The 144179-nt window shown below is 41.1% G+C and overlaps 1 protein-coding gene and 1 pseudogene across 3 annotated transcripts; one reads left to right on the forward strand and one right to left on the reverse strand.

Annotated features, from left to right (window-relative positions):
- Positions 1-9070: 9070 nt before the first annotated feature.
- On the reverse strand, positions 9071-94292 carry Ctdp1 (CTD phosphatase subunit 1). 3 transcript variants are annotated; one of them, XM_003463330.5, is made up of 13 exons: positions 93832-94292; positions 83376-83459; positions 82512-82605; positions 80809-80937; positions 78229-78379; positions 67810-67900; positions 65557-65723; positions 63623-64663; positions 61667-61808; positions 60350-60556; positions 48499-48661; positions 27747-27934; positions 9071-9916 (listed from the first exon to the last, which is right to left on the reverse strand). In XM_003463330.5, exons 1-13 carry the CDS (start codon positions 94143-94145, stop codon positions 9775-9777), a joined length of 2913 nt encoding a protein of 970 aa, XP_003463378.1. In that variant the 5' UTR covers positions 94146-94292; the 3' UTR covers positions 9071-9774. The 3 variants fall into 3 exon arrangements, with proteins under 3 accessions (XP_003463378.1, XP_013000648.1, XP_005000748.1); XM_013145194.3 differs by having other exon boundaries at positions 94083-94232; XM_005000691.4 differs by lacking the exon at positions 48499-48661.
- A 7446-nt stretch (positions 94293-101738) lies between these two features.
- On the forward strand, positions 101739-102274 carry LOC100735612 (A-kinase-interacting protein 1-like; annotated as a pseudogene).
- The last annotated feature ends 41905 nt before the right edge of the window (positions 102275-144179 follow it).

Genomic DNA, 144179 nt, shown 5'->3' on the forward strand with positions numbered 1-144179 from the left:
ATTTAGTGCCATTAGACCTGTTTGTAAAACATTTTAATTAAAATACAGGGTTACCTTGGTTCACGTGCTCAATTCATTCCATGATCCTGGTCATGAATCAAATCAAAATTTCCTATAAGGGTTGATGTAAATAGGCTAATCTGTTCTGACCTCTATGGACATGGGTGTGAACTAATTTTGGTCACAAACGGAATCAATTTTCCCATAAGATTCAATGTAAAAAGGGTAATCTATTCTGGACCCTATATACATTTTTAACCACATAAATATGAAACACAGTACAGTACAGTATGAAAAGAGAAAATACTAACCCTGCTCCAGGCCACTTCTGGTGGAGCACAGGAAAGTGGTCGGGGAAGGGATTACTGTTTGGTGAGAGAGCTGCCCCCCAAGAACAGAGGGGAGCTCGTCAAGGGTTTTCTCTCTCTTTGCCCCTTAGCTCCAGGGTCAATTTTGACAAATTTTGACAAATATATATATGTGTGTGTGTGTGTGTGTGTATGTGTATTTAATGTCACTTGTTTTTTTTTAGCACTCCATAGCCCCTAGAAATGAGATCATATTATCATTCATAAGATTCTGATCATTACACCTACATCGAGGTGGTGCTTCTCAAAAACCCTGGCCTTCATCCTCCTTTCCACGATGGATTTTGCCACGTCACTGCTGACTCCTCCCGTCGCCGTCCTCCTCAGTGGGTGCTCCTCAGCAGGCATCTTCTGCTGCTGTCTGTGGAGCGCAGAGCGGCATTCTGCTGTCAGCAGCTGCTCCTCGGGGTCTTCAGCAAGCTCTTCTGTGTCTCCACCATTAAAGTCCAGACCCACACTCTTGCCCACGGCCTCAACCTCTTCCACTCCCTGGGCACCACACCCTTCGAAGTCACACACATTCTGGCCACCGGACCCTTGGGCTGGGTTCGAGGTCTGTCATGGGACATCTCCCGGGCTTTGTGAATGAGGCTGATGCAGTCTGGAGTGTTCCTTTCAGAACTCCTTCAGAGTCAAGCCATCTCTGCAGGGACACTGAGGTACCTGGTGAGGAGCACCTCTGTGCACAGCTTCCTGAAATTGCGGGTCACGTGCTGGTCCTTGGGCTGCAGAGGCAGTGACTTGCTGGGTAAGGGGAGAGCTTGACCTTGATGAAGTCACACTCCGTGTCCTTATCTGGTATGCAGGGGCAGTGTCCACCGTGGGAAGGTACCTTTCAGGCAGCTAAAATAAATCTTTTTATTAAATTTTTATTTTTTTTAAATTTTAAAGAGAAAAATACAACAAATTTTCAAAATAGGAGAGTAACAATGGTTAGGACATTGCATATTGTTATCTTTTGTTACTCAGAGTAAAAGATTTCAGCATTTAATTATCCAAACAGTATTAAAACAAATCTTTCTTTTCAGTTAATGAAGAGAAGTTAGTAGTTATCACCATCTTAACGATTACACACACACACACACACACACACACACACACACGCACACTGCTTTCCTCCATCCCAGTTTCTCTCTCCTTTTGAACAGTTTCTTCCCATTTCACAGTGTCAGTTGTACATTTTGGATCTTATTTACTCCTTCAGCTTCTCACACTAAGGAGAGAGTACAATGTTTACATGAGTCTGATTTAGTTCGCTTATGAGTATGGTCTCAAGTTGTATCCATTTACCTATAAAAGTCTCAGATTTATCCTTCTTTATGGCTAACACTCCATTGTATGAAAAGACCACATTGATTTCTTGATGATAGCCATTCACAGAGCTATTGGTGAGCGCAGATGCTTCGTGTGGCCTTTCTGTTCATTTCTGTGACCAGGCTTTCACCTTGGCCCGTCACATGACAGCAGTCTGACCTTGCTTACACTGTTCCCTGAATGCATGAGGGGTCTGGGAATGGTGCTCTGGGAGGGGCTTCATCTTCACACACAGCATCATGTCACTCTGTCCCCCACAGGTTTGTGCCCCTGTGAGGCCTTTTCCTCTTGGTGATACAGGTTCTCTTTGGCATATCCTTCCAGCAAAGCTGTTTCATAGTAGTTTAACACTTACTGATTTATCCTTCTGCCTTCGTGAGTTGCGTGAATTCTTTCTTATAGGCTTCTGCAGTGGTCTTGTCAGAACTGAAGTCTTACTACACTTTGGATGTTACTCGTCTTACAGAATTTCCCTCTACTGGCTTTAAACTCATCCCCGGTTGCACTTGCAGAGGGGTTTCCTTGAAGTAAATCACCATAAAATTTCCTGGCTTTCTCACAGGTCATAGTTTCATGAACACTATCACCTGCCGACTGTTTTTCATTCAACTACAGTAGCACGAGTTTTCCCACCTCTGCCAACACCTGTGTCTCCTGCTTGGTACCATCCTCACTCCTGCCTCATCAGTGCCTTTGATGGCAATTACCAATGTCACCAGCTTGCACTGAGACCAGGTCAGTCACACAGTCACACACTTCCGTGCAGCCATGCGGGATTGTATAGTACTCACAGTACAATACTGTGTACTACAAAGTGCACAAAAAAGCTTATCAGCAAGTGAACCCAGGTCTGTCTGTGACTGCAGTCTCAATTACAGTAAGCCACCACCCGTGTCGGAGTAGGGAAGTTGGTGGCATTTGTGTTTGTGCAAGGAAGATGGCCATAGTCATGTTTGTCACCTGTTGTGGAGTTCAAAAATGGAAGCAACTCTCGTACTTTAGAGAGAAATAAAATGATATAAGAACTCAAGATTTGGGTAGAGAAAGGTTGAATGCTGGAGAAGATATGAGTGAAGTAAAAGAAAAACTTGGTTTTCTTATTAATTGCTCTAGCAGATGTTGGCTCACCAGTGTCAAAATGCACAAGGCAAAACCAACAGAACTGCAAAGAGAAACACAGTCGGAGACCGTCTCACGTTAGAAATCCAGATCCAGCAGCAGAAAGCCAGTACAGACAAAGGCAAACTCAACACCATCACCAATCAGCTGGACAGCTACGGACCACAGCAGGATGCACCTTCTCCTCAAGTTCATATATGTTCCATTCACCACGATGAACACCATTCTGGGCCATAAAGCATGTCCCCACCTAAAAGAACTGCTCTCAGACCATAATGCAATTAGGACAGAAGCCAGTAAGAGAAAGGTAACTTGCAAATTAGGAGGGCAACTCAGCTCTGAGAAACAAGGTGAAAAGTCACCCTCCTCCATCTTTTGGTTCTATTTTGGTCCCCCGCTAGCTGATGCTCTTTTATATCAGAATGCATAACCCCTTCTCCCTCCACTAGCTTATACCCCAATCTCCACTGGAAACACTTTTACAGACATGCTAAATTATCTCAGTCCAAAGCAAAACCACCTGGACTTCCCTTTCGACCAAAAATGTGTGGTGAGAAATTCAGAGCTTTCCCACCAAGGCCAGGAACAAGATCTTGCTCATTTATCCACACTGTACTCCAACTACTAGCTAATGCAGTAAGATAAGAAACTAAAGTACAATGGGAAGAAAGAGTAAAGCGACCTTTGTTTATAAGTTGCATCATGATTGCCCATGTAGAAAACCAAAGAAACCAAAGAACTCCTCCTGGAACTAACGTACAATTACAGATAGCAAAGTTGTACAGGTCTAAATTAACATCATATGTCAGTTATTTTCCTTTATATCAGCAGCAAACAATTGGAATTTGAAATTTAAAATACATAACCATTTATATTAGCACTCAGAAAATAAAATACTTAGGTATTCAATTTTAAAAAATATATATGACAAAGTCTGATGACACAGAGTCATGGACAGGAAGATAATGTCAAGATGTCAGCTCTTCCTGCCCTGACCTGTAAGTTCAATGTAATTCCGAGAAAAAGCCCAAAGTTATTTTGTGGATATTTAACAAACCATTTCTCTTGTTTATACAGATAGGTAAAGAACAGCTAACACAGAACAGAACAGCTAACACAGAACAGAAGACAAGTTTGCAAAGCTGGCTTCCTACGCCAGTGCTTCCTCCAGATGGTGAGGAACTCGGAGAGAGCACAGACTGAGGGAGGCCAGAAATGACCACAGTCAGCCAAGCTTTACAAAGGAGGAAAGGAAACACAGCTAACAGCCATGAAATCTAGATGATCGACCAAAAGCACGTTTTAGTAAGAAGGAATAGATGGGTTGAATTAAAAATTAAAAGCTCCTTTGTTAAAGATATTGTCAAGAGAATGAGAAGACAACTCACAGAGCAGGAGAACATACCTGCTCGGCAAATACTTAGAAGAATTAACTGAGATCTCATCCTATTAAAAAGCTTTTGCACAGCAAAAGAAATCACCAACAGAATGAAAAGAAAACCCACATAGTGGGAAAAATTTTAGCCAACTGTTCCTCAGACAAAGGACTTCTATCTAGAATATATGAAGAACTGAAAAAAAATCAGGACCTCATATTCAAAGACCCAACCCAAAAATGGGCATCTGAGATGAACACACACTTCTCAGATGGAGATAGACAAATGGCAAATTTACATGAAGAAATGTTCACCATCACTGGTCATTCGAGAGGTACAAATTAAAATAATGCTGAGATTGCATCTCACCTCAGAAAGAATGGCTATCATCAAGAAATCAATCAATAACAAATGCTAGAGGGGCTGCGAGGGAAAAGGAACCCTTCTCCACTGTTGGTGGGACTACAGACTGGTACAACCATTGTCAAAATCAGTGTGGACATTCCTCAAAAAGCTAGGATTAGAGGTTCCATTTGATCCATCTATTTCCTCCTCTGGGTATCTTCCCAGAAGAATTAAAAACAATATACCATGTGCACCCATATTTATAGCAGCATTATTGTAAGAATCAGATCTTGGAAACAATCCAAATGCTCTGAAGAATGGATAAAAAAAGATGCACCTTCAGACCATACTCATAAGTGAAATAAATAAGACTCACATATGTAAACATCATATTGTCTCCCTGTGTAAGAAATTTTAGATAACATGTAATGTACTATTGTTATTCTATTATTATGAATTGTTTTGCCATAAAATCAGATACCTTTTTGTCATAATGTTAGCCACATTGCCATGAATTCTCTTCACATTTATCCATCATTCTTACCGCTTTCTGAAGCCTAGAGCTCCTTTTCATATCTTTACAAGGTGTCATACCTAACAGGTGAACACTGCTGTCAGGGGCTCCCTACAGGAATGGCAGGCTCATAGAAATTGCGGTGGGCCCTCACGCGCCCTGTTCACAGGTCTGGCACAGGGTGACTGCTGGCCACGAAAGGCAAAAGTTTTGAACTGATCTAGGACATTGAAGTAGCCACAGAAGACACTCATGGGAAGAGCAGTTCCAGAGCTGCTGTTGAAGGGGGACCTGCGAAACTGTGGGGAGCACTCTGAGGGAGATCAATCAGTGTGTCACACGTCTAGAAAACGTAAACATTCGGCATGTTTGTCAGTCGTACCACGTGTAAAATAGCCCAGGATTCACACACACACACACAATGCACAGAGATACACGGAGATAACCATAAGGAAATGTGCTCCCCATCCTATGTGTGCGTTACCAGGGAAACGCAAATCAAAGCAGCGCAGTACCACTGTTTAGCTGTTGGGACGGCCACAACACCGGCCCCACCAGATGCTGCTGAGGATGTTCCTTCCTGGTGGGAGCACAAAGCAGCAGCCACTTTGGAAGGCAGTCTGGCGGTTTCCTACACATCTAACCTACTCTCACCATACGACCCTGCAGCTGTGCACCCTGACATTTACCACACAACCTACACATGGCTGTACCAGCTTTCTTTCCACAACCAAGATGTCCTTTAGGGGGTGAATGGGTAAGTCAACTGAAGAACACCCCGATGATGAAGCACTAGTGCTCTCATGTCATTTAAGACATGGAAGAGACTTAGGTGTAAGTTAGTAAGTGAAAAAAGCTGGTCTTGAAATACACATTTATGATGCCAACTGCAAGGCTTTCTGGGAAACACAAAACCGTGAGGACAGTGACAAGATGACTGCTTTTCAGGGGCCAGAAGTCAGGAACACACGGGTGGGACACAGTATTTTTAAGGAAGTATGATACTGCACTGGTGGGTACCTTACACACGTCAAAACCCACCAGTGTGCAGCTCCCAGACCCAGGGCAGCAGCCTGTGAAGGTCCCGTGAACCCTCAGGCATCTGTGCAGACAGCAGTGTGCTGGAGGATCAGCATTTATGGTTGTCCTGAAAACGTGGCATGGGAAGTCCTGGGTATGAAATCTTTTCCTGCTGTCACATGGTATGTCAATACTCCACTTCTTAAACAGGAAAGCAGCACACTTTAAACGTCAGTTACAGATTGTCAAGCGTGGAAATAATCTGTAAAGCTTATTACTATTTATGTAGAGTTCTCTTGTAGGATTCTTGAGCATAAGTTTCTTTCCAGCCACTTTAGACCTGAGACCTGACAGAAGTTACTGCTCAGAAGTTCAGATTTCCTGTTATTTTTGCCTAAAGATTTTACTTGGAATAACTGCACAATATTTAACATTTTCTACAACATTCAGTAGCTCTTTGCATAACACAGAGGTTGTTTTGTGGACTTTGGCCAAAGAGCCATTCCAGTCCCATGTGCAGAGCTTCTGTGGCCCTTTGGCCATCAGGAGTGTGCAGAGCTGCAGGGAGGGGAAGGCCAGTGTCCCTGAGGCTGAGTTGCTGCTGTGCAATGAGCACAGGAGCTGCCCTGCACGGTCAGTAGCCACAGCAAGTCCTGTCAGAGGCAGGAAGGCAGATGGCCCAGGGTGTTCCATCTGGCTTGCCGCTGTCCGGCCTTTCCCCTAGACGCTGGGTAAAGTGGGCCCAACAGGCAGGCAGGGAGTCAGTTTTACGGGACTGGTGTGGATGAGTCTCATGCTGGGTCCTGCCTCAAACACTAGGGCGGAGGCTGAAACTCGGATGTTCGCCAGGGGACCTTGTCGGCCCCTCCCATCTCCAGTACATGGGACAATCCCACGCCTCTCAGTGCAGGAGGGATGGTCCTGCCTCCTCCTGCAGCTGCCTCTTCACTCACCAGACTTCTGTTCAGTGGGGACACAGAGGAAGGGCAGAGATGTCACTAACATCAGCAAAGACATCACTGATCAGGTCAGGTGGGTCACTGCGAGGAACACATGCAGTGGCGGTCGCGTCCGTCTCAGGTAGTGGGCCCCCTGGGCTGGTGCGAGCCCCCTTCCTCCTGTCTTTGCCACCCCTGTATTCCATCAGTGTTTCTAAGTTTAGAGAGAGCTCCAGAGTACAACTGGACCTCTTACAAAGTAGGCCAAGATCATGACAAGGGGTGCCCAGCGCCCAGCGGGGATGTAGCCTTCATCTCACTGCGACGACCCAATGTCGTGTCAGAAGCCTGCAGCTGGAGACAAGCAGCGTGTGGGAGCCCAGGTTCTCCGCAGAGCAACAGCACCGAGGAGACTGCAGAGCCACTGTGTCCTCCAAGCTGTATGGAGGACACAAGCGCCATCCCCGATGCCCACTGTCGGCACAACTGCTGTTTTCTCTCATGCACTTTGTGCCTCTGTAAATTAAATTGAAAGAAACCTTGCTCTGGAATATTTTTCTGCCCAATTCACATCTCCCTCTAGTGGCAAAACTTAATTTGGAATCAGGGATGAGTCACAGTGGCCACTTTGGACAGTGACCTTGAGACAGTCTCTGGTCACGCGGAGTGTCTGTCAGAGGGGGAGGCCAGTGGTAGAGCTGCCAGACTGTGGCTCGGCAGATCACTTGTCTGAACACAAATGGTCTCTACAGCCGGCAAGCTGCCGTCATCAGCCTGCCTTTCTTTAAATCGCACCGCCAAAACTCTGCTGTCCCTTAACTGCACACTGGGACCTGCTGAGGGAGCCTGCTGAGCTGAGCTGGCCTGGGCCTGTGGTCCTGGGAGCTGTATCTTGCCAACAGACATGGCTCCTACTGCTCACCCTGTTAAAGCGTGGGCAGGAGGAACAGAGCCAATGTTCTTGAGAGAAGGCCATGACTAAAGGGGGTTGGACCCCTCTACCTGTGACAAGGGCAAGACAAACAACAAACAGGAGATGCACCGAGTGGAAGACAGTGGCAAAGGGTGCTGGACAGCAGTTCTTGAGGTGGACATCTCAGGCGCACACTTTACCCAGACGGTATCATTTAAGATGAACACTTAATTCAGCTCCCAATGATGTCTGAGCATGTGGGACATGCCTACGTCCAGTTTACAGCTGGACCTCTGTCCACATCTCATCACACTGGATCAATATAAGGTAAGTATACTAGAACTGCGATTTTGTTACCTGCAGACAAGAGGACAAGTACTATGGAGCCTTCGCTTAGTGCTTGTTCACTTTTAACTTGGAAACTAACCCACAAATGTGACAGTGACAGGTTTACTGCACTCTGACTGAAAGCTGGGGAAGTACCAGACCTGTAATTTTTTTCTACGCATGGAGGCCCAGTTCATGGCCACGCCTGCAGGATCTACTAGGATTCCAAATTTCTTGCAGTTAGCAGCTTAGCAGGAATCAGGCTCTGGAAAGTGGTGGGTGCCCTCAGGACTGCTCTGCCTAGTTTCTCTAAGCGTGGCATGAAGACACAGCCCACTGTGACTGGTTGTTTCTCAAGGAGGTTCTGTCTGACCTCAGTGGCAGCGCCTGACTGACCTCAGTGGCAGCCACAGGATTGAGGGTCTGGGGTACGCGTGGCAGGATGCACCTAATTCCCGAGTGTGGGCAGTGCCAGGGTCAGAGCTGCCATTTCCTCAGCTGGCCCACAGTTAACTTCTTATTGCTCTAATAATCAGAAGTAACCATGACCCTTGGTATTTTTAATGTTTTGGTGCCACCTTTAAGAAAATTGCCCCTACATACTAGATAGTAACTGCCATGGAGGAGCTTAAGAGACTACCTGTTCTGCTGAGACTTCTAAGGCTCTGAGAACCCTTCAACAGCTCTGGAGTGGGCTACATTTCTGTACTCCGAATTCTGACAAGAAACTGGCTGAGAAGGTTGCCCCATCCCCAGCAACGCATCTGGCAGACAAGCAGAGGGAGGGAAAGCCTGGAGAAGGGGTCCCCCAACTGCCGCATCATACTCCAGGAGGGGAACATACAAAAGGGACTTTTATTAAATGGAAGAAGAATCTGTTTTATGGGTCAAATATGAAATAGATATACAAAAATTTTACAGCAGATCTCTCAAGTATAAGGCCATCCAAAAGGGAAGCCCCTCGTCCCACCGCAGCCGCTGTGGCAGGAGGACGCGGCTGCACGCAGCCCAGGCTTCAGGGAAGACCCGGCTGGAGGCCCAGGTCAGCTGAGGGCCCGAGGGAGCTGGGCTCAGCTGGTGGCTTGCAGGCTGTCTGTAGCTCCTTGCTGTTCTGCACTCATGTACACTGTTGTTTCATTTAAAAGTCCTTCAAAACTCTTCAGCTTCAGCTGTGAAAAAGATGCAGGTTCTTGCTGTGTCATTCTCTACGTCTTCTGGGCTCTCCCAGAGTCTTCTCCCTAAGGTATATACTGTGGTATTTAAAGGGACCCACTCCTTCCCAAGGGAAAAACCTTTACTATGTGACAAGAAACCACAAAAATCCAGTCTCAACTACACGCGAGGCTCTGTTGAGCTCTTTGGCATAGCACACCAATTTCTGTAATGCTCTGTCCTTAAAAAAGTAGACTTTCCTATAGTAAAACCTCTTAAAAACACCTGTTTCTGCAAAATAATGTGTTTCTGTACGTGGAGTTCTGCAAAACACAAGTCTGTGAGCAAAGGGACTGAGGACAGGCACGCCGCATGCAAACGGCCCAGTTCACATGAAGTCGTTCAGCTCCGCCTCCAGGGCTGCTGCCATCTCATCCGCCTCAGAGCTGCTGCCCTCCTCGTCCTCATTGCTGGACTCCTTGCTGGACTCACTGGCCGCATCCTCGTCATTCAGCTTTCTCTTGTGGCCTCTAAAGAGAAAAGAGAAGCAAAACTAAAGTGAAACACTGGCCACGGGGCGGGCAAACATGCAGCACACTGCTGTCGCTTTGGGATCTGCACTTGCAAAGGGGCCTCTGTGGTCTCAGGGCAAGAAACTACTGAGTCAGGGGCACATGCACGGCCACTGGCAGGGCACACGGCCCTTCTGCTCGTCCTGGTTGGGTTCTGGGCATGGGGGTGGCAGGTCCGATAGTGCTGTTGGGAACCTCCTGGACCCTGGGCCATACACCAGGAGAGTGCAGGATCACTGTCCTCGGAGCACGGCACCTTCCTTCTAGAGATTTTTCAGCAGATAATAAAGGCCTATAGAGTGGTAGTCACTAAAATAAGGAACATAAACATGGCCAGAAGAGTGAATTGGTGATATGTTCAGTACACAAACCCCTTGCTGGGAGGCACACACACAGAACTCCTAGGCTGCATGCAGCAGGAGGCATTTCACTGACTGAAGCCAGGCTGCTAGGATGAACAGGGTGGACAACTGTGCCACGGAAGTGGTGTGGTGGGAGTCTAACCCAAGTGGTGGACATGCTGCCTATGCTTGCAGAGTCACCCTCACTGTGAGCAGCTCTGAGTGCCAGCCAGGGACACGGTGGTGTTCTCCATCTGTGGAGCTGATGGCTATGCCACTCAACAATGCTCCAGACACCGGAGGTCAGACTTGGATGAGCACAAAAAAAGTCATATATCCACATACAAGCAACTAACCAAAAGCCACCCTCTTCACTGGATCTCCTAGGGGTCATTGAAATATGCTCCTGTTAAGCCACGAACAGAAAATGGAAGCCAGCTCAGGTAATCTAATGCCCTTCCTGGGTAGTCTCCTGTTCCAAACATCTCACTTTCTCAGGCAGTCACCAGAACAAATTACATGAATAAACAAAAATGAAATCTAGCTCTCTGTATTACTAGCAAATACCATCATTATTATTTTAAAAGATTCAGCCCTGCAGATCAACTCCCATACAGAGGAACTGGTAGACCAGAAACTGAACATGTGTAGACTTCAATTGTAACTCCAGACAGCTAATGGCTGGCACAGCACCTCCCCTGGCCATGGCATCCCAAGTGGTCAAGGAGAAGGGCAGCGACAACCTACACAGCAGCCCAACTAGATGCACCACACCCATGTGATGCTGCCCATGAGGGGCAAAGCGCAATCAAGGTCTGAAGTCCCAATTTTGTAAAGCACACCTCACTTAAGACACAATGCGCTGTGATGACGATACACAAACTTGTTATAAACAATTTTCTGGCTTAGAGACACACAATATAGGTAACACACAATGCATGCAACATGTACGCATGACACAAGCTAAAACACAATTACAGCATAATAATTTAAAAGTACTAATGCTGACATTAGGAAATGCCTTTCCTAACTTTAACAGAAAAATGCAGGGCCGGGGATACAGCTCAGCAGCATAAGCAGCGGGGGAGAGGGAAAGGGAGAGGGAAATGGAGAAGAGGGGGGAGGAGAGGGAGAGGGAGAGAGAGAAGGAGAAGAGAGGAAGAGGGAGGGAGGGAGGGAGAGAGAGAGGGAGAGAGAGAGAGAGAGAGAGAGAGAGAGAGAAATGCAATCTAATAAGATGGGATAGAACCTGCAGCAGCAGCATATTTCTGACTGGTGTCCAAAGGAAAGGATTTGCCCAGAATAACAGGTTAGTGAAGGCAAGTTTGTTCTGGGCATGAGTACTCACACTATGCTCAGTACAGAAGGGACAACCACACCAGCTCTTTGGACACAAACTCAAGGGCAACCAGAAGAGAAGCAGGGTAATTCCTGATCCTCATCCCCCGTCCCATGAGATCGTCTTATAAGAAATTATGTATTCTGTTAGCCTAAATTCTAAATGAATATATCATTTTTTATGTCAAGTGCAGTGAGTAATATTGCTTCTAGGGGAAAAAGTATATGGCTTAGCTTTGTTATATAAAACAAAGGGCTGGGTCATAACTTTTTATGTAGGAAGTAGAGTCCCTTGTATTAGAGTCTGAAAACTAAGATTATAAGGAAAGCATGAAGAAGTGGTGGAAGCAGAATTGAATCCCTCCCCGATTACAGAGGCATAAAGGAGGCCTCAGCACATATCCTTAACAGAAACCACGACAAGCACAGTGCCCGCTTTCACAGAGCTGCCTGCCAGTCACGGTGCAAAATGGCAGGGGTGGGTCAGGGTCCCTGGCGACACTGTGAATGCCTCTGACCTCGCTACGTAGGAAGGGTCCTCAGAAGGCACAGGAGCCTTGGAGCAGTGCTGCACATGCACGATGGCTGCCACCACTCTGGAACCTTCCAGAGTCTGGTCGGGACTTTTATCCTGTGGGGGCTTGTCCTTGAAGGTGCAGAGCCTCTGGTGTGGCTGCCTACGACGCTCCGAGCCCCCTAGTGCAGAGCACCTGCCCTGCACACGACGTCTGTTCTGCATACAGTGTGTCAGTCCCAGACTTGCTTCCTGCTGCTCTGGGGTGGCACCAGCGCTCAGACGCGGCAGCGCAGAGTCAGTCATGTTCACAACCACGGCCCAGCGGCCGCTTCTTCACGCGTGGTGGCACGCAGCCTTTGCCATGCCAGCCAGGGCACGCCACAGCCTCACTGCAGCTGTGACTGCGGCCTGTTTGATGGCTAACAACGAACCTCTGCCTGTGTCTTTACTGAGCTGTGTACTTTCTCAGTATTTACTTCTAACAGCTCTTCATACATAGTAGAAATAAGTTCTTTTCACTGTGCTTATGCATATTTTGTCCTACTTTGTGGGCTCTCTTTTCAAATTCTCTCCAGTGTTTTCTGCAGAGCAAAAGTTATCTTTTGTTTTATGGTCAATGCTTTTAGTGTTGTAACTAAAAACTCTATGTAACACATGGTCAAAAAGATTTTCAGCCAGGTATGGTGGTGTGTGCCTGTTATTCCATACTCAGTGGGCTGAGGCAGGAAAGTTGCCATGAGTTCAAGACCAGCCTGCGTTACACAGTGAGCCCTTGTCTCAAAAAAACAAAAATGAAAAAAAAAAAAAAAAAAAGAAAAAAGATTTTCTCCTGTGTTTTCTTCTGTAAGCTTTAGTTTTTAATTTAGGTCTGTAATCTATTTTGAGTTAATTTGTGACTGTCTGGAGCAAGGTATGGGTTATGATTCTATTTTGTTGTTGCTGCTGTTGCATTTGGACGTTTACCTGTTGTAGCACTATTTGTAGGAAAGAATATTTAAGAGCTGTTCGTAGAAATATACATGAAAAGACCTATAATTCAGGGAAACCTTTTGAATTTTGAAACAGGAAAAGAAACTCCCCCACAAAGTGTACCTGGCTATGTGACTTTTTTTTTTTTTTTAAAAGCAAAAGAGACCACAAACGAAGTTGCAAACTATAGATCTGCAGGCAGATGGCACATGCAGTGTGGTCTATTACGTTTACTGCCTTTAATAAGCCAGTAAGACAAAACAATCTAATTGAGCGAAAAAGTCCCTGAATAAAGCAAAACAAGTAATGCAAACTGGGGTGATAATCTAGAATCACACTCCACTACCAGCCTGCAAGTGACCCTGCAGGGCAGGCGTGGGATGCAAGCCCGAGCTCTGCGAAATAGGATGGTCTTCAGAAAACGAGTATCAACACTGAAAACACAAGCCTGTCTGGAGGTGAGCATGTGCTCAAGGGCGTTTGTCACCAAGTAAGCAAGCAGCGGCAGGTGCAGTCCAGCCCGGTGTGAAAGGGCGGAGAGAGGCACTAAGATTCCAGGTTACCTAAGTGTAGAATCGGCAGAAGCCGAGACGACCTGGGCGTGAGACCTGCACCAAATTCTTCAACAAATTTTTGGTATCTAGCTTACAGAGCTACAAATAAATTGCACCCACCCTCCAAAGTACTCCTTACTTTTCCAGCAGCCTTGTCTAACTGCACTGAGCAGAAGGGACACAGCGGCCGGGGCAACACAGAGACACACAAGACGGGCAGGGAGGGGAACAGATGGTGGGCTGGGGGGAGCACCCGTCTCCTGGTGGAGGGAAGAAGAGTGCTGCTCAAGGACAGGACCTGAGCCTCACCTGCACTCCACACTGGGAAGCCTCAGGCTTTATCCTGAGTGGCATGGCATAAAGGAACCTGAGGTTTGGCAGCGGAGACAAAGACATCAGGACAGATGCACAACTGACACAATTCTTTGCTGGGCCAAACATCGTGCCTTGGGGTGTGCTGAGGCACGCCTCTCCATTTCAAAAGGTTCTTATGTTTACCATTATTGATGATAAATGCAAGTGTGACAGAGCAGACTGGCAAAGCTGCCCCTCCAGCTTGGTGCTGCCTGGTTCCATCTGGAAGGAGTCACACCCGCAGGGCTGTGCTAGGGAAGTGCCCTCTTCATTTTTAAAGACAGGACATGCAGCAGCCCTCAAATGGCGACTTCTACCACAGCATGACCCACTCAAGGCACAGAGGCACAAGACTGCGGTGCCATCTCCACTCCAAGAGGCAGACAGAGGAAGAGCCCAGGCCATTGCTATTGCTCTTTCTGTTCACACCAAAGCCAGAGCAGACACAGCCTGAGGATCATCCCAGGAACACCTGCCGAATCATCTCCAACTAACAGGTATTATTTTTAATGTATTTTTCCTTGAATGTTTTTGTCAGTGTATGTTCATAGTACATAATATTCTTCGTATAGACTTGGTACATTTATATTCCTGTTTTCATTTCCTTTGCCTCCATCCCTCCATCTCTTTATCTCTTTCCCATTTAAGAAAGATCTATTTCCTATTATCTTTTACAAAATTTATGAGAAATTATTAGATGATTTTGTTTGTGGTAACAAGAATAGAATTCTATTTAGAAACTATATAAATGGAACACTTTGTTCCACTGAAAATAAAATAAAAACTGTATTCTACTAAGCACTGTGTAGAAGCCAGCCCTCAGGCCTTCCTGGGAGCATCAGGGAACCACATGCACATGTGCAGTAATACACACACACACATGCACACACACCCACATACACACAGCGTGAGCACTGTTCGGGAAGAGCCACGCCTAACACATACACACGTAAATATAATTGCAAGAAGAAGCAGCCACAGGTGCAGCTGCTCATCCTCCGTCTGTCTCCTCAACAGTTGTCAGCTGACTCCTGTGGTGCACTCTGAGAATACACTCATCAGCAAGCATCACATAGTCGGAACGAGAGCGCAGCTGCTGGTAAATTCTAGCTTTCCTTCTGGGATCTGGAGCCTCCTGTGGACCTGTGAGACTAATGTTCCAATAAGCATACAGGACTCAGGCTCAGTCAAGGCCCCCTGTGATGACATTTAACTTGTGCCACACACTGAAGGAGCTTAAGAATATCCATGCAACTTTCCAGGAAGAGACTGCTTGGACCCTCACTTCGGGGTTCCTCTGGACCAGTGACAGTGAACCTTTCAGAGTCTGGGTGTTCACACTGCAACCCAAAATCCACTTATTTAATCAAGTACCAACACTGCAATTCAACCTGGATACTGAGATTTTAGTTTTGAAAAGTCAACTCTTTTGTTTTAAAAGAACAATATAATAACAGAGCTGTCAATGATGCAAACAGCTTTTTATTGAAAGTTATTGCATTTGGTATGCTTTTGCACAAGTGTCGATGTCCGCTCCCGGCCGGCAGGAAGGACACACGACAAAGTCTGGCAGTGGACAACCTTTTCTTTTATTTTCCTTTTCCGTACAGCCTGCCCTGGGATCGCTCCCAGCCGAAGCCTCCTCTGGTCCGCTCCCCGCGGCTCCTTCTGGGCTTCTATTTCCGGGCTTCTTCTTCCCCCCCAGGGGTGGCACCAGTATATATACGGATACAGTGTCCAATCATGTTAAAGTAAGCAAGGCAAGCTGATTGGCTAACATCATCAGTTGCCAGGCAGACTATATTGTTGAGCGGGTTGCTTACGCGGTAAGCAGGAAACTAACGTGCTCGATGGGAGGGGTAATCTACCTCAGGCTTTGCTCTTTACTACAGGCCTCACGTCCGCCAAGTGAGGCGACCGGGCTCGGGGCTGCAGCTCCCAACACACAAGTATTATGATTTTTGCTGTTGCATGCATGCTGATGATTTGTCAATCCTCAGCTGGGGCAACTTGGCCCAGGAGCTGACAGAGAGGCCTGAGAGGCTGCCAGAGTGGCCACAGGTCGGCCACCTCCTCAAGGGCCTTCTTTGCAGATGTTGAACACTGCCTACAGGCTTTCACTGTAAGAAATAGCAGTCATGAGTCCTTCTAGCATCCACTGGACCTGAGGGTGATCTGGGGTCACTGAGCAGGAAGTCCAGCAGACACTTACGTTGGAGAGCCAGAGGGAAAGCAGACAATGTAGCCTTGTGTACAACGTGGAATTGTGACTATTAAAGATAATGAGATGAAGCAAAGCGTTCATGGCAAATTTCCTCAGATTCTCGGAAAGTACTAATCTCCTAAAAAAGCCAACAGGATTACCTTCTTAAGAAACTGAAAACATACTTGACCTCTCATCTAACAGCGACAAATGTCTCAGTCGTTTAATATACAACAGTTACTAACCATAGGCTGCATGCTTCAATCTTCTCCTAAGAGCAAACACTCATCAGACAGCATCTCAGCACAGACCCTCCTGCTTTCTTCTTTTGTGTGTGTGACAAGGCAAATCAATGCTGCTCTATCCCAGCTGCATGAGGAGCCCAGGCCAGCTCTATGTTACAAGTCCTTGACCTCAGAGCTCTTTCAGGGCTGAGGAGCTACACCCCAAGACTGCGACTAACATAGGCCCTGGGGTGGCAGGGGCTGAGATTCCTCTCACTGTGAAAACGCACACAGGAGGCACAGGTTTGGTGTAGAAGCTTGGGGACCTAGATGAAAATGTGAAACAGACAGACAGACTGTGCCTGGTAGGACTTGGGAGGAGCGGGAGGATGGGAGACGAGACAGGAAGAGGCAAAAGAGACAGTTCTCATCTTTATTCAGGTCACGCTCTCACTGGCCTGCTTCTAACCAGGTCTGACCTCCTGACAGCACTCTCAGCTACTGTACTAACTCATCAATGGGGATCAATCCTCAAGATCCAACTGCTTTCTCAAACCTCCGCCTGTGAACATATAAGGCTTCTGGGGCATTCTAGATCTAAACCATCACAGCATCCGCAAGACCAAGAGGAAGCCTAGGAGAAAGATGGTTTTACTTGTCAGTCAATGACACAGCACAGGACTCTATGTCTAGCCCATGTTTCCTTTCCTAATTCTATTTTATCATCATGGGCTAAATAAGATGCCCACTTCCTAACACACAGTTAGGAGCCTTAAAGTTAAATACTGGAAAGAGCTGCTGACATCCTCCTTCCAGCACTGAAATCATTCATGCATCCTGGCAGAGCAGGTCCACAGCAAGCACACAGAGCTGCCACGACTCCAGTGTGCTGCCTTCTGAAGGACACGCTCCCATGAAGAATGTAAAAATTAAGTTCCATATATACAGTGCACCAACCAGAAACTCAATTATAGGACTTTAATATGTAAAGACTTAGCATTTTATTAGTGAAACTTACATTTCATAAAATTAAAGCCACTGTAATACTTCTGATTTGAAGTTTGAAAATATGGAAGGCACTGAGAGACTGGATTGTTTGGTAAACACTGTTTTTGTCTTCAATTGGATGCTGCTACTGGGGGAGAGGAAGGTGTACCTGGACTGTACATGAAGGTTTCAGTGCTGCCTGCTGGGTGAGCACGAGGAACCAGGGAGGTGGCTCAGTGTAACCTGCCACAGTGATAGGCTGGTGTTACGTGTCAACAATGTCTGGGACAACTTTTACCTCTTAAACACAGCAATGCAAATCCCACGAGCCCTTGAGCGGTGCAAGGCAGTGACTCCCACAGAGCTGCACTAGTGCGGCGAGCTCTGAAGGCCGTTTTCCTGGAGCACCGGTTCCTCTCCCAGGGCCCCTCGCCACCCCAAGCAGCAAATGTAATAAAAGTATAGGAAGAGCTTGAGTAAGAACAACGCAAAGCCCTCACTCTTGGTAAAAATATGTTAATCATATTAAAATGTAATATGATTACTTTTACTAATTAAAAATTATTTCAAAAATTAGAAACAGCTGCAAGCCATGGTAATAAATGTCTGTAATTGACATCAGCTTCATTTCCTCTAGCAAAACATGAAATATTTATATTTTGTTTTTACAACCAGCTGCACAGTTCCATAGAGAAATATTAACAGATTTAATTTTGGAATAAAGCAAGAATATGAATAATATATGTAAATTTCCTCTCCAATATTTGAGTTTTCTGAACATACTGTTGTTACACTGCACATGAATTAAGTGCCTAAAGTGTACCATCCAAAAACATGTAAAACTATTTTAATAAATAAATACAGACTATTGTTTTAAATCAGCCTCTAATCCAATGAGATTCAAAGAATCTATACAACATGCACTTTTCAAATTGCTCATCATAATCAGCTTGGTTGGTTAGGTATAAAGACAACCAGCACTACACAGGGTCTGGGTTCAGCTTCACTCTGAAGGTTGGTTTTGGCGTGTGTGGCTCTGCACAGGTCTGAGCCTGCAAAGGAGTAACAAATACACTGAAGTGCATTAATGCTCATTCAGATTTTCAATGAGAAACTAACTGGGCATAGCTGGCTCCCCTCATCACAGAGGATGAGAATGAAGCAGGGCCTGCATCTGGCACCAACCACAGGAACTGTGGTCCCTTCCAGTGCCAGCTGCCACAGACTGCCCACACCTAAACACAGGGCAAGGTTAGACTAAGGCAGCGACACACATGACAAAGGTGCTGCCGAGAGAGCAAGCCGGCTGGGCACGTCCAGGGCTTCTGCACTTGCACACTAGAATCCAAAGCCAGGGTCCTCACAAGGCTTGGGGTGATCTGGCAGCTGCCCCTTGGCATTCCATCAGAGCAGAAAAAATGGGAGTGGCCATCCTAGCAGAGTGGGAGAAGGCAGATCTTCCTCTGTCCAGAGCGTGGCCTCCCCTGTGGGGGTCTTTACAGTCAAGTTCCTTATGCTATTAACCATTCAATTAGGGTAAAAGTTGCTGCTTCATATATCAGGAAAAAATCCCAATTTCATTAAAAATAGGTAATTATTAAAAAATGCTTATTTAGCTCAGCAGCTCTTTTCTGTAAGTTCAGCATGCCCTTTCAAGGAATATCATTGAGTTTTTTGTTGGGCATATCAAATGCCACCCTAAGTCTTCAGTCCTAACTTGCTCATAAGGACAGTGTCAGCAAAAGGCTCTCTTACTTTTTTAAGACAGTTATGTTCATGTGGCCATAAAAATGCTAACAAGTAAATCTCTGCAAACACAAAATGGGAGCATTATGTATAATGAAGAATAAATACACTCTCCTGAAATTGATCTACCAGCCTAACAGGAACAGGTGCGGTATCCAGAACTGGTACACTGAGGGACATACTCTGCTGTCACAGCATGTGCTTCTCCCCCAAACGATTATTCTGCCTTTGCAAGATAACATCTGCTTTTGAAACGCCTGCAAGTTTACATGCAGGTGGGCATCACTTATAATCCAACAGCACTCTGGTCCTCCTCATGGAAGGAGGTCCTTTCCCTTCCAGTGCCAGCTGCCCACAGACTGCAGCCACAGACTGTGCTCCAAGGTCAGCACTTTTCTTTGCTTCCAGGGTAACCACACCATTGTTTCCACATGCAGTTTGCAGGATACGAGGTCTTTTATCACTTTACTTTCAGACTGCATCTCGAATGGAAGGTCGCTTTCTGCATAGCTGGATCACGTCTCCTTCCCATTCCGCTGTCTGCCTTTGGGCTGGATGACTGCATACCTCACTGCAGAGGAATTTCTGATACTCTGGGACTGCACCTGCTGTTTCATTTCATTGACATATTTCATGTGATTTTTTTTGTTCCTGTTCTCCCTTTACTACTTTCTTGTTAAAGTATTTTCTAATGTAACATTTTAATTTTTTTACCACGTGTTTTTTGAGTAGTTTTTAGTGGCTGTCTTAAGAATCTAGAGCTTAGAATCTAGACATTTTACAAACTTAAAGCCTACTTCAAATTTATGTTCGTTTATTTCCTTGGTTTCAAAACAAACTAAAACACTTTTAATTGTGACTTTAAATATTTTTTCTCTTTTAAAGAAGTGAAGGGAGGCAGGTGTAAAATCACAGTGCCTTCATGACACTACAATAACCTTCATGGGTTGCCACTGCTGGCCCTCTCATCTCCTGTGGGTTCATTACTGTTACCATTTCCACACTCCAAGACAGCTTTGTTCTTACCCACCACCAACTTGCTGTTGCTGGCAAGTATGATATTTCTAGATGCTATGGGCTCAGCAATACGATTATGTGCATACTGTTTTACACTACAAATCAGTCAAGAACCGAAAGCAGTATGCGAGCACTCTCTTACACAACTACACAGCACTGTCTGCTTGTCCGTGGGTTCAGACATCACCCGTGTCCCTGCTCCTGGGAAGGTGGTCTGCCAGCAGAGGCTTCTCAAGTTTTAGACACTGAGCAGTCTTGCTTCAGTGATGAGAGGCAGTTTTACTGGATGCAGAAGGCTTGGTCTCTCCTTGAGCACTTGAATCTGCCATCTGCCTGCCTCCTGGCACGTGCTCCGATGAGAAGGCAGCCTCTGATAGTACTGGCTTTTTCTGGGAAACGGCTTGGGTTTCTCTTGCTGCCTTCCAGATTTTCTTCTCAAAAGAAGAAAGTCTTGAAGTTGGCTTTCTACATTTTTATTGTAATGTGTCTGGGTATGGGTTTCAGTGTGTATCGTACTTGAAGTATGCTGAGTTTCTGGGATATGTAAACTCATGTTTTCCATCAAATTTAGGAAGTTCTTAACCATTATTTCTTAGAATATTTGCTTTCTCTCTCTTAAGAGTATCTTGCTTAGGGTTATTACCCATGGCCCAAATCAACCTCTGAGTATCTTCAGAGCATTATTTAGGGTCGTCTGCCTACACAGTTGAGCTAGGACTGACATAAACCCATCTGAAAGGAGAATACTGGGACAGACCTGGGTGGAGCTGGCGAGCTGGAACTGGATGCCAGGAGGTAGGACTTGGGTCAGAACATTCAGCCTTTGAAAAGGTGTTTGGTTTCTTGCTTATCACTTTAGCACAAGGACAAGAAGCACTACCCAGACAAGCATTCTGCAAAGAACAAGCTCTGGTGCCACTGCTGTCAGCAGAGTGGACAAATGCTCTCTCCTGAGCGCTCTTTTCTTGCCTAAAAGTTACCAAGGAGGGTAATGCTGTGCTCTGATTTGGCAATTAGTTAGTGTCATTTCTCACTTCTCCACTAACTCTAGGAACAATACTGGAAGAGTCTGTGCTATATTTTAAAGCTGCTTTCTGTCAGCCACGATTCAACGGCTATCTCAACTGTAAGAAAAGTTCTTACTGAAGATAAGCTGAATGTGAAAACTTTTGTGGCAATGCTGATTCTTTTCATCGTCCGTGTGGTTCTGACGACGATGTGTCTGTGTGGTATTTTAAACATTCTAAAGGACTCTTAATGTTTTTCAAGTATGCACTTGACTTTTTATCTTAAGGAATGGAAGTGCCCAGAAAACTTGTATGCACAGCAGGTGTTTGGTACTGTCGAGCTGAGAGAAGAATGAATCCCTTCTTGGTAGACAAATAACAAACACAACCTTTTTCCTTCTGTTAGAAATCATTTTCAAGTGCAGTGGCATTAAGATTTTGTAAAACAGCTTGGCTGCATAGAATTGGCAGGATGTGCTGTCAACCAGAACACTACAGGACAAACCAAGCCTGAATCTCAGTGTGGAATGTATACACAGGGAGAGTACTGTACAACCTAAATGCTCTCCGTATAAAAACAAAAGTTTTAAACCTCAACAAAACATATTTTACTTGATTTCAAATGAAAACATCATTTGAAAAATTTCAAAAAATCTACACATGTACTTCTGTTCCCTAATGGAACTGCAAACAGAAACATAAATGGAGATCTAAATGTAAATGGGAATAGAATATAACCAGAAAACCATGTTCCCCAGCTTCTCTGGCAGAAGCAGCAGCAGATTCTTAAGTCCAAGAGGAGGAGAGACTCACTTAAAACTCCAAGCGCAAGCCGCTTTCCCTCTTGTACACCGAGGTCCTGCTGTTGGCCAAGCTGTTTTTGTTGAACACCAAAGCTTTCTGGCAGTTGTGCACACATTAAGATGCAGCAAGTGGGCAGGTGTAAGGCCGACAGACTCAAGGTTCTCCTTGCAGGATCTGCCATAGAGGCTGGGGGTTTCGAGGCATGGAAGGCACTTAAGGAGGGTGACAAGCATACTGACTTCTACATAAAACAAAGCCACATTTGACCAGCCTACAGCATGCTTTGCTCATCTGCTCTGAATTTCTAAAATTATCAATGTCATATCAGTAAAATAGCAATTGTCCTTGCCTGAGGAGCCAGTGAATGGACAAGCATCATCTCTGGAAGGACGGCCTGCGAAATGCACTCCAGCTCTATCTAAGCCTCAGGTAAATTTTTAAGAACACTCACAACAACCAGGTACAACTGGGCAAACGGGCTGGACCTGCTCTCTCACTGCAAATGAAACATAAAGCAGTTGGACAGTTTGCCTGGGACCCAGGCAGCAGGTGGAAAACTGCACCCGGAATCGTGGCGACTTGCTGCTCCCTCCAAACTCCTCACAGCCACCCTCCTTCAGTTTGCAAAGTAGCATCTCAACACACTGAGTCCAAGGTTCCTTTTGAATGTGGTCCTGTTTGCTTTTCTTGCTTGCTTTTCTGTTTTTGCAGCAGCAGGTAATTTACAAAATCAGAGACAAACCAGGGATGTGAATGAACCCTTGTTCTGGACTCCTGAGGGCTCCCTGCAATGCTCAGTCTCCACTGGTCAAACCCATGTCCACTGCCCCTCACTGATCGTAGTGGAAAATATTTTTGAGGTTTTTTTTTATTTTTTAAAACTGAGAAAACAATAGCAGGTTAAGACATTTACAACCAGGACATGCCCAAATTACTGCAGTATACACCGTGTGGCAGCACTGCCCAACAGAAGCACTCAGCTCCCTTCATCTTAAAAGTTTTCAAAGGTACGAAAGCCCAGCTCTGCACAGAAGGAAAGCACAGCTGAGGAAGACCTTATGTCACGTTATATGGGATCACCCTACACAGCAGTTAAGGTCTCCCCGGATACAAATGAGCAGCATAGCAACGGAGGAGAAGTGCTGCTTCCTAACTGGTGAACACAGAGTGGCTGCCAAACAGAAATTTCAATTCCTTGCTAAACCTGAGAGCTGCAAATCAGCTCACCTTGATCATCCTTACAAATGGAACAGTGACCAGCTGGCACCATCTCCCTCTGCTGCTGTAATTTCAGGACAAATTTTGTTCTGAAACCGGGCTGCTTGAACCAGCCATACTCTTTTTGAACTGTTATGTATCATCCACAGAACTGTCTAAAAGCCATGCCAGAGAGTGAACTGATTCAACAAATAAAGAAAAGAGTCAAACAGAAAACCTATGGTGCTATCTGGTACATCATGCTTTGTGGTGAGCACTGTCCTTGCTTCCTTGCAAGTTTTGTGCATTTGCTGACAGTACTCTCTCATCCCTATTCCTCAGGGGTCAACATGGGCCACCAGGAAGGTAAAGAGTCCACATCACGTAGTGCATGAGAGAAGGTGTTCAACATCAACTTCTAAATCAGACACTTGGGATATGCATTTGGATGTGGACCAACCAGACAGCTGAAATGGATGCTTCCTCAGATGAGATGGTGGGTTATAAGGACACACACAACAGACTGAGGTAGTGTGATCAGCCCTACATTTTGATCTGAAGAACACAAACACTTCACAATGTCAAGGATGTGATGAATATTCCAATACCCCTGAGAAAGGATAGGCCTTGAAAACAGCTCTAGATACCAGATGACAAGGGACTGAGTGAAAGGGCTCCCTCCTGTGAGCTCTACACTCTGCCCACAAGTCACACACAAACCAGGACCAAGATATCTTCTGACATGGCCTTCAGCTTCTCAGACAAGCTCCAAGTGTTATGGCTTATATCTGGATGTCCTCCCAAAGCCTCATACACTCACAGGGGGGCCTTTTAGTGGTGGCAGGCTATGAGATGTGTGGTAACTGCTTAGCACAGTTCTGAGTGTGGGTAATGGAAGCCACACACTGGTATGGGTGGAAGCTTAGAGCCTGAATGGAATATAAAGGAAAAGAAGGGAAACCTGCTGCTGGCTGCATGCCATAGGCTGTTTCTCTTCTGCGATATCCCTCTGCCACGCTGCTCAGCCTTGGAGCCAAACAACTACAGACCAAAACCTCTACAAACTGTCAGCCCCAAATAAACATTTCCTGCTTTAACTTGTGGGTGTTCTGTCCTAGCAACAAGAAAGAAACTAAGATTTTGTTACCAAGGTAGGGGGCATTGCTATGATGCTACCTGATTATATGGTTAAAAAGGCTCTGGAACTGGCTTGTGGGAAGAATTTGGGAAGGTATAGAGATGCTAGCTGAAGCAGCAGCCCTGGAATATGGACTGCAAGCTGAACTTGATGGGAGATTTCGGTCAGAGCTCAGAAGAGCAAAATTCTTGACAGCTGGTAAAGCCCAGGTTTAGAAGGCTTCTCTTGGGAAAATGGACTGCATTGGCTGTTGGACTACAGACGTTGTGCTTTGGCAGGAAATCTGTCTACATTTTGCTCATGTTCAGAGACGTTCCCTGAGACTAAGGGCAGCAGATTAATTAATTTTGAGGAAGAAAATTCAAAGCTATCTAACATTTAGGCTGTGGCAAGGGTACTGTTGGGGCTTTTAGCCATATCTATGTTGAGAATCAAGAGCAAAGGGCCCATAGGATGATTTAAAAGTTTTGAGTTTGGCCAGAAAGCAAGCTCCAGTTAAGTTATTGCCTGAAAACATTGAGTAGAAGAGAACTTGTTTGTTGAAAAGGAACAGGACACTAGAAAAGATAACCTGATGACATTACAAGAATCAGCAGGAAGGACTTTAGCCTTTGCTTTGAGAAGAGAGCCCCAGAGCTCCATGTTCCACAGTGGTGACACTCTAGGGAATTTGTTCCTCAGGACTGGGTTCACAGTGCTCAGCAAACGCTACTCAATCCCTATAGTCAAGAGAGAAGGAAGCCTGGCTACTGCTATAGCTGGCAGCAGACCTTGATGTCATCCACATGGTGCTGGTTCTAGATGCATACAGAATGTAAGAGTTGTGGGGCCAGGCCAGGGATTTAGCTCAGCGGCATAAGCAAATGCCTGGCAAGCACTAGGTTGTGAGTTCAATTCCTGGTACTGAAAAAAAGAAAACAAGAAACAAGAAAAAAAAAAAAAAAAAAGAGAGAGCTGGAGATTTGCTCAGTGGTGTAAGTGCCCGCTTGGCAAATGCAAAGTCGTGAGTTTTGCTCCTTGGTACAAAGAGAGAGTGAGAGAGAGAGAGAGAGAGAGAGAGAGAGACAGAGAGAGAGAGAGAGACAGAGAGAGAGAGAGAGAGAGAGAGAGACAGAGAGAGACAGAGAGATCCATGATTTGTTGGGCCAGGGATTTAGCTCAGTGGCATAAGTGCATACCTGGCAAGTGCGAGGTTGTGAGTTCGATCCCCGGTACCAGGGGAAAATAAAAAAACAAATTGTGAGGCCAGGAATGGTTCCACTCAGCTTCAGAAGAGGCCTGAGAGGCCAGGTAATAAGACTTTGAGAGAGCAGTGTGTATGTAAAGCTGTAAGCATGAAGTCAAAGGTGCGGTGGAGACTCCAAAGGTAGGAGTCAGGAATGTGGGTCACATGAGGAAAAGTGCAAGGAGTGAGCAGAGCTGGCCCAGGGCAGAAGCTACGGAGCTACAATCTCTGACAGGGCCGTAGGTGTGGAGCCACCCAGGCTACCTGGAGTTCACGCTATGTCACAGATACTCTGGATGCTGGACATGGAAGTGCAGGACTTAATGTCTGCCTTCCTGGATTTTATCCTGCTTTGCTCCTGTTCCACTCTGCCCCTAACTGGAATGGGAATGTTTATCTTGTGCCACTGAATGTTAACTTTCTTTTCATTTCTACTAAGGCTCTCACCTAAGAGGTTGCCTAAACTCTCAAGAGGAGTCTTTTTGAACTTGGACTTTCTAGCAATGTTAAAACTGTTAGGACTTTTTCAATTCTTCGAGATGGACTAAAAGCCTTTTGCATAAATGGATGTGGACTAAAACTTTTGGGGGCCAAGGGTGGAATATTATGGTTTGTATGTAGATGTCCCCCAAAGAATCATATGCTCAGAGGTTGGGCTTTTCAGAGATAGCTGAAGGTAGGGTGTATGACAGTGGGATTAAAGGTGTGTGGTACTCAATTCCTCCTGTGATTGGTTTTCTTGGTGTGGACAATGGAAAGGCCCACCCTAGGTGTGCCTGGCACCACTCAAAAGGCTGGCAGCCTGGATGGGATAAAAGGGAAAGGGAGCCTTGTTGCCTTCTGCCTGCCCTCCATGGACTGTTCCTCCTCTATGATGGCCCTCTGCCATGCTGCCTGTCTTAGAGCCAGCTGACGATGGACTGAAACTATAAATTGTGAGCTTTTCCTTTACTCTGAGACATTCAGGAACTTTTGAAGATGAACTCCAGTGAAAAGAAGGGAACAGGGAATATACCAGAAAAGCAGGAAAGCCTATTTAGCAAAACAGCAGGAAAGGAGGGCAGAGAGACTGTGAGATTTACCGATGAAGGGACTTCTCCCTCTTAGGGACAAGGAAAGGAAAAATGTTGAATAAATGAAAAGATGAAACAACTACCAAATCTAGGGAGGCCAAGAAGAAATGTAAGTAAGGAAATATAAACACAGTGGCCTACACTGATGATTTCTTATCATTTTGTTTTTAAGTCCAATAATGCTTTTATTCTTGGTTTTGATTAGTTTTTGTCTGTTTTCAATTATCTGATTTCAATATATATAAAGGTATGCACAGCTATTTTCAAGAAAACAAGAGATACTGTGGTAGCTATTACTGATTTCCTAGTGTCTGGCTTTGAAGGCCTGTAAGGCTCTCATTCTTTTGTTTTGATTGCTTTCATACTATTTTGATTTGTATTAACTTATTGTATGTGAAGATATGGACAACTATTTTAAAGAAAACAAGAGACATTATGGTAGCCTGTTGATTTCCTGTTGTCTTGTTTTGAAATCCTGTGTTTTCTGCATGGTTTGCTCTGATCTGCTTTGTTGTTTTGCTTTGTTTTATTTTATTCTCTTTAAAAGAAAAAAAAAAAACCATGGTGCCCTATTAAATTTAGTACAAGAATTTACATTTGTAATGAACACTATATAATTCCACAACCCATACTTGGGTAGGATTACACCGGTAGGAGCATTATCTTTCTCCTCCACACTAAGAGTGAAGCAGCTAGGGTAATGGTTTCCATGTGTATGCCTGGAACTCCGGGATCATGACATTGTTATCCTCAGGGGTCAACTCAGGGGACTGACAGTTTTTGTTCTAAGTCTTTTAATGCTTTTGGGTTTTGTATTAGATTGCATATGAATTATTTCATGGTATCTCCCCTCTCCACCATCTGATATTAGCAGACAGAAATCAACAGAGCAAAAGGGAAAGTCCATGAAACAGACTCAGGTATACAAGGGGCCTTCATGAAGGTTTCTCCTTAGCTCTGCTGCCTGTGGCAAGGACACATCTGACACATCATTATCCATAACGAAATACAGACCAGGGCAATAACACACTGGTCAGTGCCTGGCACCTCTGGGCCAGTGTTCAGGCTGGTCCCTCTGCCCCTCCCTCCCTCACCTGGCACCACGGTTGCCTGCAGCACTCCTCTCGCTGGATGAGGATGATCCAAGAGGTTGTTCTCTGTGAGCCGCTGGTGCCTTGGGCTTTCTGGGCTGAGATGCCCTTTCCTGATCATCGTCCTGTTCTTCTGGCTTCTTTTTCTCACTGTCGCTGTCATCGCTGCCTTCTCCAAGGATGTCGTCAACCTGACAAATGGCCAACAGTCAGTAGATTTCCAGCTTTGTGAAGGATCTATGTGACCCAGCCTGCCCCAAAGGAAGGATGGCAGCATCTTCCCACTGTCCCACACCAGGGGGCTGCCAGTGCTACTCTAGGGGTCAGATGTTTAGTTTTGCTCCTTGTTGGAATGCTGGTGTCTAAAATAAAGCCAAGCCTTACGTGACAGCGGCTGATTGTACCCGTGACAAGACTCAATGCAGCACACCTGCAGCGTCAGAGTCTCTGGGGAATAAGGATGACGGTCTCCTGGTCATAGGTTTAAATCCCCTCAGTGCACTGTACTCATAGTTCTCAGGCAACAGGGTGTTTATTAAAATCTTCTGGATCAGTAAGACCCGTGAGCATGAGAACATGGTTTCCTTAGAAACAGCAAGGGTCCTCCATGCTAGAGTCTGGGGTACAGCTGTGTGGTAGGCATAGCCCTCCCGTCTGTCTGCTCACTTGCTTCTCTTCAATTTACCTCACATTTAGGATGTGCCAACGTGATGGAGAGGAAGGCAGACCCTCTCTACTACTTCTGATACCTAGGCAGAGGGAAGTAAGGGAGAAAACAGGGACTGTGCAACAGATGAGAGAGAATAGGCAGCCAGAGAGCTGGTGAGTTTAGAGAACCATATTTGGGTCTGACACTGCCAGAGGGCCTCCCAGAACCCCAGTATCCAGGAAACAGGTACACATGACTCCAGCATGCAGGTGGGAGACTCCTATGTATAGGAGGTATGGGTAGGACCAGGGCTTAGCCCTAGCACTCGGCCACTCAAGTTTTCACCTCCTTGCGTGTACTGCACAGAAATGGTGTGGTATAGAAGGTGCAGAAAATAAAATGTACATGGCAGAGAGGTATGAGTTCAGCCATCTACCCATGGAGGGAGATTCATTTTATTTGCTGGTCTGATCACATGGCTAGAGGGTTTTGTTCATGAGAGAGCAGGCTCCCAGAGTTGGTACATCCCTCAGGGGCTCACGTCTCACCTTTGCTCCAAGCTCTCCCAGGCTACGGGCGAGACAGCACAGCCACGAAGGGCCCTGAGGCAGGCAAGACAGTTATAGCACTGAGTTACCGGTAAGGGACCTTCTATGCGGCTGGCCACTGGTGGCATGTCTCAGTCCAAAAAATGATCTCAAACATCCTCATCAGCTCTTGTGTATAGCAGACAGCTAACCCAAGTGTGTACTAATTTTGCCTGCTGGCTGCAAACAGTCAGAGAAACACTTTGTACAACCAAACCAAAATTGCTAATACACATCAAATGTGACTGTTTCTCAGTTGTACTTATGACTGCTCTCCTCTACATCAGACTGACATAAAAGAATCTGTTTAGGAATGAGCCTATGTTTCCAAGGCTTTCACAAAAATATTGTATCTTTTGAAAAAATAGTCACCTGCAATGAACTGTTTGCTTTATTTACAAAACACTCAAGAATAATTTCTTTAAATTATCAAGAAAAAACTTAAAAGTACATAAACAAAGTACACAAAATTTAATTTATACTGAATGAAGTCCTAAAATCTCTACCAAACAAAAGGCAAATACTCATCAGTAAAATGCTACTGTATCTTGTCAACACAGGAAACACACGTTTTCATTAATCAAGCTGTAAGGGGCAGGACCAAGGAAAATTAACTTTACTACAGCCTTTGACTTGGCTAAGTGAGGTAAGATGGCTTAGAGAAAGAGTAGGGAAGGAAGAGGTGAAAGACAAGGAGGTGGAAGACACAACTTCAGTGTAAGAAACGGAATGCACAGAACACAGCAGGAGAGCTGCAGGGAGCCCGGAGCCCGCCCCTCATCTAGGCTGCACTGTAGCCTGCCGCTCAGCAGTCTTCTCTGCCCTCCTGACAACATGGTACGGAGGGCCTCCAACACACTCAGGCACACACTCTCATTTTGGCCTTGTAGGCTGGATCAGCAGTGGGTGAGTATGAGAAACACATGAATTAGCTACTCTACATCAGCTGACAGAGGTGACGGTCACAGTATCCTTCTTTGGAAAGCTACCACTCACATGAACTCTAAGGGATGAATGTCTCCTGAAGCATCTGAAACCAATTATAAATGAATTTCTTACCCTGGCAAAACAACAAACATTGTAGTCACTTTGGTAATACAACTGCATTTATGGATGCATTAGAATTAACTTTCGCTAGAAAGTTTACCAGTGACCTAAAAAGAACAGAAACAGAGCTGCACAGAACCACGTGGTCTCCAGTTCACCCATCTTTAAAACTGTGATACTGCAGGTACATGCTAATTCTGAGAACCAGACTGCCCTCTTGCTTTCTGAGCCTGCCTTTTCCTCTCTTATGTAACAGTGTGACTTCTGCTGTGCCAGGCAATTCCTGACTCACAGGGCATGCCACTCACACTTCCCTTTCAGGCTAAGATACAATTACTGCTACCTCTGGTAAAACCGCATAGTGCATTTTCATGATTGCTTGAACTGTGGGTCTTTTCTATTGTATTTGTCCTTTATTAGGTTCATTTTTATCATGGCCAACAGAATCTTGTGTACTTTATACACAGAACACTGCCTGACAGTGGGTGGAATTACTTGTGTGGATACCACCTGTGGCGGGCCAGGAACCCTAACTGCAGGAGCCTGTGCCTTCCAAGGACGGCACGAGGGAAGGCAGGACGCCCATCACTCTTATGCTGGGTCCTATCTTGGTCAATTAGAAGGGACTTTCTCATGGGTTTCAGGGCCACAGGAGGAACAGCACTGACCCTTCGATGCCATGGGGACTGCAGTAAGCTCTCTGAGCATAGGCACTGGTCCCACAGCTGTAGGAAATCAGGGACTGAGTGTAGCCTGTAAACCAGCAGAGGACTGCCAGCCCCAGCCTCCCTGCCCAATTCCTAACCCAAGAAGCAAGCAGACATCAGGATTGTTCTATGCTGCTAAATTTACAATAACTTGTCATGCAGCACAAAGAAATAATACAGTGGCTAACATGTATTTTGAAGTGGAATGATAATAACTGAGAAGATATTTTTGTTAAAAGAAAGCACTTCAGGGCCAAAGAGGAACTTCAGTGACACATGAAGAAAATTCCAAATTTGGAAAACAAACTTGAGGTATTCAGGAATTGCTGAGCAGGATTTAAACCATCATGCAGATGCCAGCTGTAGGCAGTACATACGTTCCAAAAATGACTTATGCAAATGACATGCTCTATAGCTCACCAAGAAGTTCTCTACTTAGAGGGAGGAGGTGACAAATCTTTTATAAAACAAAAGATAACTAATTCTTCTTGCATGTACATTTTCATATATAATAAAAAGTTTAACTTACTAAAATGTTAGTAATCAAAACTTTTAAGAAGTACTCAGACCTCAAAGAAAGGCATAAACATTTCTGCTAAACATTTATCAATTTAATAAAACAAACTCCAACTAAATGTAAATACTTTCTCTAAGAAGGATGAAGGACACTGTCATTTTTAGATTCAAAAAATTTTACATTTAAAACATTCTTAAAACATTTTTGAGACTTGGTTGTGCTATGTCGTTAAGGCTGGAATTGAACTCAGATGTGGCTCCGGCTGCCCGCCAACTCACTGCTACCTATGTCAGTCTCCTGAGTACTGGGATCATAGGTGTGCAACTGTAAAAGTGGGTCACCAACCTCTATTGATTAGATGGTACGATTTATAAAATAATTCATTCTTACAAGGATTTTGGTTAAGCAGGATAATTTGTAAGATCAAATCACAACTGTGATTAAAAACCACAAACTAACACAGAGAAAAAGCATAACTGTTGTTTAATAATAGTTTCTCAAAATTGCTAATACATATGTGTATGTTTTGAACATAATCTTCCGATTTATAAATAGTGTATGATCACAGATAGGGGTTTAGCCCTTTAATTTCCTGGACAAATTCTAATCTATCATTCATTGTTATCCTAAAGTATTTGGGAGAAGGTGTGATGTGTTAGGAAGTGCTTCAAACTTACTGGACAAACGATGAATTCCATAAAGAAAGCACCCTGAACAGTTTTAACTTAAGTGAGCTACACAGGCAGCAGGAAAGAATGTGCCGTAGTAGGAATAGCTGGTTCCTATTCAGTTCTTACTTCCACCTAACCAGCACCCATCATACTTTTGCAGGTTCTTTAACTGAAGGGGAAAAGACTGCAGAAAGAAACAAATGGATAGGTAAGGAGGCAGCTTGCATGGGTGGCCTCAGAGCCAGCACAGGCGAAGAACACAGTGGCTCCTGGCTTCAGGCTGCCGTCTATTCTCAATGACTCCCAGTCCTTCCTCAAGGCAGTTGAGGCGTCTTAGAAACAGGCAAGTGAGAGGGAAATAAAATGATTGATGTTTGTGTCCCTATTTTGTTGTTGCAATATTTAAATGACATTTTCAGGTATCATCAATTTCAGTTTTTTCTAAAGGCAATAAAGTCCATGACAGTAATGGCAGAGCTACCTGCTTCCTAAAACCACAAAGTGAAATCACGTGAGGCACAGACTTCTCTGATACTTGACTTCTCTTCTGAAACATAACTTTGGGGAGCCTACAACCTGCTTATGTCAGTGGGTCTCCTGATATCATCCGTGGGGGGAGCACTTTACCCAAGACCACATGAAGCAGGCAGGGCCACGGGCAGAAGATCTGGGGCCAGTTCTGCTCAATCCCAGGGGACTGGGTCAGAATCCAAGATGCAAACACAAAGTGGTAAAGCTCACCTGGCTAATCAAAAAAAAGACCGAAGACAACACACCAAGAAAAGTTTCAAGATGTCATGAAAACAAGCAGTTAAATTTTGGCAAATACTTAATTGTTTATAAAACCTGCATAAAGTGTACCAAATTAGAAACTAGCATCACCTACCTAACGCAGAAAACTTCATAGCCCTTATCCCTATGCATCCTACATACCAAAGAACAGAGGGCTGTTTAACTCCGCCTCATGACTGCCTCTGTGCTCCTCACTTGGGACAAGAGTTGTCCTTTGCCCTGTATTTCCTAACCGTCTACAGTTTCTCCCCAGACAACCAGCCTGGTGAGATGCATTTATAAATTCTGCCTTGGGGGTCCTTTCTCCACCTGACATAGAGCTCACACACACTCAAGGTCCCACACAAATCCCTTTTACACACATTCCTCTGATCCAGTCAGAAGGAGTGCTGGAAACGACTCAGACCTGAGGAAGTAACATTAGGCTGTGTTTTTATTTCATTCTACAACTGGGAGAGCTAGTCTGCATGAGAGGAAACCAAATGTCCCCGCTGCTTCCGTATTTTAGAACTTTTTCAGCCACTACTTTGAGTCTTCACACACTTTCCCTTGAAACTCTGTGACACAACTTTAGGCCATGGAGATTGCCCAGAGCTTTGGCCATTCTTTTTCCAATCTGTTTCCTTCTTGCTTGTAATTTCTCAGGTAATTTCTGAGATCCTGCCTCAGGTTTATTACATTATTCCTCGGTCACATCTATCACGAACACATCCATCCAGTACATTTCAATGATTTTCTATCTTGAATATATTTTTTTGTTTCTGAAATTGGTTCTTCTCTGTAGCTGTAATTTCTTATTTGAGAACGCCTACCTTTTTCTTCACTTTGGGACTGTCTGCCTTCAGTAAATGTGGCTACACGGGTGACCCTAAGGCTTCTACCTGGAAATCCCATCTGCTGTCTCAGAGCTGGCAACTGGTTGTGGTTGTCTGAAATGGATCTTGTTTCTCCCTAGATGATGTTAACTTTGTGATTTGCAGGCAATCAGCTTGGTGACGTAAGTTCTGCCTTGCCTTCTGTGGCCAGTGCAGAGATGCACTTCAAAGTGTCTGCAATGCTGCTGTCTCTGTCTCAAATGCCCTCCGCACTCAGGCAATGGCTCCTGGTCTAGGTCAGCTCTCACAGCTGATAGTCCATGTCTGTTTGTACAGCGAGCCAGGAGCTTGTGGAGGTTTATATCTAGCATTAAAGAATTCCTCTCCAGGTTTCCAGTGTATTTGGTGCCCCACCCTCACCTCACCTCACGCAGTTAGCACATGCAGTTCTATATGAGTGGAGATGGTCCTGGTAAAGAGGCAGGAGATGGAGTTGATGGGTACCTCCCACTACTTGCTGGATAGCAGGGTGCTTCCTTAGGCTCCTGGAAGGGTGGGGAAGACACCTTCCCAACTCTCATCTGCCACCAGGACCTTTCAGAACTAGCAGCTATTCCTACTATGTCTAGATTTTTATGGCTATCTTGGAAGCTGCCACTGCTTGGTTTTCCCTCCAAATTGAAGTATTTTCCTTTTACTTACTATTTTGTTGCAACTATCATCTCTTGGGCTCTGATTATTTAAAGCTACTACTTAACTTAGTTATTTGGGCCTATAAATGAACTTTATATATTACATTGTTACATAACAAGTATTGTCTGATTATACTCCAAGTATAGAATTTTCTTCTATTTTAGTGCCACAACCCACACTTCACAGAAACGTCTCATCCTTAAGGTCTGACACACATGGACAGATCTCCCGCGAGCAGCCAGGAGACCTGCATAATTTCCAATGAGCTACCTGCCAATGAGGGAGATGAGAACAGAAGACGCAGCCAGGTGTTGGTGGTGCACAGTGGTAACCCCACCGCTAAGGAGGCCGAGGTAGGAGATTATACACACAAGGCCAGTCTGGACAATTCAGTGAGACACACTCTTAAAATAAAGGCTGGGGAGGGAGCGCTGCAGTGGGGAAGCCCTGGATTTGATCTCCAGGATTGGAGGATGGGTGGAGAGAGGAAAGAAGAGCAGACGGGAGCAAACCTGAGGGGAGTGCACACAGGGATGTGCGTATCACAGGCACAAGAGTGGCACACACAGGACAAGGAGACGTACAATCTGGTGGCCTAGAGCTGTGAACCTGTATTCTGGTTCGGCTCTACAATACATGTGCTCACTGTGGGGGGGACAAGAAGGGGAGAAGGTGGTGGCAGAACTTCTGTTCTCTATCCTGCACCCTGGGGTCCCATCCTCAGGAGGCCCAGGCCAGTTCATCCTCCCAGCCTGGCCCTTCTCTGCTTTGCTCTCCCTCTCACCCGGTGTTTCTCACACGGGGCAAGACTTTCTGGTTCTGTCTGCAGCAGTCTCCTCACCTCCCCATCCAGAGGCAGACTTAGTCCCTGCCTGCTGAATAGAGGAAGCAGGTAGCTCCTCAGAAGAGGGACGCCATTTACAAAGTTCCCTGTACCTTGTTCTTGCCAATGACTCTGCTCACTAACAAACTGATTTAAGAGATACAGGACATCATCATAAAAAAATGACAGCACAAACATAAACCAAAATCACCTCCAGGAAAGCACCATCACCCTTCTGTCCCCAGATGAGTTCTCCATAGCTCCTGGAATAAATTCTCATCACAGCACTTTGAACCAATGGAAATGTTCCTATTTTAGATATAATAATTACCAGAGACCATTTGCTTCCAGCAAAGGGCATGTGTCTCGTGCAGCTTGTGCGGAACGTGACGCACAGTAGGGGCGGGACATATAGCAAGACTGGGAAAAACTCTCATGTGGAGAGTTTCCTGGAACAGCCCCAGCCCCACACTGAGTGCTGCTGTGAGACGAGAGAGAAAATGAGGTGATGTGACAGGAATATGGTGACATTACCCCACCATGGGTACGTGTATCCACAGAGCAGACACTAGCCCTGTGGGTTTTGTGGCTTCTTTAGAACATGGTAGTTAACATTCTAAATTAGCTCACACCAAATGGCCCTTAAACTATCCAGGACAGTAAAAACATTAACTGAAACAAATATGAAACACTAAGCTTTGTAATTCCTTAAGAATTTTAAACAAATGTTCAATGTTCCACCAAACTAACCACCAGGGCTGGGGTTTAGCTTGGTACACTGTATTATTAGCTAGCAAGAGGCCCTGGAATTGATCCTCAATGCCTCAAAAAGTAAAAACAAGAACCAACCTTAAAGCCAGGTGTGGTGGCACACACCTGTAATCCCAGCACTCAAGAGGCCGAGGCTGGAGGATCGCATTGAGTTTAAGGCCAGCCTAAACTACTTAGTGAGATACTGTCTCAAAAAAACAAAAAACAAACCAAACCAAATCAAATTAATCTTTCTTACTATGGAAGCAGATGCCATTTTGCTAAAATTAGAGGGGCTGATGATATGGTGGGGGCATGAGGCTGAAACATGTAAGGGCAGTCCTGTATCGGTCCTCACTATACCTTAGAAAAACTCTTCTGTGTACACAAAGGACAAAAAATTAACCCAGGTGATCTTCACTACACTTGCTTATATTTTATAATTCAAAAGTAGAATAATAAAAGACTCACTTGCAGAACTTCTGAGCCTTCTTGGGATGTAGAGTGCTTCACACTGCCTGGTTCACAGCAGAGACAGCAAGGCTCAACAAAGGAACAGGCCAGAGCTGTGCTCCAAGCCACGTTTTAACAACTCTGCAGCAGAGCTAAGAGGGGCTGCATCAGTGTAGGGTAGCCAATGGGACCGAAAAATCACCCTGAAAACCAATGACTGCCAGGATCAGGGTCAAAGTCTGTGTTATTCTCCTGTTGAGGCCACAGGACAACAGGCGCACACAATTACAAGGTGACCACCATGTGTGTTCTAAGACCCCACCCAGTGGGAACCTGGAACATAGATGGCAGAAAGAAAACAGTAAAGCCAGACAAGTGACCTATGACTCTGGCTCCTGAAACTTTACCATATTTAAGGTAGATGCTTCCAGCAGAGAATCCACTGAAGGGGCAACCCTAGCAAAAGATGTTTTAGTACTCAACAGAAAGAAAATCTACTGGTCAAGAGTACACATCCTGGATTCTTAAATTGGTTGGTATAGAGTTCTACTATAAACAGATGGAAATGGCACACAACCCATGAGGACTGTTAGGGCTGATCGTTCTTTCAGTTTAGTATGGGCTCCTGTCTTGTTTCCATGTAACTAGGGCTATTCAGTGTTAATGGGCTTCACAAATGCCTGAAGATCAGGAAGCCATTATTTAAAGCAATCTGAGATAAGCAACAGGAAGGGGCTCAAAGGCGAGGCAGGGATGCACTCAGGACAGCTCACTGTGGCTGTGAAGAGGGCACCCAAGCAGTGAGGCACTCTTGCTCTTAGTGGTTCTTGGGATGGCTGCTCTGGGACACATGTGATAAGGCACTGCATTTTCTGACACCTAGTAGGTGTCCTCCACTTGGAACTCCTCTTTTGCTTTTTCTTCAAATACAGTATCTGTAAAGGACAGAGTGGCCATTGACTTAGAATTCAAGAGTCTGCAACAGCCTCTGTGTGAAACTTGATGTAACCTAGCACGACAGGGAAGCTGTGCCCCAGTCCCTGCACTGCATCACCTGTAGGAGCTGATGGTGAAAAGGGATGTACCTTCTCTTGTCTTGCTGCAAGGAAGCTACTGGTACATGTGACCATCATGTTTCCCTAAATTTTGAGGAACAGCATATCCCTTCTAGTATAAGTTGCTTGCTTGCTTCCTGGGGAACCTTTCCTACCTTAACAGCCTTGGGGCTAACCATCTAAGTCAACAATTATGCGCGCATACACATGCACACACATAAACACACCCCAACAAGCAAGCAAACCACCATCCTATTCTGAACTCAGAAATCGGTGTAACCAACCTGAATTCTGAAGAAAAACTAAAAAAAGACATTACAAAATGGAAAGATGCCTCTTGTTCTTGGATGGTCATGAAAATGGGCACATTATCAAATGTGGTCTATAGATTTAATGCGATCCCTATTAAAATACAAACAATATTCTTCACAGAAGTAGAATAAATGATCCTAAAATTCATATGGAACCAGAAGAGATCCAAAGAGCCAAAGGAATCCTGAGGCTAAAGAGTATCACAATACCAGATTTCAACATATATTACAAAGCTATAATGAAAAAATGACATGGTACTGGCATAGCAACAGGTAGATCGACAGCTTAGAACAAAAGACACATAAAAAGTAGCCTTTTAAAAAAATGGTGCTGGGAAATCTGGTTATCTACATACAGAAGACTGACACTAGATTTTTATTGTTCACTCGGTACCCTAAAATTAAGTCAAAGGATTCAAAGATCTAGATACAAAAACAGAAACTGTGAAACTGCTAGCAGATAACCTAAGAGAAAACCATGAAGCCACAAGTACAGGCAGACTTCCTGAATAGACCCTCATTAGCATAGGAAATAATATCAGATCAACAAACAAGATTACATCAAATAAAAAAAAGCTGCCCAGCAAAGGAAAGAAATCAAGAGTAGAAAGACAAATGTACAAAATGGAAAAAAAATTTTGCTAGCTCCTCTTCTGATAGAGGATTACTATCTAGACTATATGAGAAACAAACAAACAAACAAACAAACAAACAAAAAAACCCCAAAAAACTAACCAGAAAACAAATGACCTGAAGAAAAACCAGACAAAAGAACCAAAATAATTTTCAGTAGAAGTAAAAATGGCCAATGAAAAAATGTTCACTATCATTGTCATTAGAGAAATACAAAACAAAATAACTCTGAGATTCCATCCTACCCCAGGCATAATGATTATCACTAAGAACACAGTGAATGCTGGTAAGGATGTGGGAAGAAAGGAACAGTACCATCCAGTAGTACAAGCTGCCTGCTTGGACAATCATGTAAGTACAACCCTGCTGTGAAATATGTTACACCTTATCCAGCACATACAGTAATGCTCACTGAACTCAGGGTCAGCATGCATAAACACAGTTTCTGCAACGTATCCATATTCTCCTTGAGGCACATCAGTTTCCTGTGTGAGGGCATTAGCAGCCCTGCGGGTGAGATTTCAAACAGCAAAATCAGTAAGAAGCATAGAAAGGTCAGAAGTGTGGCAATTAGGTGGCAGACCACAGAGAGAACATGCGTCTCCAATGTGAGCTAAGGAAGAAGTGCTGCCTTGTCGGCCTCAGCAGGGAAGATGAGTGTTCCCTGCTCTGTGTATGTCTGTGAATATCTGAAAAAGTATTGGTTTTAGGATTACTAATACATTTTAACGAGTAGACAGATTTTCAGAAACAGAATATAAACAAGGAGGCTATATTGTGATTATGTAACCATACCTCAAAAATTATTTTCATTGATAATTTCACAGAGCAAAAGCAAATATCTGTAGTCTGAGATGTTATGAAATCCTGAGGCTTAAAAGCATGGAGTAACTATCACTCTGCTATGGAGAACCACATCCACTTGCTCCATTCAAAATGCACCTCGAGCCAGGTATGGTGGGCACGCCTATAACCCTAGCACCGAGGAAGGCCACAGACTGACAGGCCGCCAGGGCTGGCGAACAATCTTATTTTACTTTTTATCTGGGCACAGATTTTCACTGTCTAAATTCTTTCTCACTCTTATGTGTTGAAGCTGAGCTAATAATAGCTCACACCTGTGAAGCCAAACGCACAGGTGATTAGGAGTGCCCTGGGGGCATGGAGCACCTGCGGAACACCATGAGGGCATGCAGCGCTGGAGGGGAACGGTGTTCCAATCCTGAGAGCATGGGAGAACACAGGCTCACCAAGCAAGCTAGTCAGCAAAAGGACGTGGTATGACAAATGTATCAATAACTGCACTGCAGTGATGGAGCAGTCTCTTCCTCTCATCCGGTCAAAGGCTCCTCCTGACCCCAGCTTTCCGTTTCTGTCTTTATTTTCTTCATACTCTCATCGGTCTTCCCCTGGGGAACTTAACAGAGCTCTCAAGGACACCTGAAAAGGTGACCCTGCCTATCATAATGAAATTTTGAATGTACACACCCTACTTTTCCAGTGTCCCAAGAGAAATGATACACAGCATTGTACGCCACATGCTCACACTGTTAGACAATCAATCCTTCTGAACATTCAACACTACTCCCTTTTGAAGTAAGTCTCACAGGATGATGAATGGGTGCCTGGGTGTGGAGGGGAATCCCAGGCAGTCTCACAGTGAGTCAGCAATCCTTGTCGGCATGCATTTCATACAAGGATCCAACATCACATCTGGTCTATTCTCGCTTCTTCAAGGCTTCCCCCAGGGTTTAGAGAGTTGACACCCAAAGATCGAGACTGAAGCAACTTAAACCTTGGACTCCTAGAATCAAGCCTAAGAACCATTTAGGTTGTGCAAGTGTGTGTGCTGTTTACACTGCATATTTAAGGCTGTAACCCAGTACTTTCTAGGGAGAGAAGAGTGGAACACTGGTCTAATTCCAGCTCCAGGGGTCTCTCAGAGGTACTTGGAGATGGGAGGGCACTTGGGTCCAACTGTTTCACCACTGGTGACTGGTTAGGGTCATTAGGCGCCATGCTAAAAATAACTCAGGGAGGGATGCAGCAGCTGTGTGCCACACAGTCCCTTTATTCTGTGCCCTGGCTGCAGCCATCTGTCAAATCTGATATGACTCTATATTTTATTTCTCCTTGGCATGAAGCTGCAGAGGCACAGACCAACCAACCAGTGTGACCATGGACAAGGCCAGTGCCCAAGAAGAAACCTGGAGACTCAGCAAACCAGGGAGAAAGTACAGTCCTTGCTAGCAGTACTAGCCCCAAGAAAAGCCCACGGCTACTATACGCCACAAGATCAGGATGGAGTTTTACTTCAAAAATGATTCTTTCCTGGTCAAACAGAGTTGGGAGTGTAACACAGTGCAGTGCCTGCCACACTACCACAATGCATTTATTAGGCACCATTCTGGCGAGGGGATAACTATCTAAAACTGAGCTGAAAAACAACTACAGAGTAACTCCACTTCAGGTTTTAGTGTTACTGCTGCACAGCAACATCCACTGGAGATAGCTGTGGAGAGGGTGCCGGCTGGGCCCAGAACTCTTGAGAAGTCTAAGCTCACAAGGAAGGACACCAGTGGAGGAAGGATCAGGCCCAGGAAGTGTGGCTTTTCAGGAGGCTGGACCTGAAAGCACTGACATTAAGTCCTCAGCCTGTCTGAGTGCCTGCTCCACAGGCTGCATCCAGCAGAGATCAGAGGGCTGACTGGCTTTCTCTATCTATCTTGCAGTGTAAACAAGGCCAAACTTTGGCTTGAATGATTGTCAAAAACTGGGGTATACAGACAGAGTCTATGGAGAAAGCAGGGGTAGGAGAGGGATGGGAAAGTACCCCATAAACCTACAGGCTAGGTGCGGAAAATTGTGGCTTGTTGGATTCAAAGACTAGAAATCATGGAAAGAACTCATTCATTTAAAAAAAAAAAAACAGAAAAAAATGTTTGGACTCAATTATTTATTTATTTATTTATTTTTTCGTACCGGGGATTGAACTCACAACCTCGCGCTTGCCAGACAGGTGCTTACACCACTGACCTAAATCCCCAGCCCTGGACTCAATTTTTAAAATTTTGTCTTTCTTTTTTCATCATTGGTTTTATTGGGGGGGGGTGGGTGGGTTTTTTTTCTCCCTTTTCTAAATTTTCCTTTATTTTGCTGTTTTTTCTTTTTGTTGCTTTCTTTTTTGGTACCAGGAATAGAATTCAGGACCTTGTACTTGCCAAGCAGTTAGTTGCTCATGCTGTGAGCTACAGTCCCAGCCCGCTTTTTGTTGCTTTTACCTAATACTATCAATTTCCTTTTACTCAATAAAATCCTCTATCTCATTTTCCCTTTCTCCTCTTCCTCCTCATCTTCCAATGATTAATTTTAAAAATTTTACTTCTTTCATTCTCTGGTTGCCCACCCTTCTTCTATCTTTACTAACATAACCACTAAACTTTATGACTCTTTTAGACAGTTAACTGTATGCCACTGCTGATCAACAGTGTTCTATTGTTCCCAGAGGTAAAGCTATTCCCTTCAGTAGGTGAACATTAGGTCTAGGTCAACATCAGTTCTAGATCAACATTAGGTTTGTGTTTATACTATAATCACAGATCTCTTTTCTGTGGCTAAGGATGGTACATTATTAATTCTTTCAGTTTGTCAAAATCTAGGTTATTTTTGACACTATTAATATTTGTTTTCTTGCTATTGCCAAGGTGACAATGGTTGTTGCTATTAGCTAGTTTCCTCTGTGTACAATATTTGGATTGCCTATGTGTCATTAATAATACTGTGGACTCATTCCTAGAGAACTGGGTGGGTGCTAACCCAACTACATTGCTTTTTCCCTTCCCTAATAAGAAGGTGGTTGAATTTTGGAAAGAAGCCAAGGCCTAAGTTAACCATGCCTAGAGTATATCACTATTTTTAGATAGTAACTAGAGAGAACCCATTCTAGCAACAAAGCTTTCCAGTATCATCAACCTGAAAGCCTGAGCACAAAAACCAAACACACAAAGAAACAGAAGACAAAGTAACAAAAGTATCTTATAAACTCTCCACTCTCCCAAAGCTGATCAATAAGGCACTGATGGCCAGGAAATCAAAAGTGGCATAGCCAAATTATTTGAAAGAGTATCAGAGGAGGTGTGGGGAGAATCAATATGATGTTCAGTGAGTTCAAGATGATATAACCAAGTAGGTAATGGACTGTAATAAACAAAATGATCAGCAAAACACTAAGGAAAAGCTAGGTGAGTTAAACAAAGTGATATAAAGTATAAATGTCCAGTTTAGCAAAGAATTAGAAGCCATAAAAAGGTATCAAATAGAAATTCAGGAGATTAAAAATTCTATTGAAAAAAGGAACTGTAATACCCCCACTGTCTTAACTAGATCAACTGTACCAAAAAAAAAAAAAAATCTAAAAAGAAATATAAGAGTTGAAAAAAACTTCAGAGGACTTAACAGGTATCTAAAGAGTATCCCACCAAACAACAACAGAATATACATCTGTCTCAGGAGCACACAGAACTGTTTTCAAAATGGATCCCACACTAGCCTACTAGACATGCAAAAGAATAAAAATTATTCCATGCATATTATCAGCTTATAGTGCAATGAAACTAAAAATCAATGGCAAAAAAACCCCACCAAAATTATGCAGGTATATGGAAATTAAACAACACATTCTAGAATAACCACAAAAGAAATCAAGGAAGACATTAGTACCTAGAATCAAATAATGCTAGTACAACATACTAGAAATTATGGAACACAAAGAAAACAGTTTTAAGAGGGAAGTTTATAGTTGTGAATGCACACATCAGAAAAAGAGCAAGCTCAATTAATCTAACGATGACCCTCAAAACAAGAACAATCCAAATCCAAACCTAGTACAAGAAATTATAAAGATAAGAAAATTAATGAAATTAACATTGAAAAATCAATACAAAAGGGGCTGGGGATTTAGCTCAGCGGCATAAGCGCCTGCCTTACAAGCAGGCAGTCGTGAGTTCGATCCCTGGTACCGATAAAAACGAAAAATCAGTACAAAGACACAGTGAATCAAAGAGTTAGTTCTTTAAAAAATAAACTAGAAAAACTCTTAGCCAATCTTACAAATAAATGGAAAGAAAAGACAATGTACTCAATGCAATTAGAAGCAAAAAAGCTAAAATCATAATGGACACTGCCAAAATCCAGAAGATTAACAGCAGCTACTTCGAAAACCTGGATACAACACACTAGAGAGGTTAGAATAAATGACAGATTCCAAGATAGATATGAATTATTAAAACTGAACCAAGACCATATATATATATATGGAATAATCCAATAAAGTCAATGAAACTGAGGTAGTAAAAAACCCTACCAACTAAGAAAAGCCCAGGTCCTCATGGAGTCACTGTTATTTCTTCACGAATTTCGGAGAGATCTAACATCAATGTTGCTCAAACTCTAATGAAACTGAAAGAGAAGGAGTACTCTACATCAATTTTGGAAGTTGGCATTCTTCTGATTCCAAAACTGAAGAACTACAGGTCAATTTCTTTAATGAACATAGAATAGGGAAAAAAATCCTCAACATGATACTGAGGATTGCAACAAATCACCAAAACCATCATACAATATAAACAAGTTAAGTTTCATCTTAGGGATGCAAGGATGGTTCAACATATACAAATCAATAAACATATATGAATCATATAAACAGATCATCTCAATAGACACAAGAAAATGGATTCTGACAAAATCCAACATCCATTAATGATGAAGAGTCTGAAGAAAACATAAAAGAAACATCCCAATCTGATAAAAGCTATTTATAACAAATCTACTGCTAACATGGTATTACACGGGAAATGCTGACAGCTTTCCCTCTAAATCAGAAACACAAGAATATCCACTATCTCCACTCCTGTTCAACATGGTACTCAGAACATTAGCCAGGGCAATCATGCAAGACAAATAAATAAAAGGGATATATACATATATGCATATATGAAAAAGACATCAAATTATCATTATTTGTAGATGATACTATCCCTTCCATAGTAGACCCAAAAAATTCCACCAAAAAACTCTTAGAATTGATAAACAAATTTAGTAATGTAGCAGGATACACAACACAAAAATCACTAGTATTCTTGTACACCAATAATGAACTGACTGAGAAATTAGGAAAACAATACCACTTATAATACCTTGAAAAAAATTAAATACTTTAAGATTAACCTAAACAAGAAAGTGAAAGGCCTCTAAAATGAAAACTACAATGCACTGAAAAAGGAGTTTTTAGAGGATATCAGAAATGGAAAGATACTGCTATTCTTGGATAGGCAGAACAAATACAGTAAAAATAGCCATATTTCCAAAACTGATACACAGACTTAAGGCAATCTCTATCAAAATATCAACAAGATTCCTCATAGAACTAGAAAAAACAAATTTTAAATTCATATGGAACCTGAAGAGACCCAAAATAGTAAAAGCAATCCCAGATAACAAGGGCAAAGCAGAAAACATATCACAACTCCAGGTGTGAAGTTGTATTACAGAGCTATAGTGATTTAAAAAAAAAACCTCAATATATTAGTGACACAAAAACAGGTATGTGGACAGTTGGAACAGAACAGGATTCAGCAATGACTCCACACACATTCAGCCATCTGGTCTTTCACAAAGGGACCAAAAATATACATTGGAGCTTCTTTAGCAAATAGTATTGGGAAAACTGGTTATTTCCATAGAGAAGACTCAATCTAGACTTATGGATCAAAGAACTAAATGTTAAAATAGAAACAATCTGCTAGAATGTAAAATTGGTAAAACTTTTGATGACACAGGCAAAGGCTTTCTGATCAGAATTCCACAAGAAACAACTTTCTTTAAAAATCAAATTAGCTTTTTAAATAAATTAAAAAGCTTCTGTTCAGCAAACAAATCAGCCAGTTGGGTGTGGTGGTGCACACCTGTAATTCTAACACTCTGGAGGCTGAGACAGGTCACTGCAAGTCTGAGGCCAGCCTAGCCTATGTAATGAGTTTGAGGGCAGCCTGGACTGCGTAGTGAGAGCCCATCAAAACCAACCAACAATCAACCACCAAAACCAAACATAACCCAAAGACTGAAGAGATAAGCAACAGGATGGGAAGAAACTTTGTCACAGACAGAGGACTAGTATCTAGAAAGAACTAAAGAAGTTAAAAAAAAAACTTCTAAAAAACTAAAAACCTAAAACAAAATTTATACCCTTCCAAATGAAAGACCCAATCAAAAACTGGGCAAATGAAATGAAACATTTCTCAGGAGAAGTAGTATAAATGGCAACACACACTTGAAAAAAAGTTCAATATTTCTGACGAGAAATGCAAATTAAAGCGAGATTCCATTTTATTCCAGGACAAATGGCTATCACCAAGAAATCAATACCAAATGCTGGCTAGGCTGCAGGGAAAAAGGAACTGTTCTGCACTGTTGGTTGCAATGTAAACCAGTACAATTACTATGGAAGTCATATGGAGCGTTATCAACAAATGAATGCCAGAAATTCCAACTTTTGACCTACCTTTTTCTTTCTAGGTCTCTTCCTAAAAGAGTTAAAGACACAGTATTACAGTGATACATATATACTGATGTTTATATAGCAGCATAATTCATAATACTTAAAATTCTAGAAGGGGTCTCTAATTCCACCAACAGATGTATAGAAAAAGAAAATGTGATACTTATACACAATGGAGTACTACTCTGACATGAAGGATAGCTTGAGTCATTTGTAGAAAAACACCTTGTGCTGTGAGACCATCAAGTTAAATGGAAAAAAATCAGACACAGAAGTTTAAATATTATATATCTTTCTTAAAAGATAAACCAAAATAAAAACAGCCAGATTTAAAAAAATACATACATATATATATATATGAAACAGGGAGATTTTTTTCAAATGGGAACCAGGCCAAGAGACAGATGATGGAGGAAGGGGATAAAGAAAAAACTGAGGTGTGTTACACACATGCACCTTCCCTAGGAGGACACAGAGTGGCCTGCTTCGGAGTACCCAGTTTCCTTCCTCTTACTATCTGCTATGGAGTGTAGTCCTCAAAGACCTTTCCTTCTTCCTCTGCAGGGAATGACAGCCCATTAAAAGTGGTCAAGAAGTCTCAGAAACTGCAACTGACTCACTGAGGACACAATACAGCAGAAACAAAGCAGATTACCTGGGTTGTGACTGCCTTATGTGACTCAAGAACAGGGAGACTGCAAGAGCACAAATATAAATGAAGCCACAAACCCGATGGGAAATGGTGGGAAGGAGGACCTTTGCTGAGGCTGCCTTAGCAAGTATGCAGTCTCCCAGTTCTGAGCCCTGGAAGTCCCAAGTGGGTCTGACAGGATGAAAATCAAGGGGCTGTGTCAGCAGAATGTACCCTTCAGGAAGGATCCTGCTTCTGCCTATTCTGGCTTCTAGAGACCACATGGACCTTGGCTTTTGGCCTTTGTCATTTTTAAACCAACAGCATTGTATCACCCTGTTGTCTTCTTCTGCCACTTCCATCATGAGGAAACCCATGAAGAGTGCCACTTGGGCAATCTCTCAGTTCCTTACACCATCTGCAGAGCCTCTCTACCTTGTATGTTACATACTCAATTCCACAATCTCAGGCATAAGGTTACTTCTTGTTTCTGAAAGCAAACTCAAAACTGTGACGCAATCAGGAAGCCAGGAAGGAAACTGTGACTGTGGTGGGGGTCAAGCAGAAACACATCATGGTCTACCAGCTCCCTCCCCACTCATGCCCAGCAGGAAGCAGATACTATTCCTAGATCAAATCATCCGGGCTGGGGGGCAAAGAAGTGGTGGGCAAGGAACACTCTTATAAAGAAATATTTTCATCAAAGCAAAATAACTGATCCTCAAAAAGGAGGAAAAATGGCAAATAAAGAAACAACGAACTTTAAAAAAAAAAAAGATTTAATCCTTATAAGGCAAACTATCACCTGCAGATAATGGAAAACTGAATTACTGATGAGATTGAATATGACTATGTGCATTTTTCTGCTATTGTTAAAAATACACTTTTTCTCCTTACATGCTCTCTGTGGCATATCCAACAAAAACAGTCTTCCTGACTTTGGTGCAAGGATGCTGGATAAACAGCTGCAGCTAGCTGTGCATCTTTGGGAGCAAAGTCTTTCGGTTAAGCATAGCTTTTGTCCATTGGAGGGCTGGATGGAATCCCGGCAGATGTGCTGCTGCACACTTACGTAAGACTCATCTTTCTGCAGTGGTCCTTTCAAAGCAGTCTGCCTAAGAATAACACTGCATAAACCACCCCTCACAAAACACCCAGAAGGCAACATTATTAAAGAATGACACTGCATAGACCACTTGCCAGAAAAAGCACTGGAAGATGTGAAACCTACCAAAGGGTTGGCCAATGGCCCCAGAGGAGTGGTGACAGGAATGCAGGCCATGGGACAAGGAATCACACAGCTAGACCTTGCATATCAGCATCAAGTCATGCAATGGTGGGTCTGCTGTTTTAAAATAAAAACCAAGAGGCATACAACAAAATTGATTTACAAAATTATTTTTAGTTTAGTTTTGTTTCAGTCCTATGAAAAATTTCCACTGTTATTAGGCTTAATTCCAAGTAGATATGGAATCCTAGTATCATTATCCCCATAAGTATTTGAAAAAAATACTTACTACTTACATTCCCTAAAACTGTATAGTATTTTAAAATGATACAAGAAACTGCTAGTCATAATTTGTGTGTACATATGTTTAAAATTTATGTTCACCTGAAAACACTAATCCAGGGTTTCTCCACATGAACCCCCCCTGGGCTTCTTGGACTACTCCCTTACGGGCACTCTGTACAGTGTAGGGGGTAAGCTCCTCTTGCCCCTGCCCACTGGATGCTGGAAGCATCCCATCTTGACATGACAACTGTAACTGTCTCCAGATATTGTCCTATGTACTTGGGAAGAAAGTGAACTGGTTGAGAATTCAACATAAGCCCTAACCTGGCTGTCCAAAGTGTTGATGCCAAACTCTGGGGCTACATCACTTAATGTGCTATAGCTCTATTTTATAGGAAACTTAGGAAAGACACAAGTGCTAGCTTCCAAGAACGTACGCTTCTGCGTGAAAACATTATCTTAGTTCCACTTCAAAGGTCCAGCACACAGCAGCCTCCGAGGTCTCTGGGAGTGCCGCTGCCCGCTGCCTGAGTCCTGCGCGGCGCTTGCTCACCTCTTTGTCCATACTTTCTAAGTCTTCCTTACAAAGAGTGTACAGCGGCATTGTCTCTGACATACTGGGCTGGCGCTTTCTTCTGGCAGGGCCAGGCTGCTCTCCATCTCGAGCATCAGGGAGCTCTTCACCAAACATCTGCTGCTGATGTGGCAGAACAGCTCTGAAAGGAATGTCATAGTCCCGCATGAGGAAAGCAGTCGGATTGCATGTTTCCAGCTCTGCACGAGAGCCCTGACTCTTGAGCTGAGCCACGCACATAGAGAATGTTCTCACAGAAAGGCAGGATATTCTGTAGATGAAACTCACCTGCTATCTCTGACATGCTCAGCACACTGTGCTACCTTCTGAGTCAACTATGGGGCCCCATGGATACTCACTGTCACTTCCTTTCACCAACAGACAACCCTGTCCGTGAGGCATCTGCCTGGCTCAGTTGACTTTAGAACAAGTGGAAAAGGTGAGAGAGATGAACTGCCTCCTAGAAATTGCCCAGAAGTATTATTTACCCTCAAGTGAAATCACAAGAGCCCTAAGACATTAAAGAAAACAAAACAGAAGCAACATTATATCTATCCAGGCAAAAAACAGGCCCCACAAGTGCAGCGGTGACTTAAAGGGGATATAAATGGAGTAGAATTAATCTTTCCAGAGGACAAAAAGATCTGCTGCATTTATTATGACTGGAACACATCAGCTAACAAGGACCAAGCCCATTGCAAGGATGCCTCTGATCCAAAACTATCAATGAGCTTATGTTGTAACCATTTTCCTACTGCTAAAACTCAATTCTGTTTGAAACTTTCACCCGGATGTGTCAATTCTCATGGAATGTTTTTATGCATGTTCATGACTCAGAATTTAAGGCAAACCTCTGTGAAACTGGCACTATGTCCTTAATGAGACACAACTATTTCTGGTAGCTGGTTCTTTCTTGTGGTGGCAGGGTGAGAAGAGAAAGCATAGACCGTCACACTGTGTCAGTGGGCCACAGGCTGAGCCACTAAAGCCACTAAAGACAAGATAGCAGGCCCTCATCATCAGGACGAAAAATGGGAACATTCACTCAAAGTCACAAAATTTAAAAGAAGCAGTAAATTAAGGTAAATCAAATGTTACCTAATGAAGGCTGGATTTTCTATCCAGAAATCTAAAAATGTGATCTGCTTTTAATAAAGTTAAGAATTCATATATCTATATTCCTGTTAAAATTCAGCTCATTACAAAAGAATAATACAATGCATAAGTCACTCATGCAAACCAACACAGCCCATTTCACAGCCAGCATCTTTTGTTCCTAATATTCTTTCTCCAAAGATGAACATGAAAAAAACCTCAAATTTAGTAAAAAATTTCTTTTTAATAAAAACAAATATGGTCTCTTTTTGAAAAGTTAATAATAACTGAAATGTTAGAACAAGAATACCCTCTCTATCAAAAATGATCAGGTCAGAGCTGATCTTCCAAGATCCATGGGGCCAAGGTCATGCTCAGATTCACAGCCACTGTGGGATCTGGCAGCAGCAAGACACCACTGAAGGTGGACTGGCTGCCAGGCGCACAAGGCCTGGCTTTTTCCTACTGCTCCTTCACCTGTAAGATGTTACAGATCAGTCCGTAAAATGAGGGCTCCCCAGGCCCTTTGAGGGCATCTGCAAGGTTATTTCTCTTCCTGCAATGTCAGGAAAAGGCCAGATTTCTCCCTGTATTTCTACCACTCCAAAACAACAAAGCATAAGGGGACAAATTTTAAGCCAGAGACAGATGCAAAAATGTAGAACCAGCCATTCTTATTACATTCCTTTTTGCTTTGGAATAGTTAAAAGAATTACTCAATGATGTCTTCAAGATCTTTCAGATGAAGCTGGTTCCACGCTAGCCCAATCCACCAACACCCCTGCTATGGAGTCAGGAGAAGGCCAAGGAGGGGAACATCGGGACCCAAGGTCCAGTTCCGTGGGCGGCAGCAGGGCCCCTCCCACTCTTGCATGGGGGTGACAGTGCTACAGGCACCCCAGTGGGGTCAGAACTTCGTCTTCCAATGGTCATGTGGATCAGCGCAGGTGCCCTACAGGAACAAGGGCACTCCCATCTCAGGGGTCGGCAGAGGTCATGCCATGCGGGGAACCTGGACTTTCACCATCACCGTAGGAATACAGTGCTGCTCCCATTTCTGCTGCTGCAGTGGAGTCATGGAGAATCAGTTCAGACAAGGATTAAATAAGATCCAGTGTCCCTTGACATGATAAGGAAGTGTCTAGGTTTCAATCCAAGTCACTGGTCAAATAGGAGCCAGGAAAATCCCAAACTGATGAAAAAGATAATCAGCAGAGGCTAATTTCAAGATTACCAAGTTATTTGATAAAACCTTTAAAGCATTCCTGATAAAAATGCTTCAGTGACCAGTGACAAACAAGCTTAAACAAAGAAAGTTTCACCAAAAAAACAAAACAAAACAAAAAAACCCCAGAAGATTTTAAAAAACTGTAAATCTTAGAATTGAAAGATGTATTTTTAAAGACTGCAAAGGATGGGTTGGTCAGCAAAATGGAGGAGACAGGATAAGAAGGTCACTGAACAAAAATCAACCCATTTAAAGAGGGAAACAAGAATGCAGCTTTGAGAACATCTGAGTCATCATAAAGACATATAACGGCAGAGATAAACAATTGCTAGAAACATCCCAAATTTCGCAAAAGATTTAAACTTTCTGATTTGAGAAGCTGAGTGAAATTCCAATCATAACAGACTTTCCAAACCTACATCATAATTGGATGTCCGATTACAAAGAGGAATCTTGTAATAATGATAGAAAAGCTGTGTTAAGCTACAGGGGAAAAGGACTGAACTGCTGCAGGTTTTTCATGAAATCATGGAGGTCAAGAAAGACTGGAAGTTTGGCAGGCACTGGGAAAAAAACAAAAACAGAAAAACTATCAATCTGGACTCTTGAATCAGGAAAATATCCTTTAGGAATTAAGTGGAGATCAGCGGATCTGCACCAAGGGAATATGCTGAAGTCCTGAAGTGTGGGAGAAGACAGACAGACCACTGGGGTCCTTCCACCACGCAGGAGTGTTAAAGCACAGGCACTGTGGCAAGCAATCTGTCTTGAAGGAAGTTTTTTAAATTATAGGTGATTGCTGAAACTAAATTATAATAAACCCAAAGCAAGCACAATGAAGAGCTTTTGTAAAGTCAATGAAGTTGAAAACAAGAAAACAGAGAAATCAATAAAATTGACAATCCTTCAGCAAGACTGACAGGAAAAAGACAACACAATGCCTGGTATCAGAGCAAAGGTGGGGATTTGGACTAGAAGGCAGCCTAAGTAACGGGGGACCATCACTACTACTCCCATGTCCTTCTAGTAAGCACATTAACCAAAACCACCCAGTGTGAACGAAGCAGACAACCAGGAAAGTCCCCTCACTGCTAAACGCAATGAAGATGTAATTTTTAAACTTCTCAGAATGAAATCTCCAGCACCAGATGGCTTCACTAACGAATTTTACCGAACACTTCAAGTATTGCACAGTTCTCTACAGTCTCATCCAGGGAAGAGGAGGGAACACAGCCCAACTTATCACCTAAGGAGTCATGTGGGCATGAAAATTGGATGAGGACAACCACAGAGCTGAGATCCGCACACTGAGGGCTGTCTGTTGTCAAGATGCAAAACCCACTAAGATTAGTATGTTCCACAACCCGATGGGCTTCACTTAAGGCTGCAAGGTTACTGATATTTAAAAAAATCAAGGTAATATATAATAACAGACTAAATAAGGAAAACTACATTATCACAACAATGAATATACATAATCAAAAAAAACAAATTTACTGGTGGTAAGAACTCATCCAGAAGAAAGATCCTTCCCATGCTGACAAAGAGCATCTATAAAAATCCATCATCTTAAAAACAAGAAACAACAGTACACCTGGAAGACTGAGAAGGCAACATCCACGTCTACAGACGAGTGGGATGGCAGAACCAGAGCCAGATTGCACAAACACACTCACCTGACTGGGAGGGAAGCGCAGATGCAGGCTACAGGAGGAAAGGTGATACCTTCAACAGACAGGACTGGAGCACAACACTGGGCAGCTTCAACAAACACTGACTGAAAAACGGATCTACAACTTAAGTATAAAATATAAATCTGAGCAGGCACTGTGGCCTATGCCTGTAATCCCAGCACTCAGGAGGCTGAGGCAAGAGGATCACTATGTGTTCGAGGCCAGCCTGAACTGCACAGTGAAACCCTGTCTCAAAAAGACCAAAAAAAAAAAGCAAATTTGTAAAACTTCTAAAGCAAAGGGGCTGGGGACTTAGCTCAGTGGCATAAGCGCCTACCTTGCAAGCAGGCAGTCGTGAGTTCGATCCCTGGTACCGATAAAAACGAACCCCCCCCCCCAAAAAAAAACTTCTAGAGCAAAACAGAGGAAATCTTTGAAATGTAGAGCTAGGTAAACACATAATAATCACAACATAATACATAAAAGGAAAAGCTGATACTGTAAAACAGAAACTCACAACACAGTATTTGTCTGGCAAAAACTCTGTTGAGACAATCTACAGACTGGCAGAAAGTATTTCTAACCCAGGACTAGTAACTAAAATATAAAAAGAACTACAAGCAACAGGAAGAACCAAACAATTGAGAAAAAAAGCCATTTCACTGCAGTAGATAAGCAGATAGAAACACAAGATGCTTAACATCACTACTTTAAGGAGATGTAATTTAAACCAGAATTACACCATCACACAAGTACCAGAATGGTTAAAATAAATGGGGACAATGCCAATATAATCATTCATTCACCACCGGTGGGAACAGACAAGAGCACAGACATTTTAGGAAACAGACTGGCGGTTTCTTAAAACAAGGAACACACGCCTACCACAGGACTCCGTGACTAAGTTCCTGGCAATTTATGTTAGGGAAATGAAGACTTCTGTAAGCATTTACAACAAAAACAGGACAACTCAGGTGTCTTCAAAAGGGTGAGTGGTTAAACAGCCATGCCACCTACACTGTGAGGTACTACTGCGCAACAAGGTGCTACTGTCAGCGCAACCTAGGTATCTCCACCTCAAGGCAGCAAGCCCAGGACTCCATGTTTACACCATACTGGAAATGGCTGTGCTGCAGAGCTGGAGGACGGACTGGTGGCACGGGTGAGGAATGGCGACTACTGGGGAAGGCAGAAAGGAAGGGCAGCCAGCAGGAAGGCCCTAGTGGAGTGAGTGTTCCACACTGCAGCTGTGTCCTCATCACATCCTGCTGGTGAGACTGTTCTCGGGTTCTGTAAGATACCATCACAAGAGGAAACTACTAGGTAAAGAGCACAAAAAAAAAACCTTTATTGCTTCCTTAATTGCATGTAAACTGCAAATATCTCAAGACATCAAGTTTAATTAAAAATTAAGTGTTTGTAATTCACTGCACACAAGAATGGGTTCTTCCCAACTTTAGTGTATCTTTGCAGCAAAGTACAATTCAGTTTGCAATGCTCTTAGCCCAGTGTGCTCTGGGGGGGCCCAGCCTCTCCCCATGGGACACAAATTCAATTTTCTCCAAGTCACTAGAAGTCAGGCTGAATGGTTTCCCACTGGGCTCAATCAACAGGGACCTCTTCCTCCCTACAACCAATGGTGCTCTCTTTGGGCACTACAGATGAGCTGATGGGCTGAAAAGGACAAGGCCAACTCTTGCTTCACACCTTCAAGGGACACCTACACATGCATGTCATGGAGGGGGACCTGGAGATGACCCAGAACATCATTTCATGATACTGACAAGCCTAGGAAACCTCACCATCCCTACTTACCACTAAGTCCCCAAAAGAACCAGAATCTTAGCCAAGAACCAAAATATCAAAGCTAGAATCAGCAAAAACTTACAATTTCCCAGCCTTGGGTGAGAATAAACAGGACAGAACTCGCAGTCCCAGAAAGCCATGGATCCCATCACAATGTGTCTATAAATACCATGTACAGAATAAAGGTATTGCCCTTCTTGGGCAAGGAGGGAGAATTGTAGTAGGCACACAAGTGCTTCCTACAGATAAGGCAGGGGCCATGCAGGCTGCAAGGAGTGGTGGACACAACAGGCTAACACATATGCCAGGTTGCTGGCATGGGTCTGACGTCTTGTGTTGCCAAGGACATGAGGTTGCTGCTGGGGCTCATGTGGACACTGTGCATTCACTGCAGGTCTGACTGTGCCAATGTGGAGTTGAGTACAGAGGTGCTGGGATCCATGCATGGGGACATAAAGCAGTATGTGCACTTGTTCAGGTGTGGGAGGCCTGGCAGGCATGACACAAAAATCAAACAAACTGGGGAAACCTTAAAGATAAGGGAACATTTCACACAATGCCTTTAAGAGGCAAAAAACTGGACCTCCTCACCCAACAAAGAAAAGGTCAAGTCCACTCTAAACTGAGTTACATCAAGGTCTGACCAGATGGCGACTGAGTTTACACAGCTATGGTTCACAGCAGCAGCACAAGCACCTGCCTGGAAAGCATTTTTCTCATCCCGAATGCTCCTGGTTCCTCAGATATCCAGTGCTATGTCTGGATACAACGGGGAGGGAGGAGAGGAAGACAGAGACACCTTTTTGTTTACATGAATTAGCCATTTTTGTTAATTTTGAAAAAAGAACTATCAATAAGCAGTGCCAACACACTAATTCCAAGATGATACATAGGTTCCTACATATTCAGAAGTGTGGAACCTAGATTAATTGTCTGACAAAGGTCATTCAGAAATCTCCCTGATAGCTGTACTACACTATGACACTATACTGCGACACTATGCTATGTTATTTTTAAGTACAAAAGTTATATGATTATACAGGCTGGTGGCTAACTAAGAAAATTAGTATCTTGGTACAAATCACACTTCCAGATCCACAAGGATACATTATCAAGAGTCACCCTCTCTGGATGAGGTGCAGCTGCAGCAGCCTCCTCAGGACGGCCTGCATGGCATTGACTCCGCAGTCACAGAAGAGCTGCAGTGTCTGCATACAGGAACAAACGTGGCTGTGCGCTGCCATACTATTAGCTCTCGAAGGGGAGAGGAAGTGCTCAACTTCCTTCACGCTCAGCTTACCATGAGCAAACTGTCAAGACAGCAATTAATTACTACTTTTCACTTACCTTAGAAATTCCTGGTCTATTGGCACACACTTCAAGCAAGGCTGAATAACTAAAAAAGCAATTTTGAACCTCATCTTTAACCGCTCCATACAGTTTAAGGCAACATGCTTTTTTATTTTTATGTTTAAGGAAAGGTAAGTAAAAATTTGTGATTTTGTTTTCAATACAGAGAACAGCATACTCTAAACAGGTATTGCTCATGTACACATCAGCATATGCTAATTTTTATGGTTGCTTTAAATTCTGTACATTACTATAAAACTGCAATTTAAAAACAAGTTTAGAAGGACTCCTTCAACCTTCTATTTTTTCTCTCATGTTTCAACTAGTGAGGTTATGAAATACTGCAGAATATGGCCTACAAGAGAAAACAGAACCCTTTGACTACTCAGACATTAATGCCTGAGGGTTAAATTCTGAGGTATCATCTGCAGATCCTTGGTCTCAGTCTATGATTATAACACCCTGGAATTCCTAACCTGTGTATGAAGAGACAGCTCTAGAATGAAGCTGATGACCAGCAAGACCAAGGCCTAGAAAGAGGACTGGAATCACCTGCTCAGCTTAGCCCCTGACCTCCAAGAAAGAGGGTGGCTAGGGATTGAGCCAGTATATGATGACCAATAATTCAGTAATGAGCCTCCATAAAACCCAGAGAGGTTTTAGTAGGTTCAAAGCACGACACAGAGGCACATCCCAAGTCCGTGCACTTCTGAGATTTTCCTGTGTTGTTTTGAATTTTTCATCTTCTTTCCAATTTTATGCACCTTTCTCCCTCCCTGAACCGTTCACCATGAATATTCTGAAGGCACTCAGCCCTACTGTTGCTGTTTTTGGCTGAGGCTCTCCCATCTTGAAACATGGACAGCCTAAGAGCCACAAGTGAGCCTAAGGGTCACTGGATTCCTTCCTGTCTCCTCTCCTGGATTTTTCTTCTTTCCTCAATTCCAGTTACTCTAGCAGCTTCAACTCCCTGCAGGTCTCCTGAGCTCAGAAACAAACATCGTCTACTGTCACTCAGTCACAGCTAAGGATGCCCCAGAGACAGGACCAGGACAGATGTGGGCTGTGGGGGTCACTTTTTGATGTCTTCACAAAGCTGTGGCTGAGTTATCTTCAGCAGGATAGTAAAAGCTGCTTCATCAGCAGCACCCCAAAGGAGCCACAGGCAGAGAATCTTAGGCTAGCATACTCATTTCTAGGGCACACATTCCTACAGTGAGATCGTAGCTCAAAGGGTATGCATCTCAGTAAACACTGACAGAACTTCTCCAAAATATTGAACCTGTTTATGCATCCTTAAGCAAAACATGAGGGGACTTCATTCTTTGAATTAAGGGTTGTTTTTGGAATGATCACTTTTAACAGTTGGTCAACTTACTATGTGAAATACATGGACTGCATTCATCATATCTTCCTGACTCCTACGTGCAGAATACTTTTATGTTCACAGGTATAAGAGTCTCCTTTCCTGTGAGCATCTACTCACCTGCCACATATCTGGTAAGGCCTTACATTCTGCCATTAGCTGGTTCACCAGAGAAAAACCGCTCAGTATCCTCACTCAGGGGGTCCTGTATCACACGTGAAGTTCAAGTGCAGACTCAAGCCTGCCTATTTCTTAGTTGCTTGATACTATGTGGGTTTACCTCTGTTTTCACAGGTGGTGTCTGCTATCATGTGTGGCCAGAAGTTTGTTTAAAATCTGCTAATCCTATCCAGTCCTCCAAGGCCCAATCTTGCACCTCATGAAAACACACATGGAGATGACCATTTGTCCAGAGTATCACCTGTGTCCATCCCACAGTGAGTTATTTCTTGTGTTGATGTATTTGTCAGATATTTGCTATGCCATAGTAGAAAAGCGGAAGGCAGATACAACATTTTAGGGAGCCGCTGAAGCTGGAGATTGATCACATGTGTGGGGCTAAAGTAAGGCCAGCCCAGATAAAACAGAGAGAACAAAACAAGCTATGTAAAGAAGTTGTTCCAGCATCAAGAAGGCAAGGGGCCAGGCCTGCCAAGCAACAGGCAGAGGGGCTGACACTGACATCATCTTTCCCAGTGTATAAATGAAGGTGCTGCAGTGGTTGAGCAGTTCCTTCCCTCCCATCGGGAGGAGAAGGCTCCACCTGACCCCAGCTTTGTCTCTGTGTTATTCATCTCGTTCTCTCGAGGTCCTTAACCCCAAGGGCCTAAGGAACTGCACTGGGTTGCAGCAAAACATCACTTCACCACGTGGTGAAGAAGAGTCCCTGCAACTGCCTGATTTGAGAAGATAATTTTCAAATTGTATAGTGTTATGCACGACATCAAGACAGCTCTTCGGCCTCAATCTTGCTAGAAGCAGAGCTCACATGGCAGCACACGACCCTCATACCCCTCCCAGTCAACTTGCGTTCACTCTGTTTTCTCGTATACTCAGGACACCTCAGAAATGAGGACAAGCTCACCATATTAAAAGATATGTTGATAAAAATAAATGCTTATAATACAGAACTACATGGTGATGAAGCACAGTCTCATTTGAACAAATGGAAAATCACACATTTCATTCTTTTTGCAATACTAGGTCAAATCCAGGGCCTTGTAAATGCTAGGTAAGTGCTCTACCACTGACTACCTTCTCAGCCATATACTCAAGTCTTTTTTTTTTTTTTTTTTTTTTTTTTTTGTCTTTTTCATTTTTACTGGTACCAGGGATTGAACTCATGACTGCCTGTTGCAAGGCAGGCACTTATGCCACTGAGCTAAATCCCCAACCCCTATACTCAAGTCTTAAGCAACGGTACAACAGGACTAGACCTTGAACAGCATGTAGCTTGGCTGTGGCTCTGATAGAAAACTGTCAGAAGGTTTACTCTGTACTTGTGCTATACAGTTACATTTTTAAAATATGTAAAATTTATCTCTAGCTTCATTTAATTTATAGTACCCCGTGGGGGGAATTTATTTAGAAAAATATTTCAAGGAAATTTTTACTGTACATCTATACACAATTTGATGAATATTACTTAAAACCTTTGTACAAAAGACATTAACAAAGAAAAATACTTAACTTTCCATATTACTCAAAACAGAATTAGCAGTACAGTTGAACAGAACTGCTAAAGCATCCCTCTTCTATAGTTGTTAGTATTTTTAGAACACTTTAATGTACAGTAAACTTTCGCAGAAGGGGCAGGGCACAAAAATTCATAAACAAAGAAGCACAAGTTAAACATACAAAGGCCACTCACTAACGTACAACCCAAGTAATTAACCCCCATCCACAGAGGCTGGTCTGCGAGCCTCTTTATTATTATTAGCTTGGCAAGATATACAGCACTGAAGAAGCACGCTCTGCCCCCGGCCCGCCCACACATTTCTCCAGAACACAGAAGTTCTCTCCTACTGGTGGCAAGGTGAACTGCAAACCATTTCTGGCAAAATTCTAGTACCATCTATTAAAGTTGAAAATGTACATGACTTTTCCCTCAGCAATCCCACTTCAGGAAAGTCATGCCATAGGAATATGAGAGCAGCACACAGTCAAAATTCAAATACATAAATAACTAACCGATACATTATTGGAAGAAAACAGAAGTGATGATGATACTTGTGGTTTGAAATCACATAACAACAGCTGCATTCTGGTGTTGGCCAAGGTTGTGTCCCTGTCTAGAGGGAGGGAGAAGCTACTCTCCCCGAGTCCTGAACCATTCTGTTCATGCTGACACTGACTTACATTGCCTGTGCAGTGTCACAAAGGCCAGAGAGTATGGGCACGGGTCTGAGTTCTTATCTAGCCCTAAAAACATTGGGAAATGTGCCAGGGTCCACCTGCAGCCCAGGACAGAGCTAATGCCACTTCAACCTCTGGGTGGCTATGTGTGGGCGGCTCCCAGAAGGCATGGGTACTCTCAGAAAGGAAAAAGGCAATGGACAGGTGACCATGAGCCAACTGTTACAATACCCACTGCACGAAATCTACATGCTGTCCTTTGGCTATGCATGAGGTAGTAAGCAAGGCTTTGCCTCAGGTAAGTGCTAACTCGACCTCATGCAAAGGTAGCAGGGAGGGCACACACATGGCTGTTTAGGAAGGATCCCTCTTTTGTAGGGCAGCACTGATCCTGCCACCAAATGCCTTCTGATCCTGTCATGTCTTTCATCCGATACACCCCTTATCACCAACAAAAGCATCAGTGCATACCTCCCAAGTTTCTCTTAACGTGCAGAAACACAGCAAGATGACCCAGGGCATCATGCCTACACCGGTTGGCATGGCAGGGAGGGTCAGGGTCAGCCCTACAGGACTTGTCCTCTGCTGGACACCTAGAATGTTCTCTCTCTGGACCACCCTGATGGCACCTGGAGGAGTTGAGGGCTTTGTGCATGATGTGCCACCAAATAAACCAATGGTTCCTCTGCTTTTAGTTTTGGAATCCAACACAACATAGAATAAACAAGAGAATCAGAGTGGGGCGGGGGGGGGAGGGTTTGGTCTACAAACTGGGAGTCACTATCTCAGCCTGGGTGCTCAATGTTTCAAATCTAAGACTAACTAGAGCTTTCAATGTTACATTCCCACTGCAGGGACTTAAAATGATCACCTAAACAGGCTGAGACAACTTAAAACTGAAAGTCTTCAGATGCCGGTTCTTGCCTGCAAAGGAAGCTCTCAGGTGCCACAATGTACCTGAAGGAGGTGGGCTCTCTGTGGATGGGCAGACTGGGGGGCCCCTGCACAGGGCCCTGTGCACCCATTCTGATGAGCTTCCCAGTGTAGGAATCGTAGATTCGGACCTCAGGACCAGGCTGGACCTTGGGATGGATGGGCATTGGGTGGAACAGGGTTGCTGGAATCACACTCTGCCTGTCAGGAAAAGTTGCTGGGCTGTTCTCCCTGTTGGATGGAGAAAGTAAGAGCTATGAGAATAGCACTGGTACCAATATGGGATGTGGGGACAAGACCATTGAGGAATATGGGGGACAGAGATGTAGGAGGATATGGATACAGGAATGCAGGAACACCAGGGCAAAGATGGGAGGGTGTGCTCCGGGACAAACAGTGACTGTCATTGCCCAAGTACACTGGTCAAAAGCTCCCTCAGTTCCTGACTGAGCTGCTCAGATAGAACATATGCACTTCCAAACACCAGGACACAACAATGTACACAGTAACACAATGGTGCACACTGTGGTTTTTCAATCATTAGCACCCACCAAGCCTGCTGTGCAGTCGGACCTCCTTGGGAACCAGCTTCCACTGCGCTGAGGAACTTGCCTTTGCTGGATGAGTATTCTTCTATCATCAGTTGCTCCAATATCTATCTGAGCCTAACCCTAATACAACAGCCAGACTGCTGACAAAGATCAGAGCTTTTCTTAAAAGACATAAGTATTTTTACACTATCTACTTTCTCAACATACGTCTATCAGTAAATAAAAGATAGGAATTTTCATTTTTTCCCAATACCGCTTCCTTTGAGTACATAATTTTGCACATTTGCCCCACAGCTTCCAGCCTACCATCCTTTCTCTTTATTCTAAGACCTCTAATTACCTCTCTTTGTCCTAATACTCCCCCCATCCTGAAAAAAACATGCAAAATAAGATTCACTACTGAAAGCCATACTGCATTTTGTTGAAATAAAAAAAGTCTTCCCATCTTCTCTGAGTTCACAAGGGAGTCACAGGGTCACTGTGCTGAGGTACAGAGGAAAGAGCAGGGTGCATAGGCTGTGCCCTGTCTGCACAATTGCTGCAGCCTTGAGCTGTGTGCTGTGGATCCTGTGCAGACATCCCGAGCTCAGACTCACTTTCCCTCCCGCAGAGCATGGCTCTCGAGATGAAGTAGAGCCACGTAGACTGTGATCAGGGTTCCAGAAGATCCCTTATCCTGACCAGATGCCCACTTATACCAGGGATGCTTGGGGAGCTGGAGCCCTCTAAAGGGGACACCACAGCATGCACGAGGACCACACAGCACGGATGCAAGGGCAGAGGCACCTACCTGTGTGGCCGAGAGTCGTCGTCTATGAGGGGGAAGAGCTGTTCCTCCACCTTGTCCCAGCGCTCAAGGCAGCTCCACAGCCAGTCAGGGCTGACTACATGCAGATGCTTGCACTCCTGCGCCTGGCGCACCTTCTCTGTGCCTGCAGAGACCACATGTCAGACCATCCTGCCCAGGAGAGGGAGCGCCTAGAGCACAGACCAGGGCAGATATCCCCTTGGGAGGGGGTTGCAGCAAGCTGCATGCAGGGCCACACGCTCCCCCAGGCTAGCACAGAGGCAGGAGGCCAGGCTCCCGGAGCGCAGCTACTTTAACTGCCATCTTCTGGCCCCACCCCCACCAGTGTGATTTCTGTATCATTGCCAATATTTTGAATTTTCCCTGTAGATACCACCCAAACCCTACCCGCCAGGGCTGTCTCTCACCTGGATCCCAAGCTACTCTGTCACTGGATACCTCACAGGTCCTGTCAATTCTTCCCAGTTGACTTAGCCATGCCTTTCTCTAGCCTCACTGTACGGCAGGACCTGTGGGTTTTCTGCCTTGTCCTCCACCCCTCAGCAGTTCCACCTTCTGCCTTTTCTGCCCTCAGGGCCCTGAGTTGCTGCTTTCTCTAACTCCTTGTCCCCTGGAGAGCTCTTTTCCACCTACCTCCTTCTGATGACTCTCTGTTTAGGCTCCAGCTAATCCTGCCCTATTCCCAGGTCTTAGACTATACACCCTGTACCTTTCACAGTGATCCCTGAAACATGGTCAGTCATGACCCTGGTCAGCTAAATCTTTGGGAGACTCATTTTCTTCCAGAGGCAAAAATCCCACCACAGTGTGACAGTATGTCCTAGCTACCTCGTGTGAGAACATGAACACACACAAAAAAAGAAATGATAGAAATTCTCATCCTTGTCATCAACCAGGTGTCCACAAGTCTTAGGACTAGCCAAGGTGAGATGAGGGTCAGTGCTAGGGAGCTGCTGGATTGCAGAGGTATACATAAAAGTATCTCAAAGAGGTATCTGACCTGCACTGTCTCCACGCTCAGAGGAGTAAATACCTCATGGCCTCTACAGGGACCTGAAGATTGGATTTTCTTCTGAGACAGAAAATTTGGCTGGGCCCAAAGAGCCTGCCTCTGACCTTGACTGCCCCATGAGATGGGTACCTTCCACTGACCATTATTCAAATGCTTTACTGAGCACGTGACACAGACTGGAACCAGAGTCAACAAAGACCACACTGGCCCTCACTGAGACTGGGCAGGAGATTAGATTACCCTGACCCTGGAGGTCAAGGCCAGTATTCAGAAGCCTTAACTTACTGACTGTAATCATGGGAGAAATAACAGAACAAAGAGAATCTCAAGTGGGTAGGGTATCTTGATCTGAGAAAAATCAAATTTGCTTATGAGCAGCACTTTTAAAAGCAATGAATTTTTTTTTAGTGACCAAGAGAATTAGTAAAGGTTTGTTTTATTCTATAAATAACAGAGAAGGCATGCACTGAGGAGGATTATATTGAAAGGAGGTGACAGACTATAACCTCTGCTTTTCCATTTATAGTAAATTATTTTTTTACTCTAGTTAAAATACTGCATTTGGTTTTCTAACTCAGGTTAGCCCAACTTTTACCTGCCAAACTGAAGCCCTAACCACTCTTTGATCTCAATTTCTCTAGTCTCACACTGAGCCTCCCAGTTCACCTGACACACCTGGAAAAGGCTCTAATCCAGACAGCAAGTGGAAGTGAACCTATGCACACTCTCACTGAGCACACGAGGCATATGTAACACATATAGACCAAGAATTCCACCGAGAGATATTCATCAATCTGTTCTTAAAAGGTCATGGTTCTAGTCTCAAGGACAGAAACCACCAGTAAACTAATGGAGACCTGTGTCCCCTGGGAGTGCTGCCAGTTACCTGTGCTCCTGTCTACAGAGGCACAAGAGGGGTTGCTTACCGGCCCGTGCTGCGATCAGATGGGTGGCCCTGTCAGGGGCATCAGGGCTCAATACCAGCTGTGTCAGGACCTTGGCACCTAGGGCTGTGGCATGGTAATGCTCCCGAGTCTTCTCTACTGGGAAGTTCGTTGGGTGTAGGCCACTGAATATCAAAGTCACATCTGCTAGCACCTTACTCTTCAGTTCAGGAACTATCTTCCGTATATCTGGGGCTTCTTCAAGCTCCTTGTTGAGGTATCTATCATATTTTGTGTAATAATCAGTGTGAACACGCACCAGGATCTCCTCAAGGTGTATCAGGTGGTCATCATCATCTGTGTCCTCTTCCTCCTCCTCCTCTACACTCTGGTCCAAGGACTCGCCTGCAGTGATGCCTGACTGCTCGCTGTTCTGTGACTCCGTCTCAGCCTCCTTCTTGTCCACACAGCCGTTGCCCAGGCCACAGAGGCCATCCCGCTCACTCTCCTCCTGGATGTCCAGCTCTGGCCCTTTGTCCTGTGCAGAGACTCCAACTCCAGACTCCCCCGGGGACCCAGCTGCTGCCAGTTTTCCCCCACCCCCGTCAGCAGCACCTCCCTGCTGTGGTGTTCTTGCTCTGTCGTGAGTGGCTGGAGTCTTTCTCTGGCCTCTCTTTTCCTCATTTTCTCCATCGGAGGGAGAGGAGGACTTCTGACCTTCTGACTCACTGCTCTCACTGTCGCTGGACAAGTCAAAATCCAAATCTGCACCAGAGGTTCCCTGAGGGGGCTGTGCCCCTGGTGAGGTCTCACCACCCTGTTCACAAGATGCCTGGGGTTCAGGAGCGTCTGCCAGTTCACAGCTGCCAGGGCTGATGGACGAGGGGGCCCGGGCAGCGGGCCAGGAGTTCCTCTCGTCTGCCTTACCAGGAGCCCCCAGCACAGCTTCGCCACCATTCAGCTCCCGGGTGGGCTTCCCAAGGCCATTGTTCTGCTCTACCCCAGGAATGTGTCTGCCTTCCTCAGGGTCTTTTGTAGATGGAACTTGTTCCAAGACATCGGCACTTTTAGAAGAATGGTTTACTAAATATGTATGAAAAAGAAAAAGTTAATGTTACCTAATGTTAAACAACTTTCAAAACTACAGCACGCTGTTGAAAGGTTTACGTTATCTGGCCTCTAAATTTGGGGCACTTAACATTGGAAGCACCCTTTGCTTTTCAACCCATGCAGGCTGACTTGACTGGTCTGTCCAGGGGATGTGTCCACCTCATACATTCTGCAAGAAGGCCTCTGGGCTCTATTTTTTCCTTGCCTTGATATCTAAGTTCTGTTTTAGTGACTGTAGCAGTAACTGTGTCAAAATACTTTGTTTTTAAATTTGAGATCCTTAAAAAACAAAACTTTTCAATTCCTTAGTTTTCTGGACAGATGCAAGGTTGCCTGCTGGCTATAGGCAGGCACAGTCTAAGAGCCTGATTCTGAGGACAGTTCCTAAAAAAAGGAGCACATTTCACACCATGTTCACACTAAGGAAAGCGGTGGTCCTTCCTAGGGTCACGGCTGTTTAAAGAAAACTGGAAGGAAATGCAGAACTCGTGTGCATTTAGCCTTTCAGTACTAAGTAAGTCCATCTTCTGTTAAGGTTTAAGTACAAATAAAAAACACGGTAAATCTTGAATTTATGGCACCTGAAATAGATATAAAGAAGTAAAAGCTAAACACTGAATTGAAGCACTAATTATTTCTTTTTAAATTATTAGAAAGAGGCTGGGGATGGTGGCACACGATTGTGATCCCAGCATTTGGGAGACTGAGGCAGAAGGATTGCTGAGTGTGAAGCCAGCCTACAAAGTAAGTTCAAAGCCCCAAACTACACAGAGAAACCCTTTGTTAAAAAGTAAAAAAAAAAAAAAAAAAAAAAAAAAAAAAAAAAAAACCCAAAAGAGCCCTTAATTGAGTAGAAAGTCACCCACCTTTCTTTCTCAGCTGAGACTCCCGGGACCCGGAAGGTGCATTCACATCACCCGTGCCTGGGAAGTACACGTACTTCTTCACAGTTATAAGGTTGGGGGCAAACTTCCAGACATCCTCTCGGTCATCAATAATGCAAACCATTGAGTCTCCACAAGGAAAGAGATTTCTAAAGGCAAAAATGTGCAATTTACACAGAGTATTAATCACGGATTGTAACAGTCTTTCGTTTTGTCTAAGCAAAAGCAGTTTAGGACCTAGTTTCATCCACAAGCAATGAGCAGAGAGCAGATTCGACAGAAAGATGTGAACTGTAAGGAAGGCTTTTACTTAGCTCATATTTAAATCCTCTTTATCAGACAGAAACATTAAAATTATTATATTTTTTTCTCTGTTGTTTCTGATTCTTCTTTTAAAAAAGACCAGAAAACTTTTTTCCTAAAGAGTCAGATAATAAATATTTTAGGCTTTGTCAGCCACAGAATCGTAATTCAACCCTGTGAAGTCTTGTAAAAAAAAAAAAAAGAGTCTGGTCATATTTCATTTCTTTTTTTTTCTTTCTTTCTTCTCTTCTCTCCTCTTCCCTCCCCTCCTCTTTCTCTCTTTCTTTGTTTTTTTTCTTTCATCTTTTTGAGACATGGTTTCTGTACACAGATCAGGTTGGCACTGAATTCAGATATTCTCCTGCCTCAGCCTCCCAAGTGCTGGGAGTACAGGCATGTGCCATCACACCTGATTAGTCGTTTCTAAGATATTTTATTTACAAACACAGCCTGACAGCACAAAGGCTGGGAAAACAGATACAATTACATATTTGGCACTCCCTGAGTGGAAGGTGTATCTGTGCAAGCTGCAGCATTCATTGCCTGTGCTTGTTTTGAGATGATTTTCTTTCGAGTTTAACATTCTTATCCTCAGGTGGTTTTCCCCTCTGACAAATCACCACCATCATCTCTTCTTTTCTTTGGAATCATCCATCTGCTTGCTCTGATGCTAACTAGCAAAGAAGAGGTCTATTTTTGAAATAAATACCTCAGATTCTCTTCTTAGTTAATACTAACTTGCACAGGTCTCAAAACTCTGTGGATCCTCAATTCAGGAACACAAAATTTTAGGGGAGGGCACCTGTGTGAGCTGGACTACCAATACAAAGCTGCTGGTGCTCAAGTCATGAATAAGTACCATGGAAACAAGCTGTACTTGATACACCGCCCTTTCTTGGTGGAAAGTGGGAAATTCTTTATATAGAGTGACCAAGAAAGTTTTGAAGATATAGAACAGCCCGTCAAGGAGGAGGGGGGAGCCAGTTTTGTCATAAAAATTTAAGTTAAAAAGTAGAAAAGACAAAAAAAAGCAGAAACAGACAAATATGGCCAAAAATCCAAAAACTTAGGATTTTTACAAACTGTTAGTAGGATGAACAGTAGATGAGCTTCTCAGAGATTATGCCAGTATTGGTGTCTTCCCGCTGAAACTCTAAGCTCAGAAACAGCTGGGCTTACGTACAGCAAGAACGAAGCTCTGGCTCAGCCAACATGGCCGCAGTGCTGCTCCACAGATGTCAAGTCCTCTCTTTAAGCCACTCTAGCCTGGGTTTCAGCTTCAGGAATGAGGTCCCCAAGCTCCCCAGGAGCCGCAGGTATTCCACAGGCATAAAGAGGGCCATAACCTCACACCTGGAGCACTGCAGGAAATTCATTTGAGCTTTTGCCTCTGCCTCTGAGATCTGAGGCCTCACTGCACAGACCCGACAGGTGAAGTCAAAGGTATGGAAGGTCCAACTGATGCAAAGGCAAGCACTAATACAGAAGGTGTGCTTTCTACTCAGAGCTGAGGCAGGATGACTATACTATCCCTGGCAGAAGAAACAAGAGCCTAAGGAGAAGAGAGTAGCTCTGTGACAGCTCTGGCCAGGATGACCCTGCTGAGTAGGGCATGGAGTACAAATGGCTTGAGGCATGAGCACCAGAAGCATAAACCATACGAGACAGTGTGGGGTTTAAGAAAAAAAAAAACTTTCTGATTTATTTATTAATTAATTTAGGTGGTGCTGGGGATTGAGTCCAGGGCCTCGTATACACTAGGCAAGAAGACGAACTTTCTAAACATGCTGAGAACAACACTGAAAACTAGAGAACCAGGTTAAATTCTCAGAAAACATTATACAGACAAATTAGCATCCTAATTCTCAAAATGCAATTTTTGGAGTGGGAAGTAAACAGTGAACTTAGTGATGAACTTGGTCATGAACATACCTAAGGTTTCCTGTTTTAGAAAATGGGTCAATACACTCATCTCTTGATAATATTCGATGAGAAAAAAGCTTCTTTTCAGGATCTAAAAAGCCTGTAAAAAGAAAACAGAACAAAGGTTGTGCTGCTGACATGCATGATGACCTCTGTGCACACTGTGCCACCGCCAGTGTTTCTGCACAGTGGCAAGCCTGGTGCACCAACCCTCGTGCACACCCTTCCAGCAGACCTACGTGCTCAGGCTGCTTGACTGTGGACTGGAACTTGTCAAACTGAATCACACTTATGTCTCGAACCTTAATTTGAAACAATTTGTAATCAGCTATTAAACTGCATGAGCTAAACAGCTAAAACAAAATTATACAAGGTACTTTTCAATAGAGAAAGAAAATCATCATTCTATCTCAGTAAATGATAGCCACAATTCTTCACTTTACATTGTCTGGGTGCCATACCAAATTATTTTGCATCATGCCCAATACAACCTTCCCTAGCACCAGGCAGGTGGTACACTGCTGTTAAATGTAATTTAACATTAGTGTGAGAAGCTGAAAGAAACAACATATGTGTAAGTATATATGTATGCAAAAAATAGTTAAGATAGTTATACTACTGATTTCTCTGACTTCACTGAAGAGAAAGACTTGGGCTGGCATTGTTCAGACAACTGAACACAGATGTCTTGTGCTCTGGGTAAATGATCTGGGGATGACACCACACAATGTATGGACCACTGTTGCCCCTGATTAACGTGTTTTAAAATTTAGTTTTTTTCTTTTTCTTCTTGAAATAAAATGGATTTGGAAAAACAAAAAGATATAATTTAAGACATTTAGTAACGGTTAACAGATAAAATAGTATGAAGGTTTCTTTCTCTCTAATATACTAGCAGAATTATATAGTTAGTCTCCCCTTACCTACAGGGGATATATGTTCCAGGACGCCTAAACCCTGGAACAGTATTAAAGTATGCATGTACCAATTTCTTCTCATACATACTTAGCTATTCTAGTATTTAACTTGTGAAGTAGACACTGTTAATATTAATAATTGCAAACAACAGACTGCAATGAAACAAGTGACTACGGTCTCTCTCAAAATATCTTATTACAGCTAGGCACGGTAGCGTGGCATACATCTGAAAACCAAGCATCGAGAAGCTGAGGAAGGAGCAGCACAAGTTCAAACCAACCTGGGCAATGTGTGAGACATTGTCTCAACATCAGAAAATGGGATGAGAATGTAGCTCAGTGTAAAGACACCAGCGAAGTTTAATTTCCAGTTTCACAAAAATCAAACTAAACCACACCTTATACTATACTATTATCCCTTCTTCTTTCTATGGTGATAACTCTGAAAATAAGCACTTTTTGCATCCCTTTGGCATATGTGATTGCTACTACTTTTGATAGTGATCCGAGAAGGAGTAGAAAATACATAGAGCATGGACATACTGAACAAAGGGATGATCCGCATCCCAGAAGGGGAAGTGTAAGGTTTTATGATACCAGGTAGAAGGGCACACAAAATAAAACATATAAACTGTTCTATTTTTTGTTTTGTTTTTTGGGGAGGAGAAGGCAGGGTTGCTATGCAGTCCAGGCTGGCCTTGAACTCATGGTGGTCCTCCTGCTTCAGCCTCCCCAGTGCTGGAATTACAGGTGTGACCACCATGTCTGGTAAATTGTTGATTTCTGAAATTTTCCATTAAATACTTTCACACCTCAGCTGATCAAGAGTAAAAAAAAAAAATCGTGTAAGTCAGTATAATAATCCTCTCTTTTCTACAGTAGAAACTGTAGATAAGGGAGAACTATGGTACTAACTCACACATAACAAAGTTAATATATACAAGAAAGTCAATTCAATTACTTCTTGGATTATATACCCCACTTTAATGCTGGCAAATTTGGGAAAGTTCAAGAAAATTTGCTTGATAGAATCAATCGAGAGATGCCCAGCAACACCCCAGCAGTCTGCAGCTGCTTGCATTCGGCCTTGAAGCCTAAAGTGCACGAGGTGATTTCCAGCCAACAGGGAAGCTTTGGGGCCTTGCTCCAATCCCAGAAATATAGGAAAATGACAAAACAAAAGAGCAAAATGCAATCCCAAACCTCCAGCCCATGCCAAGCAAGCCTAAGAGACATGGATGCAGAAGAAAATGTAAGCCATACAACTGAAACTCCTGAAATGATAGCAACCAGGTAAAGGAAAAACTCCGGGAAGCTATAAAAGAACTCAGGTGACAACCTCCCAGGCAAAAGAAGATAAATGTAATGAAAGAAAAGCTGAACACATCTAAAAAAGACATGGTTAAAAAATTAGAAGAATAATGCAAAAAGATGGAAACCCTGAATGAGCAATATAAGAAACAAACAGAATGCATGAAACAAATTCAAAGAGATACAAAGGAAATCAAAAATTCCACTGAAAGTTGGCAAAACTGCCTCAATGAAAGTGAAGATAGACTTTCAGATCTTGAAGACAAGATTGCAGCTAATGAAGAGGGAAGATCTTTTAAAAATATCAAGGAATCAGGAAATAACAAATCAACAGCTGAAGATGATGCAAAGGAAGAAAAACAGAAGATGGATAGGTATAAACCAAAAAGAAGGGGACAACACAAATGATACCGTGAGGTTATTTATAGAAGTAACAGCTGAAAATTTCCCAAACATGAGAATGGAAACTAGAACACAGACAAGTGAAGCATATAGAACTACAAATAGCCATACACAGAATAAAACTACACCCAGACATATAATAATCACCATCCCAGAAATCCAGCATAAGAAACGAATATTAAAAGCTGCTAGAGCAAAGAGACAGATCACCTATAAAGCCTATCAGAATCACAGTAGACTTCTCAACACAAATAATGAAGTCAAGAAGAGCATGGAGTGAAGTATTTCAGATACTAAAGGAAAATGACTTCCAACCAAGACTGATGTACCCTGAAAAACTGCCCTTCAAAATGGATGGAGAAATAATGTATACAACAAAAAACAGCTGAAGAACTTCATAACCACAACCAACCCTGTGAAGAACACTGAAAGACATTCTAAATAGACATAGGTAAAAAGCACTAAACAAGGCAAAGAATTAAGCAGAGTGGAAAGGTAAAGAATCAATAGCAGAAAGATTATGTCAAAAATAAACCAACATATATCAGTTATAACCATTAATGTAAATGGCCTCAATTTAGCAATTAACAGAAACAGATTGGCAGAATGGAACAAGAAACAACATCTAACCATACATTGTATACAAGAAACCCATCTAACCCAAGAGGAAACTCACAGACTGAAAGTCAAAGGACAGAAAACAATACTTCATGCAACAGGAACCCCCCAAAAGGAGAGGTAGCTATTCTGTTTGCAGATAATGTGAACTTCAAACCAAGAATGATCAAAAGAGATAAAGACGGTTGTTTAGCAGAAAAGTTCAAGAAGAGATAACAATCTTCAATATATATGCACCAAATTCAGGAGCCTCCAACTATATAAAACAAATATTAACAGAAACGAAAAATCAAATATGCAATAACACAATTATAAGAGGAGACCGTAACACGCCATTGGCACAAAGAGACAGATCAACTAGACAGAAAATCAACAACAACAAAAAAAAAATCACAAAACTGAATCAAAACTATGAACAAATGGACGTGGTGGACATATACTGAATGTTCCATCCAACAACATCAGAATATACATTCTTCTCAGCATCACATGTGACATTCTCAAAACAGACCACATACTAGCCTACAGAACATGCTTAAGTAAATGCAAAAGAACTGAAATTATTGCATGCATGTTACTGGATCATAGCGCCATGAAACTAGAAATTAATGACAAAAGAACTGCAAAAACCCCATAAACACATGGAAATTGAGTAATACACTCCTGAGCAATCAGTGGGGCACAGAGGAAATTAACGAAGAAATTAAACAGTATCTACAAGCAAATGAAAATATAAATACAACTTATCAGAATCTGTGGGGTGCAATGAGAGCAGTTCTCAGAGGAAAATTTATTGCCGTGAATTCTCACATCAGGAAAACAGAACCAACACAAATAAGCAACCTGATGCTACACCTCAAACATTTAGAAAAATAAAAGCAAGTCAAGCCGAAAGCCAAAAGAAGGGAGAAAATTATAAAGATCAGAGCAGAAATCAATGCAATAGAGATTAAGAAACAACACAAAGAATCAATGAATCAAAGAGTTGGTTCTTTGAAAGAATAAGTAAAATTGACAGGCTCTAGCCAACCTTATTAAAAAAGGAAAAACTCAAATTCATGCAATAAGGAATGAAAAAGGTGAAATCACCACAGACCCTGTGGGAATACAGAAGATCATCAACACTTGTTTTAAAACATCTACTCTTACAGGTTTGAAAACAGAAGAAATGGACAGATTCCTAGAAACATATGAATTACCAAAGCTGGATCAAGACGACGTAAAATTCCTGAATAACCCAATTTCAATTAATGAAATTGAAAATGTAATTAAATCCTCACCACAAAGAAAAGCCCAGGTCCAGATGGATTTACTGTGTAATTCTACAAGATATTCAAAGAAGACTTGATGCTGACACTCCTCAAACTTTTCAATGAAACTGAAAGGGAAGCAATTCTTAACTCATTCCTGGAAGCAAGTATTACTCTAATACCAAAACCAAAGAAAGACCCAACCAAAAAAAGAGAACTACAGGCCAATCTCCCTAATGAACACATATGCAAAAATTCTCAATAAAATATTGGCAAACAGAATGCAGCAAATCATTAAGAAGATTATACACCATGACCAAGTGGGATTCATCCCAGGCATGCAAGGATGGTTCAACATACATAAATCAATAAATGTAATCTACTGTATCAACACAGCCAAAAATAAGAATCACATGATTATTTCTAAGGATGCAGAAAAAGCTTCAGATAAGGTCCAATACTTATTCATGATAAGAATTTTACAGAAAATTGGGATATATTACCCTAATATAATAAAAGCCATCTATGACAAACCAACAGTCAGCATCATACTAACTGGCCAAAAACTGAAAGCCTTTAACCTTAAGGATGTGCATTATTACCACTCGTATTCAATATAGTGCTGAAATACTAACAAAAGCAATTAGACAAGAGAGAGAAATAAAAGGAATAAAGATAGGAAAAGAAGTTAAACCATCATTATTTCAGATGACATGATACTCTACACTGAAGACCCCCAAAACTCCATCAAAAGACTCCTAGGTATAATAACTAAATTCAGTAATGTAGCTGGATACAAAATCAACACTCAAAAATCAATAGCATTCCTATACAGAAACCACAAAATCACTGAGAGAGAAATAAGAGAAGCCACACCCTTCACAATAGCATCCAAATGAAATACTTAGGAATCAACTAACAAAAGTAGTAAAAGATCTATCCAGGGAAAATTATAATACCCTGAAAAAGACATTGAAGAGGATCTCAGAAAATGGAAAAACATTATTTGTTGATGGATAAGAACAACAAATATTGAGAAAATGGCCATTCTCCCAAAATTGACATACAGATTTAATGCAATCCCAACCAAAATACCACTAGCATACCTCAAAGATCTACAGAAATCATTCCTAAAATTCATCTGAAACTAGAAAAGATCTACTACAGGAAAGGCAAATCTGAGCAGCAAAGGCAAGGCAGGAGGCATCACAATCCCTGATTTGTAGTTATACTACAAAGCTACTATAATAAAATCAGCATGGTACTGGAATAAAAACAGAGCCGAACATCAATGGAATAGATTAGAAGACACAACCATAACTACCAACACACACAACCACCTTATCTTTGATAAAGGGGCCAAACATGTTCACTGGAAGGACAGTCCTTTAATAAATGGTGTTGGAAAAACTGGCTCTCCACATGCCAAAAACTAAAACTAGACCCATGCCTATCACCATGTACTAAATTAAAATCTAAATGGATCAAACATCTGAATATTAAAATATAAACACTAAATGTATTGGAATACAAATTGGGTAAAATTCTTGAAGACATAGGAGTAGGTAAAGAATTCACGAACAGGAATCAAACTGCATGGGAAATACTTCCCAGAATCAATAGCTGGTATGATGTCTGATTAAAAAGTTTCTGCATGTCAAAAGAAATCTCCAGCATAGTGAAAAGAAAACCCACAAATTGGGAAACAATCTTAGTGAACTGCCCCTCAGACAGAGGACTTCTGTCTAAAACATATAACGAATTAAAAAAAATCAGACCCCCCAAATTTAAAGACCCAATCCAAAAATGGGCATTTGAGATAAACACTTCTCAGATGAAGAAATACAAATGGCAAATAAATACATGAAAAATGTTCAGCATCATTGGTCATTAGAGAAATGCAAATTAAAACCACACTGAGATTCCATCTCACTCCTGAAAGAATGGCCAGGATCAAGAAAACCAACAACAACAAATGCTGGAGAGGCTGTGGGGAAAAAGAAACTCTCCTGCACTGTTGGTAGGGGTGTAGACTGGTGCAATCACTGTGGAGGACAGTCTAAAGGTTCCTCAAAAATCTGATATTGGAAGTCCCATTTGACTCAGCTATTCTACTTCTAGACATATTCCCAGAAGAATTGAAAACATCATACCACAGTGATATACGTGCACTCATGTTTATAGCAGCACAATTTGTAATAGGAAGCTCTTGAAAACAACGAAAATGCCCATCAACTGAGGAATGGATAAAAAAAGTTGTGGTATTTTTGTACAATGGAGTACTACTCAGCTATAAATAATGATCACATTGAGATATTTATAAGTAAGTTGACACAGCTTGAGACCACACCCAGGCCTTCTCTCTGAGCTACATTCTCCAGCCCTTGTCATTTTTTATTTTGAAACAGAGTCTCACTAAACTATCCAGGCTGGGCTCAAACTTGTGATCCTCCTATCTCAGCCTTCCAGAGAGCTGAGTTTACAGGCTCAATTCACAGTTTGGGTTTTTAAACCCAAACTGGCAATATGACTCATGCTTTCTGAAGACCAGCATTTTAAAATTAAATCTCATCCCACTATCTATTACAGTGTCCCAAGTGAACGTGGATATCTATGTTTCTAACGGAGGTCCTGCTGCACTACCTGAACCCCTACTCTCCACGCTGGCTTTCAGGGGACTCCTCCCTGTGCCTGAGTGCTAGCCACGCATTCTAGTGCTGCCGTAACTTCAGCTTTATTTTGCTAAACTGCTCAGGTTGGCTTTCAACTTGGGATCCTGCTGCCTCCCTCCTCCCCACAGCTGGGATACTAATGTGTGACACATCACCCAGCCAATACTTGCTCTTACAGAAGAAATGGGTTTTACTCTATAAAAATGAAGTCACCCAAGGCCAGACGTAAAAATTTGGTGACACAGTAGTCTCTGTAATAAGAGAAATGAAAAATACCCCGAACTAAATACACCTATTCTAATTATACTGAAAGGACACATTCTATGCAAACAGGAAGTTGGAAAACTGAAGGTATGATAAAAGAGGAAGCCGAGTGGCCACCTTTGTGAAAACCATCAAATCTGCAAATAAGCAATCTGACCTAGATAATGTTCATGATTTCTCCCACCTATAAAATGCTGCAATCCTCAACTTCTTAAACCCTGACTCTACCAAGCAATGAAGGTCCCTCTTATCTGTACCTGGCTCAGAGCCAGTCTGCACCAGCCTGTAAAGTGGGTCTCCCGAGGCCCAAATCCTCTGGATGTGTACGAGGGCATCCGCCAGCTCTGGTGGGCAGCCATAAAGCACAGTCCCTGAGTGCTGCTAGACGTGGTGCATCAGTATTCTGGGAAGATTTTTGCATCTATATTCACAGGTATATGGGTCTGCAGACATCTAGTGATACCACTGTCTTGGTTTGACCAATATTCTTTGCATGTGTTAGAATACCTGGATTTTAATGGACAAAGCTCAGCATGAGATGCGGCAAGTACATCTGAAGAGGTGGCAGACACTCAGCAAATCTCAGGGCTCTAATCAAGCACTTGCAGCACAGCCTGCTACATGCACAGCACCAGTGCAGATACTCTGCTGAACCTGTAAATAATGCCCAGCTTCCTTCCCTCCAGTTTCCAGGCTATGGAGGTGCTTGGCCTTCCCCACAGAGGCACTGTCACTTGCCCCGTATGGCACAGAGACTGACACAGGGTATGACTCAGCTGAAATCCAATGATGTGGCTGTGCTTAAGCCAACTCCTCTATTCAGACATTATCAACAAGTCTGAGTCTCCCCTGTACGCATCCTGTGGTATACACGTTTACATCAAAAAAAATAAAATGATGCCCACCAGAAGTGAGTAACTCTAGGACATGCATAAAAACTGTTCTAAGTATAACCTAAAAAATGAATAAGGAATCTAAAAGTCTATGTAAGAAACTCGTGCCTTGCTACTTTCGCATTACTAGAACTAGGTAAAAAACACAAGGGAGAAGAAGAAAAAACACTGACACACTCAACCTCCCCAAGAATTGGACACTCATGTTACTGGGTTAAGACCACCTGGAGTGGGCCTGAGGTGTCACCCTTCCATGAAATCACACTAAGCCTTACCAGGAATGAAGCTCTGTAGCATGCAACACTGATTTTAGAAACTCATTCAGTGGAACCTCTCCCACCCCAACACTCATGCGTGCCATTCTATGCATGCTTTTCATACGATGAAAGAGGAAAATAATTGTTCAAGGAAATTACACAGTAACATGAGCTGCTACAGGTTTGTGACAGCATAATAAATCCTTAGTGTTATCTTATGTGACAAGAACAGACCCCAATATACATCTATGCATCTCTTTATAGATGCAAATACACCACACAGACACACATTCATCCACAAACTATGCAAGATTACACAGAAAAAGAAGGAGAACAGGAACACATGTGGATATGCTGACAGCAAGGAGTAATATTCTAATTTTAATCTTTTCATGACATTTTAAATTTAAAAACAAAAGCACCAGAGAACTTAAATAACTGAGATGTTTTCTTCATCACACTCTGCTGATGTCTGCCTTAATCATCTTACTGATACGGATCTTTGTCACTATTATCCTATAATTCACTATCTAGAGAGAGGCATGGTTCAGGATAGAAGGCTAAGAGCCTGGGCTTGAGATGCACACCTGCCAGGATTTTCGTATGGGGCATCTCAGCCTGTTTGGCTGTTACCTCCCCAGAGGTGCCTTTTCACTATGATCCCATGGGGGAGGAAAGGCACTGGTTCCCTCCTGTCTCTTTCAGAAATGTACCCACTTTATTCACAAGAACAGAACCCCTGGGATGGAGCAACCTCCCAAGCATACCACCAAATGTTCTCATCTTTCTGCTCAGGTTTTCACATGCATTTAGACCACAGCAGGGGTTATCTGTTTACCTGTCTGATACTGTCCTATTACCTAGATTTTCCAGTCATGTTTTAGACAGCTACACAGTAGTCACAATATTAAAAAACAAAAATCACTAAATTTCAGTTACACAATGAATTAACTGCAACTTGCTGCTTATGTGTTCTGATTAACACTGTATCCACACAGGTTCACTAATTATAAAAAAGGTACCCTATGTGGGGCTGTTTATAGTGAAGGAGGCAGTACATATGCAGGGATGGAGGTGTATGTGAAACCTGGGTACTTTCTCTTTAATGTTACTATTAATCTGAACTCCATTTTAAAAAAGTCGAATACAATTTTTTTCTACAAAGTTACCAAATATTAAAGAGACGAAATTCATTTCTCCATCAACAAAAGACAACAATCTGTACAGATCTTTGACTTTTTAAATACTGCAATGTCCACGTAAGCACTACAACCACACTGCAATGTAGTATCAACATTTACAGAGATGAGAGGGAAAGTGGTACCTGCTGTTCCCTACACTCAGGCTCCAGACAGTCCTGCCACTTGCTGGGCACCACACGCTATTACAAGGCTTTCTCCTCAAGGGGACAGAGAAGGCAGCACAGTGTGGTCAAGTCCAGTCAAGACATTATAAGCAACCTTCACCTGCCACGCCATGAGGTTGCTCACTTTGTCCAAGCATGGGGTTTCAAAGTCATTTTGAATTATTAATAAAGTACTTCTAAAAATAATGCTCATTGTTTTATGGAAAAAAGTATACTCATATAAAATTTTTATCTCTCCATGTAATCCCAACATGAACTTTCCTGTGGTTCTGACAAACTTTTAAACTGGCCCACACAGATGCACTTGCCCTGAGTACAGGGATTAGCCCATAGGGCTAAAATGGTTGCATTTTTCACCTTCTGACTTCCTGCCAACTGTCAGCCTTAGGATTAGCTTCTGTATTATTCCTTCATCTTTAAGGAAACAGAACCTACTGCCCCGATTCTCAGACACTCACAATCTAAACACTAAACTGACCTGCAATGGTGTGTGCATACAGCCGGCTACCAAAAGTGAAGACATGTAGCTCGTACAGTTTGGCAATCTTCTCCAAGAAGTCCTTGCAGTGCGGACGCAGTCGGGTATGCAGCATCGGTTCACCCCGGCCCAGTTGGAAGTGAAAGATGCCCTGTAAAGAACGGCAATGACAGTGAGAAGAGAAGGCCCTAGGGAGCATGGCCCAGGAAGCACCTGAGACCTGTTAAGTCCACAGCAGAAGTCCAGAGATGCACATGGAGGAACCCTAATAAGAAGCCAGCCTATGGTACCTACTACCTGCTACAACTACGTATAGTAACTATACCTGATAAATGTAGTAACTGCCCATGTAACTACTCAACATACGTACAACTACCCTGAGAGCTGTGACAACTACATCTAGTAAATACTTATGCTAACTACTCATGGTAACAACCATCTGCAATAAATGCTCATGTTAACTATCCATGGTAATCATAAGCACCTACCATAACTACTTATAGCTACCCTTCTTAACTAAAGTAGCTACTCACAATAATTATAACTGCCTGCAACACCCCTTAAAACTATAATAACTATGTTATTAAATACCTGTCAAGGAGTACACCAGATGGCTTGAAGTAAGATTCCTTTATAATGCGTTAATGGTGATTCTTGAGCTGCTGATGAGGGTAGACCATACTCTGATGTTAAGACAGTTTTACAAGCTTACAAATACAACACATAAACAAATACTATTCTAGATTATTTCTTGTAGGCAGATGAAATTAGTAATACTAACAAGCTCACATGATTAATATGCAAACAAGTCTACTTTTTTTAGTTAAACTTTGATTCACTGAATCCTGGTTATCATCATCTCAGCAAAAATTTACTTTTTACAACTTAAAAAGGTAAACTACCTAGGCCCAAGTACATTTTTACTAGATCTAACTAATCGCACCACTAGTAGTGAAGCTATTTGGTGAAAGATTAAGGACTATAAAATTTAAGTAACAGCTCTCACTCTTGACAGCAAAAAGTCTAGTAATAATAATAATAATAATAATAATAATAATAATAATGTAAACCTCAACAATACAAGCACAGGTCTTCAGGATAAATTAAATGTCTTCACCATGTGGCCAGCAGGTGTCCCAGCTTCCCTGAGCATTCACTGAGCACCCTGAACCTTGCACTCTGCTCAGTGGGGCAGCACAAGCCATGTGCACAGAAGGAAAGTGGAGAGCACTTTGGAAACTACTGGTATTAGTGGGGGACTGCGGATGCCTAAACCACTCCATGTAGACAGAAGAATGTTACTTTCTGGAACCACCCCTACCCCTCCCTGGCATGAGAATTAGTTCAAACTGCCTGTAAGATTAACTTAAAATGCTAAACTTCAAAGTTACAACATAAAAGATACCTAGGCAACACATGCTGGCATACACATAGAGAAAGTGTATGTGCTCTTCAGAACGATTAGTACAGAGTAGTTGCTATGGATGAAATAGATGAAAATATTTATTAACTACTTACATTTCACAAAATATAGTTTATTTCTGGGCAAATCTCATAATAAATAAAGTAACTAAAAATATAAGTTGCACTGTGGAGACAGAATTCTAGCCATAAACTCAAGCTCAACCTCCACTGAAAATTAAAGATTACCTGGCTTACTAAGCCCTTGTTTTTTCCAAACCTATATTACTATAGTGGTGAAGGACCCTAGCTCTGTGATGGACCCTCCCCCAGAGCTATGTGGTCCACCTTCCAGTACGCTCCTGACTCTACAACTGGCCATAACAAGACTCAGTCCTCTTCTGTCATAGAACAGTATTAATACTTTATATTCTGAAAATCTGAGACCTAAAATAAGAGCCTCTTATGTTATCTCTTTAACAGCTAATGTTTTTTAAATGTGGTAACTCACTGCTGACAAGGCCCTTGTCAGTGATGGCATACACAATACAGGACTGCAGGTGAGCTGTTTGTGTAACAGGAATTAAACTCCTGCTTCTGAAGCTCAACTTCTTGGCTCTATCCCTAAAAAGCAACTGGACTATGGGAAAGTTCTAGGTGCACCCAAACAGGGTTCCACCTTTGGCCCCCTTCTATCACATTTTCCTAGATAATCGCTACCCAGAGACTCCCACTTTCATCTCTAGCCCAGGTTCTCTTGAACAGAAGCCAAGTATCTGGACCCAGACATCCAGAGACACAACACAGAAAACCAATGCATCTTCCCAAGACTGCTCCTCCAGTGACACTCCTGACACACCCACTCCCTGCCCTCACTGATCTCCAAATCTTTAATTTCCTGCTGTCACCAGCCAGTGGGACTGGCACACAAAACCTGGCCATGTCACTATAACATGGCAAATGCTAACAGTGGCAGCACATTTATGCTGTCACCTGGAGTGGCCCCGATGCAGTGCTCTCTGTCCTGAGGTCGTAAGTATGACTGACAAGTCTGTTCCCCCAAACACAAGCAGACCAATGAGAACCAGTTTTAAAAACAAGATAATGCACTTTCAAACTGAATGATGGAAATGTGGGGCATCTGGGAGAGCCATCCTGGGTAAAGCTGGCACAACTCACTTTGTTTGACATCTGTGGACAGTGCTGCTCTGTCGTGTGGATTAGGGTCTGGTCCAAGTCAACCATGAGGACTAGTTTTCTGTTTCGATGTAGACGTTGCTGATCTTCCCTTCCCAGTTTTTCAGCTTGCTAGAGTTAAAAAGGAAAAAATAAAAACAACAAAGTACATACATCTGGATCCAAAATAAAACGCAATGTCACTAAGAGAACAGGACACAGACATGTTCCTAACCAGGTCCTCATATTCTCAGAGTCTCATGTGGCTGACAACACATTACCTGAAGTCCACAGCTGACCATAACTGGGTCTCTCTCTGTTGACCAATGGCCAGTTCTGTCTGTCTATACCTGTATTGTAATTACTGCCTGAATAAACCTGAGCTTCAAAATTAACAAAGAAAACAAGCCCAGCAGAGAGGAGAGCGGACAGCCATAAACCAACTGCTGGGGGAGCAGAGGCCAGCAACAATCCCTGTCATTTTACCGTGAAGAGCTCAGGAGAGTTTCAGACAGTGCAGCAGGTCATTTACACTTGAAGCCTGGGGCAGGGCTCTCCTCAGAGCAAGGGTCGTGGTCTGACAGAACTCATTAAAGAAAATAAACCAGGGTGAATATCATGTTTCTCAATTTAATCGGCATTTAGTTATTCACACACAAATTCCTGGTCTGGATTAGGTCAGACACAAGAACTTCTGCCATATTCCTAAAAGGAAGTGTACAAAAAGGCTATTAGCTCTGCCATGGTAGGAGAAATGGAGGATACTCTTTTCTTTTTAATGTAAACTTCCTGGTTTTGATTATATATACACTTATCTATATTTGTTAAAAGTAATTCAGAAAAATCAGAAGTATGTATCTGGGTTTTGCCTTTCCTACAAAAAATAAGATCAGTTAGTATAGACTGATCTATACTAACACTGAAAAATGTTTTCCTACTTACAAAAATACAGCTCTGAAGGTTACAGAATTGTTACAGAACCTGGTCTCTAGGTGGTGGGCATACCACACACTTGTCATAGCACACAAACCCCAAGCTACAGAAATGTGAGCTGGCAGGGTGACTTTTAAAAAAATAAAAATAAAAATAAAAAAACCAAACCTCAAACCCCTCCAACCCACTAGGTACTTGAGATAGCACTCAAGTTCTACTTTCTAGATGGCGCTCCATCTACCAACTCTGTTCACAGGACCAGCAGCACTGCAAATGTTACCTGGGATCCTGTGTCCACTAGCTGTCCACAGCAGCTTGAGCCACAGCTTGCCCAGCACCAGTAACAGTGCACACAGCTGGGCAGCCACAGAGTACCATCCCTCACTCCTCACTGGTTCCCACCGTCTCTGTTCTGTCCTGCACACATCCTCAGTACACCAGCGCCTCCAAAGCATGCTGTGTCCAAATGCCTGTCACATTCCCTCCAGGTAGAATCTGGCTCAAGGAAACCCAGGCTTAGCTCATGGGTATTACAGCACCAGGAAGGCTTTTTCCACTTGAGTGGGGCAGCTGCACAGCCTTTAGAAGTGCTCATGTAGGCAGACTCATTTGTGAAGGAACAGGAAGAACAGAACCACACAGAACCACACAGCCTTCCACTTCTCAGGACAGCAACACCATGCATCCACTTGAAGCCAGGATGCTTCGGAAACTACTACTGTAAATGGATGTCCCAGTTCCCTATACAATCCAGTGCCCCAGTGCCTACTCACCTCAGAGCTCACCATTAACTCGGGCACACTGTGGACCATGGACACAGTCGCTGTGGACAGTGGCATATGCTGCTTCCCATTCTTATTCTGCAGCCTTTGAATGCAAGAAGATGAGCTGAAAAATGATCTGCACTTGATGAACTGTACACAGAAGGCACATGTAACCATGAGCGACAGGGCTTCAACCTGCACTACAGTTGGCACATACTGCTAGGTTAGCACAGTATGCTCCTCAGGCAGCTATGGGATTGTCTTTCACAGTCAGAAGACAGGAAAATATGAAAAACTGATCTCACAGACACTCTCACAGTCAAGAGGCATAGAAGTCACAGCCACAGCCACTGTCAGATTTCAGGCACTCTCAGTCTAACTCTCAGTTAAAATTCTCCGTAGAAATAAACTGCAAAGTCACATGGAAACAAACGCCCCCCCCCCCCCCCATGCACACACACTCCAGAGACAATCACTCACACTGCTAGAAACTGCTCGGTGCCAATGGTCAGCTGGCCTAGGCCATGGGAGCCTGGGAGAGGACGACTGGGTGGTGAGGCACACCAGCTCCTGAAGAGGTCCTCTAGGGGCCACTGTGGCTTCCCCCTCAAGGGTAAGAACAAACCACAACCACCCTCTGGCATTGTCCTGATATGCTTGAAAAGAGCACTCCACAGAAGGCGAGGCTCCAGAGCTGGAAGAATAAAAGCAGAAAGGACTACTCCTTGGGAAACTAGTCTGATGTGAGTGCAGGGAAGGTGTCTGCCCTTCAAGACAGAGCTACAGGGCCTGCACAGAGCCCCCCACCTGCTTCCCTCGCCTGCCCACACTACGCCACGAGGGTGCTGGGCCCTGACCCCCACAGGCACTCACTGGGTTAAATCTTGGCCACATTCAGCACAAAGGCCCTTCATGACCACTGGGTGGCTACATCCTTCCAGTCTCACCAGAAGTGCTCTGCAAAACACAAGAAGCAAGTCCAGTGAGCGGCAGGAACCGACAGTCTCAGGAACACCACACAGCGTGAAAAGGGCAGGTGAGTGAGGGGGAAGCCTGGAGTCTTCGCGGGGCCCCCGCTGTCGCACAGCCCTGCTCCCTCAGCCTGCCTGCAGGCTGGGTAAGGACCGCTTACCTGTAAGAACACATAAGACAACTTTCTGTTGCATACCGAAGTCCTAAAAAAACTAAGGCTGTCTAAAATACAACAGATATGTGTATGTTTCTTTGGTACTACTTTGGACAAAGAGTTTATAAAAATTAAAACTTTGTTCATTAATATAGCATGGGCAAACTGGTATAATTCCAAAAATAATAAATTGTTGTTTCCTCTCATAGATGATCCCCAGTAAAGACAGATTCGTATTTATCTAAGTTTTTTGATAGTTATTCTGGGTTTTTTTTGGTACCAGGGATTGAACTCACGACCTTGTGCTTGTCAGGCAGGTGCTTATACTGCCGGCCCTATCCTTTTTTATAGTTATTCAGCATTATTTTACTTTTAAATGACTTTAAAAGTTTTTATTAGTACATGTCTGCAGCACATGTTGGCATTCTTTGTGTAGAGTCAGTACATGAACACTGGTTTTCATCTGGAGCACCAGGTAGTCAGTGACTTCCACAGCCTTGACCCTGGTGGTCTAGCAAAGATCCCATGACACTGCGCCTCTCAATAAGAGGTTAAAGCAATGTTTCCACAGCCACAGTTGCCTTCCAAAAACCAGTGTGTCCCTGCCCTGCTCTGGCTATTCAAGAGCGCTCTGCTTTTCACATTTAGTGCCCCTCCCTCAGCCAAGGGGAGCTTTACCTGGTTCACTTCTGGCCAGAGAAGTCTGCTGGGACCAATACATACCTAGCCTCTAGCACACCGTTGGCCTGACAACAGGAAAACGTAAGTAATAGGGCACCTCAAAATAAGACAGGAAGAGAAGAAGACAAAAGTCAGACCACAGTGAGACTTTGTAAGAACAACTGTGGCACTCCCTCTCTGCCACACAACCAGAACTAAAAGACCAAGGGTCCAGAAGCACAGCTCCCACGTCCAGCCTCTCTGTAAGGACACGTATTGGGCTGGGGGAAGCTTGAGCTGCAGCAGCGGGACATATGGCCATGTCTGCAGCACGGCCGAGAGCAGAAGGACCCATTTTCCTGCATGGGAAGACAATCGGTGTGTGAGGACCACTTGGGCAGGGAAGGTGGGACTGCCAGGCTGAGGGAAGGTTAAAGACCTTGCTAAGACAGTGCAAGGTTGTCGGGGATGGAAGAGGAGGGGCTTGAGTCACACTCTAAAAACTGAATTCCAACTATGTCCTCTGGTCAGTGGTTTTCACTCTAGCTCTGCCCCATGTAGCGCTGCACCCCTGCTGCTGTTGTCACCCTGGGATCCACAGCACTCACATCCCCGAGTGCTTGTGGGAGGGAAATGGTGCCATGCTTCCAGACACCTCACAACGAGCCACCACATCAGCCACTCAGAGGATGCTCAGCCCTTGGCCGAGAGACTGGCAGCCCAGGACTGGTGGGAAGGAGCAAAAAGGTCGTTGAAGATCATTCTGTAAATACAATTCTCATGAACATGAAAACACATTTATTATTATTTTCTTCTATTTGTTCTTGCTTTTACTCTGTCTTTTATTTTTAATTTCTCAGGAAAGATATGAGGATATTTCATAACTTTCTTCTTTTCTAATAAATGTACTTGGTGTTTAAAAAAAACACATTTACAGGCTAACAGAACCAAAACTTTTATGTATCAAATTGTTTAAAACTAGACAAAAAGGTAATGATATTTTGTTTGGGAAATGTGTTAAGACTTTTTAAGGTGATGAGAACACTTTCTTTAAAACATTAAAGAAATTAAAGCTAAAATTATTAACAGTTCTGCAATTCATCGGCCCAAATGATCAGACTTAACAGAAAGTAAGACTCGAACAGAGGGTCAAAACTACATTTTGAATAGAATGAAGGCACATTGTAGAAATAAAACACAGAAATCAGTTAAGGGCACCTGAAGCCACTGTTCTGAAAACACAGCGCTATCTAAGGACACTGGCCACAGTAACTCCAACTGCAGAGGTGGTCATCAGCCTCCAGGAACGGCTCTAAATCCCATCACCTCCAACCTCACCTCCAGGGTCAGTGCTAACTGGATATGAAAAGGGAATTACAGAACTCAAGATGAAAAACCTTGGGACACTGGAGTGAGGGAAACGATGCTCCTTGATGAAGTCTGTCTGTGAAAAGCCAGGGCCAGACACCAAGACGAAGGCCTGGAAGCTCCCCAAAATGAACGATGAGGCTCTTAACATCCCTGTTCCTCTAGAGGCCATCCAAGGAGATGGAGGAAGACACAGGAATGTCCTGCAGTGCAGTGGACTATACTGTCCCTCAGGAAGCCCAAAGAGCCCACAAAACCGAACTGAAAAGCTCAGGAGGAAGCAAATACAAAATTAAAACACTATATTAGTAACATTCTGTTGTAGTCCGGGGTTGCAAGGAGAACAATTACATATAGTATACAGAATTTATATTATTGTATAATGGTCACCCAGAGTTAAATACAAGAAAGAGCAGGAAACCTGTCCACAACACTAAAGACCCAGTAAAGGCCTGGATCCCATAGTAGTGTCCTGCATGAGTCCAACTGAAGACCTAGAGCCCATGACCATGCGTCCCATGAGTGCAACTGGAGGCCTAGGGCCCACAATAATGACTCATGCAAGTCTGTTTTATAAATCTACACTGGGAAGGCTGAACAGTCAGTGATGGAAGCTAGAAAGTCTATGCCAGCGAGATGAAGGAGCTGTGCCAGCAGGCTGAGGATTCTACACTGGAGCCGAGAAGCAACACTCAAAATAAGGACCAGAGCTCCCCTGAAAAGTACCACAGCCATCCTCAGTGACAATGAGGTTCTGAGCTCCGATGAAGAGAACAGTTGAGTATGTGTCAGTAAGCCAGTGCGAACAAGCTTCTCCTGGAGAGTAAACACATCTTCCTCTCTGGAGCCAGGAAGCGATGTTCAACATAAGGACCAGAGCACCCCAAAGTGAACAGCAGCCATTCTCAGCAACAAAGTCCCGAGCTCCTGCAATGAGAATGGCCCAGTTCATACCAGGGAAGCTAGCCATGTAGGCTCCTGCAGGAGAGCCAAAGGCTCCAAAAAACACCACCACTTAGGAGAACCCACAATGCCACACTCTTCCTCTCCACATCTCCTTTCATGCTGGTAACTTTCCTCAGGTGGGCCATCTACACTCAGCACCACGCTGATTTAATTCAGTTTTTAATACGTAACACCTTCCTATATTTCTGTAGAATCCAAAATTTAAACACACCATGTATTGTTATAAAACACACAACACAGAGAACTTATACAGAATATCAAAAACACTGATCCAAGAAATCAAAGGTCTAAGAGAAGTAATACTGTGTTCACGGATTAGAAGACGCAATACAGTGAGACACGAGTTCTCTGAACACGATTACAAATTTAACCCAATTTCTATAAAAGTCCCCAGAAGACTTCTGCAGGCGCAGACAAGCTCATTCTAAAGCTGATGACAGAGGCACTGTTCCTTAAAAAGATGAAACCATCTTGAAAATGTGCAGAACAATAGGAATCACTACCTTTTCAGACTAGAAAGCTCGAAAGGGATTGAGGTGCGAGTGAATACAGCTTCAACTTGGATCATATATCCTTAGGATGCCTGAGTGAACCCTACAAGGTAAGGAACAGTCTTCCGCATGTGAATGGCTCGACACATTCCTCTACCTTTCACAGTCACGTTTCCCCAGAGCTACAGACTTTCAGAAGGAACCCTGGCTCTGGGGCTGCACTGCCTATCCAGGCTGCCTTCTTCTCACCAAGTAGAGAAGGGGCCCAACCCACCTATACATGCACAATTCTTAAAACCTACACACCATTTCTAGGCAGACATACTCGAAAGCCCATCTGGTCAAAAGGCCTTTATTTAAAGATTAGTAAAGATTAGATCAGAGATATCTATAAATCTGTGACACAGGTAAATCATGTAAGCACACAAAACTAAGGAAGCAGAAAGTGATGGTTTTGTGTTAAGTAAACACTAAGAAAAACAAAGCAAAACTTCAGCTGAATTACAGATTAAATTTAATGAATTCAAATAAAAACTGACAATTTCTCTTCAGAAATAACTGAGTAATCTTTTAAATAGTACAAATGTCAACAGGGAAGGATGATTTATTTAACTAAACAATCTATTAATTCATAAAGACTATCAATATCAGGATGAAAGAGGTACTTTCTTATTTACAAAGCAAAACTTCTGAAGATGATTACTTTAGTGCACTGACTGAAATGTGTTTAGAATTTAAATCTTTCTCCTCACCTAGTGGGGAGTTAATTTTAGGTTACAATCTAAGTTACTTTAATTCTAAACTACATAAAGTAATAAAGACAGTAATGCTGAAATTATCTTGCAAGTATCTGGAAGTATCTTTGGAATTATCTTGGCTTTCTTCAGTGACTCCTTTCTTTTTAGTGACACCCCAAATGTGAGCTGAAGCAGGCACTCCTGGTGCAGCAACAAGGCCAGATGTCAAACAAAATGACTATTACCTCGCCCTCTGATAGTTCTTACCATTTATCTCATACGCCCATTATTTGACGTATTCCCCCCCTCTTTGTGGACTGTAGTCTCTCTCCATGGATGACACCAGAGCAATGATCATGATGAAGCCTGGTGAAGGTGATGCAGGAAGATCTGTAGAGACTAAGGCCTCACTCAACAGAACCAGTAAGTTCCAGACTTAAGTCTCAGATACCAAATTGTCAGAATCTTTTCAACCAAAATAATTTTTTCATTTTAAAGATAAAACACAATAAAAACGGTAATTTTGTAACAAGATAATAGGAAATTAACAATGGTCAAATATATTGTGTATTGTTATCTTCCAAGTAGCTGTTCAGATTACAAGATATAGGCGTGCAAGCACAAAACATATCTTCCAATGAAATAAAAGAAAGTAGTGGTATAATTATCTTAGTTAACTTGTGTGTGTGTGTGTATATATATATATATATATATATATATATTTCTTTTCTCTTCCTTCTTTTCTTTCTCTCATCCCAGCTGTTCTTTCCTTCTGAGCAGTTCCTTTCCCTCTCACAATAGCTATTATAAATTTTGTATCTTATTTACACTCTTTCAGTTTCTTACACTAGTGAGACAATATGATGTTTACACATATGAGTGTGATTTACTTCACTTATGTGTATGGTCTCTAGTTGTATCAATTTACCTATAAAAGCCTTGAGTTTATTGCTTTTTATAGCCAGGTAGTATTCCATCACATAATTCCATCAATACCACATTTTAAAAATGCACTCCCGGTTGACGGGTATTTGCGTTGTTTCTAAGATATGGCTATTGCAAACCGTGCTGCTATAAACAAAGATGCACATATATCACTATGGTATGACGTTTTCAACTGTCCTGGGAAAATAACCAGGAGAATAGCTGGATTGAAAGAGACCTCCAAACCTACTTTTTTGAGGCATCTCCACACTGATTTCCACAGTGTGGAGTTGTACCAGTCTACATTCCCATTAACAGTGGAGAAGGTTCCTTTTTCCCACAGCCTCGCCAGCATTTGTTATTGGTTGATTTCTTGATGACAGCCATTCTTTCTGGGGGTGAGATAGAATCTCAATGTCGCTTTAATTTGCATTTCTCAAATGACCAATGATTCAATGGAAATGATTTTGTTTTCTGGTTACCAGGGATCAAACTCACAACCTTGTACTTGCCAGGCAGGTGCTGGTGCCACTGAGCTAAATCCCCAGCCCAACCAAAATGATTTTAATTCACATAAATATTATACACTATCAGTTTACCTACATCCCCACCCCGGGGATCTCACAGAGGAGGAACAATTTTTACACACATCTTATCAGGCAGCTTTCAACTGTATAACCCCAGTTTCCTTCTTTTATCTACCTAGGGAAGAAACTCCTACATCCACCTGACAGAACAAAGCTACAAAAAACAACAACAACAAAAAAAAACCTTCCTGTACATAAAAAGGACAACCTAGTGACTGTTTGAATGTACCCAAATGCAGCTGAGTTCCTAAAACTGTTCTTTGTCTACGAATGATCTCACATGTGGTCAAGTCAAATGCTGCTGCTGACCACAATGAGGAAGGCTCAGCGATAACCACAGCCACATGTACTTGTTTTCTTTGTTTTGTTCTGAGTACTTGTTATACATCCACTAGTAACTGCTATTACATAGGAAGGCTCTATGGAGCCACAGTCCTATTACCTGCCTCTGCACTGATCTGCTTCAATAATCAACACTGAACTACAAAAGGCTCACTCACACATACCAGTATGGGATTCTTTCTTGCCTTCTTGTTACTGTTGTATTATAAACAATCTTTTGGATTTAAGCTCTGAGCTTCACAGGGTCAAGATCAGGGCTTATTGTTTGTTTCCTGAAGCAATGCCCGACATGTGCTGGCTATAGGTTACACAAGTCACCCACACCTTCATAGACAAAGAACAGTTCCAGGAACTTGGCTGCATTTGGGTCAATTCAAACAGTCACTAGGTTGTCTTTTTATGTATAGGAAGATTGCTTCTTTTTTGTAGCTTTGTTCTGTCAGGTAGATGTAGGAACTTTCTTCCCTAGGTAGATAAAGGAAGGAACAGAGCATGTCATGAAAAAAAAAGTTACTGTCAAGCAACCTATGTCGCCTAGGTTAAGAGCCATCATAGTTAAATCAATCGTCACAAAGTCCATAGATCACATCATCACTCAGGTGGGCACTACTACTGTCTGTTCTTTCAAAACTCCAGGCTAGTAAGTGCGGTATTTCTTCCAGAGCCTTGGCTTCATTTTTCAAAAGTAAGTATTTTACAAATCCTGTGAAAGATCACAAGGGTGAAACACTGATGGGTAGGACATCCAGACAAAAATGACAGACCAGAAGCTCCTTCATGATGCCTGCAGGGGAATGGGTCAGTGAAGCATCAGAAAAGACACCACTCTTCCCAGGAATTCAGTATGAGACCAACCTCAACTCTATCCACAGAAAATGTCAGTAATCAAGGCAAGCAGTGGCTCAATTATACTGTAAGGAACCAAAACAGTGGCATGTACTTCCAAGAATGGCAGACCTCCAAGGATGCCATTACTACCTGAAGTTCTAATCACCTAGCAGAGCTGGATACAGCTATGACAAAAGCCATAAGTTCCACTGATATGGGGACACTTGTGCAAAAGGGAAGACAAGCCCACAAAAGAGACCCCTTCCAGCCTTCTCAGATGAGCTGAGGGTAGGCCAAGAGCCTACTCAAAATAGCTGTGAATTAACCCAAAACTGACTATACTATACAAGTGCAAGTGACAATACAGTAGAGATTCTTTAAAGATAATTAAAGGATGATCTCCAGTATGATCTTAAGAACTTGAGGATTTGAGTGAATTTCTAGGGAGTTGTCAAGATAAATTAGCTACAAGGCAGCCATGTGATTTCAGGACTTGCTCAGTGTAAGTTAAATATTTTTAACTTTCAAAAAACAAATACTGGGATACCAGATGTGACAGTGCACACCTGCAAACCCAGCACTTGGGAGGCTGAGGCAGAAAGATTGCTGTGAGTTTGAGGCCAGCCTAGACTACACAGTGAATTCAAAGTCAGCCTCAGCTACATAGAGACCCTATCTCAAAAACCAAAACACAATGTACATCCCCCATGCAAACAAGCCAAGCCAAACAACAACAACAAACTGTGATGGTTTAACTAACGCTCCTATTCCTTGATATATCCTCATCTTCCACTTTAAATCTGGTGTAAAGACACCAGGCCTTGAGCTGTGGAGCCACCAGTATACATGGCAACATTGATAATCAAGAAAAAAAACACAGGAGAACTTTTAAAATGAAGCAGCTCATCACTGAAGACACCAATCGCGGCCCAAATCAGGATGGGATTCTACCCAACATTCTCTAACAGGAGCACAAATGTCAAACTTAGGTTAGACTTTGAAACATTGATGTCTCTCATTCCAAATGCTGGGACGATGATTTCAGATTAAGAATTTTCTGGAAATTTTTAATGTTTAGGTTTCACTTCATATGTTGAAAATCTAAATTCTAAATCCTCCAAAATCCAAGCGTTTTGAGCATGATGCTGCCACTCAAAATGTTCTGGATTTTGGAGTTCTGATTTTAAGATTACGGATGTTCAACCTCTAGGTACAATGAAATTATGAAGGAAGACCACTTAGCTGAAATCCATGAATTACAGAAATCATGAATGGACTATAACTGAAGAGTTATAGAAAACACAGCCTGTGCTTTCTCTAAACAAGTGCCAGCACAGCCACCACAATCAAAGTGTCACTGTGTAAAATAATCCACTAATCAAGTGCCTGTTTGGCAAGTGCAAGGTCTTGGGTTCGATTCCCAGTATCAAAAAAAAAAAAAAAATCAAACCCACTAGTAAACTTGATTTTTTACAAAACCTCTGCCAATAATCATGTAATCTAGTGATTTTCAAACTGTTCCACTAGAGTGTAGCAGTCATTCTGGGGGAAGCGGGACCACAGCTCCTAAGAGCCAGAGCAGCTCTAATCAGACTGTTCTTTGATTAGCACTGAACTTGATTAACACTGAACCCATGTTCAAACACATCTGTGGAGTTTATCTAAATACGACAACCTAAAGTAGTAAGATTTATTCCAAAGAAACAATTAGAATTGCCATAGGAAACATAAACAAGGCTTGGATGCCTCTGCTAATTGATCCTTCCCAGGCTTATCACACCCGTCAGCTGCACACATGGAGGTACACAAGAATGACACTGGAAATGTGAATAATACATCATTACAGGGCTCCCTGGACAGTAACAAAAACCTTGTACATAAATACAAATGAGTAAAGCAAACCAGGAAAAAGGCACTTTAAATTCAAGGTAGTAGTATTTGTGACTTTCTCTAAAGCAGGGCTGTATCTGCCATCCATGGACGGCACAGGATGAGTGAGTCTTCCAGGACTGCAGGAACACATGTGTTCAGTGCCACCAAGATGCTTCATTAAAGAAGTGGTACAATTCAATTTCTCAGCTCCTTCTGACAAACTACTGATATGATACAAAATTTCAAACACCAAAAGGTTATGATTCACTAAATTGATTTGAATGTAGAGTTTCTACACTACTTAATTATCTGCCCAAGTCATTTACCTGTCTAGGGCTCAGGGGCCTCTTCTGAACAACCAGAATAAAACTGAAAGAACTCTCCAGTTTGGGGGGTTTTGTTTACCAGTGAATTGAGAAGCACTGAACTCTACCTCCACAATCCAACTAGGTCCTAAACAAAGGTCACGTAACTTTTCTGATACATGAACATGGTACCCAAAGATGCTCCCAATCTGTGACAGAAGACATCCTAGCCCTTGATTATGCAGAACCACAACAGAAGCAGGGTGGTGTCAAGGGGAGAAGGAGTAGAAGCCATCAGAGGAGGGTGATGCGCCCCCACATAATGATATCCTTTCCAGAGGGAAGCTCTGGCATCAAGGAGCACTCACCTCTCCATGCAGTTGTTGTTCCTTACAGTCAAAACCAACACAGACACGTACCCACATGTCAACCCTAGCAGAACAGACCACGGGCAAATTCTGATGTACACTGGAAATCTGAAAATTTAAACACTTTGCAGAAGCGGACGTATCCTTTTATGTAGTTAGGCCACAGGTGCTAACAGTTATGGAGCCCATACATTACGAAGTACTACTAACTTGTCACCTGGACACACAAAGCCTGGGTTTGGTCTCTTCCTGAGCAATAATGCAGACCCAGACGAGGTTTTACAACCGCGTTTCACAAAGTTTACAAGAGTTTAAAGACACGCACACGCCCTACAGCTCCATTTCATTAACAAGCCTGAAACTCGCCTAAGTTGTCCTGTATTCACTGCCACCCCAAGTCTTAACTTCAAAGGTACAGTCCATCTAGAATGCAGTTGTTTCCCTACCGGAAACAATTTTAGGTCGCTAAGAATTTGTTTTAAACGAAAAATGCCTTTGAATGGAACAATCATCAGTGGCAACTACCTAGCTTTAAAAAGTCTCACAGCTGCCAGGACCTCCCTTTCAAAATTCTCATCCAGCCAGTTCCTCTCGAGTTCCCCAACAACTCAAGAATCCCTCCTCTAAGTGCTCAGACACTGACCCTCTCACTCCAGGGGCCCGACCCTCCCAAAGATCCAGGACCTCCTCCCTCCCCGAGACCACCCCTCTTCGGACCCCTCCCTCACCGGTCCGACTCGGCCGAACCCACTCACCCGGGGGCCACCACCTGGCCCGGCTGTGCGCACAGTTCTCGCACCACGCCGGCGCGTTCCGATCTGAGCCTGCGTTCGGCCAGCGCGGAGCGCACGCAGCCCCCGGAGGCGGCACGGGGAGGGGTGGGTCCGGCGGGCTGCGCGGAGGTGGCGGCCTCATACACTGCCAGCACCGAGCCGATGCGCACGGCCGCGCCCGCTGCCACCCTCCACTCGAGCAGACGCAGCGGCGCCGTGCCGGGGCAGCGCACCTCGGTCACCGCTGCCGTCGGTGCGCCGTCGGTGGGAACGCGGGCCGCGGGCGGCGCCTCCATAGCGACCGGGACTGGCAGACAGGCGACAAGGACAGCAGCGCTCAGGGCGCGGCGCCCCGCGGGCGGCGGCGACGCGGCGGTTCCCGCTCAGGAACCGGCTTCACCCGCCGCTCGGTGCGCGCCGACTTCCGGGAGGTGTGCCGACGTCACAGCGGCGAGGGCGACGTGCGCCGCGCGTGCGTGCGTGCGCCCAATCTGCGGGTAAACACCAGAGCCACACAGGGCCGCAGGCGCTGGGGGCGGGGCAGGAAGGTGGCTGGGAGGCCGGGCTTATGACTAGAGTCGCAACCTAGGACGGCCGTCGCGCCCCGCCAGGCCCAGCAGCCGACTACGGGGCCCGGCGTGCGGTGCGGTTCACTGTCAGGATCCCCGTCGCGCCTCGCGTCTTCCGACATCCTGAAACTACGAGTCCCGCTGTGTCACAGGGTTAGTGTCGCACAACTTCCTGGAGGCATTGCGAATTTTAACTACGTGTCCCGGCAAGCAGCGGGGCAGTTAGGCCGGACTTCTCCGCATGCGCTAGTACAGGTTTCGCGAGACTTCTGGCAACTGGCTGTATTTCGCCGAAGTCCGTACGGGTTTGAAGTCCTTATCTCGTGTTCGGCCGGTTTTCTTAGCTTCACCGCCTTTGGGAGTTTGATGTCTGTTCGGAGAACCTTTGGACGTGCAGATCGTGGGGAAGTCTAGCCAGTGGCAATTGCGCGAGCGTCTAATCTTCTTCAAACAGCAACTAAAGAAAACTGAAAGCTGGACGAGATTACAGGGCAACGAGGAGTTCCTTCAACATTGGCGCCGAGCCGAGCTGGTCAGGCAAGCCCAAGGGATGCAGCTCAGAAAGGATGCAGGAGGGCAGCGGGTTTGTGTAAAGGACGCCTATCCCGGTTACCATTTCTCTTTGCACGAAGCCAGTGTGCTTTTGCAAAGCGCCAGCTAGTTGCCTAGAAAGAGTGCTACAGACAGCTTCCTAGAGATCCGGTTGTATAAATTTTAAAAAGCAAAACAGCAAATTTAAACAAAAAATAAGGCAACGAGTCTTGATTGTCTTCCTTCGGTTACATTATATGGTCCAGGTAAGGACAACATAAACAGGAACAAGGTACTTTCCAGGTTGCATACTGTGATTCCATCATAAATCTACAAAGTGCTGAGTTGAACCAATTAAAGATTCATTATTCAAAAGACTTTGGGATTCCACAAGGAAGTGGCTGTTGTCCCACAATCTGTGTCCACCAAGCTTATTAGAAGTTCACAGACTCCATTGTTTCATAAGAATTTCATATGGAAAATGAGATAATATAGTAGCCATTGTTCGTTCTCTGTTATTTGGTCCTGAATGCCCTGTAATATTTGCATTCTCTTGAATGGTTTTTATACTATTTTGTTATGTTTGATACTATTGTATATGAAGTTATGGTCAACTATTTCAAAGAAAGACATTATGGTAGTTATTGTTAATTACAGGTTGTCTTGTGGTGAAATACTGTGTTGCTTACATTTTTCTGTTCTGATCTGCTTTGTTATATCCTCTTTTGTCTCAGTCTCGTTAAAATAAAAAAGAATCTCAAGACAAAATACCTGATTGAAATATTTTTTGTATTACTGGGAAAAGAAAACTATTTTGCAAAAAGTAATACTACAATCAGGAAAATTGCCATAAACTGCAACTTCTTACCTTAAAGTCTCAGAAATGAATGGATTTCTGAATTGAGAATTTTTCAGATTTTTAGGAAATGCGGTATACAGATACATGGAGCTGGGAGCAGCACCTTGATGAAATTTGCAGATATTTTTGCAGCAAAATGTAAGTGGAATGAAAAAGACCAGAAGTGTCCTCTGTTAGTTCAAGTCTTTTTTCTCTTTTTTTGCCAGTGAGCAATATACAAATTTCTATGTTTCGAACTGTGAATTTGAAGTCTATAGAGAGGGATATAGAGAGGCTACATATCTGATATGGTCAACTTTATGGCCAAAGGGGAGAAGGACTTAGCTCCTCTCAATTTTGGTTCCATCTGCTTTCCCTGCACTGCTGTTTTCAAGTATCAGAGGGTTCGACTATCTCTCACTGGAAAGCATGCTTCCTCTAAACTTACCTATGTCTCATTAGCAGACAGGGTCAGTATTAGGCAAAACTAAAGTGGTAACATGTTAGTGACGGAAATGTAATTCATGTCTTGTTGCTGGATGACTTGAACCATCAGTGGTGCAAGTGTAACTCTCCCATTAGGTAGCCTTTTATTAATTGTACTAGTAAAAAGACTAATAAAAGATTAGATGCCTTTGTGTCACCAGTAGTACCAGCAGCCCAGTGGGACAGTTAGGCATGTACCACTAGTGTTTTAAGCTGATGGAAACATTTTAAGAAGGAAGAAGACAATTATTAGGGTGGAAGTATTACCTTTTTGAAGGCCAGATTTCCTGGACCTGTGAGCCTCGTCTACATATTTGTGTGACAGGGCTAAAGGCCCTTTACCTGTATCGTATACCAACATATGGACTGAAGTTATGAGGACTTTTATACCATTTGTGAAAATTAGCTTACAGTGAATTGAAGACCAAACACAAAAAGTATATATAAAATTTGTGGAAGAAACCATGTGGAAAAAGTGTCATGACTTTGGAGTCAGCAGTGATTTATTGAATATGACACCAAATATACAGGCAACAAAGAAGTAGGCAGATGAGATTATGACAAGTTTAGAAACTGCATTGTGAGGGACACAACAGTGAACATGCAATCTACAGAAAGGAAATATTTTCAAGTTTTGTATGTGATCAGGGATTAATATACAAACTACACATCTACAGCTCAAGGACAGTAAAAGAATCTGATTTAAAAGTGGACAAAGGACTTGAGTAGTCATTTTCCTCAGGGTGGTTATATATAAAAATGACCATCAAGTATATGAACATATGGTCACATTTACTATCACTGAAAAGATGCATGCAAACTCCACTACAGTGAATAGCACCTTGTACCCATTAGGTTGACTACTCTCAAAAGACAAAGTGTTGGCAAAATTGTGAGACATTGGAACCCTGTGCACTGTTTAAGAGAGTGTAAAATGTTGCTATCATTATGCAAATTGTGTGTAAGTTCTTCAGAATTATTGTGCTATGGCAGTTCAACTTCTGGATATTTACTCAGAAGAATTGAAAAGAGGATCTAAGAGACTTATATTCCTATGTTCATACCAGCATTATTCACAGTAACTAAAAGGTAGAAGCAACTCAAGTGCCAATGGATGGGTGAATGGTAAACAAAGGTGGTATGTATGTACCATGCAGTATTTAGCCTTAAAAAGCAATGAAATTCTAATGTGTGCTAAAACATGGTGAAAGTTGAAGACATGGTGACTGAAGGAAACTAGTCATAGGAAGACAAATACTGTATGATCACCCCACAAAGTATCTAGGATAATTAAATGTATAGAAACAATAATTCTGGGACTCCAGGGAAAGGAAGCAGTGGTCCCTCACTAGGTACAGGGTTCTCCAAGTGTTAACAGATAACACAGCTGAGCCGTGCTCTGGATAATATAAATTTGTGTGTGTGTGTGTGTGTGTGTTTGCCACAATTAAAAAATTAAAAAGTAATTTTAAAGGCTCTTACTGGAATGGAATTAGATAACTTTTTCTGACTTTAAAAAAATCATATTTCAATCCTGATAATGTAGTGGAATAAATACCGTTTCTCAAAGAGTCTAGGAATATTTATTCATAATATGAACTTTTTCACTTGTAAAAGTTCTCTCTGAAAAACATGTTTTCAAATATACCTGTTTATTTAGTCTCCTTTTAGCTGCTCATTTTGGTAATTTGATCTTTTCCTGTAAATTTTTTGTAGCTAATTTGTGAAGTTCTGTATCTGATCCTTTGAATATTTGATACTTCTGTGGTCCCAATATGTTTTATGTTTCCCTTCACTGACTCTTATTCTGGGGAGTGTCTTCTGTCTAATGCTGTTTGGCTGAAAGCTCACGTTTGGTTGGTGTGTGGGAATCTGATGGCATTTGCTGCTGGCGAGAACCAGGGACTTAACAGTGGAGCACTGTTCCATCCTCCCAGGGTAAGAATCCAGAATTTACGTTCCTGCTGAGCTGGATTTTCGGGGCACTCTTGCCATCCTGCAGCCTCCAGGTAGTTCTGACAGCACACGTTCCATTAAGGCCACTTTTCCATTTATATTTTATTACTGGATTTTTTTTCTCCTCAAAATTCAGGTAATGAAAGGGTTTCTTGGTCTGAGAACCTTGACAATGTCCTTCCCTCCTTCAAGCTCAAAATGGGCCTACACAGAATCTCTTGGTTGTCACATATAAGGACCCTTCCAAGCACCTACACAGATATTGTTAGAAACAGACATTCTTTCTGGCCTTTCTTTTCTGTTTTTAATGGGTCCCCTAGATCCAGACTCTAGCTTCCTCTCCTTGGGCCTTTCCTCCTTATCGTTTGCGCTCTTTTTCTTCTTACCCCCTTGGCCTGATTTTCAGGCTGCATCCCAGCCTCAGGTGGTGTGTCCTCAGTCTCCTTATTCTGGTGAATGGGGAAGAACAGAAGGTGACAGGGAAAGCTTCTGCTAGTGGAGGGTACCTGGAAGACAGATTTCTGACATAGGTTTCCAGTTATTTGGAGGAGAGAGCTCCAGACAAAAATTGTCTGAAAACAAAAGTACACTATATCTGAAATGCTGTCATATGGCTGTACCTCAGAACAGTTGTGCCATGTGACACAGCACAGAGACCAAATAGATCTTTCTGTTTTGGCTTGGTGAGTTGTTCCTTGCCCCATGGGCTTGTTGTACAGCATTTCACATTCAGTAAATGGCTTTTAGAGCAGAGAGGAAACGGGTATTTTCCCCAAAAGGAACAGGTTACCTTTCTTGCTTTGTTTTGAAAGAAGACAGCAGTATGCACTGTGAACTTTGGAAAGGAAGATCAACTGGGAAAGCTGAAGTGACTCATCGGCTGTATTGGAGAGATGAAGACGTAGACAGCAGCTATGATTTTGTTACCTGTGAGAGCAACTGGTGCACAGCTGATTTGAATAAGGGTAGAACATGCTGACTTTAATTATTTAGCATAATAAATATGCCTTTGAAATAATACCATAGTGGACCAAAAGGAAAGCATGTTTAAGAACCTTGTACACATGCTGCCCAACCTCCTGGGATGTGTTTTATTATTATTCTGATTCCAGTCAAGTACACTGAGATAGGACAATTCCATCTTGTCTAGAATTATCACCAGGAACGTGTTAATGATAGCAGAGCAGACATGGCATTGAAATGTTGTATTACTTGGGTATTTCCATATGGCCTGGGTTTATTTCTTATGCTTACTACAATTCAAGTGTTAGTAAAAGAAAACATTTCATATTGAATCTAATTCACATAAGCTACAAGTTTTTCATTTGAAAATTTACTGTATCAGTATAGAGTTAGAGACACACATTTATACTAGAGGAAGCGCTTATAGACACCTCTCCACTTTCCTGTGGCTACAGCTGTCCACAATGAACACTTGACACATAGTGTGGGGGACTAAGTGAAAGCATTCTAAAATCCATTATTGCTAACATATTTATTCTGAGCAATAACAGCAACAGCTTATCAAATATTGCTTAATGTAACATTCTTTTCAGCTAGAAAAAAGTGTATTTTTTAGGGGCAAAATAAGAATAAATATCTGGTTTTCTAAACTCAGATGAGTTTTAAAAGTCTAAAGATGAACTTCAGGCTTCCTAAGCAGAATATTGATCATCCATGCAGTTTAAACTGTCTGTATTTATGTTTTAGAAATTGTCTTAGGTACTTTTCTCTTGTTACTGAGACAAAATACCCAACACCAAAAGTTAAGGAAGGAAAAGTTTATTTAGCTCACAATTTGTAGAGGTTTCAGTCCATCATCTGCTGGCACTGAGGTAGGGTGGCACATAGCAGAGGGGCAACAATTCATGGTGGCATAAGACAGCAAAGTCAATAACCAACTTTAACTGTCTTTCTGCCCTTTTATGCTCTATCCAGGCTTCTGGGATTAGGGTAGTGCTAATCCAATCAGTGGTTTGATCCAGCAGTCACCCACCATTAATCCCAACCCTTAATTGTAGCATTGCACCACCAATTTAGAGGTAGATTCAGCCACCTCTAAAAAGGCCTACTTAAAACTGCATGAGGCTTTGGGAGGACATCTAGACACAAACCATAGCATTCCACCCCTGTCCCCCAAACACTCATGCAAGAGATTGCCATGGGATCCGGGCCCTCAGCTCGATTCTTTGGCTCTAGTGTGTGGACTGATCTGCACTCTTTTGTATTTGATTGTTTGGGTGAGTATTATAAAGTAATCATATAAATTAGGTGTCCGCTATTAAGTCTCTTTTTCCTGTAAACCATGAATACAACAGAAATCCTGCAGAAGATTAATGGTGATTTGTCTGAACATTGACTTAAGAAGAATCCTTATCATTTAAAGATATACACTGAAATATTCACAGATAAATTAATGTACTACTTAGGATTTAGTTCAAAACAATCTTAATTAGCAATGGATGTGACTGGATACCTGTCTTTGCTGATGCCTCTTGGAAGATAATAGGAATGTTAGGATGTTCGCTTATATTTGAAGTTTTTTTTTTTTAATCATAAGCCATTTTAAAAGTTGGATTGGAGAAAATAATTTCCCAGATAAATTCTACTTGTAGTTTATGCACAAATTACCTTCTGATTTACTTCTCATCTTATGACTTTCAAGTTTCCCTTTACTATAAAGTATTTATAAAAAACAGGTCTCAAGATATCATCCTAATGTGATTCAAAAGAGAGTGGCAGATCTAGACAGCAGTGCAAGGCACACAAGGCATAAACTGCCATGTTGGGAGTGTGTTAAGAGAAAGAAAGCTTCCATTTGCCACGTTTTAGGATCTAGCCTGTGCTCTGTTGTACAGGACACACTAGCTTCTAGCATTAAGGTCTGTTCCATCAAATTTTAGGTCTGTCATTATGCTAGTACCCCGATGACCTTAGCAGTGTAGCTTTATACTGTTTGAAACCCAGCAGTGTGTTTTCTGATTTTGTTCTTTTTCAGAATTCTTTTTGCTACTCCAGCTTGCTTTCATTTCCATATAAAAGAGTTGCTCAGTCTATTTCCACAAAACATGCTCCGATTTTGGTAGTGATTGCATTGAATCTCTAACAACCTGCTAGGAATTGTTATGTGCAGAATATTAAATCTTGCAATGTGTGAGCAGACTGCCTTCATTTAGAGCTACAACAAGTGTGGGATATTTTTTATAGTTTTCAATGAAAAAATGTTGCATATTTTTGTTACATGTGACACTAAGTGTTTTATTCTCTTGAATGTTATTGTAAATAGTATTGTCAATTCAATTTTCAGGTTGTTTTGCAGATAGTGTACAAAACTGGATAGGTGGGCGAAGCCTCAACCCTGGCCCGGCGCCTGCTGGCATGTGCTCTGGGGTGGAGGGGACAAGTGATCTCTGGGGAGGTCGAGGCCAGGGCTTGCACCGGAGTTGGCATTCGGCAGCTGGCTACCCTGGCTGACTAACCTGATTTCTCCATATGTGCCTGCCCAGGGAAACATGGAGAACTGTTTGGCAGTGGCAGTGCTGAATGAGGTAGACGGACGTTACCTGCAGCACTCGGCCAGGCTGGGTCAAAAAGTGCTGGAGTGGACCGGGCAGAGGGCAGTCCACTGGCATTTACAGGAGGGCCTCACAGGCACTGTGGGGATCCTTTCCCAGGAGGCACCCTGTGGAGAAGGACAGCAGGCCACCAACCTCTTGTGCCTTCTCCCCACAGAGGGAGGTAGACACCAGACCCTTAATGCTTTCTTTGGAATAGTGGCAGAATTCATGGACTATATGTACTTCAAGTCAGTGCGGAAAGTATTATTCATCGGTGCCAGAAGAAGGAAGAGCGACCCATATCTACCATTATCACAGAAGGTCGTCTCAGCAGCACATGTGTTCAGCCCCAGGATATGGAGGCATCGACCCCACACTAGAGCACAAACCCAAGGTGTCCCACTACCGAGAGCATCTCTAAGGACCTCTACCTAGAAGTATATCCAGGGACCTACTCTGTCACTGTGGTCTCAAATGCCTTAACCTAGAAGATTTCATGTGGTAGTGATATAGGGGAATGCAACTCCTCACCTACTAGGTGTCTGGTACAGTTTGTGTTCTCTAAAATTGAAGAATGAGTTTTAGGAACAACGGAGGCTACGAACAGAATATATTTATTGAGAGAAAGAAAACTTCTGTTCAAGAGAAACAGAGGGGTCTCGAGTGGGTTGCCAAAAACTCTGTCTTTTCTAGGGACTTTTATAAAGTAAAACCACAAGGTGAGATGGGTGCAAGGTGAGGAAAATCTGGGAACCACAGGGTGGGCAAAAGGTGGGACACACTGGTTACCCAACAAGGTTAATCGCCCAGGGAAAATTGATTAAATCAGGAACAAATTTTGTCATATGCTTTTCTGCATCTATTGGAATGACCATGTGATTTTTGTTTTTGACTCTGTATTTATTCATGTGTGTATGTTGAACCATTCCTGCATCCCTGAGATGAATCCTACTTGGTCATCGTATATAATCTTCTGAATGATATGCTGCTTTCTGTTTTTCCAGCACCTAATTGAGGATCTTTTTGGTTTTATATATTTTTTAATTTTTTTATTTTACAAAAGATTAAGATAAAAGAGGACATAACAAAACAGGTCAGAACAGAACAATTTAAGCAATATAGTGTTTCACCACAAGACAACCCAATATAACAGTAGCTACCATAATGTCTCTTTCCTTGAAATATTTGAGTATATCTTCATACACTATAGTATCAAACACAACAAAACAGTATAAAACCATTCAAGAGAATGAAAGTATTACAAGATATTTAAAAATAACTAACAGAAAATGAACAATGGTTACTACATTATCTCTTTGTCTATAAAAATTTTTGTTCATACTATCACATATAATAAAATCCAGTAAGATACAACATTACAAAACTGATGGAGACAGAACAAAAGCTTGGTAGGATTTCAAAACAAGATGATATTACACTGGCACTAGCTATTATAATGACTTGTTTTCTTCAAAATACCTGTTCATACCATCACAGACAATAAAATCAAACAACCAGAATAAAACCATTCCAATTAATGAATGAAAACATTATAAGGCTTCAAAACAATACAATGGAGAATCATGATTACCATATACTTTTATGTATTCTTACACTAGGGAGACTATTCAATATTTATACACATGAGTTTGATTTATTTCGCTTATGAGTATGGTCTTAAGCTACGCCCATTTATTTATAAATATCTCAATATGATCATTCTTTATAGCTTAGTAATACTCCATTGTATAAAAATATCACAACTTTTTTATCCATTCCTTAGTTAATGGACACTTAGGTTGTTTCCAAGATCTGGCTATTACAAATTGTGCTGCTATCAACATGAGTGCACGTATATCACTGTGGTATGATGTTTTCAGTTCTTCTGGGAATATGTCTAGAAGTAGAATAGCTGGAACAAATGGGATTTCCAATCCCAGCTTTTTGAGAAATCTCCAGACTGACCTCCACAATGGTTGCACCAGTCTACACTCCCACCAACAGTGTAGGAGAGTTCCTTTTTCCCCACAGCCTCTCCAGCATTTGTCGTTGGTGGTTTTCTTGATCCTGGCCATTATTTCAGGAGTGAGGTGGAATCTCAGTGTGGTTCTAATTTGCATTTCTCTAATGAGTAATGATGATGAACATTTTTCCATGTATTTATTTTCCATTTGTATTTCTTCATCTGAGAACTGTGTATTCATCTCAAATGCCCATTTTTGGACTGGGTCTTTGAATTTTGGGGGTGTAATTTTTAAAAAATTCTTTATATGTTTCAGACAGAAGTCCTTTGTCTGATGGACAGTTCACTAATATTTTTTCCCAATTTGTGGGTTTTCTTCTCATTATGCTGGAGATTTGGAGATTTCTTTTGACATGCAGAAACTTTTTAATAAGAGATGATCCCAGTTATTGATTCTGGGAAGTATTTCCCGTGCAGTTTGATTCCTGTTCGTGAATTCTTTACCTACCCCTATGTCTTCAAGAATATTACCCAATTTTTATTCCAATACATTTAGTGTTTATATTTTAATATGCAGATCTTTGATCCATTTAGATTTTAATTTAGTACATGATGATAGGCATGGGTCTAGTTTTAGTTTTTGGCATGTGGAGAGCCAGTTTTTCCAACACCATTTATTAAAGAGACTGTCCTTCCAGTGAACATGTTTGGCCCCTTTATCTAAGATAAGGTGGTTGAGTGTGTTTGTAGTTGTGGTTGTATCTTGTAATTTATTCCATTGATCTTTGGCTCTGTTTTGATTCCAGTACCATGTTGATTTTACTACAGTTGCTTTGTAGTATAACTTCAAGTCAGGCATTGTGATGCCTCCTGCCTTGCATTTGCTGCTTAGAACTGTCTTTACTATTCTAGGTCTCTTCTGGTTCCAGATGAATTTTAGGAGTGATTATTCAAGATCTATGAGGTATGTCGATGGTATTTTTATTGGGATTGCTTTGAATCTGTATAACAGTTTTGGGAGAGTGGCCTTTTTCACAATATTTATTTTTCCTATTCATGAGCAAGGGATGTCTTTCTACTTTCTGAGATCATCTTCAATTTTTTTTCAGTGTATTATAATTTTCCCTGTATAGGTCTTTCACTTCTTTCGTGAGAGTAATTCCTAAATATTTCATTTTTTGGTTGCTAGTATGAAAGGTATGGTTTCTCTTCTTTCTTTCTCTGTGATCTTGTTGTTAGTGTATAGGAATGCTATTGATTTTTGAGTATCGATTTTGTATCCAGCTACATTGCTGAATTTATTTATTATATCTAGGAGTCTTTCAATGGAGTTTTGGGGATCTTCTAAGTAGAGTATCATATCATCTCCAAACAATGATAATTTAACATCTTCTTTTCCTATCTTTACCCCCTTTTATTTCTCTCTCTTGTCTAATTGCTCTGGCTAGTACTTCCAGTACTAGATTAAGTAGGAGTGGTGATAAAGGACATCCTTGTCTTGTGCCTGATTTTAAAGTAAAGGCCTTCAATTTTTGGCCATTTAGTATGATACTGGCTGTTGGTTTATCATAGATGGCCTTTATCATATTGAGGTAAAGACCATCTATTCCAATTTTCTCTAAGGTTCTTATCATGAATGAATGTTGGACCTTATCAAAAGCTTTTTCTGCATCTATAGAAATGATCATGTGATTCTTACTTTTGGCTTTATTGATATGGCGGATTACATTTATTGATTTACGTATGTTGAACCATCCTTGCATGCCTGGGATGAATCCCACTTGGTCATGCTGCATCCTATTTGCCAATATTTTAATGAGGATTTTGCATCTGTGTTCATTAGGGAGATTGGTCTGTAGTTCTCTTTTTTAGTTGGGTCTTTATCCAGTTTTGGTTCTAGAGTAATATTTGCTTCCAGGAATAACTTAGGAAGGATTGCTTTCCTTTAAATTTCATTGAAGAGATTGAGGAGTGTCGGCCTTAAATCTTCTTTGTATTTCTTGTAGAATTCTGCAGTGAATCCATCTGGGCCTGGGCTCTTCTTTGTAGGTAAGGACTTAATTACATTTTCAGTTTCATTAATAGAAAGTGGATTATTCAGCAGTTTTACATCTTCTTGACCTAACTTTGGTACTTCATTTGTTTCTAGGAATCTGTCTATCTCTTCTGTATTATCAAGCCTATGAGAGTAGAGGTTTGAAATAGGTGTTGATAATCTGTATTTCTACAGAGTCTGTAGTGATTTTGCCTTTTTCATTCTTTATTACATGAATTTGAGCTTTTTCTTCCCATTTTAAAATAAGGTTGGCTAGGGGCTTATCAATTTTATTTATTCTTTCAAATAACCAACTCTTTGATTCATTGATTCTTCGGATTGTTTTCTTAGTCTCTGTTGCATTGATTTCTGCTCTGATTTTTATAATTTCTTCTCTTCTTTTGGCTTTGGGCTTGACTTGCTCTTCTTTTTCTAGATGTTCGAGGTGTAACATCAGGTTATTTATTTGTATTCATTCTGTTTTCCTGATGTGGGAACTCAGTGCAATAAATTTTCCTCTGAGGAAGCTTTCATTGCATCCCACAGATTCCGGTAAGTTGTATTTTCATTTTTGTTTGCTTGTAGGTATTGTTTAATTTCTTCTTTAATATCCCCTGTGACCCACTGATTATTCAAGAGTATGTTATTCAGTTTCCATGTGTTTGTGGGATTTTTGCAGATTCTTTTATTATTAATTTCTAAGTTCATAGCGCTATGATCCGAAAATATGCAAGGGATAATTTCAACTCTTTTGCATTTATTTAAATATGTTCTGTGAGCTAATGGTCTGTTTTAGAGAATGACTCATGTACTGCTGAGAAGAATGTGTATTTTTATGCTCTTGGATGAAACACTATGTCTTTCAAGTCCATTTTTTCACAGGTGTGATTCAGTTCTGTTATTTCTTTGTTGATTTTCTGTCTGGTTGATCTGTCTCTTGGAGTCAATGGTGTGGTAAGGACTCCTGTTATAATTGTGTTACTGATAATTTGGTTTTTCATTTCTGTTAATACTTGTTTTATATAACTGGGTGCTCTGGAATTTGGTGCATATATTTAAGATAGCTATCTCTTCCTCTTGAAGTTTTCCCCTAACCAGTATGTAGTGACCTTCTTTATCTCTTCTGATCATTCTTGGTTTAAAGTTCACATTGTCTGCAAGCAGAATAGCTACCCCGCTTTTTTGGGGGGGGGGTTCTGTTGCATGAAGTATTGTTTTCCATTCTTTGACTTTCAGTCTGTGAGTGTCCTTTTGGGTTAGATGGGTTTCTTGTAGACAGCATATGGTTGGATTTTGTTTCTTGATCCATTCTGCCAGTCTGTTTCTTTTAATTGGTGTATTGAAACCATTCACATTAATAGTTATAACTGTTATATGTTGGTTTATGGTTGAAATGTTATCTTTCTACTGTTGCATCTTTGTCTTTCTGTTCTGTTTAATTTGTCTGCTTTGCTTAGTGGCTTTTTCCTAAGCGTATCCAAACTGTCTTGCAATATTCTTTGCAGGGTTGGCCTGGTGATCATGAAGTTCTTCAGCTGTTCTTTGTCATGGAAGTATCTTATTCCTCCATCAATTTTGAAGGACAGTTTTTCAGGGTACATCAGTCTAGGTTGGAAATCATTTTCCTTTAGGATCTGGAATACTTCACTCCATGCTCTTCTTGACTTTATTTTTCATCCTGGAAAGTCTGTTGTGATTCTGATAGATTTTCCTTTATAAGTAATCTGTCTTTTCTAACATCTTTTAATGTTTTATTCTTATGTTGGATTTCTGGGATGGTGATTAGTATATGTCTGGGTGTAGTTTTATTTTGGTTATGGCTATTTAGAGTTCTGTATGCTTCACTGATCCTAATATTTCCATTCTCATGTTTGGGAAATTTTCAGCTATTACTTTTCTAAATATCCTCTTGATATCCTTTGTTTGGTCCCCTCTTTTTCATTTATTCCTATCAACCTTATGTTGTTCCTCTTTGCGTCATCTTGAAGGTGTTGAATTGTTATTTCCTGATTCCTTGTTATTTTTAAAAGATATTTCCTTTCCTGTTTATTAGCTGCAATCTTGTCTTCAAGGTCCAAAATTCTATCTTCACCTTTGTTGAGGTGGTTTTGACACCTTTCAATGGAATTTTTGATTTCTTGTATATCTGTTTGCATCTGCTTCATGTATTGTTTGTTTTTTATATTGTTCATCCAGGATTCTATCTTTTTGTTCAGTTCCTCCAATTTTTTAACTGTGTCTTCTTTAGATGTGTTAAGCATCTCTTTCATTAGTTTTATGATTTCTTTTACCTGGGAGATTATTTCTAGTTTGTATTCCTTTAAGGCTTCCTGGAGTTGCTTCTTTATTTTAGTTGCTATTATTTCAGATATTTCAGGTGTATGCCATATATTTTCTTTTATGTACACAGCTCCTAAGGTTTCTTGGGATGGGCTGGAGGTTTGAGATTGTACTTTGGTCTTTTGTTTTGTCATTTTCCTATATTTCCCTGTTTCAAGTGTTGTTCCAAGACTTCCCCTGGGCCTAGTGGAAATCATGTTCTATACCCTCAGCTCTTTGGACTGCAGCTGCCCAATTCCCTGGTTTGAGAGAGGGTCACTGAGAGTGGCACAGGCGGGCCCAAGACCTGAGGAGTCAGTCCACTGTGACAGGAAGCTGGGAAGTTCCCTGGCTGGTAGGAGATGATCTTAAACTCCTGGGGCTAGGGATGGTGTGGTGACACTCACCTCTGGTCGCTCAGTTTCCAGGACTGATGGTACAGGCACGCCTAAGACCCATGGAGCTCGTCGAGCATGGCAGGAAGCTGGGAAGTTGGCACAGGCAGGCCCAAGCCCTGTGGAGCCAGTCAAGTGTCCAGGCATTTGGGAAGTTCCTTGACCAGCAGGAGCGATGATCCCCAACTCCCGGGGCTCAGGATGGTGCATGGACACTCCCTCTGGCTGCCCTGTTCACCTATTTTTTATTTTTAAAAGAAACAAAAAGTGATAAAACTGATACAGCATTTCAAACAAACAGGAAGTTAATACTAGTTAATATATGGCATATTGTTACCTTCAAAGTAGTTGTTCAGATTACAAGATTTAGGCATATAAAAATGATCAACCAGACAATGAAAACACAAACTGTTCTTTCTGATGAACAAGAAATTAGTGGTATAGTTATCTGTCATGTATACTTTACATATATCAATATATATAAATATATGGGTTTTTTTCCTTTCTCCTATTCCAGTTGTACTTTCCTTTTGAGCCGTTTCTTTCCCTTTTGTTTTCACATTGTCTATTGTACATTTTGGATCTCATTTACTCTTTTTTCCTCCTAGGGAGACAATAAGATATTTATACATGGGAGTCTGATTTTTTCACTTATGGGTGTGGTCTCTAGTTGCATTCATTTACCATTAAAAGCCTCAAATTTATCCTTTTTATAGCTGAGTAATACTCTACTGTATAAAAATACACCTCTTTTTTATCCAATCCATGATTGATGAGCATTTGGGTAGTTTCCACAGTTTACATATTACAAATTGTGCTGCTAGGTACATGAGTGTATATATATCACTATGGCATGGTATTTTAAATTCTTCCTCGAAAATGCCCAGAAGGGGAATAGCTGGATTGAATAAGAAATCCAATCCTAGTTTTTAAAAAACAGATTAAAAACACAAAATAAGACAAAACAATAAAACAGGATGATACAGGATTTTGAAACAAGCTGCTAGAAAATTAACAAGTCACTATATTGCATATTGTTATCTTCAAAATAGTTGCTCAGATTGCAAGGTATAGGCATAGAAAACAGATCTAAAAATATAAGTAATCACAGTTTCTCTCCCTGAACTAATAGAATCAATAGTACAGTTATCTTAGCTAACGTGTGTGTGTGTGTGTATATATATATATATATATTTATATGTATATATATATTTTTTTTTTCCCCCCATCTCAGTTGTTCTTCCCTTTTGAGCAGTTTCATTCCCTTTTGCAATATCTATGGTACCTTTTGTGCCTTGTTTAATCTTTGAGCTTCTTACTCAAGGGAGACAATATGATTTTTACACACGAGTCAAGATTTATTTCACTTACGAGTATGGTCTCTAGTTGCATCCATTTACCTATAAAAGCCTAGGGTTTATCCTTCTTTATAGCTTAGTAGTGCTCCATTGTATAAAATTACCATATCTATTTTATGCATACTTCAGTTCATGGGCCCTTGGGTTGTTTCCAACATTTAGCTATTACAAATTGTTCTGCTATAAACATGAGTGTGCATATAACATTGCAGTGTGATGTTTTACATATTTATAGGAAAATGCTGAGGAGAACAACTAGGTCAAAGGCAATCTCTAATCCTTAGTTTTCAGGAATCTCCACACTGATTTTCACAGTGGTTTCACCAGTCTACACTCCCACCAACAGTAGAGAAGAGATCCTTTTTCCCCACAGCCCCACCAACATTTGTTATTGGTTGATTTCTTAATGATAACCATCTTTTCTGGAGTAAGATGGAGTCTCAGTTTTATTTTCATTTGCATTTCTCCAGTGACCAGTGATATTGAATGTTTTTTTCATATATTTATTTGTCAGTTGTATTTCTTCATCTAAGAAGTGTATATTGATCTCAGATGCCCATTTTTGGATTGGGTCTTTGAATTTGGGGGGCCTGATGTTTTTAATGCTTAAATGTTCTAAATAGATGTCCTTTGTCTGAGGGAGAGTTGGCCAAGACTTTTTCCAAATTAGTGGGTTCTCTTTTCACTCACATAGATGTCTTTTGACATGCAAAACTTTTTAATAAGATGATATCACTGTTGTTGATTCTGGGAAGTATTTCCCATGCAGTTTGATTTTTGTTCTTGAACACTCTGCCTACTCCTGTGTCTTCAAGATTTCTATCTACTTTGTCTTCCAGCAGTTTTAGTGTTTCTGTTTTAATATTTATATGTTTGATCCATTTTGACCTTAATTCAGTGCATGTCAATAGACATAGTTTTAATTTTTGGCATATGTAAACACAATTTTTCCAGCACCATTTATTAAAAAAGCTGTCTTTTTTAAGTGAACATGTTTGGTGACTTTGTTGAAGATAAAGTGACTGAATGTGTTTATAGTTGTGGCTGTATTTTCTAATCTGTTTGATCTTTAGGTCTGTATGTTTCCAGTACCATTCTGATTGTATCATAGTAGCTCTGTAGTAGAATTTCACGTCAGGGGTTGTGATACTGCTTTCCTTTCTTGTGTTGCCCGGGGTTGCCTTTGCTGTTCTAAGTCTCTTCTGTTCCAGATGAATTTTAGGAATGATTTCTCTAGATCTGAGAGGTATGCTAATGCTATTTTGATTGCAATTGCATTAAATCTGTACAATTTTGAAAAAGTGGCCATTTTTGCAATGTTTGTTCTTCTTATCCATGAACAAAGAATGTCTTTCCATTTCCAAAATTCTCTTTAATTTCTTTTTTAAAGTAATGTAATTCTCAGTGTATAGATATTTTACTTCCTTTGTTAGATTAATTCATCAGTATTTCATTTTTTGGATGCTATTGTGAAGGGTGTGGCTTCCTTTATTTCTCTCTCAGTGAGTTTGACTTTTGAGTGTTGACTTTATATACAGCTACATTACTGAATTTGCTTATTGAATCAAAGAGTATTTCAGTGAAGTTTTGAGGTTTTCTAATATATAGTATCCTGTCATCTGCAAATAATGATAATTAAACTTCTTCCTTTCTTATTCTTATTCCTTTTATTTCTCTCTCTTCTCTAATTGCTTGGCTAATGTTTCTGGGACTTTACTGAATAGGAGAAGTGATAGTGTACATCCTTGTCTTATTCCTGATTTTAGGTTGAAACCTTTCAGTTTTTGTCCATTAGTAAGATGTTGGTTGTTAGTTTACTGTCTATGGCTTTTATCAGATTGAGGTTCTGATGTTTTGTAGAATTTTGATGATGAATGTGTGTGGACTTTATCAAAAGCTTTTTATGCATCTAATGAGATGTGATTTTTGTCTTTGGCTTTGTTGATGTGTTGTATTGCATTTATTGATTTGCATATGTTGGACCATCTGTGCATTCCTGGGTTGAATCCTACTTGGTCATGGTGTGTAATCATCTTGATGACTTGCTGCATTCTGTTCACTGGTATCTTATTAAGGACTTTTGCATGTATGTTCATTAGGGAGATTGGCCTGTAGTTCTCATTTGTGGTTGAGTTTCCCTCTATTTTAGTTATCAGAGTAATTCTTGTTTCCAAGAATGAATTAGGGAGTGTTGCTTCTCTTTCAATTTCATTAAAGGGTTTGAAGAGAATTGGCTTTAAATCTTCTCTAAATTTCTTGCAGAATTCAGCTTTAAATCCATCATGACCTGGGCTTTTCTATGTTGGTAAGTTCTTAGTTATGTTTTCAATTTCAGTATCTGATATTGGGTTATTCAAAATTTTTATATCTTCTTGATTCAGGTTTGTTAATTCAGGCATTTCTAGGAATCTGTCCATTTCTTCTATGTTATCAAACCTATGAAAGTAAAGGCTCTCAAAATAGACATTGATGAATTTCTGTATTTTCACAAAGTCTGTAGTGATTTCACTGTTTTCATTCCTTATTACATGAATTTGAGGTTTTTTCCCCCTTTTTTGATAAGGTTGGCTAGGGGCCTATCAATTTTATTTATTCTTTCAAAAACCAACTCATCGATTCATTAATTCTTTGTATTATTTTCTTAGTGTCAACTGTGTTATTTCGTGCTCTGATCTTTATAATTTCCTCCCTTCTGTGAGCCTTGGTCTTGACTTGCTCTTCTTTATCTAGAAGCTTTTGGTGCCGTGTCGTTGCTTATCTGTGCTTGTTCTGTTTGCCTGATGTGGAAATGCTCTGCTATGTATTTCCCTCTTAGGACCACTTCCATCGTTTCCCACAGGTTCTGGTATTTTGTATCTGCATTTTCATTTAATTGTAAATACTGTTTAATGTCCTCTTTTATTTCACCTCTGAGCCATTGGTTGTTAAGTTTTGTTACTTCATTTCCATATGTTTAAGTAATTTTTGTTTTGCCATTCATTTCCAGTTTCAGTTCACTGTGGTCAGATAATATACATAGGATAATATGAATTCTTTTGCATTTACTTAAGTGTGTTCTATAAGCTAATGGATGGTATATTTTAGAGAACATTCCATGTGCAGCTAATAAGAATGTATATTCTGATATTGTTTGTTGGGTCACTCTGTAAATATCTAGTAAGTCAATTTGTTCACGGTATTGATTCAGTCCTATTATTTGTTTGCTGACTCTTTGTCTAGTTTATCTCTCACTTTGTGACAATGGGGTGTTAAGGTCCCCAATTACAATTGTGTTATTACATATTTGATTTTGCACATCTATTATTATTTGTTTTATATGATTGGGTGCTCCCATATTTGGTGAATATATATTTATGACTGTTATCTCTGCCTCTTGAATTTTTCCTCTAGTGAGTAGGTAAGGACTTTTTTAAAAATCTCTTTTGATTATTTTTAGTTTGAAATTCACATTGTCTGCAAACGGATAGCTACCTCTGCTTTATTCTGGCTTTCTGTTGTGTGAAGTATTGTTTTTACATCCTTTGACTTTCAGTTTATGCGTTTCTTTTTTAGTTAGATATATTTCTTATACACAGCATATTGTTGGATCTTGGTTTTTGATCCACTCTGCCAATGTACTTCTTTAAGTTGGTGAATTGAGGCCATTTATACTGATGATTATTGCTGATAATGTATCGATCTATCTTTTTGTGTTGTTTTCCTGTTGGTGGTTTCCTGCTTTTCCCCTTTGTTTAGATGCTTCTCCTCCTTCATGATTTCTTTCTGTTGTTCTGGGATTGTGGTCATTTTTATCTCTATCTAGACTATCTTTAAGGGTGTTTCTAGGGTTGGTTTGGTGGACATGAATTTATTCAGTTGTTCTTTGTCATAGAAGTATCTAATTTCTCCATTTAATTTTTTTTTATCAGTACCGGGGATTGAACTCATAACTGTGCACTTGTAAGGCAGGCATTTATGCCACTGAGCTAAATTCCCAGTCCTGTCCATTTAATTTTGAGAAATAGTTTTGCATGGTACATCAATCTGGATTGAAAGTTGTTTTCTTTCAGGGCCTGAAATACTTTACTCCAAGCTCTTTTTGACTTGAGGGTTTGTGTTGAGAAGATGACCTTGATTCTAAGGGGCTTTCTTTGATAGATAATTGCTTATTTTCTCTAACAGCTTTTACTATTTTGTTTTTATGCTGAATTTCTAGGATATCAATTATTATGTATTACGGTATAGATTTATTTTGACTATGGCTGTCTGGAATTCTGAACTACTGTATATCAGATTCTTTTCCCATGCTTGGGAAATTTTCTGCCACTACTTCTGAAAATATTTTTGTGTCATTTGAATGAATACAATCTTATACTGTTATCTATCAATCTTATACTGTTTGTCTTTGCATCATCTTGGAGCTGTTGAATTATTTCATGGTAACTTCTTATTTTCAAAAGTTCTTCCTTTTCTTAATTGATATCTGTGCTTCTTTCTTCAGGGTCTGAAAGTCAGTCTTTGTTTTCATTCAAGTGGTTTTGCCAGCCTTTGGTGGATTTTTTAATTTTCTGGACATCTCTTTCAATGTCTGCCATTTATTCTATTTCTTTCATATTTTTCCTTCAAAGTTTCCGTGATTTTCCCATTTTGTAAAAAGTGTTCTCTAGCTATGTTGAGAATCTCCTTCATTAAGGTTGTCATTTCTTTATCTAAGAGATTATTTCTGATCTGATTTCCTCATGGACGTAGCCTCATGGATGTTTCTTATTTCACTTGCTATCTTTTCAGAAATTTCAGGTCTGTGAAATGTCCTATATTTGGATGTCTTCTGTACTTGTTCCAGATGGGTTGGGGGTTTGAGGTTGCATTTTGCTTTTTTGTTCTACATTTTCACCTTGGTCAATATTTAGGTCTTTTCAATCCCATTAGTCTTGACTGTCCATCGTGTCTTTGTGTCCTACTGTGTGGCTGATGTTCACCTCCTTGCAGGGTCCTGTATTGTAGAGGAGAGGCCAGTCACCTGAATTCCTCCTGTAGGGCCAGTTGCATGAATGAGTACTATCTGCTTCCTGGGCTGACTAGCCTGGGAATATTGATGTGAACTAACCCTTGGGTCATATTGTTGCTGTAGCTTCGGACTGTTCATGGCTGCCAGACCCACCTCTCCACAGTGCACACCCCACCTGGACCCTACTGAATCATTGGGGGTTTTCCAGGTCCAGCTATGTTCCTCTGGGTAGGGGGAGGCCTCACTGATGTTCTTACTAGTCCACTTGGGCGTCTTTATATGGATGAAGGGCTCACTGGGCCACCATTGTCCTCCACGTTGGGGGAGGGCTAGCCAAGACTCCTGCCAACCGACTAAGGTCCTCTGCTTGTGGGGGACTCACCACACTCTCACTGACCTGCTGAGATCCTCTGGGTGGGGGAAACGGGTTGCTTAGTCTCCCACCAACCCACTAAGGTACTGCAGGTAGTAGAAGGGGTTGGTGACACTCTGTGGGCTGCAGAGGTTGTCTGGGTGAGAGGGAGAGGTGGCTGATTCTCCAGTCAGGTGCTGAGATATTTTGGGTGCAGGGGAGGGATGACCGAAGTTCCCCTCAGATGCTGGGATTTTTCATGTATGGGGTAGGGGTCTTATTTAGGATTTTTGTGTCTGTGTTTATTAGTGTGATTGGCCTGTAGTTTTCTTTTTTGGTTGGGTCCTTCTCTGGTTTCAGTATCAAGATAATACTTTCTTCCATGAATGATTTTGGAAGTATTGCTTCCCTTTTAATCTCATTAAAGATTTTCAATATTAATGGCATCATTTCCTCTTTAAATTTCTTGTAGAATTCAACAGTGAATTCATTAGGACCTAGTCTTTTCTTTGTTGATAAGTTTTTAATTATATTTTCAATTTAGTTTATCAAGTTATTTAGATACCAAGTTATTTAGAATTTTTGTACACTCTTGATTTAGTTTTGGCAATTCATATGTGTCAAGAAATCTGTCTGTTTCTTCTGTTTGCTGTCTTTTGCTTCTGGATTTCTGCAAGATCAATTATGATTCCCTCTTTTTCTTTCCTAATTGCTTGAATTTGAGACTTTTATTTCTGCTTTTTGATGAAGTTGACTGACTAAATAAAGTTGATAATTAACTTTATTTAATCTTTTGAAAAACCAGTTATTTGATTTATTGAGTCTTTGTATTGCTGTATTAGTCCCAATTACATTAATTTTTGCTCTTTTCTTTATATAAAGCTCCTGTGAGCTTTGGGTTTGATTTGTTCTTGTTTTTCTAGAAGTTTGATGTTTATCATTAGATTGTTTATTGAGCTTGTTTTGTTTTTCTGATGTGAAAATTCATTGCTATAAATTTTCCTCATAACACTTGTTTCATTGCATTTCATAAGTTCTGGTAGATTTATCAGTATGCTAGTTTGATACTGTTTTATTTCTTCTTTAATTTCCTTTGTGTCACACTGGTTGTTCAAGAGAGTGTTGCTTAGTTTCCACGTGTTTATATAGTTTTTGTGATTTCTTTTGTGTTGATTTCCAATTTCACTGCATTATGGTTGGATAATACATGTGAGTTCGTTTCAATTCCTCTGCATTTACTTAAGCATGATTTATGGGTTAATATGTGGTCTATTTTGGGGAAAGTCCCATGTGTAGGTGAGAAGAAAGTATGTTCTGATGTTATGGGCTGGAACACTGTAGGCATCTACTAAATCCATTTCTTCACAGGCTTAGTTTAATTCTGATATTTCCTTGTTGAGATTTTGTCTAGTTGGTCTGTTGGTGAGCATGGGATATTAAACTCTCCCATTACAATTGTGTTAGTGCTTGTTAGATTTTTCATGTCTGTTAATATTTGCTTTATGTAGTTGAATGCACCAGTATTTGGTCCATCTATATTTATGATTTTTACCTACTTTTCTTGGAGTTTTCTCTTAACGTGCATATAATTACCATTTTGTCTCTTTTGATCAGTCTTGGCTTGAAGTTTACATTGCCTAAAAGCAGAATAGCTACTCCTGCTTTCTTCTGCATTCCTGTGGCCTGAAGTATTGCTTTTCATCCTTTGACACTTAGTCTATGAATTTCTTTTTGAGTTAAATGTGTTTCTTGAATGCAGTGTATTCTTGGATCTTGCGTCTTAATTTGTTCTGCCAGTATTTCTATTTTGATTCATGAATTGAGACCGTTTATGTTGATGATTACAACTGCTAAGTATTGGCTTATCTTTTTCATGTCACTTTTTTGTTGGTTACCTGTCTTTCCACTTTGTTTAATGACTTGCCATGCCTGGTCGCTTCTTTCTATTGGTGTTTTTGTGCCTGTGGCCTTCATTTTCTCTTTTTTTCAATATCCTTTGGAGAATTCTGAAAGGCTGGTTTCATGATCATGAATTTCTTCAGTTGTTTTTTGTCATGGAAGTGTATTTCTCTATTCATTTTGAAAGATAGTTTTGGAGGGGACATTAATCTGGGGTGAATGGTGTTTTCTTTTAGGGTTTTAACTCCAAGCTTTCCTTAGTTTCAGGGTTTGTGTTGAGAAGGCTGCTGTGATTCTCATGGGTTTCCCTTTATAGTTGACTGGCTTGTTTTCTCTGGTCACTTTTAACGTTCTGTTCTTATGCTGAATTTCTGGAATCTTGATCATTATGTGCCTTGGTGTAGATTTATTTTGGTCATGGCTAATTGGAGCTCTTTATGCTTCATTTATTTGTATGTCAAGTAAAACACATGTTTTATGTTTGGGAAAATTTCTGCCATTATTTCTTTGAAGTCTTCTTTTGTGCCTTTTGGGCTGTCTCCAGTCTTCTCACTGACTCCAATGATTCTAATGTTGTTGTTTTCTTCATCTTGGATTAATTTTTCATGTGTCTTCTATCTTAAAGATACATTTCTTTTCATGGTGGCCAGCCACAACCCTGTAGACATGATGTTCTATCCTGGCTTTCATTCCATCTGTTGCACATACCTTCAAGGGAGTTTTTAATTTCCTGGATTTCTGTTTGAATCTGTTTCATGGGTTCCATTTATTTCCTATGTTGAGCATTGATGGTTTTCACTGTTTTACTGAGCTCTACTATGTTTTTATTTTTATTTTTTCCTCTTTAAAAAAATCTGTGTCTGCTTTAATGTCTTTCATTTTGGTTGTCATTTCTTTTTGCACATTAGAAATTTTTTAATAACCTATTTCATTTGCTTTTTCACTTCAGTTACTGTCATTTAAGAAATTTTCTGTGGTTGACTTTTGATTTCTTCTATGTCATTGTACTCTGGACTTGTCATAGATGGACTGGAGGTCTGTGATTGCATTGCACTTCTGTGTCTTGTCATTTTTTGTTTTGTATTTTTTATTTTATTTTGTTTTCTGTATAGATTGCTCATGGTAGATATTTTTATCCCTGGTATTGAGGCTTCCCTAGGAGATGTCTGTTCCTCTGGATATAGGTGGTTCTTGGTCTGTGTGTCTATCCTAAGAATCTACCTTCCCAACATATTGAGGATGATAAATTGTTACCTATTTGGCTTAACACCTAGTCCTTTGGTACTGGACTGTGGTGATGATCATGAGCTCACATAGTCACAGTGTTGTCATAGAGGGAAGAGAAACTGATTATAACAGGTATGACACTCTGGTTAATGTAGTACAGTCAGCAATAACAGTCTTGAGTGTAGCCTGGATACTGACAAATATGACAACTATTTACCTGATACCTTTAACCACAGAAGCAAATTCTGCAGTTGTATGACAGAATCTAGCATATACTAGGAACTTACATGCAATTATTTTTCCCATGGTGGAGTGATCTTACCCTGTTGCAGGGAGGGTGGTTAAGAGGGATGGGGGCAACACAGAAAGATGAATGAGGTCCGATATTGTAGGTGCAAGGTTGGAGTGCAAAGGGCGACACTCGAGGGACAGGAGGTGGGAGGGCACATGAGGGAAGGAATGCGGAAGAAAGCAGAGGAGTACTGAAGTGAGCCAGAACAGCAGAGACCATGTTTACTTACATGAACGTATCATAAAATGAAGCAAAATTGTTGACAAAAGAGAATAAAAAGATATGTAGAGGAAAACAAAAAGGACCAAAATAAATCTAAATTGTAAAAGAAAAAAAGAGACAAAAACCAGAAAAAAAATAATAAAAAAATAAGAACAAACAAACAAGACCCAACCAGACACAAAAAAGGAAAACCAGTCAAACAAATATAGAAACATAAACGTAGTAGAATTCCTCTGGTGTTCACACTTCTGTGATAGGTCCAGGTCAGATCCCAGAAATGTCTTGTGCATTCCAGTCAAGTGTTCAGTGGAATTTGTTATGAGGATAGGGCTGATTTTGGCCTCTGGATGGGTAGGGGCCCGGGAATAGTATTGTGTTTCTGGAGTTCTCCCTGAATCTTTTCATAAAAAAAGAAAAAAGAGTAGTGGCCCCACCCGCCCAATTTTATTCTGCATGTCTGTGTGCCAAAGCACAGTGCTGGTTCTTCTAACTTACCAACTGCTGGTGTGTGAGCCTCTGCCGAGACTTTCATGGGTCGCTGATTATTTGATTTTTGATAGCCAGAGAAGTTGAACATATTTTCTTGTTTACACTGGCCATTTGCACTTCTTCTGAGAAGTATAGATTCATTTTAGGTGCCCATTTTTTAAATTAGTCTTTTAGTTTGAGGGATCTGATTTTCAAATATATTGTAGAGAATAGTCTTCTGTCAGAGAAGTAGCTGGCAATATACTTTTCTCATTCTGTACATTATCTCTTCACTCTGTGGGTTGTTTCACTGATGATGCAGAAGTTTTTAAATTTCATATGATTTTATATGTTGATTCTTGATGTTATTTCTTGTGCAATTGGGGTTCTGTTTAGAAGGTCCTTGTTTTTGTCTTCAAGGATTTCATCAGTTTTATTTTCTAGCAGATTGTCTTTCTGTTATATTTTTATTTTAAAAATAAAAATAATGATACAAAGTTTCAAAACAAGATAGAATAACAATGATTAATATGTTGCACATTATCTTCAAAGTAGTTCACAGTATAAGAAGACATGGGCATGAAAAATTGGTCAAACAGTTAAACACAAACCTTTCTTTTCTCTTTTTTCTCCTTTCCTCCATCCCAGTTTCTCTCTCCTTTTGAACAGTTTCTTCCCATTTCACAATATCTGTTGTACATTTTAGATCTTATTTACTCTTTCAATTTCTTACACCAGGGAGGCAATACAATATTCACACATGTGAGTCTGATTTATTTTACTTATGAGTATGGTCTCAAGTTGCATCCATTTACCTATAAAAGTCTTAAGTTTAACCTTCCTTATAGTTGTATAAAAATATCACATCTTTTTTACACATTCCTCAGTTGTTGGGCATTTGGGTTGTTTCTAAGATTTAGCTGTTACAAATTGTGCTGTTATGAACATGGGTACATATATGTTGCTATAATATTTTTAATTTTTCTGGGAAAATATCCAAAAGGGGAATAGTTGGGTTGAATGAGAACTCTAATCCTAGCTTTTGAGGAACATCCACACTGATTTCCACAATGGTTGTATCAGTGTACACTCTCACCAACAGTAGAGAAACCCAGAACTCAACAGAACAGATAAAATTGGAAGTGAAATGGTGTAAATTTCCAAAATGACAGCAATAGAAGTAAAAACACAAGTGGGAAAAGCTACAGAGAAAATAATTTCTCAGATAGAAAAAGAAATGATACTTAAAATCTATTTTGTTTTTTCAGGGCCAAAGGATCACTTTATTTAATAGGAAAATGCTATTGGTTTTCTTCTTAAAGCAAGAAACAATATAAAAATGTCCATCATGTGTGCAACATTTAAATTTAGTTTGAAGAATTAGTTAAAGCAGTAGGATAAGAGGAAGCATAAAAGTGTAAAACTTAGAAATAGAGAGGTAAGATCAATGCTTCTTGCAGGTTATGTAAGTATACAAATAGGAGCCCTAAAAGAATCAGTGCAAAAACTATTACAAAAAAGAAATTTAATCAAATGGCTGGTCATTATATAAAAACATCAATTGCCATCATATGTACAAATAAAGGCCAATCAGAAGATATAATGAAAAAGATTCTATTTATGATAACAAAAGATATTTTAAGCGGAATTTTCAGAATATAAACAAGGAAAATGATAAAATACTCTTGAAATTAGAATTAAAGAAATTATTAGAAATATCATTTTATTAGAAAAGATGATACGTTACATAGATGTCAGCTTTCCCTAAGTTTACAGATTTATGGTACCACAAATAAAACTGGATGAGTTTTCCTAAGTTTATAGATTTTATGGTACCATAGTAAAATCTGGTGAGTTTTTCCGAAGATGTACAAGTTTATTGTGACTATCTGTTGACCCACAAAATGTGTGGCTGGTTGTTTCTAGGGATGGAAGCTCCAGGCCCTTCTTCAAGGTACTGAGGAACAGTTTGGGGGTAACTGAGTTTGCTTTGTACATATCTTGCATGATTTACACATCTCTTCTCTACTCCCTGACCAGGAGAGTACCTGCCCGGAGCCAGCATTCTGGAGTCTCATCGGTAGCTGTGCTTTGTGATGGACTTTAGCCTGCAACATGAACCTTCCAGTCTACACTTGTTAGTGAGGCAGGTGGGGTCAGAGACTGTAATCTGAGCAGGACATAATTTTCAGTGACTCCTCAGTTTTTATCTAGTATTGCCTCCCTCCTGAACACGAGAGGATTCTAGATAAGAATGATAAACTATGAATGACAGTGTTAGAGATATCTGCTTAAAAATCTCTAGTGCTGTAGATTATTGTAATAGTGGAGACTTGATTTTCAGCTTTTACTCAACCTTAGGCCTTCATTCGACATTTGTCATTTATGATAAATTGCAGACACTTCTTACTGGTTAAGAAACTACAGTATATGTTTCCAGCCCTTTGTCCCATTATTTTTCATTGGGACTCTCCCTTCTTCCTGAGCTACCTTGTATGATCCTACTATATCCTCTATTTTTCTTCCATTCTCTCTCCCTGGTGTTCACTCATCCCCTATTCCTACCTAAAAGCCTTCCCATTTTTTCCCACTGATGGACCGAAAGTTTCTTTTAAAAGCTTTTTTTAACTTTCACTTTAAATTTTTATTCTATTAGTACATGTTCACAGCACACACTGGTTACGTTTATCGTGAGGAGCTGGTACATGTACGTAGCGTATCCCCGACCCCCCCCCCATGCTTCTCCCACCTGTTGGTTCCTTTTCCATTTGTGAAAACTCTGTCTCCATTTTTTTTTCATTTTTTTGAGCCCCTTTCACTGCCCTCCTGCCCAATTTCTCCATCTTTTATTCTTACCATGTCAAAAAGCTCTTTTACTGCTTATTGTCTAAGTTTGATCTTGCTCTTTATATTTTAGTTTCATATACAAGAGAAAGCATGCGATATTTAAGCTTGTTTGTCTGACTTCACGTAATGTTACTGTCTGAAGGTGCATCCATTTACCTCTGAATGACTCAAGTTTATCCTTCTTTAGGCCAGAATATTCTTCATTGCATTATATATATATATATATATATATATACATATATATATATATATTTTTTTTCTTTTTTCAGTGATCTGTTAGTGGATAGTAGGTCATTTCTGAGCTGTAGCTACTAAAACATGTGCTGCTATAAACATGGGTATGCATGTGTTACTATAATATAATGTCTTTAACTTTTCAGGAAGATACCTCGAGTGGGAATAGCTAGGTCAAATGGAATTTCTATTTTTCTTTTTGAGGAGTCTCCATACTGATTTCCAGTGTGGTGGCACTAGTTTACATTTCCATCAACATTGTAGAAGGATTCCTTTTCCCCCACACCATCACTAGCATTTCTTATTATTTGATTTCTTGATGATAACTGTTTTTTCTGGCATAAGACAGAATATCAGCCTTATTTTAATTTGCAAATGTCTAATGGCTAGAGGTGTTGTTCTATTTTTTCATGTATATATTGATTTATGCTTTTTCTTCTAAGAAATGTCTATTCATTTCAGTTATCTGCTTTTTGATTGGCTGTCATATTTGAGAGAGTCTAACTTTTTAATTTCTTTATATAGTCTACGTGTTAGTCCTCTGTCTGAGGAGGAGCTGAAAACAACGTTTTCCTGTTTCATAGCTTGTATCTTCACTCTTGTTTGTTGTTTCCTTTGCTTTGCATAAAGTTTCTGATTTGATGTGCTTCCATTTGTCAGTTCTTCGTACTATTTCTCGTGCCATTTTGTTCAGAAAGTCCTTGTCTGTGCCTATGTCATCAAGAATTTTGCCTATCTTATCTTTCAAGAGACTAAGTATTTCTCTTTTAACATTTAGGTCTCTGATTCATTTTGTTTATTTATCTGGATTTCAGTAGTGCTCACTGTGATTTACTTTTTTCATTTCTAATTGGCTTGGTTTGTGTTTTTCTTTCTTTTTTTGATAAGATTGATTAATGGTTTGTCTATTCTTTCAAAGAACCAGCTCTTCAATTCATTGTTTGTAAATTTTTTAGTTTATATCCCATTAATTTTTGACCTGGTCTTTATAATTTCCTCCTTTACTAATTTTGGATCTGGATTGTTCTTGTTTTTCTAGGACCATTGAGTGCATCACTAGGTTCTTGGTCCATTTTTCTAATATAGACATTCAAGGCCATAAACTTTCCTCTTAGAACTGCTCTCATTGTGTCCTACAAGTTCTGGTGTTTTACAGGCATTATCATTTAATGCGAGGAATTGTCTTATTTCTTTTGTGACCCTTTGATTATTCAAAAGTGTTTTATTTAATGTCCATGCATTTGCGTAATTTCAAAGGGTTTTTTTGCCATTGATTTCTAGTTTCAATACGTATTGTATAATTTTGATGTTTTGCATTTATGTAAGTTTTTTTTTTTTTATTTACAAGCTAGTATTTGGCCTGTTCTGGAGAAAATTCCATGTGCTACTGAGAAGAAGGGGTATTTTGTTGTTGTTGGGTCCATCACTATGTTGACATCTATTCAACACATTTTTTGAAGATTTTGTTGAACTCTAACACTTCTTTGTTGATTTTTCTGTCTAGTTTATCTGTCTTTTTGTCTTAATGTGGTAGCGAAGTTGCTCACAATAATTGGATTGATGTTCATATGGTATTTCATACCCAGTAGTGTTCATTTTATGAAGTTTTGTGCACTATTATTGGATGCATACATTTTGATAATTTTTTTTTCTGTTGAATTTTTCCCTTAGCCAATATGCAGTGTTTTCTTTTCTTCTTTTCAATTTTGGCTGAATGTCCACTTTGTCTGAAGAAAGCATAACTTCTGCTTGTTTTGGGTTTTTGTTTGTGTAGTTCATTGTTTTCCATCGTTTGATTTTGGGGATATGAATTTCTATTTGGAGTTAAATGTGTTTTATATAGCATGCCACTGGATTTTGTTTCTTGATCCTTTTTGCCAATGTGTGTCTTTTGATTCACACTGAGAGTTATTACTAATATATATTGACATTCCTGCTATTGTTTCATTTTCATTTTACTGATTTCCTTTATTTCCCTTTTACTTAATTGCTGAGCCTTCCTGGTGCATTCATTCTTTTGGACTTTTTGTGAGTTTTTTAACTTCATTGTCTGTCATGGTTTATGTCAGTGACCCCAAAGCCTCATGAATTATGGACTCGACCAAATCTAGCATTTGTGATTGGTTTGTTATCTAGCACTCAGATTGGTGGTGTGAGTGCAGCTCTCACCTAGGGTGGGGCCAGCATAGGATGCAACAGTGGGAAGAAGATGTGTCTCTCTCTTGCTGGTTTCTGCCTTGCTGTTTGCAGCTGTGGTCACACTATGCCATCCTACCTTGGAGCCAACTGATTACGGACTGAAGCCTCTAAGAATTGTGAGAAATAAACCTTTCCTTCCTTCATTTTGAGTGTCAGGTATTTTGTCCCAGCAATGAGTAAAATGTCTCTTTTTAGGATATACTTTGGAAGTTTTTGGTGTGGTTGTTTGGCGGTCATTAATTTTTTTAGGAGCTGTTTGTTATAGAAATATCTTACTTTTCCATCAATTTTTGAAAGACAGTTTTGTGGCATATATCATTCTGGATTGAAAATTTTTAGTTTTAGGACTTGAAATGCTTCCCTCCAGGCTCTTCTGGTCTTTATGATTTGTGTTGAAAAGTCTCCTGTAATTCCAATGAGTTTTTCTTTTTCATTCTTTGCTTTTCTCTAACAATTTTTACAATTCTGTTCTTGAGTTGGACTTCTGGTATTTTGACTATGATATGTCCCAGGGTGGTTCATTTATAGTCATGGCTATTTGGAGTTATATGTGCCTCAATTATCTGGATGTTAAACTCTTTTGACACATTTGGAAAGTTTTCTATTATTACTGTAAACATTTCTATGTCATTTATGCTGTTTTCTGATTTTTTATTAACTTCAGTTGATCTTAGGCAGTCTTCTTTCCATTAGGTATTGGATCAGCTTTTTATATTTTCATTTTTACTCTTGATTTAAGGTATCTCTCAATACTTAATTACCAACCACTGTCCTGTCTTCTAGATCTGATACTCTGTTCTCACACTGGTCACTTCTACTGCCTATTCTTGCATTACAACTTTTAATCTCCTGGATTTCTATTTGGTACTTCCTTATCGCCTCTAAGTCTTTTCTATGCAGGACATTCATATTTTATATCACTTTGTTTAGTTTAGCTACCTTTTTATTAGTGTCGTCTGTAGACTCACTGATCATTTTTTAATTTGGATCATTATCTATTTAGTTATATCCTTTCTGAATTTTCCAAGCACCTTATTAATCTTTAAAAAAAACCATTTTATTATCATCTCAAATAATTTGGCTGTGTGGCTTTTGATTTCTTCACCCTCTGTGCCCCCTGGATTGCTTTGGGGAAGCTGAGTTTTTGGAGGCATTTTGTTGCATTTGATTGTCATTTTTTTTGTTTGCTTTGCATGATGAGACTTGTGGGTAGATTGTACTAGATAGCTTTTTCTAGTGTGAAGACTTCTTTAATTAATGTCTACATTTCATTAGACATTAAGCATGGCTAACTGTTGGCTTTTGCCTCTGTCCCAGGATCCAGATGCCTTTGCTCTGTTTATCTGGGGAAGAAGATTATAGCATTTTGGTTCAGTACTGAGTTCGCCAGAAATGGGCTACTGTATTATTAGTGACACCATGGCAATCCAGATATTGTCATACAGAGAAAACCATTTGAGAGCAACAACTCTGTAACATTGGCTACAGTAATAAAATCAGAAATAATAAGCATCAACTACAAACTGTATACTGACATAACCTAATAACCAACAGTATATCAACATTAACTATAGAAAAGGGATCTATGATTATAGATAAATATTAAGACAAATTGTCATGGTTGATACATTGTGTCAACATGAGAAGTTTAGAAGTTTAAGAGACTAAGCAGGGAGCTAGGATCCTTACTTACTTGCAAATATCCTTATCCTGTGCAAGAGGAGGGCACAGAGATTTTGCCAAGGCTATAGTCTCAGGCAAAAACTCTGGGCATGAGCAAAATGCAGACAAACTTTTTGATAAGCCATGACATACATCATCTGGAGTCCAACAGTCGATGCAGTAGGATTACCCTGGGGCAGGAGGAAGGTGGTCTGCATACAATATAAGGTAGGAAAAGAGGTTTGCTCTGCCCCTTTTTTGCTCTGGCTGCTTTTTCTGGCTGTTGCCTTGAAGTGTTGCCCCATGCCATGCCACACTTCCTTGGAGCCACCTGATTGCAGACTGATACCTCCATAAAGTGTGAGCTAAATAAACCTTTCCTTACTTAATTTTGGATGTTAGGCATTGTGTGTTAACAATGAGAGAAGGGTAACCAAGACAAAATTTGGTGCCAGAGAAGTGTGGTCATTGCTCTGACTATACCTGACTATGTGGTTCAAAAGTCTTTGGGAATGGCCTGTGAGAAGACTTTGGAAAGGTTTAGAGATGTTTCCTGAAAGAATAAAACTGGAATGCCTTAGGCTATTCTGTATAGGAGATTCTGGTCAGAGCTCAGAAGACCATAAGACTGATAGAAATCCATCTAGTAAAGACTATACTTGGGAGGTTTCTGCATTGGCTGTTGGACTCCAGATGATGTATGTCATGGCTTATCAAAAAGTTTGTCTGCGTTTTGCTCATGTCCAGAGATTTTGCCTGAGACTAAGATTAAGGATGGTAGACTGATCAATCTGGCAGAAGGAATTTCAAGACAGTCTAATATTGAGGCAGTGTTATGGCTATTGTAGGGGGCTTTTAGCCAGATTTATATTAAGAATCAAGAGCAAAGTACCCAACAGAATGATTTAAAACACGGTGAGTTTGGCTAGAAAGAAAGTTCTGATGAAGCTGTGGATTACAAAGATAGAGCTGGGGAAGTCTTGACTGCTGAGAAGGATCAGGAAAGCAGAAAAGATGGTCTGAGGGCATCACAAAAAGCAGGAAGTCTTGAACTCTTGCAGCCTCAAACCTGAAAAGTAAAATACTTTGCTTTGAGGCAAAAGCTGCAGAGCACCATATTCCAGAATGGTGGCAGCATAAAAAGTCATTCCTCAGAATTGGATTCAGAATGCCCAGCTACCCAGGCATGCAACTCCTACAACCAAGAGAAAGGAAAGCCTGTCTACTGCTCCAACTGGCAGCAGACACTAGCATCACCCATGCGTACTGGTTTAGATGCACACAGAATACAAGAATTCTATGTTAAAAATGTTTCCACTCCAATTTCAGAAGGCCTGGGAGGCCAGGCTGTGTGCCCCTGAGAGGGCAGTATGTGAAGTTGTGAACGTGAAGCCAAAGGTGCAGTGGAGACCTCACAAGTTTGAAAAAGCCAAGAGTGTGGATTATCTATGGAAAGCTGCAAGGACAAGGCAAATTGGGCCTAAGACAGAAGCCGTGGGAGCTACAACCACAAGAAGTGCCACAGGGGTGGAGTCATACAAGCCCTTTTGAGCTCATAATTTGCTACAGATTGCTTCAGATGCTGCTTATGCAACTACAGGACTTAATGTTTGCCCTGCTTGATTTTGGACCTGTTTTTGTTCCTATCTTTTACATCTTCCTATTTGTAATTTTTGGAATGAAAACATTTATCTTGTACCATTGAGTCTTGGTAGTGTTTAACTTTGCTTTCATTTGTACAGTGATTTGTAGCTAAGAATTGCCTTAAGTCTCAGAAGAGAACTGGGACTTGGACTTTTCAGCAATGCTGAAACTGTTAGGACTTTGGCAACTCTTGCAGGTAGACTAAATGTCTTTTGCATAAAGTGATGTACATTATTCTTTGGGGGGCTAGTGGAAGAATGTTGTGGTTCTAATGTCATGTAATATTGATAGACTTGATACTGGTTCTTAAGGACTAGTAATCCTGTGCTATCATGTACGCATTGTGAAATGTTAAGAATGGACATGTCTTTATATCTGGAAACCAGTTTAAAGAAATGTGTCTGCTTGCCAGGTTGACAAAGGGTAGATTGTTATGGTTGATACATTGTGTCAATTTAAGAAGTTTAGAAGTTTAAGAGACTCAGCAGAGAGCCAGGATTCTTACTTTGTAAATATCCTCATCCTGTGCAAAACTAGAGCACAGAGATTTTACAAGTATTATGCCCACATTGGGGGTAAGAAGGTGGTCTACATAAAATATAAGTGAAGAAGAGAGGCTTCCTTTGCCCTGCTTTTGCTCTGGCTTCTTTTGTTGGCTGTTGCCTTGAAGCATTGCCATGCCACCCTGTCTGGGAGCCAGGTGATTATGCACTGATACCTCCACAAACTGTGAGCTAAATAAACCTGTCCTTTCCTTAATTTTAGATGTTGGGTATTTTGTCTCAGCAATAAGAGAAAAGTAACTAAGACACAAATCAAATATTGACTGCAGCAAACGTCTATAAATGGAAACTTTACTTTCCATAATAATATTCAATGGTAATAGCATGTAGTTAGCTATTTATAGATTTATAAATCTTTATGGTTATACTAGCAAGCACAGTATATGTGGGGAATGGAAGCATGAAAAAAGTGCATTTTGTAAAATTAAGCATTGAAAGATGAAGTGATAAAATTGAAATAAATGATCCTGTTAAAGAGTAAAAGCATATTAATAGTATTGGATTAAAGTAACAGAAAGGGTTACAATAAAAGGGGAGAAAAAAGAAAAACAATAAACTAAAGGTTAAAAAATAAAAAAAATTATAAGACAATGTTTGAAAGACAGAAATAGAAAAGAAAAGAAAGGTCATGCTGGAAAAACAGAAAAGGAAAATGGGGGGCTCTAAACTCTCTCTCTCTCTCTCTCTCTCTCTCTCTCTCTCTCACACACACACACACACACACACACACACACACACACACAGGAAAAACCAATGAAGCAGAAAAAAATGGGTCAAACATGTATACGTATTCTTAAATGAATGCTTTCCTTCCAGCATCTGGAGTCTTAGAATATTGTAAGTCACAATTCTTTCTTTTATATTCTGTGGATTTGTGGGGTGGCCCTCTGCTCAAAAGTCCCTCTGTAAACCCTAGACCACAAGACCTGTCCGAGCTGAGGCACACCCTGCCCACAGTGCTGCATGAGGAAGGAACCAGACACTGGTTTCTGCTGAGTGTGGGCAGTAAGGCAGGGCTTCAGGGAGAGCACTAGACTCAATGTCGTCACCTTCAGATCCAGCTTTCAGGAGACCCACACCCACTGGGCCTGGCCTCCCACGATGGAATATGGGCCACATGTCTTTTCCGGCCTGAGGTTGAATTCAGGGGAATCTATGTTTGGCCTCGCTTGCTACTCATCTATCTCTCATGGTGGCCTCTCGCCCAGTCACTGTGGCAGGCTGACCGTGAAGTCCCAGAGAGAAGCTGTAACAGAGGTGTTCTGTGGCTCAGTCCCACAGTGTCAGACATTTCCCCAAATGATTCCTGATTAAAATCTCTCTGGAAATACGGTGGGTGGGATACTGCATTTCTTCTCCAATTGTATCCTACAGTGAAAAAGTCATTCTCAGGACAGAATCTCATGCTGTTTCTGTAGTTTACAACATCTGTGAGCTTTCCTGGGGGCTAGCCCTGCTGGCCAATCCATGATTTCTCTCGAAGCTGCTGACTCTCTGGAGGCTATCTTCTCTTCTAGGGTGCTGACCCTCATTCATGATCAGGTCAGCCATGTGGTAGCTGCCTCTTTGCTCTCATGTTGAAGGATACCAAGATGCAGAGACCGCTAAGAGCTGTCATTTTGACTTGGCTGCTGGCATGTAGTCCATGCAGCTGCTGTGCTCTCGCAGGTGTTTCTGTTAGATCTCTGAGCCATTTTGCTTATTTTGGTACAGATATGACTCTGGGTTTGTTCCTTTGCATGTGTGTAACCAGTATTCCCAACACCATTTGTTAAAGATTCTATCTTCCTCTAGTACAAACTTTTGGTACTTTTGCCAAAGATTGGATGATTGAATGTGCATATGGTTGTTTCTGCTCTCTCTATTCTGTTCAGTTAATTCATACATCAGTTTTGGGGGCCACACCTTGTGTTTTGTTTTGTTTTTTTAATCAGTGCAGCTTTGTAACATATCTTGAAATTCTTTTTTTTTTATTTTATTTAAGGAGAAAAAGAAAAAAAAAGCAGAGAAAGGGTACAAGTTATACAGATTTATAGAAAAAAATAAACAGTAGGAAATCACTAGTTAATGGATTACATTTTGTCATCTAAGAAATAATTGTTCAAGTTACAAAATTAAAGCTTATAAAGTGGACATTCCAACAGTGAGACTGCAAAGAGTTCTGTTCAATGATCCAACAAAACTCAGTAATATCATTATCTATGTTATACACTTAAATATACATGCAGTTATATCATTTAGAGCACTTTCTTTTCCTCTCTTTTGTACAATGATAATTACACATTTTGGGTTTTGTTGCTCCCACAGTTCTTATTACTTTTTTGGAAGAGAGTAGAACCAAATGTGACATAACAGAACAGTCAGTCAAATCAAAAGGGTGGACGTAATAGATAATGTAAAAGCATAATACTAGGTGATCAACAATGGTTAACATAATGCCTCCTGCTATCTCTAATAGAATTGCCTATATCATTATATATAATAAAATTGAACAAAACAGTAAAGAAGAAAACCAACAAAACCAAAACATTGGAGACATTATAGGTCTTCTAAAGTAGATAATAGTCAACCAGAATGGGCGTCATAATGAATCCCACTATCTTCACAGCTGTTGCCTAAACTTACGAACCTGATACTATCAAGCAAAACAGAATAGAGGAACATCAGTCAAAACAAGATGGTGAGAGCAATACAGGGCTTTAAATCAAGATAGTGGAAAGTCAAAGTGGGTTACTATAATATATCCTGCTATTTTTTAATTTATTTTCCCTTAATTAAAAGGATAAAAAAGTAAATAATAAAATGGAGATTGAGATAAAAGAGGGCATAACAGCAAATCAGTGCAGATCAAAACATAACCATTTAAGCAAAATAGTGTTTCACCACAAGATTATCCCGACATAAAAGTAGTTACCATGTTGTCTCTTTCCTTGAGATCTTTGAGTATAACTTCGTATACTGTAGCATCAAATATATCAAAACAATGTAAAACCATTTAAGAGAATGACAGTATTACAGGGTATTTAGAATCAACTAACAGAAAATGAACAATGGTTTCTGTATAATCTCCTTGTCTATAAAAGGTTTTGCTTATACTATCGTATATAATAAAATCCAATAAGATACCACCTGTTTAGACCAATGGAGACAGAAGAACAAAAGCTTGATGAGACTTCAAAACAAGATGATACTAAATCAGTATTACCTCTTAAGACATCATTATCTCCAAAATAGTTGTTCCTATCATCCAATCTTCTCTGCCTCATTTCTGTTGAGCTCTTTTTCTGTCATTGTTGTCAGTTTGTCTTCTTCATTTTGTTTTCTGCTCCATTCATTGTGGCCTCTCTGCCGCTACTTCTGGATTTTTCTTTTTTAGAATATCTTGCAGTATTCTCTGTAGAGTTGAATTGGTGGTTGCATATTCCCCTAGTTCCTCTTTATCCTGGAAGCACCTTGTTTTTCCATCAATTTCCAGGGATAGTTGTGCAGGATATATCAATCTTGGCTGGAGATTATTATCTTTCAAAGCTTGAATTATTTCCCCCCATGCTCTTTGTGATTTGATGGTTTGTGCCAAGAAGTCTGCTGTAATTCTGATGGGTGTTCCCTTGTAAGTGATCTGTTTCTTGTCTCTGAAGGCTTTTAGTATTCTGTTCTTGTATTGGATTTCTGGAATTTTAATTATTATATGCCTGGGTGTTGCTCTGTTTGGGTTATAGGTGGCTGGGTCCTGTATGCTTCATACAACTGAGTATCTTTACCTTTTGCTAAATTAGGAAAATTCTCCTGGATTATTTCTGTGAGTAGCTTTTGTAGTTCATTTGTTTGTGTCCCTACTTCTTCTTTTATGTTCTTAATTCTTAAGTTATAGACTCTCTTATCATCTTCTAGTCTTTGTATTATTGCTGTTTGTTTCTTTGTTATTTTTAAGAAGTTTTTCATTTCATGCTCCCATATTACAAATCTGCCTTCCAGTTCAGATAATCTGTCCTTAGTTTCTTTCAAGCTGTTATGCCAGTTTTCGATAGACTTTTTAGTTTCCTGGTAGTCTCTTTGAACCTGCTTCACGTATTCTATGCTTTCTCTATTTTCTCCATTAAACAATTCTCCCCTCTTTTTCTGTTCTTCCATTCTACCATCTGTTTTTTCTTGGGTGGTACGTAGCATTTCTCTAACTATTCTGCTTATGTCTAGCTTCAGGTCATTAATAACTTCATTCCTGAACTTGTCTATGAGGCTCTCGAGATAGCGTTTTATATCTATTGGTGCTGTGTCTGCTGTTGTCTCTTTCTCAGGATTAGGGACCAAGGTCCCTTTCTTGTTGCTGCCTCTTCCCATATTCTTTGTTCCTTATATATGCAGGCATATATAGGAGGCCCAGCTTCCTTCCCTGTCAGCCACAGTCTGATTGAATTGCGCCGGCTAGGTGTTCCCACCCACCGCAGCGCACCAGGAAGTTGCAGACCAGGCAGCCTACGCGGGGCCCGCTCCTCCAGGTTAATCTACCTTCAGGAGCTGGGACCTGGGCTGTGCTAGCCTACTGGGTCTCAGCCAGCAGCGTCACGTGGGCTAGGCACTGCTCACCAATCCCGCTTGAGAGGGGGATATGTGACTGAAGTCACTGCAGCGCCTTGTTCCCGCAAGTCTGTCCGGTCCCAGAATGTCCTCTGTTGGAGTCTCTTAGACCATAGAAGAGTCCCAGTTTTCCCTCACTCACTGGAGGTGGATACACGGCTCCCTGCCCGTCCTGCTCTGAACTCCGTTCACCGATTCCCATTCTCAGAGCTTCCATGTGTCTCTCTCCCTACCGAGCCGATGCAGACGCAGCGGCAGCGGCGGGAAACGCAAATCACGGCTTCCAATGGCGCAGGCTCCAGCTTCCATGCTGAGGCTTTATCTGTTCCTGTTTTTTTTTTTTATTTAAGAGGAAAAAGAGAAAAACACAAAACAAAACAAAGCAGTGTAAGGTTACACATAATACAGAACTACAAAAAAAATAACCATAACAGTAAGAAATCACCTGTTAATAGATTACATATTATCATCTTGGAAATAGTTGCTCAAATCACAGTATCAAAGAATACAAAGTAGACATTCAAACAGAGAGACTGCAAACAGCTGGGTTCAATGATCCAAAAACATTAATATAGTCAGCTATTTAACACCCCTAAACATACTTGCTGTTATATCCGTTAGAGCTCTTTTTTTTTTTCCTTCCTTTCTTTTTTACAACAAAATTTACACATTTTGGATTTTATTACTCCTTAGTTCTTATTACTTTTTTGGGGGGGGAGAGAATAAAGTCCAATATGGCAAAACAAAGCTGTCAGTCAAAACCAAGGATAGACATAGCACATGGTGTAGAACAGAGTACAAGGTTATCAACAATGGTTATCAACGTTGTCTCTTGTTTCCTTAAAAAGATTTGTCTATCTCATTAGATATTATAAAATTGGACAAAACAGTAGAGAACAAGACCAATAAAATTTAGGCATTGTAAACATTACAGGACTTCCAAAGGAGACAATAGTCAAACCAGAATGGGCATCTTAGTGAATCTTATTGCCTTCAAAGTAGTTGCCTATACCCTCTGACTTGATACTATCATACAGAATGGAACAGAGTCTAATCAGTCAAAACAAGATCGTGGGAGTATTACAGGACTTCAAAACAAGTTAATAGGAAATCGAAAAGAGTTACTATTATATATCCTAATTTTTTAAATTTTTCCCTTAATTAAAATAAACATAAGAAATAACTAAATAATTTTTTTTAAAGAATAGTAGTTACCATAGTGTCTGTCTTTTTCCTTGAAATATTTGGATAAAACTTCATATACTATAGCTTCAAATATTTCCATATCAAGAAGCCCAGAATAAAGCCTTTCTAATTAATAAGTGAAAATTTTATAAGGCTTCAAAGCCACATAATAGGGATTCATGATTACCACATATTTTTATATATTTGAATCATTACATTAGGTAAACTGTTCGGTATTCATACATGCGAGATTGATTTGTTTCACTTATGAGTATGGTCTCAAGCTGCACCCATTTATTGATAAATATCTCAATGTGATCCTTCTTTATAGCTGAATAATACTCCATTGTATAGAAATACCACAACTTTTTTATCCATTCCTCAGTTGATGGACACTTGGGTTGTTTCCAAGATCTGGCGATTACAAATCGTGCTGCTATAAACGTAGGTGCACATAAATCACTGTGGTATGATGCTTTCAGTTCTTCTGGGAATATGCCTAGAAGTGGAGTAGCTGGAATAAATGGGATTTCCAATCCCAATTTTTTGAGAAACCTCCAGACAGACCTCCACAAAGGCTGTACCAGTCTACACTCCCACCAACAGTGCAGGAGAGTTCCTTTTTCCCCACAGCCTCTCCAGCATTTGTTGTTGTTGGTTTTCTTGATCCTGGCCATTCTTTCAGGAGTGAGATGGTATCTCACTGTGGTTTTAATTTGCATTTCTCTAATGACCAATGATGATGAGCATTTTTTCATGTATTTATTTGCCATTTGCATTTCTTCATCTGAGAATTGCGTATTCATCTCAGATGCCCATTTTTGGATTGGATCTTTGAGTTTTGGAGGTCTGAGTTTTTTTAATTCTTTATATGTTTTAGACAAGAGTCCCTTGTCTGAGAGATTGTTCACTAAAATCTTTTCCCAGTTTGTGGGTTTTCTTTTCACTATGCTGGAGATTTCTTTTGACATGCAGAAACTTTTTAATAAGAAGTGGTCCCAGTTATTGATTCTGGGAAGTATTTCCCATGCAGTTTGAGTCCTGTTCATGAATTCTCTACCTACTCCTATGTCTCCAAGGTTTCTACCCAATTTGTTTTCCAATAGATTTAGTGTTTCTGTTTTAATATTCAGATCTTTGACCCATTTAGATTTTAATTTAGTACATGGTGATAGACATGGGTCTAGCTTTAGTTTTCGGAAAATGGAGAGCCAGTTTTTCCAGCACCATTTATTAAAGAGACTGTCGTTCTTCCAGTGAACCTGCTTGGCTCCTTTATCAAAGATAAGGTGGTTGAGTGTGTTTGTAGTTGTGGTTGTATCTTCTAATCTATTCCATTGATCTTCGGCTCTGTTTTGATTCCAATACCATGTTGATTTTACTACTGTTGCTTTGTAGTATAATTTCAAGTCAGGGATTGTGATGCCTCCTGCTTTGTCTTTGCTGCTTAGAATTGCCTTTGCGATTCTTGGTCTCTTCTGGTTCCAGATGAAATTTAGGAGTGATTTCTCTAGATCTATAAGGTATGTTGATGGTATTTCTATTGGGATTGCATTGAATCTGTATAAGAGTTTTGGGAGAATGGCCATCTTCACAATGTTTGTTCTTCCTATCCATGAGCAAGGGATGTCTTTCCATTTTCTGAGATCATTTTCAATTTCCTTTTTCAGTGTATTATAGTTTTCACTGTATAAGTCTTTCACTTCTTTCGTAAGAGTAATTCCTAAATATTTCATTTTTTTGCTTGTTAATGTGAATAGTCCAGTTTCTCTTATTTCCCTCTCTGTGATTTTGTTGTTAGTGTATAGGAATGCTATTGATTTCTGAGTATTGATTTTGTATCCAGCCACATTACTGAATTTATTTATTGTATCTAAGAGTCTTTCAATGGAGCTTAGGGGGTCTTCTATGTAGAGTATCATGTCATTTGCAAACAATGACAACTTAACTTCTTCTTTTCCTATCTTTACCCCTTTTATTTCTCTTTCTTGCCTAATTGCTCTGGCTAGTACTTCCAGTACTATATTAAATAGGAGTGGTGATAAAGGACATCCTTGTCTTGTGCCTGATTTTAAAGTAAAGGCTTTCAATTTTTGGCCATTTAGTATGATGCTGGCTGTTGGTTTGTCATAAATGGCCTTTATTATATTGAGGTAAAGACCATCTATTCCAATTTTCTGTAGAGTTTTTATCATGAATAAATGTTGGACCTTATTGAAGGCTTTTTCTGCATCTATAGAAATGATCATGTGATTCTTATTTTTGGCTTTATTGATATGGTGGATTACATTTATTGATTTGCGTATGTTGAACCATCCTTGCATTCCTGGGATGAATCCCACTTGGTCATGGTGTATAATCTTCTTGATGATTTGCTGGATCCTATTTGCCAATATTTTATTGAGGATTTTTGCATCTGTGTTCATTCGGGAGATCGGTCTATAGTTCTCTTTTTTAGTTGTGTCTTTCTCAGGTTTTGGTACTAGAGTAATATTTGCTTCCAGGAATGACTTAGGAAGGATTGCTTCCCTTTCAATTTCATTGAATAGTTTGAGGAGTGTCGGCATTAGGTCTTCTTTGTATTTCTTGTAGAATTCTGCAGTGAATCCATCTGGGCCTGGGCTCTTCTTGGTGGTAAGGACTTAATTACATTTTCAATTTCAGTAACAGAGATTGGGTTATTCAACAGTTTTACATCCTCTTGATCTAGCTTTGGCACTTCATATGCTTCTAAGAATCTGTCTATTTCTTCTGTGTTATCAAACTTTTGAGAGTAGAGGTTTTCGAAATTGGTGTTGATGATCTTCTGTATTTCTATTGGGTCTGTAGTGATTTCTCCTTTTTCATTTCTTATTGCATGAATTTGAGCTTTTTCTTCCCTTTTTTTAATAAGGTTGGCTAGGGGCTTATTGATTTTATTTATTCTTTCAAAGAACCAACTCTTTGATTTGTTGATTCTTTGGATTGTTTTCTTAGTCTCTATTGCATTGATTTCTGCTCTGATTTTTATAATTTCCTCTCTTCTTTTGGCTTTGGGCTTGACTTGCTCTTCTTTTTCTAGCTGTTTGAGGTGTAGCATCAAGTTATTTATTTGTATTCGTTCTGTTTTCCTGATGTGGGAACTCAGTGCAATAAATTTTCCTCTCAGGACGGCTTTCATTGCATCCCACAGATTCCGGTACGTTGTATCTGCATTTTCATTTTCTTTTAGGTATTGTTTGATTTCTTCTTTAATTTCTTCTGTGACCCACTGATTACTCAAGAGTGTGTTATTCAGTTTCCATGTGTTTGTGGGATTTTTGCAGTATGTTTTATCATTAATTTCTAATTTCAGAGCGCTATGATCCGATAACATGCAAGGGATGATTTCAGCTCTTTTGCACTTGTTTAAATATGTTCTGTGAGCTAATATATGGCCTATTTTAGAAAATGATCCATGTACTGCTGAGAAGAATGTGTATTCTGATGTTGTTGGGTGGAACATTCTGTATATGTCTATCAAACCCATTTGTTCACAGGTGTGATTCAGTTCTGTTATTTCTTTGCTCATTTTCTGTCTGGTTGATCTGTCCCTTGGTGTCAGTGGCGTATTAAGGTCTCCTGTTACAATTGTGTTACTGATAATATGAGTTTTCATTTCTGTTAATAATTTTTTTATATAACTGGGTGCTCTGGAGTTTGGTGCGTATATATTTAAGATAGTTATCTCTTCCTCTTGGAGTTTTCCCCTTACGAGTATGTAGTGACCTTCTTTGTCCTTTATGGTCATTGTTGGTTTAAAGTTCACGTTGTCTGCAAACAGAACGGCTACTCCTGCCTTTTTTTGGATTCCTGCTGCATGAAGAATTGTTTTCCATCCTTTGACTTTCAGTCTGTGAGTATCCTTCTGGGTTAGATGGTTTCCTGTAAACAGCATATGGTTGGATTTTGTTTCTTGATCCATTCTGCTAGTCTGTTTCTTTTGATTGGTACATTGAGACCATTTACATTAATGGTTATTACTGTTAAATGCTGGTTAATTGTAGGAACGTTATCTCTCTGCTGTTGCATCTTTATCTTTCTGTTCTGTTTAATTATTTGCTTTGATTAGTCGTTTTTTCCTTTGTGTATCTAAACTGTCTTTCAATATTTTTTGCAAGGTCAGTTTGGTGTTCATGAAGTTCTTCAGCTGTTCTTTGTCATGGAAGTATCGTATTGCACCATCTATTTTGAATGATAGTTTTGCAGGATATATCAGTCTTGGTTGGAAATCATTTTGCTTTAGGATCTGGAATACTTCACTCCATGCTCTTCTTGACTTTATTGTTTGTGCTGAGAAGTCTGCTGTGATTCTGATAGGTTTTCCTTTATAAGTGATCTGTCTTTTCTCTCTGACAGCTTTTAATAATCTATTCTTGTGTTGGATTTCTGGGATGGTGATTATTATATGTCTGGGTGTAGTTTTATTTTGGTTATGACTGTTTGGAGTTCTATATGCTTCACTGATCCTGATGTCAGTTTCTGATCTCATGCTTGGGAAATTTTCAGCTATTACTTCTCTAAATATCCTCCTGACTTCCTTTATGTTGTCTCCCTCTCTTTCATTAATCCCTATCATTCTTATGTTATTCTTCTTTGCATCGTCTTGCAGTTGTTGAATTGTTGTTTCCTGATTCCTTGTTATTTTCAAAAGATCTTTCCTTTCCTGTTCACTAGCTGCAATCATGTCTTCAAGGTCTGAAATTCTATCTTCACTTTCATTAAGGCGGTTTTTACAACTTTCAGTGGAGTTTTTTATTTCCTGTATATCTCTGTGCATCTGCATTATGTATTCTGTTTGTTTCTTATATTGCTCGTCTAGGGATTCTATCTTTTTGTTTAGTTCCTCTAATTTTTTATCTGTGTTTTCTTTAGATATATTTAGAATCTCTTTCATTTCTTTTATCATTTCTTCTTTTATCTGGGAGATTATTTTGAGTTTGAATTTCTTTAAAGCTTCCTGGAGTTGCTTGTCAACTTCAGTAGCTATTGTGTCCGATATATGAGGTGGATGGGATATATTTTCTTCTATATACATCGCTCCTAGCGTTTCCTGAGATGGGCTGGAGGTTTGAGGTTGTAATTTGGTCTTTCGTTTTGTCATTTTCCTGTATTTCTGTGTTTCAAGTGTTATTTGAAAGCTTCCTCTGGATCACAGGCTGAGGTGCCTCAGGAACCTGCGATCCCTCCCTGCTTGAAGAAATATTCAGTCCTTCAGACAAAGGAAGGGGCTTCTGCAGGCACTCCGGGTCCACCCAGCTCCTCCTCTGCACCCAGATGGCTAGGCGCGGCTGGGCTCGGGGGATAGTGTAGGCCTGCCCATGCGTTGGGAGCTCAGCAGACCTCCAAGTGTAGCCGGGAGGGATGGGGAGGCGGCTTTAGTGGCCTTTAACCCACTGCTCCACTTCACTGCACCCAGAAGCCTGGGGGGTCCGGAACAGTCTGAGGTTTGGGCAGACTGTGCTGGGCACTCACCACAGGCTGAGGTGCCTCAGGAACCTGCATTCCCTCCCTGCTTGCAGAAATATTCAGTCCTTCAGACAAAGGAAGGGGCTTCTGTATTTGTTCCTGTTATAGCACCAGGATTGCATTCCCAGTTGGTTTCTCTCAGCCCAGTTCGTTCTTGGGTCACTGGGGCATATCTCCTCTTACTTATGATTCCTTACTCCGCACCATTCCTGAATTCTAAGCTGGGTGTTTCAGAAAGCCTCCGTAGCTGCTGCCATCTGTCCGCCATGTTCTCCCAGAAGCCCTGAAATTCTTAACTGTAAAGCCTTCTGCTTTGCTTTTGCTACCCAGGATTGCTTTTGCTTGTCTGAATCTCTTTTGGTTCCATATGAATTTTAGAATTTCTTTTAATGTTTTGTGAGGTATATTGTTGTCCTTTTGATTTGGATTACATTAAATTAGCTTATCAGTTTGGGAATTATGGCCAATTTTACATGTTGGGTCTGCCTATCCAGGAACAGGGGTATCTTTTCATTTTTTGGTATCGTCTTTGATCTCGCTTTGCAGAGTACTGTAGTTTTCATTAAACAGGTCTTTCATTTCCTTGGTTAAGTTAATTTCAAGGTTAATTCCTTTTTTAGAAGCTATTGTGAATTGCATTGTTTTCCTTATTTCCTTCTCAGTGAGTTCATTAGTTTATAAGAATGCTCTTGGTTTTTCTGTGCTCCTTTTGCATCCTGATACATTTCTGTATTTGGTTGTTAGTTTTATGAGATTTTTGCAGAATTTTTTGGATCTTCAGGCTAAAAGATCATGTCATTTGTGAATAATGCTGGTTTTACTTCTTCCTTTCCATATGTATTACTTTTATTTCTTTCTCTTGCCTGATTGCTCTGGCTAATTTTTTGAGTACTATCTTGAACAGGAGTGGTGATAGAAGACATTCCTGTATTGTTCCTTATTTAAAAAGGAAAGTTTTATAGTTTTGCTCATTTATTATGATGTTGCCGTAATGGCTTTTTCAGAATAAGACAGAATCCTTTACTATTGTCTTTAGGGTTTTTTTTTTTTTTTGTTTAAATCATAAATGGATATTGAATTTTGTCAAAGGCTCTTCTGCATCTATTAAGATGATAATGTGAATATTTTTGGTCCTTGCTTCTGTTTGTGTGATTTATCACATTTATTGATTTGTGTATGTGAACCATCTTTTCATTTCTGGTATTAATTTTAATTGGCCATGATGAGCTTATTAAACATCTATGCATCTATATTTATTAAAGAGATTGACCTGTTTGTTAAAGATATTCTCCTCTTTTAGTTAGATCCTCGTCTAGAATCAAGGTAATTCTATTTTCCAGGAATATTTGGCAGTACTCCTTCCCTTTCGATTTTATTAAAGCATTTGAGTAATATTAATGTTAGATCATTCCTGAAGTTGTCATAGAATTTGGTGATGAAGACACTGAGTCCTGGGAAAGTTGATATTTTGCTTTGTATTGTTTCATTTTGTTCATTTGTTTGCTTGTTTTACTGTCTCAATTTCATTGTTTTTGGATTATTTAGTGTTTTTATATATTCTTGGTTCATGTTTGGTAATTCGTATATGTTTGATAATCTGTCCATTTCTTAGTTTCTCCAATTTGTTGGAGTACAAGTTTTCATACTAATGTTAGGAATATTTTGGATATAAGTCATGTTCAATGTGATTTTATCTCTTTTATTTCTAACTGCATTAGTACAGATCTGTTCTGTCTTTTGGTAAGTTTGGCTAAAGTTTGTCTATTTTGTTCATTTTTTTCCAAAGAACCAGCATTTTGATACTTTGAGTCTTTTATTTTTTAAGGTAATTTCACTAATTTTTGCTCTGATCTTTATAATTTCCTCCCTTTTACTAGCTTTGTATTTAGATTTTTCTTGATTTATTAGTACACTAAAGTACATAATTAGGTTATTTATTTTGCTTGCTTTGTTTTTCTAATGTGAGCATTCACAGCAATAAACTTCCCTCTTACAACTACTTTTGTTGTGTCCCTTAGGCTCTGATGTGTTGTATTGGTATTGTTATTTGATTCCAGGAATTGTTTAATTTTTCCCTTGATTTCTTCTGTGACCCAATGATTTTTCCAGAGTATGATATTTGATGACCAGGTGTTTGAAAAAAAATTTTGTTTTCTTTTGTCATTGATTTCTAGTTTCATTGTACTATAATATGCAGAGATTTAGTTTGATTCTTTTGTATTTATTTAAGCATGACTTATGGGCTAGTAGGTGGTCTGTTTTGGAGAACTTTCCAAGTGCTACTGAGAAGACTGTATATTCAGTTGTAGTATGTTAAAACATTCTGTAGATAACTAAATTCATTTGTTAGAAGGTGTGCCTCTACTGTGATATTTCTTTTTCTTTCTTTCTTTTTTTTTTTTTTTTTTTTGAGATGGGCTCTCATTAAATCCCCTTGAACTGGCCTTGAACTCACTCTGAAGTCCAGGGTGGCCTTCAATTCACAATGATCATACTGCGTTGAGTTCTGGGATTACAAGCATGCACCACTTCACCCAGAAAACTTGATATTTTTTAATTGATTGTTTTTATCTAGTTCTCCTGTTTATTTGTCAAAATGGAGTACTAAAGCCCCAAGACTTTGTTGATGTTTATTTGATCTTACATATGCACAGCTGTTTGTTTTATAAAGTTGGGGTTACTAGTACTCAGTGCATATATGTTGTCGCTTCCATTGAATCATCCTGTTAAATGGTATATAATGACCTTTGCTTCTCCTCATCAGTTTTAGCTTGAAGTGCTCTTTGAAAATAAAATAGCTAATCTGCTTACTTTTGTGTTCCTAATGCATGGAATATCATTTTCCATCCTTTGATTTTTTTAGTCTATTAATTTCCTTTTGGATTAGATATGTCTCTTGTATGTAACATACCATTAGGTTTTATTTATTTATTTATTTATTTATTTATTTTGATCCAGGGCTAGTCTATATATTTTAATTGGAATTGAGGCCATTTATAGCTAGAGTTATAACTGAAAGTTATTAACTTTACTCCTATCAATGCATTATTTTTGTATTTATTTCTATTTTTAAAAACTTTTAAACTGCATATCTTGCTTGATTTGTTCACTTTGCTAGGCTTTTTGTCATTGTTAGCTTCATCATTTCTATCTAGAGTATCCTTGAGAATTTTTTGAGTGCTTGTTTGGTTTTCATGAATTTTTTATTTCTTTTTTATTAGTATATGTTTGCAGTACATAATGTTTATATGCATTTTAGGGAGTCGGAACATATACTTAACATATCTTGATCCTTTTTATTCCCTTACCTGTTACCTCCCTCTCCACCATTTTTATTTTTCTTTAGTTCATATTTATGACCCATAATGATCACATTCACTGTTTCTTAAAATATTCTTTGCCATGGAATGTGTGTGTGTGTACACACACACACACACACACACACACACACACACACAATGGTTTTAATCCTTCCAGGAATGTAATATAACCAGAAGGGGACTATGGGATGGGTCTCAAGGGAGCTCTAATCCTAGTTTTTTGAGGAGTCTCCATGCTGATTTCCACAATGATTGTACTCATATACACTCCCACCAATAGTAGCAAAGTGATCCTTTCTCCTCATAGCCTCTCCAGCACTTGTTATTGGTTGATCTCTTGGTGATAGCCATTCTTTCTAGGGTGAGATGAAATCTCAGTGTTGGTTTAATTTGTTGAATGACCGGTGATGTTGAATATTTTCTCATACCTATTTATTGGTTCTTCCTATCCACCAGCAACAGATATCTTTTCATTTTCTGATATCCTCTTCAACCTCCTTTTTCAGATCACTATAATTTTCAATATATAGATCCTTTACTTTCTTTGTTAGATTGATTCTTAAGTATTTCATTTTTTTGGAAGCTGCTGTGAAGGATATGGTTTCCCTAATTTCTCTCTCAGTGACTTTGTTGTTTTGTACTGGAATATGATTGGTTTTTGAGTGTTGACTTTGTGTCTTCCCATTCATTGCTTTACAAGTTCTGCTGCCATGGTCACCCACCTCTGCTGTAATTTGTAACTTTCGCAGCTGAGATGAGGAGGTGCTGTCAGATGCCTTTCTGCTTCCTTCATGGGTAGCATGGGGATAGCCTGGGACTGCAGAGTTCAGGGTGCAAGGCTGTTTAATTACCAGTTTAATCCCCTTTCTAATCACAGGTCAAGAAGGAGACTTTAGCTGTTCCATTTACTATGCACCCCTGTCATCTTTAATCTTGTTCCTGGAAGTTTCAGTTAGGGCTCTGGTATACAGAAGGAATGGGAAGAAGAGAAAAAAGAAAAGAGAGGAAAAAAAGAAAATAAAAAAGGAAATCGGACCAATTGTCAGGGAGGGAGCAGTGTGTGCCTGCAGAATTTACCGCTGGACCATAGCCATCTTCTGTTTGGAGGAAGGCAGAAGAAGGAGAGGACCTTATATCTTAAGTCTATCTGTATGGTTTCA

The sequence above is a fragment of the Cavia porcellus genome, unplaced genomic scaffold (genome assembly GCF_034190915.1).
Source record: "Cavia porcellus strain 051 isolate PalLab524CR breed Dunkin Hartley unplaced genomic scaffold, mCavPor4.1 scaffold_20, whole genome shotgun sequence".
Classification (NCBI taxonomy): Eukaryota; Metazoa; Chordata; class Mammalia; order Rodentia; family Caviidae; genus Cavia; species Cavia porcellus.

What these genes read in the sequence shown, in the direction of transcription:
- Ctdp1 (XM_003463330.5), bottom strand. Translation starts at nt 94,145, where the DNA reads ATGGAGGCGCCGCCCGCGGCCCGCGTTCCCACCGACGGCGCACCGACG. An exon ending in AGTTAATGGTGAGCTCTGAG is followed by an intron (nt 80,938 to 82,511) that starts GTGAGTAGGCAC and finishes TTTTAACTCTAG; the next exon opens with CAAGCTGAAAAACTGGGAAG. An exon ending in GCAGGCAACCGTGGTGCCAG is followed by an intron (nt 9,917 to 27,746) that starts GTGAGGGAGGGA and finishes TTTTCTCTTTAG; the next exon opens with AGGCCACAAGAGAAAGCTGA.